Source organism: Sciurus vulgaris (assembly GCF_902686455.1).
Source record: "Sciurus vulgaris genome assembly, chromosome: 9".
NCBI lineage: Eukaryota > Metazoa > Chordata > Mammalia > Rodentia > Sciuridae > Sciurus > Sciurus vulgaris.
Genome location: NC_136469.1, coordinates 98,203,468 through 98,347,646, shown reverse-complemented (window position 1 = coordinate 98,347,646; position 144,179 = coordinate 98,203,468).

The following is a 144,179-nucleotide window of genomic DNA, read 5'->3' as shown; positions in this document are numbered from 1 at the left end:
ACATTGCTTGAACTGTACAACCATACGCAGCTCAGTCACCATGTAGACACCTTTCTCACTTTACTTGTTCTGATTCCCCTCTCCAGTCCACCTCTTCACTTACTCTTCCTGTCCCCAACAAGTCAAGTCAGCTACTTCTCATCCACCCAACTAAGTTCCAACACCCTGTGTGGTCTACTTCCCTGTATTGTCTTCTCTTATTGCCCACATTAGGTTCCCACATCCTGAGCCAGGTTTCCCTCTCCTCTCATGGTTCTTCTTTTCACCCTGCTCAGGACCCAACTGCTTGTGCTGGGCTGACATCTTGTGTGCATGTCCATTCCCGGTGTAGCCTCTAATCCTCCTTACCAGGCTGCCTCCCACAGGAAGCCTTGCATGCTGAACCTGTGCTCTGATGCCCGTGACAACCTGTGTCTCCTCCTCACTCCACAGCCCCGTGGCTTCCCTCCACAACCCCTCCTGTACTCTGATGCTAACACTGTCCTCCATGTACCCACACACTTGGGTTTGCTTTTCGGTTCCATTCAATCTTTTGGTTAAGGTTATTAAAGGGAAGGGGAGTGGTGAGGGAAGGGAGAGAGGGAAGGGAAGAAAGGAAAACAATGAGTACTCCCAAGTTATGTTTTTATGTTGCATCTTATTTAAACATATATCTTAAACCTTATTATAAAATCACACATGGATAAAATAAGGGAGAAAAGCAACTTAGTACTAGTGAACTACATATAGACATAAAGCATTACCATGATGTTAAACAATTTGTGTCACAAAAATATATTTATCGGAATAAGGCCTCATAAATTTATGGTTTCAAAGATGATCCAGATTTAACTAAGGTTTCCTTGGATAATGGCCAGATTTCCTTTTAAATCTCTTCAAGTCTTTACCTCATGATTCTTAAGAAAGTCACAAGTTCAACTTCTATTTCGTAGTATTTACTCCTGTGATATTGACAAGCACTTGTGATTTAAGAGCAGAAAGCAGTGATAAGCTGAAATAAATGGTTAATGGTGAGCAGAATTAAACAATTATCCTGGCCATTTTAAATAGCATTTCTTCAAAGAGCTATTGGATCAAAAGCTATTTTTTTTTTTTTTTTTGTTAAATTAAGTTTGCATTTTCTAAACTTGCAGAAAAAATGTAGGACCATTAAGTGTCATTCTGTAATGGAAATGAAAAGGTCATAACTAAATAGGAGAAAGGCTTTTATCCATTAATGTGGGGATAGCAGCAGCACCTGCTCCATCATTACTATGAATCACCATGAGAAATTTCCATTAAACTGAAATGACAGCAGATTCCCACTCAACATATTGAGACCCATCTAAAAGTTTTATATGTTTTTATACAGGTAACTATTAAACATTCAGAAAGATAACTGAGTAGCGTTTCTAGGAATTCTACTTGTGAGGTCACAACTGCCCCTCTCCATAAAAACTTTCTTCTCTTCAACGTCTTCCATGTGTTCCCTCTGGGTAGTGCCTCCCTGCCCCGCTCTCTCTTTCTTCCTCCCTCCTTCTTTGCCGATTTTCCACTTATTCTATAAACAAACACCAGTATGCCACAAACCACTCTAAAATTTAGCCATTGAACATAGCAACAATCTTGGGCCACCTAAAGAATCAGCCCTTGTTCTTCATTGAATTTAAGTGTACACTTGTTCGCTGCATACACTTGTTGCAATTTGCAAAATTACTTCTTATGGGGAATTCAACTTGTGCCACTATCCAGGCTTCCTTCCAAATTTGAATATCACACTGAGATTTTCTGCTTGCTTCCTATCTGCATTGTTCCATGATTCCACACTTCCCTTATTCCTGTGGTCTGTTAATGCATTTAAATCCACTTACTCCTCAAGCCAAAAGTTCTGTCACTTCATTCTTACAACTGACCACTTGGAAAACTCTTAAGACTTTAAAATATTCCAAAAATTTTTCTCTTGCTTAATATTGTGCTTCAATGGTTTGGCCAATTGACTTCCTATTAGTTCAAAAAACTCTCCTCTCTGATCATTCTACTTCTACTATCTTCCCTTAGAAATCTACTATCCACAATGCTAATCCTAGAACATAAGAATCATTATAATGATAAAAATTTCGGATAACTTATAAAAATAAGCCCCAAAATTTAGCGTAATATTGATGCAGTCATCATACTCTGTAGTCATTGGTATCTCTTATAGTTTATTTCTGGAATGTCCACAAAGGCTTATTTGTTAGAGGCTTGGTCCCAAATACAGCAATGTTCAGAGGTGGGGCACTTGAGAATTAATTGGATGAAGAATGCTCTGACCTTATCAATAGATTAATACATGAATGTGTTCATAGTTGAATGGACTATTGGGAGATTATGTAAACTATAGGAGGTGGGGCCTAGTTGGAGGATGTAGGTAACTATGGATTGTTTTATTTGTTACCTGCCTCTTTTTCTGTTTTTACTGCCTGACTTCCATGAAGTGAGCAGATTCCTGTGCCTCACTTTCCCACCAACGTGATAATTTGGTTTGATTCAGGCCCCAGTAATGGAACCAGCTGACCTCAAACAGAAATATCTGAAACCATGAGCAAAACTACATCTTTCCTACTCTCAGTCAGTTTTCTCAGTACTTTGTGAAAACAGTGGAGAGAAAACTAGCACAACATCCAATCTTCTTATTCCAGTGGTTCTTCTACCTGCTTCTAGGCATGCAATCTAATCAATTTAGAATGAATTTTAGCTCATGGGTAACATGTTTCATGCTTCTTCAACATTCTTATATATCAATGACCACCAAAAAGTTATTTTTTATTCATGAAAAATAAATGCAGTGTTTCATTAGCACATTTGCAATGATTCAGATATCACATTTATCCATTTATCAATTTATCTAAATTTACAGATGCTCCTCAACTTATGATCGGTTACAGCTCAATAAATTTGTAAATTCAAAATATTGGGAGTCATAAATGTATTTACTACAACAATGCTACTGATCATCATCACTTAGCAATACTGTAGCTTCTTAGTTGCTTGGCCTCATGGTCATGTTTGACAGGGAGCTAAGGCTCACTGCCACTGTACGCAGTGTATGTTACTGCATGTCCTCAGCCTTTGAAAAGATAAAAATCCAAAATTCAAAGTTCAGTTTCCACTGGATAAATATTAGTTTAGTTCCATGAAAAAGTTGAAAACTCTTAACAACCATCAAATCATCATAAATCAGAAACATCTGTACTTAATACGACTGGTCCTCAATGTGATCAATATTTTATCTTTATAACTTTCCTCTCAAGTATTTGCAATGGCATGTTGTTCACCTCAGTGTTCAATATCCATTGAGGTAAAGTGGAAATACAGGATTCATGACAAAAGTGACTGTGCGTTAGAGAGTGGGATGGACGGATGTTAAGTGGGACAAGCACCAGGACAAGTGAGACAACAAGTCTGTTGTTTCACATGAGAAACAAATAAGCAACAAGAAAAAAGCTCGATTCCTACCCCATAACTTAAATAGAAAGTGACTTGAAATCAATTTCAGATTTCACAGTAAAAATAAAATAGTAAGACTTTAAAAAAATAAGACTGGAGAAAATTTGCATGATCATAAGGCAGGCAAGATAGTTTATAAGATACAAAAATATTACCTACAAGATTCAAAAAATAGTAAATTGAACTGTCAAATGATACCATCAAGAAAATGAGTTTACACCCAATTCATTTAACAAAGGGCTCAACTGGGAACATATAAGGAACTCTACAGAACCAGCTAAAAACAAAACAAGCACCCCAACAGAACAACAGACAATTGCTCAAATGGGTATTTTGAAAAATAGCATATTCTAAGGTGGAAAACTAAATTTGATCACTCATTGTGGAAATCCTACTAAAAGACAACGATTCACTAAGTTGAGTATACATAGAGGAAACAGCATTTGCTTGCATTGCTCAGAAAGTAAAAAGTGTTGAAATATTTTTTTGGGGGGGGAAACAGTATATATACAAAAAATCTGAGTGAAAACTCTATAGTGCAGAAATTCTACTCCTAGATAAATACCTAACAAAAATGGCACCAAATAATAAAATAATGTTCATTAACAATATTCATAATAGTCCCAACTTCGAGAAAATGCAAATGTCCTTCAGAGATAAATAAGTACTGATATAATCATACTGTTGAATGCTGTGCACCAATGTCCAATAAAAACCATAGCAACACATAATATAAATGAATATTAAAAACAGAATGAGGCCAGGGCACAAGGGCACATGCCTGTAATCCCTGCAACTTGGGAGACTGAGGCAGGAGGATGGCAAGTTCAAAGCTGGCCACGGCAATTTACTTTTGTGTGTGTGTGTGGGGGGATGCTGGGGATCGAACCCAGGGCCGTGTGCTTACAAGGCAAGCACTCTACTGTCTGAGCTATCTCCCCAGCCCTGGCTGCAGCAATTTAGCAAGACCTAGTATCATATTTTTTAAAAAGGCTGAAGTAGCTCAGTGGTTGAGCATTCCTGGGTCTAATCCCTATTATGAAAGAAAGAAAGAAAGAAAGAAAGAAAGAAAGAAAGAAAGAAAGAAAGAAAGGAAGGAAGGAAGGAAGGAAGGAAGGAAGGAAGGAAGGAAGGAAGGAAGGAAGGAAGGAAGGAAGGAAGGAAGGAAGGAAGGAAGGAAGGAAGGAAGGGAGGGAGGGGGAGGGAAAAGAAAGCGAGAGAGAGAGAGAGAGAGAGAGAGAGAGAGAGAGAGAGAAAGAAAGGACAGAAAGAGAAAGTACTTACTCTCATGTTTTCTTAGCTGAACTGCAGACAGCAGCATTGCCTGCTCCAGCAATACTATGAAACACCATGAGCAATTCCCATTAAACTGAAATGAAAGCAGATTTCCATTCAACTTGTTGAGACCCATCTAAAAGTTTTATGTAATTATACAGATAACTTTAAACACTTAGGAAAATGGCTACATCATTATTGCAATCACAAATTTTAGCTATATGTTTACAAAATGTATTAGAAAAATAGTAGTGAGTCATCACCAAACAACTGGAAGGCTGTTCTTCTAAATATTTGGTGTATATGATAACCCTGGGGCACATTGTATCTTCAAAGAGAATGGTGATGGGTGTTAAGACAGAAGGGAAAAGGATTTGATATTTTAATGTCAATGCCACTTAAAGACCAAAAGAATATATAATATGCTCCAATTGTTTAATATATTATGGTTAATTTAATAAATATCTTAGATTCTTAAATATATTCTCTACTGACTGTCGGTGTAATGTTCTGGAATTCAACTGCTTAATAACCATGAAAATTCCTGTGTAATTATCTTGAGAAAACAGAAAATAAAATATTGCTTATTGATCTATGCACTTGTTTTCTACATTTGGTTTTAAAGATTTCTTAGATTAGAAACCATTCACTTTTTGAATTTAAATATTAGTTAAATTTTCTAATTTTGTAGAATAATTATGTACAGATGATGACATTTTATGAAAAAAACTAAATATTGGGAAGACTTAAGGTAAATATAACTCAGACTTCATCTCTGTGTGATCTACTGATATACTATTACAAAGAAAATAGAGGCTTAGAGTCAAAAAATGATAGCTAGTCCAAAGCAATAATAAAAATAATAGGGATTATTATTAATATACATTTTTAAATAGAGGAGTGTTTTATTCATGATTTATATACATAGATTTATAGTATTCAAAAAAATTAAATGTTCAGTAAAACATGTTATTTTAATCCTTGAATATAATTTTTCTAAGTATTTGACCTTCAAAAATCATTTTCAATTTCTAATACTTGATAATTTTTAAATTGTTTCCTCTTAGTCTTTTTCTTTTTAAATTAGTTCTATTTAGTTAGACATGACAGCAGAATGCATTTAGAGTCATTGTACACAGAGTACAACTTTTCATTTCTCCAGTTGTCACACTATACGTACAATCATACATGCATATAGGGTAATGATGTCTGTCTCATTCCAACATCTTTCCCACCCCGTTGTCTTCTCCCCTCCCCTCATTTCCCTCTGCACAGTCCAAGTTTCCTCCATTCTTCCCTTACCCACCTCACATTTTTGTACTAGCATCCACTTATCAGAGAAAATACTTGGCCTTTGGCTTTGGGGCATTGGCTTATTTTGCTTAGCATGATATTTTCCAATGCCATCCATTTATCTGCAAATGACATAATTTTGTTCTTCTTTATGGCTGAGTAATATTCCAATGTGCATATATACCTACAGTTTCTTTATCTATTCATCTATTGAAGGACATCTAGGTTGGTTCCACAATCTAGCTATTGTGAATTGACCTGATATAAACATTAATGTGACTTAGTCACTGTGGTATGCTGATTTTAAGTCCTTTGGGTATAGGCCAAGGACTGGGATAGCTGGGTCAAATGATGGTTTCATTCCAGGTTTTCTGAGGAATCTCCACACTGCTTTTCAGAGTGGTTGCAGCAATTTGCAACTCCACCAGCAATGTATGAGTATACCTTTTTCCCCACATCCTCATCAACAACTATTGTTGTTTGTATTCTTGATAATTGCCATCCTAATTGTGGTAAGATGAAATTTTAGGGTAGTTTTGATTTGCATTTTTCTTATTTGTGGAGCTGTTGAATATTTTTTTCATGTCTCTGTTGATAGCTTGTATGTCTTCTTCTGTGAAATGTCTGCTCAGTTCCTTAGCCCATTTATTGATTGGGTTATTTGTATTCTTTTTTTTTTTATTTTTTAATTTTATTGTAAACAAATGGGATACATGTTGCCTCTCTGTTTGTACATGACGCAAAGGCATACCATTTGTGTAATCATAAATCCACATACAGTAATGTTGTTTGATTCATTCTGTTATTTTTTCCCCTTCCCCCCACCCCTCCCACCCCTCTTTACCCTCTATACAGTACTTTCTTCCTCCGTACTTGCCCCCCTCCCTAACCCTAACTCTAACCCTAACACTAACCCTTCCCTCCCCCCCATTATGTGTCATCCTCCACTTATTAGCAATATCATTCGTCCCTTGTCTTTTTGAGATTGGCTTATCTCACTTAGCATGATATTCTCCAATTTCATCCATTTGCCTGCAAATGCCATAATTTTGTCATTCTTTATGGCTGAGTAATATTCCATTGTGTATATATACCACAGTTTCTTTATCCACTCGTCAATTGAAGGGCATCTAGGTTGGTTCCATAGTCTGGCTATTGTGAATTGAGCAGCTATGAACATTGATGTGGCTGTATCTCTGTAGTATGCTGATTTTAGATCCTTTGGGTATAGGCCAAGGAGTGGGATAGCTGGGTCAAATGGAGGGTCCATTCCAAGTTTTCTAGAACTCATAAGTGAATTCAGTAAAGTGGCAGGTTACAAGATCAATGCTCATAAATCCAATGCATTTTTATACATAAGTGAGGAATCCTCAGAAAGAGAAATTATGAAAACTACCCCATTCACCATAGCATCGAAAAAAATAAAATACTTGGGAATCAATCTCACAAAAGAGGTAAAAGACCTCTACAATGAGAACTACAGAACACTAAAGAAAGAAATCGAAGAAAACCTTAGAAGATGGAAAGATCTCCCATGTTCTTGGATAGGCCGAATTAATATTGTCAAAATGGCCATACTACCAAAAGTGCTATACAGATTCAATGCAATCCCAATTAAAATCCCAATGACATACCTTACAGAAATAGAGCAAGCAATCATGAAATTCATCTGGAAGAATAAGAAACCCAGAATAGCTAAAGCAATCCTTCGCAGGAAAAATGAAGCAGGGGGTATCGCAATACCCGAACTTCAACTTTATTACAAAGCAATAGTAACAAAGACGGCATGGTACTGGTACCAAAATAGACAGGTAGATCAATGGTACAGAATAGAGGACACGGACACAAACCCAAATAAATACAACTTTCTAATACTAGACAAAGGCGCCAAAAATATGCAATGGAGAAAAGATAGCCTCTTCAACAAATGGTGCTGGGAGAATTGGAAATCCATATGCAACAGAATGAAACTAAACCCATATCTCTCACCCTGCACAAAACTCAACTCAAAATGGATTAAGGACCTTGGAATCAGACCAGAGACTCTGCAGATTATAGAAGAAAAAGTAGGTCCCGATCTTCAACATGTTGGCCTAGGACCAGACTTCCTCAACAGGACTCCCATAGCACAAGAAATAAAAGCAAGAATCAATAACTGGGATAGATTCAAACTAAAAAGCTTTCTCTCAGCAAAGGAAACTATCAGTAATGTGAAGAAAGAGCCTACAGAGTGGGAGAATATCTTTGCCAATCATACTTCAGATAGAGCACTAATCTCCAGAATCTATTTGTATTCTTGATGTAAGTTTTTTGAGTTCTTTATAAATTCTGGAGATTAGTGCGCTATCTGAAGTGCACGTGGTAAAGATATTCTCCCACTCAGTAGGCTCTCTCTTCACATTTTTGATTGTTTCCTTTGCTGATAAAAAAGCTTTTTAGTTTGAATCTATCTCATTTATTGATTCTAGCTTTTAATTCTCATCCTTTGGTAGTCTTGTTAAGGAAGTATGATCCTAAGGTGACATGATGAAGATTTGGGCCTACTTTTTCTTCTATTTGGTGCAGGGTCTCTGGTCTAATTCCTAGGTCCTTGATCCATTTGAGTTGAGTTTTGTGCAGGGTGAGAGATAGGGATTTAATTTTATTTTGCTGCATGTGGATTTCCAGTTTTGCCAGCACCATTTGTTGAATAGGCTATCTTTTCTCCATTGTATGTTTTTGGCACCTTTGTCTAGAATGAGATAACTGTGTTTATGTGGGTTTGTCTCTGTGTCCTCTATTCTGTACCATTGGTCTACCTGTCTATTTTGGTGCCTATACCATGCCGTTTTTGTTGCTATTGCTTTGTCGTATGGTTTAAGGTGTGGTATTCTAATGCTTTCTGCTTCACTCTTCCTGCTAAGGATTATTTTAGCTATTCTGAGTCTCATTCTTCCAGATGAATTTTGTGATTGCTTTCTCTAATTCTATGAGGTATGTCCTTGGGATTTTAATTGGAACTGCACTAAATCTGTATAACACTTTTGGTAGTATGACCATTTTGACAATATTAATCCTGCCTATCCAAGAACAAGGGAGATCTTTCCACCTTCTAAGATCTTCTTTAATTTATTTCTTTAGTGTTCTGTAGTTTTCATAATAGAAATATTTCACACCTTTTGTTAGACTGATTCCCAAAGTTTTATATATATATATATTTACATATATATATTTTATATATATATATATATACACATATATATTGAGGCTACTGAGAATAGGGTAGTTTTGCTAATTTTTCTTTCAGAGGATTCATCACTGATGTATAAGAATTCATTTGATTTATGGATGTTAATTTTATATCCTGATACTTTGCTGAATTCACTTGTTACCTCAAGAAGTTTTCCGGTGGGTTTTTTTTTTTTTTTTTTGGATCCTCTAAATATAGAATCATGATGTCAGCAAATAGTGATAGTTTGAGTTCTTCTTTTCTGTTCATATCCCTTTAATTTCTACTGTCTGTCTAACTGCTCTGACTAATGTTTCAAGGACTGTGTTGAATAGAACTCATGAAAGAGGGCATCCTTGTTCTGTTCCAGTTTTTAGAGGGAATGCTTTCAATTTTTCTTCATTTAGAATGATGTTGACCTTGGGCTTAACATAGATAGCATTAACAATTTTGGGGTATGTTCCTACTATTCTATTTTTTTCCAGTGTTTTGAACATGAAGCAGTGATGTGTTTTATCAAATACTTTTTCTGCATCTATTGAAATGATCATATAATTCTTAACTTTAAGTCTATTGATGTGATGAATTACCTTTCCTGATTTTCAGATGTTGAACCAACCCTGAATCCCTAGGATGAACCCCACTTGATCATGGTGTACTATCTTTTAAATATATATTTGTATGTGAGTAGCCAGAATTTTATTGAGAATTTTTGCATCTATGTTTATCAGGGATATTTGTCTGAAGTTTTCTTTCCTTGATGTGTCTTTGATTGGTTTTTGTATCAGGGTGATACTAGTTTCACAGAATGAGTTTGGAAGAATTCCCTCCTTTTCTATTTCATGGAATACTTTAAGGATTATTGGTATAAGTTCTCTGAAGGTCCTGTAGAGCTCTGCTGAGAATTCATCTGGTTCCAGGATATTCTAGGTTGGTAGGCTTTTGATGGCATCTTCTTTTTCACTGCTTGAAATTGATTTGTATAGATTCAGTTTGGGTGGATCATGTCTCTAGAAATTTGTTGAAATCTTTGAGATATTCTATTTTGTTGGAGTATAGGTTTTCAAAATAGCTTCTAATTATTTTTTTATTCAAATAGTGTCTATCATATTTTCTTTTTCATCATAAATTTAAGTAATTCAAATTTCTCTTTCCTTTGGTAGTCTTTCTAAGGGTTTACAATTTTGTTTATTTTTTCAAAGAACCTACTTTTGCTTTTGTCAATTTTTCAACTGTTTCTTTTGTTATAATTTCATTGATTTTAGCTCTGATTTTAAATATTTCCTATCCTCTACTACTTTTGGTGTTGATCTGGTTTTATTTTTCTAGGACTTTGAAATGTAATTACAGGTTGTTATTTGTTGACCTTTTATTCTTTTAATAAATGAGCTCAATGCAATGAACTTTCCTCTTAGTACTGCTTTCAGAGTGTACCAGAGCTTTTGATAAGTTGTATCAGTGTTCTCGTTTACCTCTAACTATTTTTTTTTATTTCCTCCTTGATGTTTTCTGGTTTCCATGCATCATTCAATGCATATTATTTAGTCTCCAGGTGTTGGAGTAGTTTCTATTTTTTTATATTGTCATTGATTTCTAATTTCATGACTTGATGACCTGCTAGATTGCAGGGTAGTGTCTCCATTTTCTTTTTTCTGTTTTGTTTTGTTTTGTTTTGTTTTGTACTTGCCAAGAGTTGCTTTGTGGCATATGATCTCTTTTAGAGAAGGATCCATGAACCACTGAGAAAAAGTGTATTCCTTCATTGAAGAATGGAATATTTTATCTATGCCTATTAATTCTAAATTATCGTTTGCATTATTGAGTTCTATAGTTTCTTTGTTCAGTTTTTGTTTGGAAGATCTACCCTGTGGTGAGATATATGTGTTAAAGTCACTCAGTGTTATTGTGTTGTGGTCTGTTTGATTCCTGAAATTGAGAAGTGTTTGATGTACATAGGAGCTCCATTGTTTGGGGTATTATGATAGTTACGTCTTATTGATGTATGGTTCCCTAAAGCATTATGAAAAGTCCTTCTTTGTCCCTTCTGACTGACTTTGGCCTAAAGTCTACTCCATCTGATATGAGGATGGAAATTCCTGCCTTTTAACAGAGTCTGTGTACCTGATGTTTTTCCACATCTTGCCACATTCAGTTTGTGGATGTCTTTTCCTATAAGATGAGTCTCTTGAAGGCAGCATATTGTTGGGTCTTTTGTTACATCCTCATTTGTCAGTCTGAGTATTTTGATTAATGAGTTTAGGCTGTTAGCATTCAGTGTTATTATTAAGATATAATTCATAGTCCATGTCATTTCGGCTTGTTTTTGTTTTTAATTGTACTTGGTTTATCCTTTGATTGTCTTTTCCTTTAGTGTACTTCCTCCTGTTGCTGACTTCCATTGTTGTTTTCTATTTCCTCCTCATGGAATAATTTGTTGAGAATGTTGTATAGTGCAGGTTTTCTATTTGTAAATTCTCCTAACTTCTGTATATCGTGAAAGTTTTTATTTAGTCATCAAATCTTAAACTTAGTTTTGCTGGATATATGATTCTTGGTAGGCATTCATGTTTTTTCAGAGCTTGGTATGTATTGTTCCAAGACCTCCGAGCTTTGAGGTCTGGGTTTGGAAATCTGCTGATATCCAAATTGTTCTCCCCTTGTATGTAATCTCTTACTTTTTTGTTGCAATCTTTAAAATTCTATCATATTTTGTATTCTGGGCAATTTCATTATAATGTGACTTGGTGTGGATCTGTTGTAACTTTGTACATCTGGTGTCCTGTAAGCCTCTTGTATATGATTTTCCATTTCATTCTTCAGTGTGGGAAATTTTCTATATAATTTCATTGAATAAATTGTTCATTTGTTTGATTTGTATCTCTGTTCCTTCCTCTATCCCAATAAGTCTTAAATTTGGTCTTTTCATCATATCCCATATTTCTTGGAGATTCTGTTTATGTTTTTTTACCATCTTCTCTGTGTGTCAACTTTATTTTCAAGATTAATTATTTTGTCTTTATTGTCTAATGTTCTTTCTTCCTAGTGATCTAGTCTGTTGGTGGTGCTTTCTAATGAGTTTTTAATTTGGCTTTTTTTTCCTTGATTTCAAGAATTTTTTTTTTCAGAATCTCTGTTTATTGAAGTAATCTTTTGTTGCCTGTATTTACTCTCTTATATCATCCTTTACTTCATAGATCATTTTAATTATGTACTTTCTGAACTCTTTTTCTGACATTTCATTCTACTGTACTCTCAATGGAGTCTTTTAATATAGCATCTTGGATTGTTTGGGGAACTTTGTTCCCTTGTTTTATCACGTTTTTCATGTGTGTTCCCCTCTAGCAGTGTGAATCTGTGGTATTAGTTTCCACCCTATAGATTTATATTGTTTCTGCAGGTTTCCAACACCTCACTTTTTTTTTTTTAATTTATTTTTATTGTAAACAAATGGGATACATGTTGTTTCTGTTTGTACATGGAGTAACAGCATACCATTTGCATATTCATAAATTTACATAGAGTAATGATGTTTGATTCATTCCATTATTTTTTTCCTTCCCCCCACCCCTCCCACCTCTCTTTTCCCTCTATACAGTCTCTCCTTTCTCCATTCTTGTCCCACTCCCAACTCCCATTAAGTGTCATCATCCGCTTATCAGTGAGATCATTCCTCTTTTGGATTTTTGAGATTGGTTATCTCACTTAACATGATATTCTCCAATTTCATCCATTTGCTTGCAAATGCCATAATTTTATTATTCATTATAGCTGAGTAATATTCCATTGTATATATATACCACAGTTTCTTTATCCATTTATCAATTGAAGGGCATCTAGGTTGGTTCCATAGTCTGGCTATTGTGAATTGAGCCGCTATGAACATTGATGTGGCTGTATCTCTGTAGCGTGCTGATTTTAACTCCTTTGGGTATAGGCCGAGGAGTGGGATAGCTGGGTCAAATGGTAGGTCCATTCCAAGTTTTCTGAGGAATCGCCACACTGCTTTCCAGAGTGGCTGCACTAATTTGCAGTTCCACCAGCAATGTATGAGTGTACCTTTTTCCCCACATCCTCGCCAACACCTATTGTTGCTTGTGTTCTTGATAATTGCCATTCTAATTGGGGTGAAATGGAATCTTAATGTAGTTTTGATTTGCATTTCTCTTATTACTAAAGATGTTGAACATTTTTTCATATATCTGTTGATTGCTTGTACATCTTCTTCTGTGAGGTGTCTGTTCATATCCTTAGCCCATTTGTTGATTGGGTTATGTGTATTCTTCATGTAGAGTTTTCTGAGTCCTTTATATATTCTGGAAATTAGTACTCTATCCGAAGTATGAGAGGCAAAGATATTCTCCCACTCTGTAGGCTCTCTCTTCACATTACTGATAGTTTCCTTTGCTGAGAGAAAGGTATTTAGTGCGAATCTATCCCAGTTATTGATTCTTGCTTTTATTTTTTGTGCTATGGGTGTCCTGTTAAGGAAGTCTGATCCTAAGCCAACAAGGTGAAGATTTGGACCTACTTTTTCTTCTATAAGATGCAGGGTCTCTGGTCTGATTTCAAGGTCCTTGATCCATTGTGAGTTGAGTTTTGTGCACGATGAGACATAGGGATTTAATTTCATTCTGTTGCATATGGATTTCCAGTTTTCCCAGCACCATTTGTTGAAGAGGCTATCTCTTCTCCATTGCATATTTTTGGCACCTTTGTCTAGAATTAGAAAATTGTATTTATTTGGGTTTGTGTCCATGTCCTCTATTCTGTACCATTGAGCTACCTGTCTATTTTGGTGCCAATACCATGTTGTTTTTGTTACTATTGCTTTGTAGTATAGTTGAAGTTCTAGTATTGCGATACCCCCTGTTTCATTCTTCCTGCTTAGGATTGCTTTAGCTATTATGGGTTTCTTATTCTTCCAGATGAATTTCAAGATTGCTTGCTCTATTTCTGTGAGGTATGTCATTGGGCTTTTAATTGGAATTGCATTGAATCTGTATAGCAGTTTTGGTAGTATGGTCATTTTGACAATATTAATTCTGCCTATCCAAGAACATGGGAGATCTTTCCATCTTCTAAGGTCTTCCTTAATTTCTTTCTTCAGTGTTTTGTAGTTTTCATTGTAGAGATCTTTTACCTCTTTGGTTAGACTGAAACCCAAGTTTTGTTTTGTTTTGTTTTGTTTTTTTGAGGCTATTGCAAATTTAGTTGTTTTCCTCATTTCCCTTTCAGCTGTTTCATCGCTTGTGTATAAAAATGCTGTAGATTTATGCGTGTTGATTTTATAGCCTGCTATTTTGCTGAATTCATTGATGAGGTGTAGAAGTTTTCTGGAGGAGGTTTTTGGATCCTCTAAATATAGAATCATGTCATCTGCAAATAGTGACAGCTTAAGTTCCTCTTTTCCTATTCCTATCCCTTTGATTTCTTTAGTCTGCCTAATTGCTCTGGCTAGAGTTTCCAGGACAATGTTGAATAGAAGTGGTGAAAGAGGACATCCCTGTCTTGTTCCTGTTTTTAAAGGGAATGGTTTCAGTTTTTCTCCATTAAGAATGATGTTGGCCATGGGCTTAGCATAAATAGCCTTTACAATGTTCAGGTATGTTCCTACTATCCCTATTTCTTCTAGGGTTTTCAGCATGAAGGGGCGTTGTATATTGTCAAATGCTTTTTCTGCGTCAATTGAAATAACCATATGATTCTTATCCTTAAGTCTATTGACATGATGGATTACGTTTATTGATTTACGGATGTTAAACCATCCTTGCATTCCAGGAATGAACCCCACTTGATCGTGGTGCACAATTTTCTTAATATGTTTTTGGATACGGTTTGCCAATATTTTGTTAAGGATCTTAGCATCTATATTCATCAAGGATATTGGTCTAAAATTTTCTTTCCTTGATGTGTCTTTTCCTGGTTTGGGTATGAGAGTGATATTAGCTTCATAGAATGAGTTCGATAGGGTACCCTCCTTTTCTATTTCCTGGAATACTTTGAGAAGTATTGGAATGAGTTCTTCTTCAAAGGTCTTGTAGAACTCAGCTGAGAATCCGTCTGGTCCTGGGCTTTTCTTGGATGGTAGATTTTTAATGGCTTCTTCTATTTCATCTTCTGGTTCAGTTTGGGAGGAGCATATGTCTCTAGAAATTTGTCAATGTCTTTGGTACTTTCTATTTTGTTGGAATACAGATTTTCAAAGTAGCTTCTCATTATGTTCTGTATCTCAGTGGTGTCTGTTGTGATATTTCCTTTTGCATCATGTATTTTAGTAATTTGAGTCTTCTCTCTCCTTCTCTTTGTTAGTGTGGCTAAGGGTTTATCTATTTTGTTTACTTTCTCAAAGAACCAACTTTTTGTTATTTCAATTTTTTGAATAGTTTCTTTTGTTTCAATTTCATTGATTTCAGCTCTGATTTTAATTATTTCCTGTCTTCTACTACTTTTGCTGTTATTCTGTTCTTCTTTTTCTAGGCCTTTGAGCTGTAATGTTAGGTCATTTAATTGTTGACTTTTCATTCTTTTCTGGAATGTGCTCCATGCAATGAATTTTCCTCTTAGTACCGCTTTCATAGTGTCCCAGAGATTTTGATATGTTGTATCATCATTCTCATTGACCTCTAAGAATTTTTTAATCTCCTCCCTGATGTTTTTTGTTATCCATGTTTCAATAGCATATTATTTAGTCTCCAAGTGTTGGAGTAATTTCCTTTTTTTACTTTGTAATTGATTTCTACTCTCAGTCCATTATGATCTGATAGAACACAAGGCAGTATCTCTATTTTTTTGCATTTAATAAGGGCTGCTTTGTGGCATAATATATGGTCTATTTTCGAGAAGCTTCCATGTGCTGCTGAGAAGAAAGTGTATCTGCTCATTGATGGATGAATATTCTATATATGTCTATTAAGTCTAGGTTTTTGATTGTGTTATTGAGTTCTATGGTTTCTTTGGTTGGATTTCGTTTGGAAGATCTATCTAGTGGTGACAGCGGTGCATTAAAGTCGCCCAGAATTGTTATGTTGTGGTCTATGTGATTCTTGAAATTGAGAAGGATTTGTTTGATGTACATTGATGCACCATTGTTTGGGGCATAAATATTTACTATCATTATGTCTTCCTGATTTATGGTTCCCTTAAGCAGTATGAAATGTCCTTCTTTATCCCTTCTGACTAACTTTGGCTTGAAGTCCACTTTATCTGATATAAGGATGGAAACCCATGCTTTTTTACTGGGTCCATGTGCGTGGTAGGTTTTTTTCCATCCTTTCACCTTTAGTCTGTGGATGTCTTTTTCTATGAGATGAGTCTCTTGCAGGTAGCATTTGTTGGGTCTTTCTTTTTAATCCATTCTGCCAGTCTATGTCTTTTGATTGATGAGTTTAGGCCATTAATGTTCAGTTATTATTGAGAAATGATTTGTATTCCCAGTCATTTGGCTTATTTTTGGTTTTTAAGTTGGCTTGGTTTCTCCTTTGAGTGGTTTTTCTCTAAGGTAGTTCCTCCCTTTGCTGACCTGCATTGTTGTTTTTCATTTCCTCCTCATGGAATATTTTGTTGAGAACATTCTGTAGTGCAGGATTTCTATTTGTAAATTCTTTTAACTTTTGTTTATCATGGAAGGATTTTATTTCATCTTCAAATCTGAAGTTTAGTTTTGCTGGGTATAGGATTCTTGGTAGGCAACCATGTTCTTTCAGAGCTTGAAATATGTTGTTCCAGGCCCTTCTAGCTTTTAGAGTCTGGGTTGAGAAGTCAGCTGCTATCCGTATTGGTCTCCCCTTATATGTAATCTGATGCTTTTCTTTCACGGCCTTCAAAATCCTATCTTTATTTTGAATGTTAGGCATTTTCATTATAATGTGCCTTGGTGTGGTCTGTTGTGATTCTGTGCATTTGGTGTTCTGTAAGCCTCTTGTATTTGATTTTCTATTTCATTCTTCAGGTTTGGGAAATTTTCTGATATTATTTCATTGAATAGGTTGTTCATTCCTTTGGTTTGTATCTCTGTGCCTTCCTCAATCACAATAATTCTTAAATTTGGTCTTTTCATGATGTCCCAAAGTTCTTGGAGATTCTGTTCATGATTTCTTACCATCTTCTCTGTTTGGGCAACTTTATTTTCAAGATTAAATATTTTGTCTTCATTGTCTGAGATTTTGTCTTCAAAGTGGTCTAGTCTGTTGGTGATGCTTTCCATTGAGTTTTTTATTTGCTTTATTGTCTCCTTCATTTCAAGAATTTCCATTTGGTTTTTTTTTTGAGAATCTCTATCTCTTTGTTGAAATGATCTTTTGCTTTCTGCAGGTGCTCTTTCAGCTTATTGGTATTATCATTCATTGCCTGCATTTGCTCTCTTATCTCATCCTTTGCTTCACGAATCATCTTAATCATGTATAATCTGAAGTCCTTTTCTGACATTTCTTCTAACATACTGTCATTGGATTCTATTACTATAGAATCTAGATTTGTTTGGATCATTTTCTTCCCTTGTTTTTTTCATGTTGTTCATGTATCTTCCCCTCTAGCGCTACAGATCTGGGGGGTATTGCAGATTTCCCCCTATAGGCTTATAGTGGCCCTATAGGTTTCCAAAACCCTTTCTTTAAGGGGAGATCAATATTAGCAGTGCCCAAATCAGACACTATGCAATCCTAAACCAAATAGCCCCTATGGGGACAATAACACCATGTAAACAAGGGAGAAAGCGACTTTGTGGGAACAGGTAAACAGCAGGAAAAGAAAGCAAGAAACGTAAAGAAATAAAAACTTAATTTTTTTTAAAAAAAGAGAAAAAAGAAAATCTGCTATATAATAGTCATATGCTAATGAAACCTCCCAGTGTTCAGTAGCCTGATGTATGAGAGGTACCTGGACAATGAGCTTCAAGCCTCCAGCAGGCGTCTCGGGGTGGGATTTGCCCCACCCCAACATCGGAGCTATGGCTTCCAGGATTATCCAAGATGGCTGCTCTGGCTTCCAAATGTGTTGTCAAATGGGGAGCTGCAGCTCAGGGGTGTATGTGGTCGGCTGGCAGTCCTGGAGACAGGATGCAGCTGGTCCGGCAGTGGTCCTAGAGGTTGGATGTGTTTGGTGTGGTTCTGGGATCCAGGAGGCCGGGTGCAATCAGTTGATCTGGGTTCCCGGTGATAGGGCACAGTCAGTTGGTCTGGGGGTCCTGGCGGCAGGGAGCAGTCAGTCGATGTGAGGGCCCCAGAGGCAGAGAGTGATCGGCTGGGCTTAGGGATCCTGGAGACGGGACTCGGTCAGTCCGGCCAGGGGTCCCACAGGGCCTGGCTGTTGTCTCAAAATGGCGGCAGCCACGTGCAATCAAACCTGCAGTACTGTGACAGAGAACTTCCAGGCAGCAGCAGGCAGCCGGTTCTCCACTGGCGGTCTGCGGTCAATCTGCTGGCAGCTGTCGGATGACCGGTAGGTAACCTCCAGCGTTGGGTGATGGACAGGGCAAGGCAGGCGATGGACAGGCGAGAGGCAGGCAAATGGCGGATGATAGACGCCTGACAGTGAGCAATCTGCTCTCAAAAAAGGCGTCAATATGCTGGCAGATCGCAGGTGATCACAGCAGACAAATGGGGCAAAGAGCAGGGGATCAACAAGCAGCAAAAACCGCCTCACCCAGAAACAGATATCCTCTGCCTGAATCCGGCGCCGGGGAGCAACAAGGAACGCAGCCTCCCTCTAGCTCAACACCTCACTTTTAAGGGGAAGATCAATATTAACATCACCCAATGCAAACAATATGCAGCCTTAAACCAAATAGCCCCTATTAAGATGTTAGCAGTTTTGTCATAGTAAACAGAGGTTATGTGTTCAATTACTATCTACAACATAAACGATAGATTTGCAATGAGGTCTACAATTTCTAATGGTGGGTAAAAAGTGAACGGAAGAGAGATGTAGGATGTGATGTTAATAGGTAAGAAGTGAGAATATAGAGGTACTAGATCATAGGAAGTGGGAAAGAGGAATTGAAAGAAGCTGGTTCTTAGCAGGACAAAAGAGAGAAAGAGACTTTAAGATAATAAATAAAAGCCAAATGGAGAATGCAAGTAAAAAAGAAAAAAGAGAAAGGGAAAAAATGCAAAAAATAATAAAAGAATCTTCAATAAAACTGTAATATACTATTCAAACCTCTCAGTCCTCAGTAGCCTGATGCATGAAAACTATGATTTCAAATATGTTGGGGATGTGAGAGTAGGAGTTGAGAAAATAAAAAATAGGGAAAATAGAACAAGAATCTTGTAGGAACATCGAACTATTGCTTCTATTAGAGTTCAATATCTTCTGTTTCCCTTCTCTTTTGATAGATGGGGTTTTCAGGAATTTGCTGGTAACTCCACCCTCAGGATGACGAAAGTTACTAAGGTGGAAGGATTAGACTTGGAGGCAGGATATTGGAGGCAGGGTCTAGCAATTTCCAGTCCCTCTGGAAGACTGCACCCTGGGACTCTCCTTTGGGGTTCACTTGTGTGACACAGGAGCCTAGTCCTATTCACTCACATGTGGACCCCAAAATTCCTGGTCTCTAGTCTCTAAATCATACCTCTCCTCTCCTTGCCCTTTCAACTTCCCAGTCGGAAACCTCTCTTCCTGAGGATCCTAAGAGCTGAGAACCAGGACCTGTGTGCCTATCACCAAAAAATGTTCTGTATTGGTCAAATCAGAAGCAGGTGTTGAGAGCTGGTTGCTCAGTCACATAGCTACAAGAACTGGGCCAGGTTGGTGGCTAGAGGGTGGTTGGAAGACTTAGGATTGAGGAACTGGAGGTCCTTGTTGATTGCCAAACCAACAGGACCAATGGGTGGGTTCAATGGGTGTTGCATTGTGGAGGGATTCGTAGACCAGGATGATATTGGGTCCCAGCTAGTGCTGCTCAAATTGTCCTTGGGATCCCAGTGGGTGCTAGGCTGATTGGTTGGAGGAGCCAAGAACAAAATGCCCTCACGCCCTTTTCCCACCTACCAAGCCCTTGCAATGCTCTCTCCTGCCTCTGCAGCAAGATGGTGGCTATTAGCACAACTAGCAGGGATACCTCAGATGTAACCAAGACTGCAGGGCCCTTCGTGATGTTCTTTTAGGTCCAGGCTGCTATTTCTAAATGGAAGCTGCCATGTCCCTCGTTGGTGGCAATAATAGCGGCTAACCTGTAGGTACATTGATAATGGACTTCTAGTCTTGGCAAGTGTCCCAAGATGGAAGCTACCCCAATTAAAGATGGCAGTGGTGGCTGCAGAGGTAACCCAAGATGGAAGCAAGGGTGTCCTAAGAAGGTGGTTGCCGTGTTGGTAGATGGGGAGCCTCAGGGCACAGTGTTTGCATGCAGGGAACAGAGATGGATCAGCAGAGGCGGGCCGCCTCTTAGTTTCAAAGCTACTGGAAAGCATATTTAATGTTCCTTGGAAAGAAAATTCCAAACAAATTCAAGTTTATTTTCTATCTAGATGTGAACTGGGTAATGAGAAAATTTATTTTGCTATATAGTTGGAATTGAAGAATTGATAAAGTTCAAGAGATTACGTTTTGGAGGGAGAGCTATTTGAGTTTAATACAAGTAGGCTGTTTCAGATAAATCTACAATGCTTTGGATCTATGAATAGGGTCATTCTGTGTACTCACAAGTATGTGTACCTCTGTGTGTAAGTGTGTGTGCACACATTTGCTATACTTCATATTACTTGCACATGCATACAAATACTTAAATAATTATTTGAATGTGTCTTTTAGAAACAGAGAAAAGTCTGTCATGGTAGCACATGCCTATAATCACAGCTACCAGGGAGGTCAAGGCAGAAAGAATTCAAGTTCAAGGCCAGTGTCAGCAATTTAGCAAGATCTTTTCTCAAAATAAAATATAAAAAGAAAAGAGAAAATGGTCCAGAGGTGTATCTTAGTAGCAAAGTGTCATGGGTTCAGTCTCCAGTGGTGTAAAAAAAAAAAAAAAAATAGAAATAGAGTATTACCTTTATCATTTTCCTTTTAATGATGCAGGTTAGAGAATCTTCCTTAGTTCTTGTTTCACATGGAAATGTCAGAGGTGGTCCGTATGTATCAAAAATAAGCCATCTTTTTTGATCGTTAAACATTTTTATTTTGTAGCCAAACTAACCCTTGTTATATTAATGTCAAATGTGGTTAATTCATAGTTCTTCTTATAATTTTCTACCCATTTGTCTTTCAAACAAAATTCGTTTACTATATTGACCACATTATGCATGTCATAGTAGATTAAAATTTAAAGGAAGACTGTTCTAGTTGAAATAAACTGCATGGCTGTGAGGAAGTAATTTACTTCCTCTCCGTGATACATGATTGGCACTACGCCAAGTATTCAATATCACAGAACTTCATTTTATTATTCTGCAAAATGTAAATAAGAACACTTGAGGAATAAAAGTGGAAAAAAGGAATTTGATGTCAATACAGTCAATACAATACAGATCTTAAAATAATTCTGCTTTTAAAATGCTATTCTTTGTTTATTCTATAAAGGCATATGAAATATGTAGCACATTAACTAAAAAGAGAAATGGATAGTTCAAAGGTACATATTTAATAAGTTATAGGTTTTATCTTCCCTTTACTCATGTATTCAAAATATTGTTGAGTATCTATCAATTGCTAGATTGATATATACAAATAAGAAAATATTAAAAATAATAAACATTTCAAGACTAACAAAGAAGACAGACAAGTAAACAAATACTGCAAGGTAGCAGGACATTTGTTGCGTGTTCCTACAGAAATGCAGATGGAGTGGCATGGTTGTTGATAGAAGAATATCCAATGTCAGGTTTTGTTAAGAGATTGGAGGTCAAAGTTAAGATAAAAGGAGTGAGAAATGAAATCATCAGTTTCATATAGTTAAAAGAGTTTAAAGGGAAAGACTAAAACAGAAAATAAATGCATTTTTCTAATGACTGTGAATTTGAGTATGTCTTTTAAACTTGAACTTCTGTGAACTAAAAATATCCTTTACAATTTATTTTACTCAATTTACCTCAATATATATGTTCAGTTTTGTATATTATAGATAGTAATTCTTTTGCCTGTAATTTGCATTGCACATTAGCCATTTCCAATGTTATTGTATCTTTTGATTTTGCTTAGTATGTATTTAGACATGGGAAAGATTTTTTTATACTTTATGAAGTTATGTATGGATACTTTTAACATGAGAGACTCTGGTTCCATATCTTAAGATAACTTCTTCAAATGTTATGTCCAAATATTTTTTGAAATAATTAAAGTTACTTTTTATATTTCCTTTTAATATTGTACTTATTATTTCATACATTTAGATTTTATTTTATTTTATGTTATAAATAAGTACATATGTTCATTTTCTTCCACTATGAGTAATCAATATGTCAGCACAAATTTTTTCAAATCTATGCTTTTCCAATGAATTGAAATATCACCATGTTTAGGCATGTTTTACATTTTCTGAGATATATTTCTTCATTCTCAATTGTTATATATATGTGCTACATATTTAACTATTTTACAAAAAAAAAAAATGTAGTATTAATTGGATCAGTAATTTCCTTCCCAATTCTTCTTTTCCCTACTTTATTGGTGGCTCTTCTTTATCACAAATTTTTCATAAAAATAACTTAAGTATTCATAAACACAACTCTGAGATCATCTATTTTACTCTCTTTCAAAGGGTAGATATTTAATCATCTTAATTAATTCCTCTATAATGATTGAGATAAAAAAGTTTTTCACTTCTCAGATTAATTTTATTATAAATTTGCTAAGAATTTAAACTTTCCCTTTATTTCTCAAATTCCTTTAAATGGAGTAAGATAATTGTGGTTATAATCAGTTTCATTATGCAACAAACTCATCCAGTGTCTTCTAACATCTGACAGAAAATTTTCTTCCCATGAATTACCTTCAAATTACTGGAAGCTGCCCTCTTTCAATTTATGCTTCCTCCCATGAAAAGGTTGTTCCAAACACTTGGCTAAAGGAAGCAAACAAAAACACAACCCTTATCTCAGTTTTAGACAATTCCAAAGGAATTTTCAGGCTAGGACTGACTGCAGCATCAGTCACAATTTCATCATGGTTCAGCTTATCCTTTCTACTTCCTCCTGCCTACCTCATTTTCTACACAAGGTTTTCCAAGAACACTCTTCACTGAACTACCTGTCCTGAATTTTCATGCTGAGTCTGGAGAAACTAATCAAAGCCATTTGGTCTAGGAGGGGTGCCAAGAAACAAAATCCAAAAAGAGTTTGAATGTCAGTTGCTGGCTATCTTGTAATGAGGACCCTGTCTTCTTGGTAGGAGGAGGGAGAGTAAGACCTAGCAATTGTTACACTAGTGTGAGGGAATGTACTGGGTATCACAATATTATTAGTTCTTCAACTCCTTGAGGGAAAATTTTACTATAAGGAAAGTTAGCTACAGTGACTGTTGCTGTGCAATGAAGAGAGAAAAATGGGGAGTATTGGGAAATTTATCAACAACTCAAGGAAAACAGTGAAGCCCAAGGATCTCTTTGGCAACCTTAAGGAAACTCAGTCTGCTTCAGGGAGGAAGACTAGGCTCAGAATAAAAATATAAATGTAACAAAACATTAGAGAATTCAGCATTATTAACAATGAGAGCTCTCAGTGAGATAAGGATCTAATAAGGAAGGAATAAAACTTTTAGACTTAGAATGGAGACATCTGGGAAGATTCAACAGAGAACTTTAAACTCAAAATATCCCTAGGAATATGGAAAACTCAAGATATAATTCATTCTTCCTTCTTAAAAGACAGTGCTTAAAATTCATGCAAAGGAGTGCTACAAGAAAATATTTGTTGACCTCCTGGCACCTACTTCTACTTCTCCTCCTGGTAATGTCCTCAGCTCCAGAAAATAGAAGAGTAACACATCCAAATACTTGAACTTCTCTATGTGTGCTGGAACTGCTAAGAGAAGCTGTATTCTCAGTTCTGTGAGAAAGTTGCAGACTTGTTAATATATACTGGTAGTAAATGGGAAATTATATATGGAGCTAGAGCATGAAGGTGCAGTGTCAAAGAGGAAGGGGTTGAAAGGTTGTACAAAAGAGAGTCTATCATGAGATCATTATTCCATGAAACAGGTTTTGATGTCTTGGAAACACCCTGGGAATAGTGTTTTCAAACTCATAAAACGAATGTTAGCAAGGAGTAAAGAAAAAATATCAGAAATGCTGTAGAAGAGCATGAAGAAAGTAATCAAAAGACTCAGAGAGATGAGCATTCCCACAAATATATAATTTGTAAGGTCAGGGGAACTACCAGAAGACTCAGATGTAAAAGAGAGACTAGAGAAACTTGAATTTATTAAAATATGAAATGCAACAGTGGTGGGACATCAGACTCATTGAAAAACTCTGTTGTGACTACTTTTTTCAGGCCATGACTGACATTATAATGTGATGTCATAAAATAAAATTTTGTGATAGCAATGGTATGGTTAGACCATAAATGACAGAGACTAGGTGGTGGCACTTATTTACCAGAATCAAAGAAGGTGCAAATATTAGAACAAGCAGAAAAATTCAAGTATAGCCAGCAGGGGCCACCATGTAGAGAGTCAAAAGAAATGACAATCTCCAGAGGTAAGATCAATGGATGCCCCACAAAAGTTTTGTGTCCTTTATACAATCTAAACAAATCCAGAATGTGTGATGGTCATTGTAATTAGGTAGATTGTGATAATTATCTTACAATTTATACATATACATCAAATCATCAACCTGTATACCTTGAAAATATACCATTTTGTTTGTTAATTATACCTCAATAAAACTTTGAAAAAATAAAAAGAAAATTGGATGCTCAGGAAGTTGAGGACCCCTGAGGAAAACTACTTTTGCCATGTTTTTATATTTGAATAATTTCTCCCATGTAGAACCTTTTTAACTGAAGAAGAGATCATATCCTATCTAGAAAGTATCCTGAAATACTATGTTGACTCAATGCAGAAGTCATTATCTTTATCAAATCCCACAAAGGAATCCATGGAAATTTACTCAAGAACTGTGAATTGGTATTAAGAGAATAGCCAGATCTTAGGAATTATTTGATATAGATAATTATGTGAAATATGTGAAAGTTCTACCTAGATTCACAGTGTCATTGGATCTCCTGTTGGAGTCATATTTACTCATAAATATGTAGGAGCCTGATATTTAATGAGTAAAAGGCCAATTCCAGGTCATAGTGAATTCAGTGTATCTACAGATACAACTTCTTGCCATTTCCTCAATCATTGTACATAAGCAATAATAGGCATACCTGGAACTTGATATGACTCTACATTAATTCCCTGCCTATTGAAAAAGATGTACCTTAGCAAAGAAGGCCACAACAAAGCCTCTTATCTTGACCATTATCACATTAAACTTAAGACAGTAAAACAGAAGCAATATTACAACTTGTGGGAAATAGCAAATATCAGTGTTATTATCAAAAATTTAAAGAATCCAGAATGGGTGGCCCTGTTACTTTTATTCCTCAATCTAGCTCCTATAAACTAAATGAATTATGGCATATGACATGGACTACTTAAAATTTAAACAAGCAGTGGTCCTACTTGCAATTACTGTATGGGAAATGGTAACTTTTTCAGAGTAATTTAACCTATTTTAAGACATATGATATGTTGAAATTGAACTGGCAAATGCAATCTTTTCCATTCCTTGCAGAACGGGAGAAAAGGAGAAATTCACATTGACACATGATAGACAATGGAATGAATTTAAAGTCTTAGTGTAGGAAAATGTAATAAAACATCCAAAGGGACCAGGCAATCCATAGAGCATCTCACTGATTTATTAACGAGACCAGAGAACAAGAATTGGCTGCTATACCAGAAGTTTTAGTAAGACACATGTGTTTGAAAAGGTAAGCGATAAATGTGCAGAATGTTCAGAGTTAATGTCATATTGTTGAAGTTTTTAGGGGTTTGGTGATGTAGGGAATGTTCGACACCCCCTTTAAAGTATGAAACAAATTAGTGCATTACTTATCGTTCATTTTAAGAAGGAAGTTTGGTTGCCAGATTGGGTTCTAGAGGCAATGTTTTCCTATCATGGGACTATTTCCCCAACCTTTTTACTGGATGAACTAGAAGGCTACCAGCTGTAGTGGGATCCAGAGCAGCAAAAGTTTTTGGAAGAGGTTCAGTGTAAGCAGGTCAGACTTTGGAGCTTTACCATCTTTCAGATTGTACAACCTCAAACCTAATTGTGGTAGAAACGATGCTCCAATGAGAGAATCTCAATGTTCTGAAAAATGTATGAATTTATAAAATAAAATATTGATCAAAATACTGAATTTATCTAAAATTAAATTTTGTTTGCATTTTATTTCAGTCATTCTTGATCTCTGAATGATTTTGCTTTACATACACATTTTTCATTTCATGTGGTAAAAACAACTTTATGGTTGTTACTTTTCTATACAAATGCATTTTAGAGTGTGCATGTGTATTCCTCAGATGAGGTAAAATCTTACATGAACAAAGAGAGTAAAGGGAACAACATAGAAAGTTTATTTAAGGGAGGCAGCAACTTTAAATTCATGATGTTCCACTAAATCACTGTTTTGGGGTCCTACAGAAATGTAAATGTTACAGATATTTTTAAAAGTCTTTGTACTTTTCTTAATGAACATTTTAATCTTTCAACTTTGCTTTTTTCATCTTTTTAATTTTAAGCTTCTGATATAGTTACTTTTATAGCCATGAAATATGCAAAACTACATACAATTATAAATGTATATTTCCAATTCATTTTGGAAAACTGGGACAAAAACTTCCCAGAAGGAATTTTCAGACAATTAAATCATTAATACTCATAGTTTAATATTAACCAAAATGATGAAAAGTCTAAACATATGCATAATATTCATAAATGTGCTGATTCATTTTGTCTTAGCTTGTTGAAGTCTTATGATTTATTGTTTTGCAGTACTGGAGATTGAACCCAGGGTTGCTTTACAGCTGACCCTTTTAATTTAAATTTTTTAGTTTGAGATAGAATCTCACTAAGTTGATTAGGCTGGATTCAAAGTTACAATCCTTCTGCATCAATCTCTGGAGTCGCTGGGCTTACAGGTGTCCTCCAAGACACCAGCTATGATTTATATATTTTTGTTTACTACACCTTGAAAATACCTCTTCCCATTTCTGTCTCCATTTTCCTCTTGTTTCATTGTTGAATAAGTTATATAAGTCTGACTGTATTTACTTTTTCATGATGAAATACAAAGTGATCACATTTTTCTTTTCCTATATGGGGAATTGAACCTACAGGCACTCTACTCAAATTGAGGCACATCCTCAGCTCTTGTGTTTTTTTTTTTTTTGTGGTTTTTTTTTTTTTTTTTTTTTTTTTTTTTGAGACAATGTCTTGCTAAATTGCTCACTAAGGGCCTCACTAAGATGCAGAAGCTGACCTGGAACTTGCTATCCTTCTGCCTCAGCCTCCTGAATTGCTGGGACTATGTGAGTGTGTCATAGGACCCTGCCCTAGCCCTTTTTATTTTTAATTTTGAGAAAAGGTTTAGCTGAGTTGACAGAGTCTCCCTTGAACTTGTGTGATCCTCCTGCCTCAGGCCCTAAAGTCCTGGGATTACAGGTGTGAGCTACCATGTCCTGCTCAAACTAATTAAATTATTGAATTAAAGAACTGATTGTAATATGAAACAAATTTTTTGTAAGTGTTGGAATTAACAAAGTTATTTTACTTTTACTTCAAGAGACTTAGTAAAGATCCTACTTATTACCATTAAGAAGACATCTATTCTACTTGCAATTAAATTGCATAATTAATAAATTAACCTCATACTAGGTTTAATGAATGGAGTATTCTCAGTGTATAATATTGAATTTTTCTGATTAAAAATAATATAAGCGAATTGAAAAAGTGTATAGTATATGTCACATAGAAATTAGTCAGTCTATGTCTTTTGATTGATGAATTCAGGCCATTAACATTCAGGGTTATTATAGAGATATGATTTGGTTTCCCGGTCATTTGGTTCATTTTTTAAATTTTATTTATTTATTTGTTTGACACAACTTGTTTCCTCCTTTATTTGACCATTCCTTTAGGATAATTCCTCCCTTTGATGATTCGCTTCTTTGTTTTTCATCTCTTCCTCATGGAATATTTTGCTGAGAATGTTCTGTAATGCTGGCTTTCTTTTTGTAAATTCTTTTAGCTTTTGTTTATCATGGAAGGATTTTATTTCATCGTCAAATTTGAAGGTAAGTTTTGCTGGGTATAAGATTCTTGGTTGGCATCCATTTTCTTTCAGGGCTTGAAAAATGTTGTTCCAGGCCCTTCTAGCTTTTAGGGTCTGGATTGAAAAATCTGCTGATATCCGTATTGGTTTCCCCCTGAATGTAATTTGGTTCTTTTCTCTCACAGCCTTAAAATTCTGTCTATATTTTGTATGTTCGGTATTTTCATTATAATGTGCCTTGGTGTGGGTCTGTTGTAATTTTGTGTATTTGGAGTCCTATAAGCCTCTTGAACTTGATTTTCCATTTCATTCTTCAGATTTGGGAAATTTTCTGATATTATTTCATTGAATAGGTTGTTCATTCCTTTGGCTTGTTTCTCTAGGCCTTCCTCAATCCCAATAATTCTTAAATTTGGCCTTTTCATGATATCCCATAGTTCTTGTAGATTCTGTTCATGATTTCTTACCATCTTCTCTGTTTGTTCAACTGTGTTTTCAAGGTTAAATATTTTGTCTTCAATGTCTGAGGTCCTGTCTTCCAGGTGTTCTATCCTATTGGATATGCTTTCTATGGAGTTCTTAATTTGGTTTATTGTGGCAGATTGGATTAAAAAGAAAGATCCAACAATATGTTGCCTGCAAGAGACTCACCTCATAGAAAAAGATACCCATAGACTAAAGATGAAAGGATGGGGAAAAACATACCATGCACATGGACTCAGCAAAAAAGCTGGAGTATCCATCCTCATTTCAGATAATGTGGACTTCAAGCCAAAGTTAGTCAGAAGGGATAAAGAAGGTCATTTCATACTGCTTAAGGGAAGCATAAATCAGCAAGATATAACAATCATAAACATCTATGCCCCAAACAGTGGCTCATCCATGTATGTCAAACAAATCCTTCTCAATTTCAGAAACCAAATAGACCATAACACAATAATACTAGGTGATTTTAACACACCTCTCTCACCACTGGACAGATCTTCCAGACAAAAATTGAACAAAGAAACCATACATCTCAATAACACAATCAATAATTTAGACTTAACGGACATTTATAGAATATACCATCCAACCAAGAGCGAATACACTTTCTTCTCAGCAGCACATGGATCCTTCTCTAAAATAGACCATATATTATGCCACAAAGCTAGTGTTAGCAAATACAAGAAGATAGAGACACTATCATGTATTCTATCAGATCATAATGGATTGAAGTTAGAAATAAATGAAAGAGTAAAACACAGAAACTATTCCAACATCTGGAGATTAAACAATATGCTATTATATGATGAATGGATAACAGAAGATATTAGGAAGGAAATTAAAAAATTCTTAGAGGTAAATGAGAACAAAGAAACATCATATCAAAATCTCTGGGACACTATGAAAGCAGTACTTAGAGGGAAATTTATTTCATGGAGCGCATTTAATAAAAGAAGTAAAACTCAACAAATAAACGACCTAACACTACAGCTCAAAGCCCTAGAAAAAGAAGAACAGAACAGCACCAAAAGTAGTAGAAGACAGGAAATACTTAAACTCAGAGCTGAAATCAATGAAATTGAAACAAAAGAAACAATACAAAAAATTGACAAAATAAATAGTTGGTTCTTCGAAAAAATAAACAAAATTGATAAACCTTTAGCCACACTAACAAAGAGAAGACGAGAGAAAACCCAAATCACTAAAATTCGGAATGAACAAGGAAATATCACAACAGACAGGATTGAAATACAAAACATAATTAGAAGCTATTTTGAAAATCTATACTCCAACAAAATAGAAAATTTCGAAGACATCAACAGGTTTCTAGAGACATATGAATTGCCTAAACTGAACGAGGAGGACATACACAATTTAAATAGACCAATTTCAAGTACTGAAATAGAAGAAGTCATCAAAAGCCTACCAACAAAGAAAAGTCTGGGACCAGATGGGTTCTCAGCCGAGTTCTACAAAACCTTTAAAGAAGAGCTCATTCCAATACTTCTCAAAGTATTCCATAAAATAGAAGAGGAGGGAACCCTCCCAAACTCATTCTATGAAGCCAATATCACCCCGATACCTAAAGCAGACAGAGACTCATCAAGGAAAGAAAATTTCAGACCAATATCCTTAATGAACATCGATGCAAAAATTCTCAACAAAATTTTAGCAAATCGCATACAAAAACATATTAAAAAGATAGTGCACCATGATCAAGTGGGTTTCATCCCAGAAATGCAAGGTTGGTTCAACATCAGGAAATCAATAAACGTAATTCACCACATTAATAGACTTAAAGTCAAGAATCACATGATTATTTCAATAGATGCAGAAAAAGCATTTGATAAAATACAGCACCCCTTCATGCTCAAAACAGTAGAAAAAATAGGGATAGTGGGAACATTCCTTAACATTGTAAAGGCCATTTATGCTAAGCCCATGGCTAATATCATTCTAAATGGTGAAAAACTGAAAGCATTCCCCCTAAAAACTGGAACAAGGCAGGGATGCCCTCTTTCACCACTTCTATTCAACATCGTTCTTGAGACTCTGGCCAGAGCAATTAGACAAACCAAAGAGATTAAAGGGATATGAATTGGGAAAGAAGAACTCAAACTATCCCTGTTCGCTGATGACATGATTATATATTTAGAGGAACCTGGAAATTCCACCAGAAAACTCTTAGAACTCATAAGTGAATTCAGTAAAGTAGCAGATTACAAGATCAATGCCCATAAATCCAACGCATTTTTATACATAAGTGATGAATCTTCAGAAAGAGAAATTAGGAAAACTACCTCATTCACAATAGCCTCGAAAAAAATAAAATACTTGGGAATCAATCTCACAAAAGAGGTGAAAGACCTCTACAATGAGAACTATACAACACTAAAGAAAGAAATTAAAGAACACCTTAGAAGATGGAAAGATCTTCCATGTTCTTGGATAGGAAGAATTAATATTGTCAAAATGGCCATACTACCTAAAGTGCTATACAAATTCAATGCAATTCCAATTAAAATCCCAGTGACGTACTTTACAGAAATAGAGCAAGCAATTATGAAATTCATCTGGAAGAATAAGAAACCCAGAATAGCTAAAGCAATCCTTAGCAGGAAGAGTGAAACAGGGGGTATTGCAATACCAGATCTTCAACTCTACTACAAAGCAATAGTAACAAAAACGGCATGGTATTTGTACCAAAATAGAAAGGTAGATCAATGGTATAGAATAGAGGACACGGACACAAACCCAAATAAATACAATTTTCTCATACTAGACAAAGGTGCCAAAAATATGCAATGGAGAAAAGATAGCCTCTTCAACAAATGGTGCTGGGAGAATTGGAAATCTATATGCAACAGAATTAAACTAAACCCATATCTCTCACCATGCATGAAACTAAACTCAAAATGGATCAAGGACCTCGGAATCAGACCAGAGACCCTGCAGATTATAGAAGAAAAAGTAGGTCCAAATCTTCACCTTGTTGGTCTAGGATCAGACTTCCTTAACAGGACTCCCATAGAACAAGAAATAAAAGCTAGAATCAACCACTGGGATAGATTCAAACTAAAAAGCTTTCTCTCAGCAAAGGAAACTATCAGCAATGCGAAGAAAGAGCCTACAGAATGGGAGAATATCTTTGCCAATCATACTTCAGATAGAGCACTAATCTCCAGAATCTATAAAGAACTCAAAAAACTTTACTCCAAGAATTCAAATAATCCAGTCAACAAATGGACTAAGGAAATGAATAGACACTTCACAGAAGAAGATCTACAGGCAATCAACAAACATATGGAAAAATGTTCAACATCTCTAGTAATAAGAGAAATGCAAATCAAAACCACCCTAAGGTTCCATCTCACCACAATTAGAATGTCGATTATCAAGAATACGAGCAACAACAGGTGTTGGCGAGGATGTGGGGAGAAAGATACACTCATACATTGCTGGTGGGGCTGCAAATTAGTGTAGCCACTCTGGAAAGCAGTGTGGAGATTCCTTAGAAAACTTGGAATGGACCCGCCATTTGACCCAGCTATCCCACTCCTTGGCCTATACCCAAAGGACTTAAAATCAGCATACTACAGAGACACAGCCACATCAATGTTCATAGCTGCTCAATTCACAATAGCCAGACTGTGGAACCAACCTAGATGCCCTTCAATTGATGAGTGGATAAAGAAACTGTGGTATATATATACAATGGAATATTACTCAGCCATAAAGAATGATAAAATTATGGCATTTGCAGGCAAATGGATGAAATTGGAGAATATCATGCTAAGTGAGATAAGCCAATCTCAAAAAGCCAAAGGACGAATGATATCGCTAATAAGTGGAGGATGACACATAATGTGGGGGAGGGAAGGGTTCGTGTTAGGGTTAGAGTTAGGGTTAGGGAGGGGGGCAAGTATGGAGGAAGGAAGTACTGTATAGAGGGTAAAGAGGGGTGGGAGGGGTGGGGGGAAGGGATAAAAATAACAGAATGAATCAAACAACATTACTCTATGTAAATTTATGATTACACAAATGGTATGCCTTTACGCCATGTACAAACAGAGAAACAACATGTATCCCATTTGTTAACAATAAAAAAAATAAAAATAAAAAAAAAGAAAAGAAAAAAAAAAAATTAGTCAGAATCTTTGATTCTGTGGTTTTTCTTAATAAATATTTCTTTGTATTTCGTTTCAATATTTTTCTCCATTACTGTGTGTATATATATCTCTGGGCTTGACAGAGGTTTTGTGTATAACTTTAGATTCTATCTTTTATAGTGCTTAAAATCCTTTTTCTTTTAGGATTAGATCATAATCATCCACATCCTTTCCTGCCAATTTTGTTTGTTTGTGTACCAGGGATTGAACACAGAGGGGCTAAATCACTAAGCCACATTGTCAGACATTATTATTTGCTATTTTGAGACAGGGACTCACTAAGTTGCTTAAATCCTAGCTAAGTTGCTGAGGCTAACTTTGAACCTGCAATCTTTCACCTCAGCTTCCTGAGTTAAACATTATTGGACAAAATAATTAGAATAAGCCAATTACCTTCATTTACATTTTGAACATACTTAAACTGTTTTCTTTATTTCACCTATTTAGTCATTTTAAAATTTTCTTTGATATTCTGTCAATATTCTGTGTGTATATCCATATATATATACACACACATACTAATATATATATTAGTCATATATAATCCAATATCTAATTGTGTTAATGTAATGAATTATTAGAAGTGGAAAAAAAATCAAGATGAACTACATATAGAGGCTTTTATCATAGTACAGAAAAATGCCACAAAAAAGTCTTATAAAATAATGCAATTGAATATCATAAAACAGAAGGTTCCCTATTATGCAGTCCTCAAGTATAATACCATCAAGATTTCTCTTCTACTTTTCAGTATTTTATGGACTGCCTTTCCACAAGGCTGACTTTTTCTGAGCATGAAGGTGCCATGATTCAGGAAGACTGCAAGGAACAAAGGAGGCAATGTGCTTTCTTACCCAAGAGAAGACAGATTCCAAGTCATTTAGGCTAAGCCATATTTTCATTCCTGCCCCAATAATGTTTGCAGAAGGAAAGCACAGACAAAATCTAGACAGTTACAATCACAGATATTGCACACGCTGATTCCTCTGCCTGGAGTGCTGTTTCCCAATGTTGTCACATCTGCCCTCCTTGCATTATTCAGGTATGGCTTAATTTGTTATTTTTCTAAAATGACTATTTCTGAATTACCTAAAATTTCCTCTCTAGGTGTCCCAAGACAAAAATATTTCACATCATGTTGATTTTATTTAAAAATTAAATTCATATTATTTAATTAAATATTATGGGATTCATGTTATTTACTACTAGTTAAATTCATATTATTTATTACTATATGTACTTTGCTGTTTATTTCCTTTACTAGGATGAGAATAACCTATTTGTGCCCCACTACTGAATCTAAACAGCTTAAAACATTTGTGATTTTTTTTTTTTTTAAATTTCTTGCTCTGGCATGTGAAAAAAGTTCAAGAATGTTTTTCAAAAATAAAAATAAGAAAAGAATGAAGGATGGAGAGAAGAAAGGGAAGGAAGTAAGGGAGGGAGAAAGGGAAAGGAGAAGGAGAGAATGAGACAGGGGGAAGGAACGATAGAAAGAAGGCAGAGGAAGGAAGAAAGACATGAAGATATGAGGGAGGGAAAAGAGAGAGAGGGAACGAGTGACAAAGAAGGAAAGGTAAGGAGGTTGAATATGTAAGTACAGTTTATACATCACATTGAGAATTTTACTGCTCTGCCTCTCCCATTACTGGTCATATTGGCGTCTGTAATAGTTATCTATTGCTGTATATTAAGTTACTCTAAAAACTTATTAATTTATTAGCCACAAATGTTTATTATCTCACACAGTTTCTGAAGTTGGAAATCCCTGTGATTAAGTCAACTAATCATTTCTGACCTAAATCTCTCATAAGCTGTAAGCATAAGCAAGACTTCAGTCATCCAAAGCCTTACCTGGGTCTTAAGGAAGCCCTTCCAGGGTCACTTATGTGGCTGTTAACAACAGTCTATGGTTCCTTACCTTGTGGATTTACTGTAGGGTCACTTATATGACAGGTGTGTTCCCAGTGAACACATAATCTGAAAATGAAAAAAAGAAAAGTGAAATCAAAATGACTTTTATGCTATAATTTCAAAAATTACATACCATCACACCTGTCATATTCTACCAGCCACATGGAGAAACCATAGGATAATGCAGAAGAGAAATACACAGGGTGTAACTATCAAGAAATAGGAATCATTGAAAACAAGACCAGAGGCTAAATACCATGATTCATTTTCTGCCTTTCAATGCCTTTCTCAGTCATTACTTCCAAATCCCACAATAGACAGATCCCATTACAACTTGAGCTTAGTGCTCCCTAATCTGGCCATCTAATCAGTTCTAGGTAAAATGCAGCCTCTTTGATGTAGTTGTTCAGGTGTTCTTTCCATAGATATATGAACAAAAGAGACAATGCACATACCACATGGTAAAAGACTCCAGATCATCACCAGTCATGTTCCTCTTCAAAATAGGGAACGCAGGCAGAAAGCACACAATAAACATTCATTCATCGTATTTTTGAAATCCAGCTTGATAAATGTTAGATGATCACTGATTAAAATTGAATTCTCCTTCAACCTAGGAGCTATTCTTTATGGAATTTGTTCAACTTGCTTCCTTATTTCTCATTTGCATTTTTTTCTCATTGAAAAATGGCACATGTGTACTCCTGGATAGCTTTTTCACCTCTGGTGGAATACTGGGCATCCAGCAATCCCATTTCCTTTCAAATTCTAGCTGTACAATTCAGTTCAAGCTGGAAGTGTTTCTCCTCATAGAAATCCTTTAAAATTGTCTTAGGTATTTTGGGAATCTTGCTGGAGTTCACCTCATTAGAGAAACCCACATCCACGATTCTCTATGCTTTGCTTCTTCCAAGTTAGCAGAGGTCAGCACCCTTAAGCATCTTTGAAACAATATTGTTAAACTGAGAGATACATTAAGTACACCCTTGGGCTCTTTATAAAGGGCTTTTTTGTGTGTGTCTCAGTGCACTGAAGAACTATTTATGATCTGAGATTTTTAACAAAGAGCTTTCTAGCCATACCATCGTCTCATCTTTATACCATGCTTTTCAAAGATTGCTCTGGATTTGTAACTTGTTTGGAAACAATTTGTTATATTCAGAATCATCTGTTACCTGTAGAAACTGAGAATTTTTTAAAGTATCAAGTCTTGGTTCCTTTCTTTCAACAGTACATCTCTCAATGTCTCTCTCACCAAACATGCTTCTAGATGCAACAAGAATAATGTAGGCAGTGCCACTAACATTTTTCAGCGAAAACTCTCAAGTAGATTTCATTGTTAGGCACATTTTCCATTTTACCTATTTTCTGCATGCAAGAGTTCTGCTGAACTGTTCCCATACATAGCAATGATATTCTTCCTCTAACAGCTCAGCTCTTCCTTACTCTCCTGTAATTCCTCACTGACCACCCTAACAGAGACCATGAGGCTTGTCATAGAGGTTTTTCAATGTACTTGGTCTTAACTTACACTGCTTTCATGTGTACTAATAAGTTCCAAAGACACATCCTATTTCAATTTCAGTTAGGATGGCACCGCACTCTTGATATAAAATCTGTATTTGTTTTCCATTTCTGCATCTAAAAAGTTACTTAGTGGTATTAAAAAGACTTTGTGTCATAAACTAACAAAGATTATTTCACAATGGATGTGGGTTAGAAGTCTGGGCACAGCTTCTCTGGGTGGCTATGGCTGAAGGCTTTCCATGTGGGAGTGTTCAGTCTCACCTGGGTCTGTAGTTCCATGTGAAGGGCTGACTGAGAGGGTCTATTTCTAAATTCAGTCCTACAGTTGTTTTCTGGTCTCTGTCACTTGCCTTCTGTTCTTTAAAGATCTGAATCATAACATGGCACCTAGATTTTGCCAGGGTGAGCAATTTAAGAGAAAATGAGATCCTCAGGGCTACAACCATAATCAATTCATAAATGAATCTCAGAACTTGTGTCTCACCACTTATGCTATATAATTTTCTTTAAAAGTGACAAATAAGGCTAGCTTCCACTCAGTGAGTGACATTGTATGCAGGTATGAAAAATCAAGAAGTGGAGATGATTGGGATCATCCTGGTGGTGTCCAACCATAGACTTCTCCAGTTAAACCTACTCCAGGAAGAGGCACAAATAAGAAACAATGCCTCAGGAGGGGAGAGAATGAGCAGCTGCATATTCAAGGAAAGGGAAAAACTCCTTTTAACTTTTTTATGTACTTATTCGATAAAAGAGGTTTATTCCTTGTTTCTTAAAATTCTGTTGTGAGAATTTGTACGAATGTGAGACTTGTACGTAATCTAGGGATTGTTACAGAAGTTAGCCATGAAAACATCTAAGATATCCTGGGAAGCCCCATGCAGAGGTAGTCTTTGCAATTTATTTACATTAGCACCCCCAAATCCAGGTTTTATTGTAGCTATCATTTATTTAACTTCAGTAATGTATTTTTGTGCTGAATTTGAGCAAGTCACTCCTCAAACTAATGTCTTTATCTTTTATCTCTGTGGGATTTATGGTAAGATTATGAAGATGCATCTCTACATTATAACAGATCTACCTTTCTTTTTCCAACAGGACTTGTATAATACCATCTTTTCTATGTTGATTCCTTAGCCTAGAACTTTCTTCACACACATTCATACCTTTTCCCTCCTATTCCCAAACATTTTATATATAAACTTGCAAGCCCACCTTCTGTTCATCCTTCAGATACTATTTTAAACAATGTTTTCTACGATTCTAATGTGCTAGAATATTACAAAAGAATCCTATAAAAGTTTTCCCAAGGGACTCTTCAAAAGCTCTGAATCATTTTTTTTTGAAATAAGTTTATAATGCTGTGCTAGTTGTCACAATGTAACATATTATATATGAAGTTAAAAAAAAAAAAAAAACTTAAGAAGAATATATTATGACCCTGGAGGGCTTAGTTTTCTTTGTTCAGTAATAATATTCCTTTTCCCACTTGCACTGCTCATGTATTTTCTCAAATTATCAAAAGTGACCATTCTTCGTCTTTTATTCATAATGCTAGAAAAACAGAAATATTATGTTTTGTTTGTATTTATCCCCATTTTCTTTGCATGGCATTTTACTAGAAGCATGAGCAAACAAGACTTTTTTGTTAATTAGCATGCCAATACACTAGTTGTTCAAATGTTTGCATGGACTAAATCAGAACTCCTTTTAGGGCTGGGTAGATAGCTCAGTTGGTAGAGTGCTTGCTTCACAAGCACAAGGCCCTGGGTTCAATCCCGAGCACTGCAAAAAGAAAAAAAAAAAAAAAAAAAAAAAAAAAAAAACTTCTTGTAAATTAAATGCAATGATATTTCAAGAATACTATGAAGGGAATAGATGCAATTTTCAACTAAAACTAAGTTCATACTTAAATGTAGTATTTACTGATGAAACTACTAAATTCACTTAATGGAGCATTTTTAAATATACATTATTTCTAATGTCACTCACTAAGGATATATTAAAAACAGGTACAGAGAGCAAAACTTTTTTTAAGGGTGTACAAGATTTTAAGTAGAGTGATGAAGTAGATATGTTGGAGTATTTTTTGTTTTCTTGTTTAGATTTTGACAAATTGTTCTAGGTAGGCAGATTTTCTCAAAGCCTTAGCTGCATTACTACAATACCTAAAAGAAAAAAAATCATGAAAGCTATTATTTAAATCAGGTATAAAAAACAAAACATGAGAATTCCATTTTTTCTCAGAGAAATTGATGATCATTTGGTTGTGAAAATGGACGATCTGATGAGAATAAATATAGATTTTCCCTTTGCCCATATTTATTCTTAGAAAATATCAAAGAGAACTCTTTATGCATTCACTATGATTATAATGTGACAGCTTACTAAAATTATAACAGGAAGCATTTCTTTGTACAAATATTAAAATATGTGCAAAAATGAATGTTGAACTAATTAAGTACACTAAGCACAGGGTAGGACACATTCAAGTCAGAGTCAGCAGGGGCAAGAAAATGAAAAAAAATTTAGTTATTGATATAGCAGGAGTAAAGGGATTTCATTGTCCTCAAAGTTTCATATGTTGTGAGTCCTAGTATGAGGACTGCAGAAAGGAGACAGTGAGTGGCTTTAGTGTTTGAAAATGCTAACAACATCTGCAAATTGTTTAAAAACACGATAGTCTAAGTGCCTAAAATATTCCCATGCTGTGTAATTATGAGTATATGTAATAAGTGATCATATGCCTTTTTCAGTAAGTTGTAATTTATTAGACTAAGAATAATCATTTTTTTGTCGTCAAACAGCATCAGTTTTTCCCTAGGTTGTATCTAAGAATATCTTTAATGATACGTAATGAAACCATTGAGTCTTGGAATGCAGATTAAAATAAATAGATACACTCTGATAATCTCCAGGGCTTCTTTTTTTATATACAAATATTCATAGTCTGTATTATAATCTATTGATTGACCCATGGTTGTCAAGATCTGATAATTATTAAGGAAATTAAATAGGATAGAATGATAGGAGAGTAATGAAAGGAGCATGTATTGAAAGGACTATCGGGATGAATTATTAAGTATCTGATGTAAGTCATAACCTCACATATCTTTTTGGAAGAATAGGAATAACTGTAATTCATAACATGACATCAATTAAAACCAGAGTCTGACAGAATGGCCACTCTCTCCAGCCATGAGGACCTGTCAGAATACCAGGGAATGAGCCTAGTAAAACCATGTAGGCAGAGTTTAAAATATTTATAAAGCAGCAAGACAGTGAATAATGAAATCAGACAAAAAATGCAGCAATTTTTTTTTTAATTTGTTGGTTTCAAACCCTTCATTTGGCTTTTACCTTTGTATTGACTTTTATTTCACTACAATTTTCACAGGAAAATTATATATATATATATATATATATATATATATATATATATATCAGTTGGAATTTTATATATATATAAATATAATTTTTAAAGTATATTTTTAAAATAAAATACAATATCTTTTTCCTTTGTTACTTTCCCAGGGCCTATAGTCCATACTTTTATTCTTTAAAACTTTAATATTTATTGTTTAAAAATTTAATAACTATTTAAACATTTAAATAATTATTTAAAAATTTAATAATTATTTACATGTTTATAAGCATTTTCTGTACAGATATTAGGTAATGAGCTATAAAACAGCCTTAAATTTATGTTAACAATTTTTTTTCTGAATGTATTTTTAAGGAATAACTCAGCTCCTCCTTTTTAAAAATATTTTTGTTTACACAATCTGCAATATTCTGAATACACAATTATATGTGTAATTATCTATTCTCATACTTAAAATTTGTACCAGTATTCTCATACTGATAATTCATAAGAGCAATAGAAAGTTGTATACACTATATGTCAATCTTGCTACAGTCATGAGCACATATAACTCAGTGATAAATATAATTTTTATCACTTAATAATCTGACAACCAATTATCTGCCTTCATAATATTCTACAAAATTTGAAACTTATGATCAGAGTATAGTGCTGATATTATTGAGGAACTACTTTCAAAGTAAATTACAAGAAAATGAGGATGGAGAGAGTTCATTGTTGTAATTAACATATTTTGAGAAGAAATATTTGAGGTAGGAAAGTCAAAGATTAAATACAAGGTGTTCTCAGAGTGGCTTAAATTGTATGAAACTCTTTGGTATTATATGTGATAGTGTCCTAACATATACACTTCCCATTAGGTAAAAGTTTCTCAGCTTGGTGGAGTGAGAATTTTTTCCAACTATGATGTCCATCAAGGAAAATCAACAAAATCCAAGTGCATAAATATGAATGAACGTGCACGGATCTATAAGGTGATCTACTGCCATTAAGACCAAGAAGAAAGAGGCTGCGTGTGGTGGCACATACCTGTAATCCCAGCAGTTCAGGAGGCTGAGACAGGAGGATCCTGAGTTCTAAGTGAGTCTCAGAAATTTAGCATGCCCCTAAACAACTTAGGGAGCACCTGTCTCAAAAATATAAAAAAGGCTGGGAACATGGCTTAGTGGTTAAGTGCTCCTGGGTTCCATTGCTGGTACAAAAAAAAAAAAAGAGGAAGAAGACAAAAACATTGAAACATTTCAATTCTGATATATCAGGAATTCTAAGTTTATAGACATATGTTATCTGATATAAAGCATAAAAATTTGCTTGATAATTCAGGAATTCTGGAAATAAAAAATCTGGTATAAAGAATGCAAAAATTGTTTTAAATAAAAATGGGCATATAGTTTTCCAATATCTAGAGAACAGCTTTGATCAAAGTGAAGTCTAATACAGGGGAAACAACCCCCAAAAACCAAAGCCCAAATGTTTTCTCTGATAAGTGAATGCTGATCCATAATGGGTTGCGTGGAGGGGAATGAAGGGACTTTGGATTGTGCAGAGGGGAGTGAGGGGAGGGGAGAAGGAATGGGAATGGGGAGGACAGTGGTATGAGATGGGCATTATTACCCTACATAAATGTATGATTACACTACCAGTGTGACTGTACCATGTTCAGCCAGAGGAAGGAGAAATTGTGTTCCATTTGTGTACCATGTGTCTAAATGCATTCTACTGTCATGTATAACTAATTACTAACTAATTAAAAAGAATTTAGTTAAAAATAAATTTAAACAAAATTTAAAACTTGGGAAATATTAAACATAAATTCGTAAAAGGCATCTAAGCTGTGTGTATGGTATTAAATTCACTAGAAGTAGTGAAGCTATGAACAGTTTGATGCTAGGTGAGAAATGGTTAAATTTAGTCCAAACTTTGAGATAAACGTATCTTTGATTTAGGATTATAATTTTTAAAACATCACCTCAGTTATTTTTAGAGTGAAGTAGCACATACTGTGATTTATCCAACAGCCATCCTTCCCTGATCTCCATTTCTGCAGGTAGAGAAACTCAGTATTGCTCAGGTATCAGGCACAGATGAGATCAAAGATGAGATTTTCTTTCCTTTCAGGGAAAATCATAATTTGTCTAAGGCAATCATTGCAAAACCACATCTCTTGCTAGAGATTGGAGAAAGTTGAACACATTAATCCAACTCCGTTTTGTGCAGAGGAAAGTCAGCTGAAGGACAAGCTTATTTGGGATTCAGTTGACCAAAATAACCACATAAAGAAATATTTTATGAGCTTGTTCACTTAACACATTACTTCCATCATTCCTTGGGTTCAGAATATTTCATACTTCTTCCATTTCAATTGCATTCTAAGTGGTTTCCCAGTGCTTTTCTTATTGCATTTCAATTTGTCTTCTTAGTTAGCAGAGTAAGATATAAAAAAATGCAAATCTGGCCAGGTTAATCTCCTGCTAAATCTTGCTCAATCACTTCCCAATTGTTTGCAGTAACAAATCTTTACCTTTCTCTCAAAAATCCTCCCATACTCCATGTCCTTTTTATCCCAGAAGATTAAAATGCCCCTTTTCCTATAGCATTCTCCATTTTCCTTTAGAACATCAGTGCTTGTGAGTTTTTTGCAGGGACAATTTATTTATTTATGTATGTCTATTATTATATTCTATTATAGGATAGTATATACCACATAAAAGAACAATATAATTACTTGGAGAGAGTGAAACAAACAGTGCATGCATAATTAGTGAAAAGGAAATATTAATTTTAATTGGTAAGATTTAAATAGATCTCTAACAAGAAAATAAAAGAGTTTTACAGTACATCATTTGTCACATGATGTGATATTATGCATGTCTGGAATGACACTTTAAACATAGAATCATTTTACACTTGATTCTGGAGACAATTTGAGTATTATCCAGCCTAATATGAAACACTGAATGGAGATTTTGAGTTTCAGAAATGCTCACTTCCCTTAGGTACATAAGAATCAGAAAAGAGATGTGTTCCACTTGACTTTCCTAAGCTCTCTTTGCTATTAGAAATGTCTCATCAGTATTAGCTTCTAATATACTTAGTCAGTTTCATTGAACGTTTGAGCTATTTGTACTATGCTCTTCAATGGATCCTCATTCTATCTTGTGAAGTATTATTATTAACTAAAAAATATTAATATTATTAACTCAAAAATAACTTAAGTTCCAAGGCAGGTATACCACTTCTATCATGCTTTCTATTATTACACAAGAAAATTTAACCTTACTTTCAAACAACCATAAATTCAAAAGGCATCATTGAAAGATCAACTGGCCAAATGCTGAAACACAAGAGGTCACCATTTTAAGAGGACATGGCCAAAGAAAAGTTACTTATTAACTGTATTGCTTCATTCATCTTAAAATACCAAGTTCTTCATTTTTCATATACTTTTACTCTTTTGTTTCCAGGTTGCTTTTTGCTTCTAAGTAAAGTTGAATATTATTTTACTTTATTCTAATTATAAGTGAAAAATCCAGTGAATTTTTATAAAGAAAACTCATCCATGGAACCACAACTCTGATAAAAACACTTGAATATTGTCAATCCTCAATATGTCCCTCTGGTGTTCCCTCTTAATATTCCATGTGTCAGTAAACACTCTCTTGCCCTTATCACAATGAATTAGTTTATGTGTTCTTAAGCCACCAGTAAAATAAATCCTAAATTTTGTTCTATTATATGTATGATTTCAATTGTTTAATGTTACTTTGTAAGTTTCATATGGATAATTGAAGGTAGTAATATGTTTTCTAATTTCTGTATGGTATTCATTGTATATCAAGAACAAACTTTTTTTTTTCCCTTTTCACCATGAATGGCTATTTCATTTGCATCCAAATTGAAACTAATAGAAATATGATCAAATTATAAACATTCTAAAGCATGTGTTTTGTTACCTGTATTTACAGAGTTTGGTTACACAAATTTAAGATTGAAACTACCAAATCATGCAGAGTGTAAAAGAAAAGGTTTAATAAAAAAAAAAAAAAGAAACAAAGAATTCTAAGGTGATTTGTGCAATTTAAACTTCCATCTGAAGAATATAAATATTCCATTTGTGCTGTATCACTACCAACAGTGACAAAAACTTTCTTAAAATTTTAACCACCTGGTATATATATGGTAGTCAATAGTGCAATTTTTGTGTTTTCCTGATTCTGAAAGATGGTAAAGGAAATGGCACACGTTTATTGAGAACTTCAATATCAACATTTTGAAATATAAAGTATCCAATCTTTTCCCCATTTTTATTTGATTTTCTTTCTTTTTCATATTGACATGAAGATTTTTAAATATTTTCTGTATTATCAATGTTAGGTATACATTTTAGAAATCATTTTTGTGACTCTCATTTATATTTTCACATTAGTGTCTTATAATAAACATAACATCTTAAGTTAATTACATTCTAATCCATCATTGTTTTCTCTATGACTGGTATTATTTTGTTCTGTGTAAAAAGATTTTTGCCTACTCAAGTACATTAAGGTATTCTCCTGTGTTGTATTTAGCACCTTTATTTTCTCCTTCTTCATTTATGTATGCTATCTACTTAATATAAACATATTTATGGTTCAAGGTTAAACAATGGTGCATGATATAGCAGTTTCAGATATATACACTTATTTGAGACAAAATTTATTTGAGGTAAAAATTCATTTTTATTACCACAATCAATACAACCCTGTATAGGTAATGCCTACCATATTGAATGTATGATATTTCTATCATATGGAAATTTTTGGATGATAATAGAAATTTCTTCCATAAATATTTAGTTAAACCAGCATCATTTATAAAAACACTATTTTTCCAAAATTCACTGAGAAGCTTATTTGTATAAAACAATTATCATATATGCATAGGTTCATATCTGGATTTTCTCTTTTTTTCCTCAGACATTTTTTTCATTAGACAAAAATACATTTGTTAATTATGTAACTTATACAAAGTATTTCTGTTAGTGTAAATCATCCAACTGTGTGCTTCTTCAACATTCTCTGGCTATTTTTAGCCCATTGCACTTCCACAAAAACTGCAGAATAAGCTTACCACTCTCTACAACCACCTACAGACAAGCTGCTTGGGTTTTGTTTGAGATTGCACTTACTCTAAAGATCACTTTGAAGATAATTAACATTTTACAGCATTTGAAACCCAAAATCTTGACTTCATTTTATTTATTTAGCTTTTAAATTCTTTTGGAATACCTTGTAGTTGTCCTTGTAGATATCTTTTATGTCTTTTTAAGAAATATAATCTTGATAACTGGGCTTGGAGGTGAAAATCAATAATCCCAGTGACTCAGGAGACTAAGGCAGGAGAATCAAGACTAATCTCAGCAATTTAGGGAGGCCCTGGTAAAGGGCTGGTGATGTGACTCAGTAATAAAGGGCCCTTGGGTTCAATTCGCAATACCAATATAAATATATACATATATATAATATATAATCTTTGTATAAATATTTTTAAATTATTTCAAATAATATCACCAAAATTATTTTGTGCTTGTCTCTATGAAGGACTAATTTTTGAATATTGACATTATATTCTGCAACCTAATTAAGTTCAAATATTTAAAATACACAGACTTTTGAAGATTTCCAATCAAGTAATCATGATATCTACAAGTAAAGTTGTATTTACTTGACCAATTCCAGAATATTTTGCATTTTATTCTATTGTAGTTTCATTCCGAAGATTCAGACATATTTAGTTTGTGTTGAAAAAAATGTCAGTAATGCAGATGTCTTTCTCCTGATATTGAAGAAAATTTTAGTGTTTTTTTTTTTTTTTTTTTTCTTTTTTTTTGTGGTTGTTATTGTTGTTGGTGGTGGTGGTGGTTTTCTTGTGCATGGCAGGAAAAGGGAGCTGTTTACTAGTAACCATTTTAACAAACTAGCAAACATTGTGCCCTACCCCACAATTCTTATTTTCTCTTTGTGGTTCATAAGAATTATAGTATCAAATATCCACATCATTAATTGGGAGTTTGGTTGTTTGGGTTTTTTTGTTTTGTTTCTTTCTGAAAGTCATGCTGGCCAGTCTCTTGGCAGTATTGGAAATGCCAATAAATTAACACTCCAAGGAAATAGTCTTTAACTTCTCACTGAATCACCATGCTATTTAAATACTCCTTCCCCTGAAGAATGTGTTTTGAACCACTCCAGTTTCCCAGTTGAATTTTGCTTCAATTGCTCTTTGCTGTATGCATCTCAAAATTGTACCCTTGGTGGAGCTGCTTCACTGTATCATTTCCCCCATTCTTACTGGTTTCCATACCACGACCTCCCATTTGTTCTTGAACCCTTGTCTCTGCTTTTGTCCATGCAAAGGAGAGGAAATGTGATCCTCACCCCCCAGTTCATTATCATATTAGTGCATTCCTTTTCATTCTTACATAGAATTTTTTTTCATGTATGGATATTAATTAAAACTAATGTTTTTTCTTCTTTATTCTGTGAATGAGGTAAATTGACACCAATCAACTTTCATTTCTGGAAGAAGGGCAAGCTGACCTCAAGTATTATTCACCTAACAGATCCTGTATTTGGTTTCCTAATATTTTCTTTAGGTTTTTTGCTCCTATGTGTGTAAACGATCCATGTAGAACTTACATTTCTTATAACAAATGTGATGCATTTTGCTATTGGCAAAGGAAAATTTTTCACCATGAACTTTAAAAGTAAAGGAAGACTTTGATCAAGACTATCAGAATAGAAGTCTAGACTATTACAGTAGGGGAGAGATTCAGACTGATTATTTGCTAAAGGACATTTTATGAAAGTTAGACTCCAATAGGTATTAGGAGATGTGACTACAAATGTTCTTCATTTACATAGATGCTGCAGCACAATAAACTCATCAGAGTTTAAAAGTGTCAGGAGTCAAAAATTCATTTAATTAACTTAATCTGAGGAACATCAGAGCTTGGCCACACAGTACACTATAGAAAATAGAAAATCAGTTATTTATCCTTGTGATTGTGTGGCTGACTTGGAGCTATACCTGCCTGCTACTGTACAATACCACTAGGGAATTTGTACCACATATCATTAGTCCAGAAAATTATAAAAAAATCAAAAGATGGAGTGTGTTTTTTAGAATGTTAACGGATTTTTACCATCATAAAATCGAAGCATCATATTTTGGAGACTCATAGCATTTTCCCTAGTTCTATAGTCATTGAAACTCATTTTCCAGAGAAAGAATAGTTTGGGGAGATCTTCAAACTTGAAGTTGCTATAAGAAGTCTAGGACTGACTAGGCTGGATGTAGCACTGTGATTTTAACATCACATTTGGTCAATTCCAGGTATTCAAATTAATCAAGTATTTTTATTTCACTCAACATTATAAGAATAATTGTTTGCAATTTGTCACATATTCTCCTGAAATTTTTATCATAATAATCTCAAAATGTCTATTAAATAGCCAATATCCATGATATCAATGGTACCTATGATTGTTTCCATTGTTTTTTTTTTTTTTTTTCAGTTTTCTTTCTTGGAATGGTTGGTAATTTAGATTGATTTTTAGGAAGACCCTTCATGACATTATGACATTGTCATTCCTGGAGAGGATTCTCTATTCTCTTTCCTGTGACTGAAATAGAGTGAATTGCCTACATCCTGTCAATCGCTGCCTGACAGGATAGATTTGTATCCTTGCTAGGCTCCATGCACCTCTCTTTTTGCCCTATTTTCTTCGGGTGTTACAAGTGGCAACGGGATTCTCTCTATGATTCCTTTTTCTTGACCTCCTGACCTCCCACTCATGTCTGTTCAGAATCATAAGTCTCCCCCAAACTTCTGTTTTTAACTTACTTTATCCTTGATCATTAACCTTCTTCCTTTCACAGATGGTCTGCCTCTTTCGTTCTTGTGTCTCCCTTTTTGCAAGTTTCCTGTTCCCAAAGTGTTGATTGCATTGTCACCTTTATGATATCTTTGAACCAAACCTTTTCTCTAAATTAATTTTTATGGCATTTCTACTTCTCTTGGCAGAAACACACTGCAAGTTGCTCCATCACAGCGAGAGGAAGGAACTTCTTGCACTTTTTCTTTCTTTCTCTCTCTCTCTCTCTCTTTTTTTTTTTTGGCTACTTTCTTAAATGTAAACAAAATTGCTTTAAAAACATTTCAGAGATATGCTGACCGGCAAAACATTTTTTTAGTAGCAAGTAACTGTCTTTTCATGATTATACTTAAGCATATTTGTTAAAACTCCAAGCTATATGCAATCTTTAAAAACTAATCTGCAAAATTATAGTATGAGGATTTTTTAAAGCAAAATTACTGGACTAAAACCTACAATATCTTTTTATAGTGAGTAGTTTTTTTCTTCGGGTTATTACTGCTTCCACCCATGAGTAGAACTATTATGTGTTTTGAATAATTAAAAAAAGGTCTGTTGCTTGTTGATTTTGGATTTGTTTGCCTGACATATTGAACAAAATATTCAGTTAGTGAATGACATATGGCATTTCTTCACTGAAACATGGCAAATATGGCTTTTTTGTGGTGCACGAATCTTGTTTTCAACCAATTTTATAAGCTGTGCAGGATGAGTGAATTCAGGAACTGATTTTTCAAGATATATAAATCACATATTTTCAATGATTGTCTTCCACAACAAGGTAAATCTAGATTCATGGCTAATAAATATTTATGAAGCTGAATATCATTTCAGAATTTTAAATTTAGAAGCCATATGCTAAGTTCCTCTCTCACTGTGATTTTTTTTCTTTCTTTGTTAGTTTGATATTGTAAAGTTTATGATATTTTTCATAATTTCTTCCAGGCTCAATTTTATCTATTACTATCAATAAGAATTGACATATGAAAAATACATACCCCTATGGCATGCAATAAATAAACCTAATTATGCATGCTACTGTAACATCTATGTTGCAAATAAATAGACTGTGTTCTGTCCTATTTAGAGCATTTAGCATGCCATTTTATCTTGAATTATTTGTACATTTCTACGTATTTAAGCACCTCAACACAAAATAGCACAGAAATATAGTGAAGAGATATCAGTAAAGTTATTAAATATTATTTTGTTCAAATATGCGGAAACTGATTAACGATCTTAATAATCAACACACTTTTTGCATTTTTGGTATAATTTTACCAAGTGATCATGTTGGGAAACACCAGAGCATAAGAATAAGTCTAAAGGTGGGGGCAATCACATTCATTCTACCCTCTTTGAAGGTAGGGATTTTGTTCTACAGACATCTTATCTGTTTTATGTAGGCCCTATCAATATGTTTCCTATCATAATTTGATGGCTCATGACCTTTCCTGAAATCTTAGATGGAACTGAAAGCCAATAAAGATAAATGCCTTTCTGAGACTCTTCATTAGAAAAGAAATAACACTGTGCTTTCTTGGTCTCTATTCTTCCTGATTTGCTCATAGGCTTGTCACTACCAACACAGTGACTTCATATTATGTCAATTATGCCAAACTGCATTTCTTTAATTTCCTTTCTTCACATGCTTCTGGGTAAATTCAACCATATGAGAAATTTGTGTCAGGTGTGGTAGCACACTTATAATCTCAGCAACTGGGGAGGCTGAGGCAGGAGGATTGAGAGTTCAAAGCCAGCCTCAGCAAAAGTAAGGCACTAAGTAACTCAGTGAGACCTTGTCTCTAAATAAAATACAAAATGTGGCTCAGTTGTTGAATGTCCCTGAGTTTAATCTCTGGTAACTAAAAAAAAAAAAAAGAAAGAAAGAAAGAAGGAAAAAAAAAAGAAAAGAAAGAGAAATTTGTGTGAGATTTCTAGGGTGAACTAAAGAGTAGGACCAGATCCTTGCAGCTCAGACAAATAATCATCAATGTGCTGGTTCATAGTTTGTTGCAGGGAACCAGTTATGTCATTAGCTTCTTTAATACTCGATGGATCTTTTTTTTAAACTTTTTTTGTAGTTGTCGATGGACTGCATGCCATCATTTTACTTGTTTATTTATTATATGTTGCTAGGGATCAAAACCAGTGCCTCACACTTGATAGGCAAGCGCTCTGCCACGGATCTACAACTTCAGCTCCACAATGGACCTTCAGCTTATAAACATCATGGCCTGAGCACAGGGCAGCTCTTTGATGAAAGGTGTCGAGATTAGAACAAGACACTGGATTCAGTGAGCAACAGATGTGCATTTTACATTTTTCTTGTGAGTTCTATTTTTCCTCATGGATTTATGTTTGTCACAGGTTCCCTTATGCATTTGGGAAATTGCAGTTTTTTTAATCTATATTTTTATTTGTTCTAATTAGTTATGGATGCCGGAAGAATGCATTTTGACATATTGTCCTTAATCTTCCATGTTTTATTTATTCCCATATTCTAGCTCTGACTTAAAGAACACATCCAACTTGGAAGCAACAGCCTTACACAAACTTCCTAACCAGCTTTGACAAGTACGACAAGTACGTAAGATTAATTCCAATAACAATTCCCTTATGCTATATCACTTCTTGTGGCTCTTATTCTTTTATAAAAGACTAAATCATATAGATTTTGGTATCACAAGTGATTCTGGAGGATCATGACTTTGAAAATCAGTTCTCTGGTTTGTACAGAACTCATTTTTTAGTCTGATTAGTTTTGAAGACATTAATTATTGTGTTCACAGCAGTAATTGTGGTAGTGGTAGCCCCCAGGGCATATCTGTGAAACTATTACTTAAATAGTTTGTAGCCATCTGCACTCAAATACAGAAGAGAAGTCATGGACTGACCATGGCATTGCTACCACAGAACACAGTAGTAAAAATTAAAATTATAATGATTGGTTGGTTATTTCTAAATATGCTAGAGACATGAGGAAAGAAAAGATGACTTTAATACCTCAAAGTCTCGGCTCAAGTCCGGATCCAAGTGAAAAACATAAAAGCCTCTATTATCTCCCAAAATGCCACCTTTATCTCTCCTATCCGCAGAATTCAGATGTGTGAAAAATCAAATATAGGATTTAACTCCCAGAGAGTAAAGGGAAATTATATTTCAATGTAAGTTCTCTGCATTTCCTTTATTAAAGTTAAATAAACATAAACATTTTACTTTACTAAAGTAAAAATAAACATAGTCAAAATGGTATGACTCTTTATGAACATGTTCTCTTTAGAGTGTTGACTTTGAACCCATAATCTATACTAAAAATAGTGTTCCTTCCTTGTGATATTTGTCTCTTCTTGCTTTAATAATCTATAATGGCTCCTAACCTCAGAAATAATTGATTTGTAGAAAATTCAAATATTTGTTAATTAAACCTTATCACTCTCCTTGCTTCTGAATTTGCAATCAGATTCAGGTTTTGGTGACAAGAAAAATGGGAAAAACTGAACATGTTGAAAATGGTGGGAAGGTATGATAGGCATAAATATAGCCTAGACTGGTGGCGTTGAAATACTATACCTTCTTTATTATTACACAGCAACATATCTAATAATCGAGTACATTTGACACACTAGAATAGAATCATTATATAAAATCTGCTCACAAATACTCCAATTCCACACTATCTACATCTACTGATGGTTGTTCCCTTCATCAACACTGCAAGAAATACATGTATGGGAGAAGCTTCAGAATTCTTAAGCGCTCTTGCATGTCTCTTCTTTCCAAGCAGAACTTAAGAGAAGTCACACAGTCAACTCTACAGGCTGATGGAGAGGCAGGTGCTGTTGAAATTTACAGATATTGTTACTGATGCTTTGGCTCACTTCATTGCCAGGAAGCAACGGTCAGCCCTGCAGTCCCTCCAGTTCCCACTGGATCACATCATTAATTTCTGCAACCCCCAAGCCAAGTGTTTATGTAACTCCATGGTGAAGCACTGGCCTCTCCTGCAGATCACTCACATTATTGAGATTTGAGTTACTGAGAGACAGAACTGATTTGTAGTTTGATCTCATGAATTCCAACATGGCTTCAGGTTTCCAGTTTTATCCTGATCTCCCTCACTTCATGGCTATCATTTCTTTCCAACTGCCAGCTTTCTGCCTTCAGGCCTCATATCAAATACACAAGCAATGATCTTACATAGAGCTTTAACTAGCTTACACAATTTTTTGGTCTAATTCCTACATAAATCTCTCATTCTATATTAATCATAGTGATTCTTATTCTCTGTCAAATAGTGACAGACCTATCTGTAACCCTCAAATACAAAGACTGTACAACTGACTTTCTTCAATATTGTTAAAATATTAAATTTTGATATTATCTAATCACCCTGCCTAAAATACAAAATTTATTTGGGTTTCTCATCTCTTATTCCACTCCCAGAAAGCTACTTGCACTGATCCACCCAGTTTATAAATCTGAATCCACATTTTTCAAGCACACATTCTGCATTATGACTATGACTATTATGATTCCTTATTTCTGTCTCTGTGAATGTGGTCTATTAGCAAACGTCATCCCTGAGTTCGGTAGGCAAATGTGACTGAATATAAATGGCAAATATAGTTGAGAAGAGTTGCTACTTATTTTAGGACAAAATATCTTTAGGGAAAAAGTATTAATGAAAAACCTTAATCAATTTTAATTTTATGAGCAGCGATGTGAAGCAATCACCTTCAGAGATACAGTTGTCCATTTTATAGGTCAATAAATGCATATGAGAATTGTAAAACTTGGAATGACAATTTCATAAAGACACAATATTGCAAAGGATATTTGCAATCATACAAAATCTGAGGTACAATAGTCAGAGATAAAACCAGAACTCTATTTGGATATAGCAAAAATGATGATTAATATTGACCACCAACTTTTGCTCATGTTCATGTCCCAAATGATGAGTCTAAACTTTTTCAATGTATTGGAATTGGAGGGGATGATAGTAGGAGAAGAAAGAAAGTGGTAAGAAGAGGAAGAAGTACCTGTTGGCAATATTACAGAAACTCTCTTTTCAAAAAACAAGGAGCTGGGTGCGGTGGCACGCTCCTGTTATCCCAGTAACTCAGGAGGCTGAGGCAGGAGGATCACAAGTTCAAAGCCAGCCTCAGCAAGAGCAAAGCGCTAAGCAACTCAGTGAGGCACTGTCTCTAAATAAAATACAAAATAGGGCTGGGGATATGGCTCAGTGGTTGACTGCCCCTGAATTCAATCCCTGATACCCCCAAAACAAAAAAAAAAGGAAGTCAAATGTGAATCCATGTTCCCCACTATCCACTCAATTCTCTTTGGACAACTAATAGAATTAGGGCAAACTAATTGGGAACCACTTTTTTTTTTTTTCTGCCTGAAATCCACAGGACCAGAATAGTCCCCACTGATGTTGAAATTAGACTGGGAAAAATACTACCAGGAATTGCCAAAACACCAGAACCAGGATTTATTTGGGTTTCTCATCTCTTGTTCCACTCCCAGAAAGCTACTTGCACTGATCCACCCAGTTTATAAATCTGAATCCACATTTTTCAAGCACACATTCTGCATTATGACTATATTTTTGTCACTAATCTTTCTTGGGCATAACAGTTACAGTTCTGGAAAATCAAAAGACTTGCATACTATATATTTTCAATTGATAGAAGAAAGAACAAAAGATAGTATGATCATTAACTGCTCTGACCTCTAGTGGTTGCTAAATTTTATACTCATACCATCTCACTAAACTCCTTGGGAAGAACAGTATATTTACATACAAAAAGGTTAAAAATGGGCTGACCCCGAGGGTATAGTTGGTTCATAAATGAGAACTGTGTTAGTCATCTTTCTGATTCTTTGATGAAATATCTGGTTCCATTGTTTCTGGGTCTGTAGTGATGTAGTACATGAAGGTGAAGGCATGGCGGAACAAAGCTGCTTATTTCATGATGGCCGGGGAACAGAGAAACAGAGGAAGTACACAGGGATAAGGTACACCCTTCAGGCACAAGCCCCCAGTTACTCATTGCCTCAAATGCATCCCACCTCCTAAAGTCTCCACCACCTCCAATACTGCCCTCAACCAGGCACCAAGCCATCAACACCTGAGCCTTTGGAGGAACGTTACACATCCAAAGTATAACTATAATAAAGGGTTAGTGAACCTACCTCAGGTGTTTTAATAATGGAAGAACATTCCTGGAGAAGCAAGAAGGTTTAACTTTAAAACATTAAGTGTTTTGAATCAAAACATAGGACAACACATTCACTTACTAAAGATAATGTTTTCAACGTAAGATGGCTATAAGAATTTGTATTCCTCTAGAATTATGAGGTAATCATGGATGCTCAATGAAATTTTAGTCAAAAACAGGAGATAAAATAGTCCCCCTGAGTAAATAGTTTGTGTATCCCACAGCCACGGTTATTCAAAGCTTTGTTTAAATGCTAAGAATAAACCATTTTTATTTTTTAAAGTATATGTGTGTACATATATGTGTGTGTATATATACATGTACATATACACATATTTTCAAAATTAAAATTGTATTATACAAACACATCTAATATACATATATAATATGCTTCTATATGTACCTGCATATACACACAAAAATGTTCACACATGCTTTCAGTTAAGTAGAGTTAATAATATCTGGGGTGAATAAATGTGGATATTTAAAAACATTTTTTGAAAATTTATCTAATTTACCTAAAACAGAATAGTGTTCAAAAGCTCAGATTCATAAGAGTCTGAATTTGAAAGCTAACTCTACAATGGTGTGAAATCATTCAAGTTCCTTATCATTTCCATGCCTCAGCTTAATCATCAGCTTTTGGGGATAGTGTTGGGGATAATAATACCTTATTTGGGGATAATGATGACTACGTTATTCCATCAGGTAGTCGTGAAGATGTCAGGGTTAATAGGGTAAGGACTGTAAACAGTGTCTAGGAAATTTTAAACTCTGTATGTGTACTTGTGTTATATCCAAGCTTTATTTTCTTCTCTACCAAAATGAAATAATTTTATACAAACACACACATGAACGTGTAATTTTTTAAAATTAAAAATTAGGTTATGACTTGTAGAAATTAAAGATTAGCTTCAGAGTAAAGTGAACTGCAACTTCTTGTCGAAGCTGAAATCTCACTGTATTTCAATTGCTCAAACTGTGTTAAGAAACACTTCCTAAAACTGTGTGGTTACCTATATAGCCCCACCCCCACTCCCACAAATTGTTTATCACTATGATTATATCAACAAATGGGACTTTCAGCTGACATAATGTTATTCAAATATATCATTTTACCTAGGAATTTGTTTTTTCCCACCACTGATTTATCTATATGAAGGACGTATTTTGTCATTGCATAAATTACAAGTGAGACAATTATATAGTTCAAAAGACTAGAGTTAAGACAATTTGCATCTGGATAAGACAATAACAGCAACTTGGACGATGCTTTATCTCACTGTATTTCAATTGCTCAAATTGTGTTAAGAAACACTTCCTAAAACTGTGTGGTTACCTATATAGCCCCACCCCCACTCCCACAAATTGTTTATCACTATGATTATATCAACAAATGGGACTTTCAGCTGACATAATGTTATTCAAATATATCATTTTACAATGAAAGATTATTTTGAGAAGGAAAGACCTAGGTTATTAGTTCCATTTTAAGACTTTTTATTTTTAACCAAGAGGAATACAATAAGTCAGAAGAAGTATAAAAATTTAGAAGAAATAAAGACCTTTTCCCATCTGACTTTTGTATTTTTGAAATTAGATTATTAAATTTTATGTGCTTTATTATTATCAGTGTCCATTAGGAATAAATGTTATGGCAGAGTAAGAATATGATTTAGAAACAGTTACTTTAAACCTGCATATTCATGACATATATTTTTCTCTATTGTAGAAATAAGTTTTCATCTCTTCCTTTATAGAAAATTAAGTGAAAACTATAAAAGCACTTTGAAAAGATTTGCTTTTCACTGGAAATTCACATACAATTACAATTAGCATATTCATTGAATCCTTATTAAACATATATCATTAAGCTAAGCACTAAGGGATGAAAATAAACTGAGGCCCTTGACATATTGGAAAGTTTGTTACTGTTACTTTCAGACTTAAAATAAGAAAATCAGGCTCTGGTTTTTACTCCTGAACATGTGTGGGTGCACACAATTGCGTGAGCATATGTATGTTTCAGCTACATAATCCCAAACAATCCAGCTTAAAAGCATTCTATTCAAAATTCTGGGTCCATAAAATAAGAACCATAAGACATTTTCCTTGCTATTTTAAAATAAATGCAATGCTTTATGAGAAATTATGTTTATTCATTGGAAAGCGTGAATGTGTAATGTTTAATATTTCCATTAGCCAGGTGTTCCATTGTACCAAGGAGTATACTCTTATTTTCCCAGGAAAAGACACATTTTTACATTCTTTATGTTGCTCTTATAATATATGGAATTATTTTAATGTATTTAACTCATTTTTGAGAAAAAACATTTGTAATGATATTGAAATTATCACTTAAAAACATTATGAAACTTAGGAGAGATACTAACCAGTTTCATTATAAGAACAAGAACAGAAGTCAATTAAATAAAATGGCAATTTTTTGTCTTCAGATTTAATGAATTCCTGACATTAATCTTTATTACCATGGCTCATGGTAAATTATCAATTCCAAGGACTCTTTTTATTGGACATAATTATTCAGATTTACCAGGTGTCTCTAAAGAAGATGTTATCAAATAACTTGTTCAACTTCAGTGTTATAAATAATTGGGACAGGATGGTTATCAACCAAGGTAGTAAAAATAAATAAATAGAGCACGCAGGAATGTCTGACAAGGTAATATGTCCATAAAAGCTGTCAACCTTCCGGAGGCAATGGAAAATTTCTATTGTCAGCATGGTATTCTCTATTAAGTCTATATATGGACATAATATCAATTTAAGAATAAATAGGTCAAAAATACATCTAGATATGCTTTCTTGATAGAAAATTAGAGCTAATAAAGTTGAACTGTTTTTCAAATTAATAGTGTTAAAATAAACAACTTGATAAAATGTGAATAGAAAAAAAAGTTTTATATTTCCCTAGTACTCATCATACAAATGGATTTCAGCTCTGAAAAATCCCCGTTTCAAAAAAAGTTTATAATTGAAGAGTTCTGTTAATAAACTACCTTTTGTATTCATGCTTCTGTCTTGCAGCATGAAGAGTAATGGGTTTGAATTTTCTTGTACCTGCAGACACATCAGAACCTTTAAAATAAAAACAAACATATGCATGTTATATGAAAAATCATTGACAGTGAAAATAAATTAATCAAGTTAAGAACTTGACTCAAACAATCAAAGAAAAATGACTAATTCAGATGAAGTTGATTTTAACAATTGGTTAGTAAAAAATGAAGTGTATTTTAAGAGAGCTTTATTGATTCTCTATTCAGTCATAATGAATAATAATAACTTGAACAACTTAAACCATTCATAGGCATAATGACTATTCAAGGTCTAGCTCTGAACTCTACTGAGATTTAATTCCTCCAATAAGCTCTGTCTCACCTCCACAGTCAGAAGTAATTTCTTCTCTCTAAATTCCCCAAACAGTTTTTATCTCTCCCTTTCCCTTGTGGATTAATCATGCATGGCAGAATGGCATTTATTTAAATAATTCCAGACTTATTTAATTTACTTGTGTGTTTTATTTCACTAACTAGATATTAAGCTTTCAGATGGCAATGAGGTGTCTCTTACCTTTTCTGTTGCAACATATTCAGTTACTCGTGATACCACTATTTAAAAAAAAAAAAAAAATCCTTTTTGGTTATGATACAATACCAGGATACACCTTGACATAGTTACAAAAGCATGTCACCCAACCTGCTCCAACTCAGTCCCCAGTACTTTTCCCCTGCCCTTGGCATCCCTCCCTCCACTCCACCAATTCCTCTCCAATCCACTTACAGTTGACTTTATTTATTTATTTATTTATTTTACTTTTATTTTTAAACTAGTGTGCTGTGGATACACACAGTGCCTGCCAGAATCCCTGTACCACATCCATGCATACACATAAGAAAATGTGGTCAGATTCATGATACTTCTTTATCTTGTGATTGTATAGGCCTGCCAGTTACTTTTTCCCCTCTTCTTTATTTTTCTTCAAAGAGTAGCAGATACTGAAATTTGTAATTAACTATCATTTAACTAATTTTAATAACTACTAATTTTCTTAATCCTAATTTCTATGCTGAATGTATGATATGTATGAAATCTAACTTATAAAGATAAAATTCCTCATGGCATTTTACTATCTCTCTTTGATACCCTGCACCATTTTGAAGAAGCAGCTTAGATGTCACCCTCCTCTGGGAAGTATTCACTATTTCCACTCATATGAAGGACAGTATATGCTGTCCTTCACATATACACCTGTATATCTCATAGCATATACCACTTGTAATGTGTGATTTCTTACCTATATTCCCATCATGCTGTGATTATTTTTAAGAAGGATCTTCACTCCATCCTGTCCTTGTCATGGCACAAAGCATTCAGCACATGGGGAACGATGCCTGTACTGCCTAAAAGATAAACTTTGAGATTGGGCATTTAATTTATATATCTTTAGTTATATATCTGTCCACCTGAACCAGCACAGTGCCTGACAATTACAGTTTCCTTAAGTGTATAATGGATGGTCTGTCATCATCATTTTTGTACATTTCACAATTGTGAAAACACAACAAATTTTAATTGATGTATATTCGAAATTTATTACATTGCAGTTTGAAAAGCAAGACAAAGGTTAAAGTAGAGTCTAAATACCAAAAATATCACTGAGTATGCTGAGGCATTGGAGAAAGGGTTTGTTCTTTTAAAAAAAGGGCTAATTCACACAGGACACTAAAATCATGTAGATTCACTGACAGACTTCCAGGTACTGCTGGTCCAGGGCAGCCTCCTGCTGCATGTGTACAGGTGGGTGGGGCAGGTAAGGGCTGTCCTAGTAGGGAATTGTTTTATTCTCTTTATTCAAACTGGCTTCATGAAAGAAGAAAGAGGTAGACTGAACAACACCAAATTTTTCTCCCAACATATCTTCTGATGTTGCTAAGGGAAGTGATAGAGAAAGGCCATGCTATGGGATACTCAGGACATGAAGAGATGTAGCAGGAGCAGGGAAAACATATTTTGGCGTACTAAATACATTAAAAAATATACTATTAACAGATTTTTGAATCAAGAGGAAGAATGTAAATGGATAGCCATGGAATTCCTCATGATGTTGTCTTAAATGAGAGAAAATGCAACTCAAAACCAAACCAAACCAAAAACAAACCCCAAACACCAAAAGGTACATTCATACTTGACTCTTTTTTCCATGTTTTCTCAGAAGTGGGGAAACAGTTGAAAGCAGGAGACACACTTCATATCTGATGCATGTCTGTACTACAGTCCCTACTTTTGGTGTGTCCTACTAGGAAGCATGACTGTTTAATCTAAAAGCTTTGAAGATTTTCAAGATGTAATCCTCTTTATAAATCATTATTTCATTGTCATTCAGTCCCCTCATTCCGTACATTCTTCTATTTCCTCTTTTCTATTTCCAAAATAGTTTCATACCGTCTTTCTATCTAGTACCACATCACTTAGACTAGTCTTTCCCAATTCTTCTCAGTCCTGTATAGCACCACGAATCCCCCCTGGCCAACTCCCCATTTTACCTTGAGACAGATGTGCATTTCATATGTAGCACATTTTGTATTATGATTCCTTGAATTGTTTTTCCTTTCTTGTTGTTCAATAATGTTGCACTGCTCTATTTTACAGGAAGCTGAAAATGCTATGAGTTCATTTAGTTTGTATTCCAAAGCAGTTGCTAAAACTGTGAACCTACTCCATTTACTTACAAATAAGCAATTTATGGCTTGAATGAACTCCTTTCATGATTACAGTTTGCAGCAGGAAGAGATGTATTTAATATCTTGAAAAATGAACGTACTTCATAAATTTAGGGCATCATGTGATGAATAACATGAAGACATTCATGTAGCAAAGGGACAAGATGAGTTCTTATTACATAAGAACAATTTCTATGCAAGAATAACGGAGTGGTTGTGGTGGTGTTATTACTCATGGTGGTGCCCCTCTGTCTTATGCAGGTAGTTCCATGAAATAGTAAATTCTGCATTCCAACCAATTAATGGGGGATCTGAAGTATGTAATGGTGATATCACTGAATATTGACCGGTCTATGGGAAAAACATTATTTAAACACAATATCTCCGTTAAATATTCAAATAAAGAATAATTCTTTACTTGATTTTAGAACATAGTACTTAGTACTTTATTTACCTTTTTACTTTAAAAGTTTACAGGACATATGATTTTGGAAGAAAACAGCATGTGGTATTTTATATCCTGAAACTTCAGTATAAATACTTAATTAAGTATTCTAATCTACTTAATTACTTTAACTTTGAATTTTTTACTAATTCAAGTAAATGACATCATCCACTATGAAGCAAATATAATATCTTTTAGGTAAAAAGTATTATTTCTAACCTTATTTAAAATATATTTGTTATTTCCTAAAGTCTCTTATGCTTACATAATCTGACATTGTCTTAACATAACTTATATAGAGATTAAAATTTTTCAGAATAAATATTACTAATATTACAATATTTGTAATTTAAATAGATCAGAATTTGATTAAGTTTCTTGGACCACTGTTACCTTTGCAATTTTTTAAAAAAGTATAATGATGAAGAGATTACACAATGGTATCTCCATTGACTGCAGTGTTTAAAATGAAATGTAATAGGTAATAAATTATATTTATCAAATTAATTTTGATAGAGATATAGCTATTGTTAACAACAATCATCAAACCATATTATACCTTTATCTTTTGAGTTATGTTGTTTTGTAAAGTCAAGTTATCAATGTCTAGTAGTTCAAAATATGGTAGAATTTATGGTATGAATTAAGTTTCTCTTTTTTACAGTCTGTGATTTAAATATTTTTTTTATTTTTACCAGAATCAGAAAGACAGATTAAAAAGATTTTGTTTCTTTTTCCATACTAATATTCTGAAACTAGTAATTTGGAATTTAATGTATCCTTCATGTAATTTAATTGCAAAATAATGCAATGTTTTTCATATACATTAACATTTACCTTTTTCTCTGCCTATATTTATGATTGCTGGTAATAGACGGATTTTTTTTTTTTTAATGTTAAAAGCCATTTGAAATTAAGAAATATTTTAAAATTTAACTAATTCTGGCAGGGGTTAATTTGGATGATGTTATCTTCCCTACATATACAGTGGGTCTTAAACTTATCCCAGTGTGTGTGTGGTTCACACGACCTCTGTCATGCTCAGATATTAAACAAGCTTCTTTCAAGTGCACCCCTCCTGACATAATATCTATTAAATGTAATGGGTGTCAAAGTGAGAGGAATAGTATCAGAAAATTCCAGGTAAAATTATTTGCCAGATGTGTTTCTTGTTTTCTTTTCTTCTTCATCCTAGGAGAGATCCCCTCATTTTATCCCTGTCAACTTTTTGGCATTTTATAATCTTTACCATTAGCTCATAAGCCCTGAAGGCTCTAGTGCATGGATGGATTCCTCTCACTGGTACAGAAGAGAACTTAATATAGAGAGACAAGTAAAAAGATAAACACTATCCCTGGTCAAGAAGACTAACATCTGCATGGAACGGGTATGCAGGGAGTCAGGGTAAACCAAGCTGGAGAATTTAAGGCAGAATGTCAAGAAATTGAAATATTTTCTTTCTCTACTCCAATAGTTTATGTGATGACCCAGAATATTACTCTAATTATGCAATAACCACTCTGTTATTCATAATTTAAATAAAAACAAAGTGCATCAAACCAGATGTATATTAAAGACATGTTTATAAAGTTCAAGGTGAGTGCAGTACTAATTAGTTCTTGCCTACTTTAGGCTTCACCATCTCTGTTCTTCATTGTATTAATCCTTAATATGATTAATATTAGAAACACTCAGAAAGTGCAATTTTTCCTAGTAGTCATCTTAGGGTAGCTGAAAAAAATGTGAATAATCAATTGAAGTAAAGTTGTAATTATTTAGTGTTTTTTTTTTTTTAATTACCTAGTGATGAGAGGATATGTACCTTAATTAGCTGTTGTAGAGCTTGTTAAGATGACTTTGTAAATTTTGTGGGTTAGTATTTATAGAAGTCATGACATAAGAATGAAAGCAAATATTTATAACATGCCCAGGCCTACAATTTCCGTAGTTTCTGTAGTCACTAACTGTAAATGTAGAAGTCAAGAAATGGTATTTAATTCATTTGATTCTCCTGTGTTAGTATTTACTAGTCATACAGATCATCCATTCATATTTCTTGCACTCTTACCCCTCTGGAGATTCCATTATGCCCTTAACCAGGTTTCTGGTTTACCTGGGTGCCTTAGATCATCTAGTATCAATATCATCACTTTTTCCCACAATGGAGAATATGTGTTCACTTCTCCATTGCTAGCTAGTCTCAAAGTGATAAATTGATCCTTGTTACTTCATCTTCTTCCCCAATATACAATAATACACTCATGTCTCTTTTTATACACATATGGGTTATTTGGTCTTCCTCATTGCCAGACTTCTGTCACCATCTACAAGTCTCCTCAGTGGCTTAGTACTGACTCCAGCATTTCCTAATCTAATTTCATAGTACCCTTGTTTTAATAAATTTTTATTTTAAAATAATTATAGCATTAAAAATATATTTCTTTTTGTACTGAGCATTGAACCCAGGAGTGCATTGAACCCATTGAGCAACATCACGAGCCACTTTCTAGATTTTATTTAGAGACAGGGTTTCGTTGAGTTGCTTAAGTCATCACTAAGTTGTTGAAGCTGGCTTTGAATTCACGGTCCTCCAGCCTTGGTGTCTCAAGCTGCTGAAATTACAGGCACTCATCACTGTACCCAGTTAGCATTTAAGGTATGTTTGACAGTGTTTTCTCTTAACTATTTTCTCACTCATGTCAGTCTTTGACTTAAATTCTTTCAATAACTCAACACAGTCATTCCTAACATATTGTTTTTATTTTTATGTGATCCAATTTACCTTCCCAATCTTAGCTCTTTCTACAGTATTCAAACTTTCAGTATATTATAATTGATACTTTTATTAATATACATTAAGGCATATTTTGTACTTGCCATTGTGATTTTTATCATACACCATAAAAAAGTCTTGTGTAATTTTTTCCTCCGCTATCATTTTTTCTATGAGAGGAAGCAAAGTTCAGTAGTGATATTACCTAAACAATTGCATCTTTGTAGATCTCTTGTCTCCATTCATTTGTACTAAGTATAGGAATGCTTACATGAATCATCATCTTTGCTTTGTATAACACATGTAGTTTTTTTTTCAACTCCAATCTTGACAGAGGAGTCATGTTTTTCTCAAAACGTATATGGCTATGTGTTTTAGTCAGTTTTTATTTAGCCACTATGACCAAAAGACCTGCCAAGAACAATTTTAGAGGAGGAACAATGTATTTTTCATTCATGGCTTCAGAGATGTCAGTTCATAGAGGGCTGACTCCATTCCCCTGGACACAAGTTCGGGCAGAGTATCATGGCAAAGGTTGTGGTAGAGGAAAGCAGCTCAGGTCTTGGCACCAGGAAGCACAGAGCACATTTCTCATCGGGGCAGAATATTTATCCCAAAGACACACCCCCGATAACCTAATCTCCTATAGCCATAGGATACCTGCCTATGGTTACCACCCAGTTAATCCATTCAACTGAAATTATACATTGATTAAGTTAAGGCTCTCATAACCCAGTTGCTTCACTTCTAAACTTTCTTGATTTGTTTAAAACATGAGCTCTCGTGGAACACCTTATATCTGCACCATAACACTAGGGCTTAAACACTGAAGCTCACAATGTGTAGTCAGGGAAAATATTTGAACATTAGAGATGCCACTGATGATAATAAAACATGGTAGTTATTTTAATTGTGATTTCTGACACTATCCTAAGTACCCAAAGTCTGTAAATTACTATGAGAAATTCTTTCTTTCTTCTCTTTTCTTGGAGAGCATGGGTGAAGATTGAATTTAGATCGCATGTAAGGAAAAAAACAGCCCCACATGTAAGAAAGATTAGCATTTTGATCACAAATTCCTATAGTGAAATAGTCGTTGTAACTTTGATTAACTCATGACATTTTCAAATATTGACAAATGCCAATTGATGAAATGTAGGTAATAAGGACACACTTGATCGTTATTTTAGGAAAATACAAAAGCTAGTGAGAAATTTATACCACACTACACTTGCCAAATTTACCATACTCTAAATAAATTCTAAAAATATTTTTATACATAATTGTTTTTTTCCAAATCAAGTATACTAAAAGAATATATAGTATATCAACTGTGTGTTACTCAGTATACTACTGTTCATTATGTAATTGAAAAAAGATGAAATTCATGTGGCTTATAGGAGTTTATATTTTTCCAAAATTCTGTTCAAATATGCTGCCAATATTCTTTTTACCAAGTTTGCATATTCATTTTGATCTGTATCCCCAGGATCAAATGCAGTATGTGCAGCTGACTTATCAGAAATGAGGGAAGAATAGGTGTGGATTATTTGATGGTGAGCCAGAGAACATATATAAGATATGAAACTTCAAAGGTGTCCAGGTATGGTAGCTCACGTCTGTGATCCCAACAGCTAAGGAAGCTGAGCCAGGAGGATCAAAAGTTTGAAGCCAGCCTCAGCAACTTAGCAAGGTTTTAAGCAACACAGCAGGATCCTGTCTCAAAATATAAAATAAAAAGGTCTAGGGATATGGCTCAGTGGTTAAGAACCTCTGGGTTCATACCTGGGAAATAGTAATCACAATAATAGCAACAACAAGAAAAATAACTTTAAAGGCTTTATTTCTTTTCTGAATACAGCAGATAATGCTGGAGAAATAAGAATTTAAGAATTCTGTTTTATAATATGATTATCAAAATGTAATAAGCATCTACTGGATAAGGTATACTTTTTGATACTAAAGGATACCTCTAACTGAAGATAGCACATTTAGCAATCAGAGCAAGTCTATGACTGGACAAAGCAGACTGATAAAGTACAATTGAATCAACCCATTATTATCGAGCAGGTTATAGAAAACTTAACTCATTATACTTCTTTTCCCTGACCTCTTGTTGTAACTTCTTTACAGTTTTTCATATTTGTTAACATTGTCTTCGATCTTGGAGTTTACCTCCTTTTCTATATTGGACCCATTTCAGGATTCCATTTATCTCCTATAAGTGTGTTCCATCCTCTATTTCAGAATTCCTTCAAGTCTGCCTGATGGACATATCAGTAAAATGGTTAGATATGTGAACTTACGGAAAAGCAAAGATATACAACAAAATTGATCAAAGTAAGAATTTTTACCTTCAAAGTTCTCATAATCTGGCAGAGAATTAAATTAATACACAGATAAGTGCAACAGAGCATGAAATAGGTCAGTTCTGAGTGATGTCAGAGTCTATCAGAGGACCAACATATAAAATACGGCCATGATATACAAGGTTGAAACAAGAACTGAAGCATTAAAAAAGTGATTTATAATAATTATAAATAAGTGCAGCAACATTTATTTAACACTTGTAATGTGCTTAGCACTATTCCAAATATTTTGCAAGATTTGATTTGAGAACAGTTATTATATTTAACTAATAGGAGGCTGAGTCTGAACTTCAGTTTAGACTGTAAGTCTTGAGGTCAGGCTTCTATTTATACTACATTTGAAAAACAAAATTTTTATTTTTTCCCTAACAAATATTTTGATGCCTGGTAGACACACATCATATAAAAAATGTAGAAAATATTTTCTTTTATTTCAAAAACCTTTGTTATTTGTTGTTTTTTGTGGTACTATAACTTACCCTTAGATAATGTAACCCTAAATAAAAAGCGTGTGATGAATTCTTTGCTATGTAATTATAATTATACAAGTACCAAGAAAGGCCTGGAAGAGACAACAGAATGCCTGTGTAGGCAGAAGGTCAGCACTACAGTTTGGATGTAAATGTCCCTCAAAGGCACATGTCTTAGCTGATTGTTAGTGAGCCTGTGGCACCTTTAAGAGGTGGGGCCTACTGGGAGATTTTAAGTCATTAGGTTTTAGATGTGACACTGAAGATGACTGTGGGAACTCTGTCTCTTCTTCCTTTCATTTTCTAAGGTTAGTGGTTTGGCTCTGACATGTGTTTCCTTTTTGATATGCTGCCTCACCACAGGTCCACCAGCAGGACTGTTGATCATGGAATGGAACCTCTGAAGTCTTGAACCAAAATAAAGCTTGTCTCTTCATAAATTGATTATAACTGGTATTTGTTACAGTGACAAGAAGCTAACAAACATACTGCAATACAGATAGAAGAATAAGCAAATGCAAAATAGAAACATTAATAATCAAGGTAAATTTAGGAAACTGTAAAACATGTAGACATGTTAAACAGTGAAGAAGTAAACCAAGAACAGATAACATCACTGAACAAAAGAAGGTATCAATGAAGGACTTAGGAACATCAACCTCAGATATAAATTACAGATACATCCTTCCGATTAAAAAGAATTCTAATAATGATGGATTAGGAAAGAATAGATACATGCATTAAAAGGAGTGTCAAGTAGTGAAGAGAGAACTGAGACCCTGACAGGGAGTAGTTTAAAACATGAGAGAGCAGAAGGAAGGAATCAAGACTGTTTGGAAGCCGAAAGTAAGTTAAGGAAGGAGAGTCTCATGGGTGGGTGAAGTAGATACTTCTGTGTCCGCCATATTTTAAGAAAGTGAAGCCAAGGACTGTGGCAATGTTGAGACTTGCCTCATGGCTGTACTTCTCCCAACCATCATCATCTTGTCCTGTTAGGTTATTCAAAGTCTTACAACAAGGCCTTGTACATTTTATAGGGCAAGAGGAGTGTTTTTCTTTGAGCTATTCCATCATCTGAGAAAGTACCAATCCCCTATGATCCAAATTTGTTGCATGATTTTTCATCAGGAAGAATACAGTTTATTCATAGAACATTTTGAAAAAGACAGAAGAGGTGCATTGGAGAAGTTAAAAGAATAAACAAGTGTGAAGCCTATACCAGGTAGTTCTCAGAAATATTCTATATAACATATTGTATACAATTTTTGTATTAGTTTCAAAGATAACAGATGAATTTGAACTAGTACATAATTTTTTTGTAAGAATTCTTATACCCTGCTTGAATATTATAAAAAAAAATGCTAATAATGTACACATGGATTTAAAATATTATTCATTCTTAGTGACCTTCCATGTTTTGACAAGGTTTAACTGACCGTGCACATGTGACCAGTTTGTAAGCATTTGGACTTCATCAAGGCATAGCACATTGTGCCTTCCAGTATTCCACTATCTATTTTTATTACATTAATCAAATAGTTATTGGCCACTGTAAATATTATACAAACATGCTGGCCTTTCTCCTTATAAAGCAGTAAGGAAATATCATGCATTTTAAATTATCCTTTTGCAAAGAAAAATAACAGTTCAGAAAATTTCAGTAATGATTTATGTTACTTTTCCTCCAAAATTCACTCAGATACTAAGAGTCATTGCAGATAATTATTTACATATAAAAACACATATTAAAATTTTATATCTCAATTAAAACAATCTATAACAGAATGTAGGAATTTAAAAAAAGCAAAACATAAAAATTTCTGGATTTTTATGTCTGACAAATAAGCTCCCCACATGCAAGTTCTGTAATAATTTAAACATGAGTTAGGATACTTAATGAAGTTTTGTGGTATGTTAGAGTTTCATGATCACCATTTCATCACTGAGACTTATTTTCCTTATTTTTCAAATAGATATAATATTTTTTGTCATAGCTAAACTGGTATTGGGGAGACTTGCATAACAAATTCCAAACATTGAGGTAACTTGAAATACCAGAAACCTTTTCTCTCACGGTTGTGAAGGCTAGAAGTCCAAAATCAAGATATTATCAGGCCCATCCTTCCACCAAAGGTCCAGGGCCAAATCCTCCTGTCTTCCAGCTTATGGATGCTCAGGGTGTCCTTGGCCTGTTGCAGGCTCCAGGTGTCCCTTGGCCATTCTCTGCTTCCATCTTCACAGCCTGGTTTTCTGTGTGCTTCTGCCCTTCTCTTATGAGGGCTCTTTCATTGGATTTAGGGCCTACCCCCCCCACACACACACATACACACACATACACACACACACACACACACACACGTTTGTACATATATGATGCATATATCATTTTATATATATAAATATTCTATCTATATGTATGTACACATAAATTTACACATATGGACTTGAACACTTCCCTCACTATCCTGAGGATGAGAGAAGAATCACAATTTAGCACACAAAAATAACACAGGTAGTGCAGAAGATACTTATAGATATAAAAATCACAATACATCAACCACACACACCATACTCTATTATTTTGGGTATTTGTCCAAATGAACTGTAAGATTCTCTGAGTTCTGAGAATATTTTACATATTTTTTCTTTCCATATTTTCCTCTTCTCCTTTCCTTTCTTCAATAATAGTTTTTAATATTAGAATTGCTGAAACCAGCTTTCACAAAAGCCATTTCTTGTCCAGTGTTTAAGTTAATAATGAAGGTAATATGACACATGCTTACCCTCCCCTGCATAAGTAGTAACTGCTATTTTGTTTACTGTTACTGGACTTCTATGTTCAAAAAAGAATCTCTAACTCATGCAGATTTTTAAGTTATCCACACCCTAGAAAGAATTAACTAAATGATACAGAATAATAACTTTAAAAATCCTATTAATTCTAATATTATCCTTACATCATCGAAAAACCTTTGTTTGGAATTTACTATGTGAAATATATTCTGCTGAATTAATTTAGATAACCAAAAGGACTATGAAAATTTCATAGACTCTAATGAGTGGGGGAGAGTATATATTCTTTAGAGAGTCAGAGATTGGCTATTAGTACCAGGAGAAGTAGTAAAAATAATTTGAAAATATAAATGAGACTAATAAAAATAAGACAAGAAGCAAACTTATAATTGGGAAATAGCCTATTATACTTAGATCTCCTTACAAAAAAATGCATTCAGTTATTAAAGTTAAATTCTAGGTATGATATTTTCAGCTAAAATATTGGTTAAGCAATTTTGATTCTCATTAGCAAGGTGCAAACCATAAAGCAGGTAACGTACATCTAAGAAAATTTGAATAGAGATCAGGTATTAGAAAGACTTAGGGAGTTACTGTTAATTTTCCTTGTAGTAGTAATGTTGGTGAAATTTTACATATGTAAATATTTTAAAAATTCACTCATGGTGTCACTTAAAGTGATTTGAATATATATGCATATGTGTTATGATCGCATGTATATTTATAAATCAACTGGAACAGTGGTATCACATTTTAATTCAAGGTAGAGTATAAATGAATATTGGTGTATTTTTTATCATTTTCTATATATTCTAAAATTTTTACAATTTTTAGGAAAAGGTATTAGGAAAAATAAATTTGAAACTTCAATGTTCTTTTAATAATTATTAATATATCTCATTGCCTAGAACGATGATAAGGGACTCTGTAATTACAAGTGAAAGATGATTATTGAATTTGTTAGATATTTATGATAAATAAAATAAATGATAAATAAAATAATTTAATTAGTATAGTATATGAGAAATAATAAAGAGCTAAAATATTTGTTTATGGGTGGAAAAATAAGCATTAGTTATGAAGGTAAAATAAGATATTTTACTATCATAAAAGTTATAAAACACTAATCTTCAAAAATTATAAGCATATTTTACTAAGCAAATTAAATTTGCAAATATTTTATTTATAACAAATTTAATATTGTGTATCGTTACAATAACATTTATTTCCAAAAGATTATTCAGTCTCTTAAAAAATCCTGAAACATATTAGATTTTCTTCATTTGAAGAAACTGGAGTAAAAACAATATTGAACATCTTATCTTACAATCAAGTAGCCAGTAAATGCCTGATCAAACTTGAATCAAATTTGCTCTTTTTCTTTTTTTAATGGTATACTGCTGTTTCTTTCTAATGCCTCAGACATTTTTTTTAGGAAATCAGTTTTCAAGTGATGCTTGACATAAAACATAAAGAAAAATAAATTCTTATTTACTCTTGATATGGGAAATGTGTTTGAGTATTTTGGATATAAACCATTATTCATTTGTGGCTCCTGTGCTGCAGAACTCAGTGTCAACAGTCTACAATGACTTTGCCCAATTGTCTCATTTGACTGACAGTAATTGAGTTTGCTGAAGCTTAGGAATATTATATCTCTCTAAGGGTGCCTTCTCATTTTACTTTACTTGTAGTCTCTTCCTGCTGTTCTAGATGATGAAAGTTAAAGAGATAATTTTGTTCTTTTATGTGTAATTTTTACTTTCCACACATTTACATTTAATTTATGGAAATTAATAGCATTTGCAGGATATTATTGTAAGTAGATAATCAAGAATATAATGAATCATTTATATCAAGACTTAAAAATAATATAATTCTTCCAAAAAGCTCATATACAAATTGTATTATTCTATACATACTGGAGAACTGTAACTACAAGGAAAGGCAATACATATTGGAGAACTGTAACTACAACTATAAGGCAGAACCTCTTAAAGATAAAAAGGTCTCATTCCACTGAGTCAGCACGATTTGTAAATGTATAGTCATAAGAATACCAATGTATTAGAAAAGGGATATTGTTTTTTGTCTTTGCGGAGGCTTAGATGACTGTATTTTATATAATACCAAATGATTTCATTGCCCATTGGCACATTCACACTTAGATAGTAACATCACATAGATTATTTTTCTTGAGTTACCTTCTGTCATCAGCTGCTGATTCAGAGCAACACCTGAGCTGTTCACACAAAGTAAAAGGACTGACTCAGTGCAAAGCCCAATGGGAGCTGAGCTATGTTATTCCCACACTGGAGCATCACCTGAGGGAAAGTTGGCAAACTGAAATGCCAGTAAAATGGTTAATAACTGTAGATTTGAATGCCAGTCTATATATTTTCTGCCTTTCAAGTTTTCCCAAAAGGTGTGTCGTAATAGTGGTATAAAATGAGATGATTTATAAAGAAATTCTGACAATTTAAGGTAACATAAATAAAACAATTGATAATTATCTTATTTCCTCAGGCATGCTATTTTATATGGTAGAAAAAAATCTGTGTATATTCCTGTATAATAGAATACATTTGTAGTTTATGTGATATGAGTGCCCAGAGTTTCAGATAATTTTGACATTATTAAATTTCACTGATCCCTACACTGAATAGGGCCCTTATAATTTGGTATGTTCTTGTAAAATGTTTCAATTAATAGGCATTTGTTATTTGTATTATTTAAAATTTTTGACTTATGGCAACTTTTTTCATTTTTCATTTTATTATTTTAAAATTTTGATTAGCATATAACATTAATAGCTGCAGAGAGTAGAATATTAGTTAGCAGAGGAAGAGAAGAGGAATTGAAATCAGCAGAATTGACAAACTGGTACAAAATCATTACTATATAGGAGGAATAAGTTCTGGTGTCCTCTCTTATATAGTGGGATGATTGCAATAGTAATAACATATTCTACATTTCAAAATAACTATCAGAGATTTTTGACAGTTCTTGTCACAAAGAAGTGATGAATGTTTGTCATTTTTAAAATGTGTATTTATGTCTCCCTGAATCTCAGCTCCTTGTGGATAGGGATTATGAATAGAATATTCATTTACATTCTAATGTTTATCACAAGACAGCACAAAATAAGTGTTTAGAAAATGTTACCTAAATGAATGAATGAGTGAAAGAATTATAAATCTCACACAAGAAAAAATAATTTGAGGAAAAATAACTAAAATTGCAAAGGCTTATTTATACAATAATTTTTCCATTTTCAATAAATGGGAATTCAACTTCTCTTTGGTCTCAAGAAAATAATTTAAAAATAACTGATCTCTTAGAAATTGTATGGTCTGCCTTGGCAAAACACAGTCCACTGCTTCTATTTGTATATAAACTTTAACTTTATATCAGAAGATGACTATGCCCATTTAAAAAAAAATGTATTGTCTAACGCTGCCTTCAAAATATAACAGCAATGATGAAGAGTTTCAACAGAGACCATCTACCCCTCAAGGCCTCAGTATTATTTGGCCTTTGGTAAACAAGATCTGCTGATCCTTAGTGTAAATGCTATCTTGATTTTGACATAATATATAAAAGCAAGTAGTTCTAAATTTTATTAAATTCTACCAGGTTCTAATAAATGTGAATTGTTTACTACTATCAATGGATTTTTTTTTTCTTTTTTTGTGGTAGACACTATTCCAAAATGATTTTCTTAATAACACTTTCTGTAGGTGAAATAATAACATTATCTCAGTCACACTGTTTGCCAAAGCAAAATCTCTGAACCTAGGTACAACGGAAAGAAAAGTTGTATTTAGCTAACAGTTCTGGAAGCAGGAAGATTCAAAATCAGGCATCAGTCTCGGACCAGGGTCTCACACTGTCCTAACGTAGCAGATGACATCACATCACATGAAGGGGACAATCCAGAAGGAGGAGGCTTCTGAAAATGAACTGAGAAGGCTGAACTCACTGCATCACAACTCACCTTCTCATGGTAAACAACCCAATCCCCCAAGACCTGACCCACTACCACCCCAAGGCAGGCATTAATACTTCCGAGGGTGATCCCCACAAAACCTAATCATCTCCCACTATTTTCCACCAGCTTTTTGAAGTCCCATATCCTCTCAAGGTTTCCATTGCTCTTAATACCATTACATTGAGGATCAAGACAAGTACATTAAGCTTTGGGGGACAAATCATATATAACCCAGCAATGTTCATATCATAACTATAAGCTATTTGTTAAAAAGTGTGAGTCATATGCAAGGAGCTAGTATTCCAGTCCAACCTACCAAGAATAAACAGAAGTGCAGCTGGGTCTTTCAGTGAAGCAAAATCTTAATTTCTCACGATAAAAAATTAAGAAATTAGATATTTATCACATGTATTATCCCTCTCATTTTCTTTCTCATTACATGGTTGGGTCTTTAGAAAAATAATTTAGAATATATAAAAATTAAGAAAAATTAATAATGACTTGTTATACTTTGACTATGCCCTTATCTTGAAATTGATTTTTTAAATTAGTAAAATAGCAAAAAATAAAAATTACTTGTGTAAAATGTGTATATACTAGCTTTAGTAAAGTTATGCAATCCATACACCATGAAAAACACCACCTATATTTCCTTAACTGAATATTGTGCAACGGAAAATATAAAACACATGTCGCAAACTAAGCAAGGTACAGCATTTCTCAGGACTGAAGGAAAGAAGAAAAAAAAATGTGCCTATACTATCTATGAAGATATCCTTGATGACAAGGATAAAAAAAATCTTAACATTTCCTCTAATTGCTTATTGCTCATTAATCATTGTAACTGATTTATATTTTCATTTGGTTCTTCAAAATATTTCTCAAATTTAATAATTCTGGTGCCAACATCTTACTATGACTATCCTCTTATATTTGTTGTTGGAGTGATAGTAGGAAATGAACCTGAGGTTTACACTTTATTTTGAGACAGGATCTCAAATAAGTTGTGGAGGCTGGCCTCCAAATCCTCCTTTCTCATCCTCCAGTCTCTGGTATTACTGGAGAGCACCATGCCCAACTTTATGATCATTCTCTTTAGTTTAGCTATTCATTTTTTAAAATTCAATATTCCAATGTTTCTTTTTTTCTACTTCATTTGAGTCTTTTTTTTTAATTACTTTGACTTTTTGTATTGCTATATTATTTTCCTTAAAATCTGACCATAAAATGAGCACAAAAGCAAAAGGGATCTGTATGTGATAAATTCCCAAAGACTTAATTACTTATTGTTTTTGAATGATTCATATCTATTTCACCCAGAACTTGATTCCACCGTGTTTGTCTCCAATCTGCTTTGCTTTCCAGGCTGCCAGTGGACTTCCAAGCCCACTTTAGGAAGATGCTAATTTACTTTGCTGACTCAATCTGGTGACTGGGACATTCTAAATATTGGTTAGTCAAACATGCTAAAATGGTTATCACACATCCTAAAATGACTTTATAGCATATAGGAGAAACAAGTAATCAGTTAATATAATTAATAGCAACCAGGTACATTTTGTATTCTTGTAATTGTCCTCAAATTCAAATATTGCCATAAAACTTTTCTTTGTTAAACTTATACTGAAATATAGAAACTATAGCAACTGAGTCATGGCAACAGATCTTCTATCCAGCAGTGTGTGGCCAGTACAACTGAAAAGTGTTTAGGCAGGTAAAAACAATTTGAAAACAATATTTTTAAGTACATAATTTGAAAAGAATAAAATAGAACCCCAAAACATTGTATTTGCATAAACTCAAAACTTTAAACAATATCGTATCTTGAAACTTATGCCCAAGAAAATAAATGAACTGGTTACACTTTAAATTTATAACTTTTACTCACCATGAATTTTTTAAACATAACACACACAAAAGGCAATTAATTTTCTTGGGTCTCTTCTTTGTGTCATGGCGATATTTTGCCAATTTTTTGTTAGGATCTCCCAGTGTTTCAAAGATAATTTCTGGTGAAATGTCTCTAGTAATTTTTTCTAATTATTTGAAAATTATTAGAAATCAATATAAAGACAATGCTGATATTTAAAATGGTTAATTATTAGGAAATTGATTCAGAGAATAAAAATATCACTCTCAAGAAATTAACATGTTGCCCTTGATTTGAAAGCTAAAGTATGAATTACCTATAATTGAACAAGATGTATAAAAATCCTATTACTTACCTGTATAATGCTTTTCAGATTTATAAATATCATCAGGAAATAAAAGCTTCATTTCACAGGTTGAAATCACTATGTGCACCTATTTGCATAGTCCTTTATGTTAAAATTTAGAAAGAGTGACTCTGAATGAAAGCTAAATGTGTTCTGAGTAGGTTCCATTATTGAGAACATAATTATCATATACAGTGCCTTGCCCACTTAATAATGCAGGAAACCTAAATGACAGGGCTGTAGTGAGAGGTGGTCACAGCTTTATTGACTGTGTAGAAGAGGTTTCATAAATCTCCACTAAAATAAAAGGCTACCTCTGGAAGAAAGTGACATGAGAGTTGAGAAGTAGTGACAAAACTGATTATAAATGGATTGAATGACAATGTGCAGATACTTCTCTTTTATTATTTTTCCCTTTATGTTTTAGGAAGATATCAATTACATTATTTGACCTGTAACTCTTAAAAGAAGGCAGAAAGCAAGCCCAATTGTGAATTCAAATTTACTTTATTTCTTTTCTTTCCCTGTCTGTTCCCAGCCCACCAGGTACACACATTTGGATAGGTTCATACATACATACATAGAAGTCAAGATACATATATATATCATTACATAATATGTATTATGTACATATCTGCATATACAAGTATATACAGTATTTTGTGATTTTTCCTTTATATAAACAAAATGTTACTTAAATAACACAGCCAATGGATGATTTTTTTTTTTTTTTTTTTTTTTTTACTTAATATAGTTTTAGAGTGAAGACAGACATATGTTTATAACCCTTCCCTTGTAATGGATAAAAGCATTCAAATTCTAGGAAAAATATGTGCATTAATTTGTAGATGCAGATGTCTGGTAATTAAGGTACTGTAATTGGCTTACAATTAACTCTCCACTTAACAATAAAGAAGATATTGATTTTTATGGCAAATACACAACAATATGTATGGCTAATATATCTTTACTTTTTCTGAATGGATTTCTCTATCAAAGTTCAATTCAGAAATCAGAAAATACTCCTTGCATTTTTAAGCATGAAAAAAAATGACACGTGAAAACTATGTTCTTTTCAGGGATAAAGGACATTTTCTAAGCTGGATCTTCTGAAATTCCTAGACCTACCCAATATTAATCCACTCAGGGGGCAATACATCTGAGGTCAGAACTAGAAACATACCTGGAACAAACACAGCCTGACACTCAAGAGGCTGGAAATGTGCTTCTGATGCTGGGATCCAAAGATAAACTTCAAAATCTAGGTGCTGTTCATTCTCTGCTCATCAACACCCAGGAGGCTTGGAAATGGACCCTGCAACACTACCGTAGGGAACACTCCTACTTCCTGAACTTCTCTTGCCAGTAGCAGCAGCCAAAGGCACAGGAAGACAGTTTCTATTGGAACTCTTGCCTTTCAAATCTTACTGCCTGTTATCCAAATTGTTGAACCTCATTTTGCTTTCAGGAGCTTATATAAACGGTATCTGGAAATGCAAAGCTTTGGTGTCAGTTCTGTGTAAAGGAAGGTTGATATAGTATATATTGGAAGTTTAATGTATATTACCTATCACCAGCATAATCTTCATGTGGGAATGAACTGTTATAAATATAATGAGAAAGCATACTATCTGAATATTTACTCCACAAAAAATGTATATATTTCAATTTTCACAGTCTTTTCTGGTGAGAAGAAAAATAATTCTAATGTTTTTCAAAATTATTCTGATTTTTTTTTCAAAACCCCAAAAATTGAATAGTCAGGTTACTTAAAATATTACTGTGTTGGATGGAAACAAATTAGTGTTTTTCCTGAGATCAGAAGGAATGAGACCACCTGTGATTATCTCCCAAAGTCTTCACCTCATTAAACTTAGATATATCTACATTCATGAGGGAGGAGATGAGGTATTTATTTTGACATTTACCATATATGATAGTATAGTATACTGATTTAAAAAAAAGAAACTAAATACTTTCATGGAAATTGTTTTATCTGCTAGAATAGTTTTCCTATGCTGCTGTAATAACTTATTTTACACTTAGTGATTTAAAAAATCTATTAGCTTAGACTAATTTTATAGGTTAGAAATCCTACACACTGTGTCTCAACTGGGATGTCATGAAGGTGTCAGGCTAGACCGTATTTACTTCCAAAGGCTCTAGGGAAAATATTTTTCCATTTTCCAGAATTCCTTGGTTCACTTCCTCCATTTTCAAAGCCAATGGTTTTGCACTTCTCTGCTCCTTTAGTAAATACAGTTGCAAGTCTCTTGTGTTTTTATTCTGCCTCTCTTTCACTTTTAAGCATTCTCGTAGTTTTGTTGATTCTACCAGGATAATAACCCCCAATGAAAGGTCTGTGCCTATAATAACATTTGAAAAATTCTTTTTGCCTTTTGCTATTGAAGGAAACATAATCAGATTACAGATATTGAGACACAGACATTGTTAAGACCTATTATACTAACATTCTGCTTAGAGAAAGAATAATATGCACTGACTGAAATTTACTATGCTGAATATAGCAAAGTGGTGATATCCAACTTACTTTAAAATTACACATTATTATACGTATAGAAAGGAGTACATTTTGCTATGTTACATGAATTATCTGAAAGTTGATATCCTACTTGGTGATTGATCATCAAATGTGTGCACTTTTGTTAAAATTAGTTGAAACACTCAAAATAATTTACTTCATAGTAATAACTGCTTGTGAAAAACAATATTTTGTTTTTAAATAATTTCATTAAGAAAGATAATCTTGTTCATGTGCTATGAAAATGACTTCAGGAAACTTCTGAACACCTAAATTCCTTTTTTACATTTAACTATAAATTGAGCCCAACACTGGCTCTTTTGTGCCTATCATCTGTGTCAATGCAATTGTGTTCACAGGAGGATATCGAAGAAGATAAAGTAACCTGAAGGTGATTTCACTCTGGAAGAAATGAATACCAGAAGCAACACAGGCAGTTTAGAGACTACAATTTTGAAGGTAAAAGCACTTCTTGAGGTAAAAAAAAAAAAAAAAAAAAAAAAAAAAAAGGTGTGCTGTTGACAGAAACATAACATGTGAATGTGAAAGCAGAGATTGAACAGGGGCATGACTTGAGCCCTGCTTAGTATGTGTAAACTGATAAAATACAGATGTGTGACAAAAATATCAAATTAGGTATAGACACAAACTATCCATACACGATGTGTAATTCTCCAAGGAGGTGGAAGTATCCATGTGTAATTCACATTTCTGTCAAAACAGATTAAGAATAGCACCACTGCTATGAGGAGACTTTCCGCAGGCCCCACCAGCCTATGGGGCACCTTTCACAGGAATCACTTAACAGTTTTCTGGCGCTTTTCCCAACTGGCTTATGGAGAATATCCATCTCCCTTCTTGTGTCTGTTGTTTCCCCCTAGATATTTTGGATTTCTCCCATTGGGTTACATGTGGCAAAATGCCAGAAAATAGAGTCCTCTAAATGAAGCTGCCCCTTCTGTTGGGTGCTGTTACTCTGGTCACTCCTCAGACTGCAAAAAAGACCTCTGAAGGCAGGGCTGCCTCCCACTCCCTGGAAGATTCTTCTTTCACTGAACAGCGTCCCACTCACTCTCCCAGGCCCCACCATGAATGCACTGCTCCTGTCCAAAATTTCTCAGAAAGAATAAAATGGGAGCTGTCTCCCATTTTATTGGGTTCAAATATGTTTAAAACTATCAAGCAGGTGCTCAGGTTATGAAATGCAACATTTTGTTGAAAGATTTTCTGTATTTACTGATGGTCCTTTTATCTCTCCTTGGATTTAGATGGGGGAATTAAAAATGATCTGTTGTAATTCATATTTTTTCTCTTCTCTCTGACAACTAAGGCCTTATTATTCAGACAATCTTCATTCCTGCCTGTGGCTTTTCTCCCTTCCAGGCAGTTTTTTTCAGGAAAGCCTCAAACCTTCATGCAATTGTATGTCTGCGTGGACTTTCCCACCAACTTACTGAATAGTACAGACATTTACAAATAAGAAGATACAGCTTAGACTTAAGTTGAAACATACATATATTCAAAACACATACTACCTTCAATATCAGACTGTAGCAAGTCACTGAATTTATGAAAAATATGCAAATATTTTCAAAAGAAGCGAGTAAGCCTCGTTGATCAGAAGCTGAAAAGAGTCTCTAAATATCACGTTGACATTACTAGAGCTGGGACATCTTTTAATCCAATCATGTAAAGACCATAAATTTCCCCCACATTTGGGAGTGCTAAATGTCTACAAAGAGTTTTAGAGTATATTGGGCATATATGTCTGCATAAGAAAGAAAAAAAATTAAACTTACCTCATTTCACTCAGATTTGGGACATATCCTATTGTCCTGATTTTTGGAGCTGTGGAAAAAAAATCCTGGACTGGCTTTGGAGTGAAGACGTGGTAGTATTCAGTTAATTTCTGTGAAGCAATTCTGTAATAATACTTACAACTTGACAATATTTCTAGCCTCTCTACTGGAGAAAATATTCTGGCCACTTAACTTGAATACAAATTTTTTCTTATGCACAAATTCACAAAGATGAAGAATTTAGACTGCAATCACCTCTGTGCTCATAGGAAGGGAATATACTTTAATATAATCAAAAAGTTGATTTGTTGTATAATATGAAAGGTTGATGTATCCAGTTTGGCTACAGTGTCTGCCAAAATGTAAGACGAGAGATTTAAAGATTTGGGGTAGAAAAAAATGTTATCTTAAATATGCCCAAAGCTAACACCATCTTTGATATAATAAAGTAACTTAAAAGAAGTTTTTGTTGCTTTCCCTTTAAAATGTTATTTTTCATGTTTTTTGCTGATGTGGTATTTTAATATGTTTTATTTATAGCCAGACCTGAAGCTATTATTCAACATGAAATATGTTTAAAATTTTATTGAAAAAAATAACATTTCCTACTCATATTTCAGATTTCATACACATATTTCATATTTTATAAGATATATCACATGAAATACTTTTAGTTAAGTGCACCCCAGAGCTTCTAAAAAGGCAACTTTAACTGCTGGTGGTAGTGAGTGGAAGTAGATGAAGATTGACAGATCATATGAGTAAGTCCTGCACAATCTCTTCAGCTTACAAAAGGTAAAAACCTAAGTGGTTAATGAGACTCACCTGTCATTATGCTTAATTTTGATATGAAATAATTTTATTATTTTGTTTGGATAATTCATCCAGAATGAGGACTATATCTTTTGTAACAAAGTCTCAACAATATTTTGATGTAGAAGAACAGGGAAAATTGGAAAAAAATGTATAAAAAATGTGATTGGAAAATGAAATATATAAAATAAGTAAATGTATTCTGGCAGCATTGCATAAGGCAATTTTTGTCCAATATGATTTATGATCTAATATAAATTACTACCTTATTCTCTCATGTCTGCAAAAAATAAAGGGAAATGTTATTTTACAACTCTTTCCACAAATAATAAATTCTTTTTACTCAATATTTATTTGGGAATAATATACATGTTCTTTGTTAGCTCCCTTGTCTTTACTTCTTTCTGTTGTCATGTTATCAGCACAGTCTGATCATTGTTGAAGCAGATGTTAAGCCATAACAGAATTGAGAAAGTTAGGTGGACAGGTATGAAGTAATTGCCAAAGACTATCATCCTTAGCATGCTGCTGTGACATTTAGCTAATAATATTCAGGGAGACTCAGAAATATAGATTTTTTTTTATATATATAGATTTTTTTAAGCCAAATCTGTGGTAATTTCTCCATTGTCAGATTTTATAAAATCATACAATTTCACAAATCTAACATTTATTCATTCTCATAAAATGCAAAATAGATATGGGAGAAAGAATATCTGTACTAAAATAGGAAAACATAATAAACATTGCAGCCAATGAACTGGGAATGTTCAATGAAACAACTACAAAAAAAGTATTCGTTTCTGAATGTTGAGATTTTACTTGGGATCGATCCATAATCTTCCCTTATAATAGTTTTGACATCTGACTTCTGGAATCTTTGTTTCATCATTCATAGTGAGGTTCACTTGAATTTGATGAACCCTGATTGAGTCCTTTCCTATTGATGATTTCAAGAATTTTACTTTTGCTTTTACTTCTGATGGATTTATTTCAGTTTTTCTAGGGGTGCATCTCTTTTCAGTTTAGTTCATTGAGTACTTAGATATAGAGACAAATATTTTTCTTCACACTTGGGATTTTTGCCCATTATTTCTTAAAACATGTCCCCTCTTCTCTCTCCTTTTCTTCTGAGAAGCCAGTGACAAGCATCACAACTTGAGTATATCCCAAAATCTCTCACCCTTCATTTATTTTTGTTCTTTCTACTTATTTTTCAGACTGAATGCATTAATGATCTGAATTAAATAGTGCTAATCTTTTCTTTTCAGTAGGATTTACATTCCCATTAGTGAATTTTTTTATTACGGTTTTTCTACTCCAACAGAATTTCTCTCTGGCTCTTTGATTTTTATTTATTTATTTTCACTTTCTATCTTTTTGTTAATATTCACCATTAGATGGGGAATTGTTATGCATTTCTCTAATTTTTAAATATTGCTTTCTTTAGATATTAAAATATTTAAATAACATTTTAGATGCTTACTTTGTTTATTAATTCTAATAACTAGACCTTCTTAAACTGATTTTTATTCCTTGTTTTGTTTTTGCTTTCATTCATTCCTGTAAAAGGCCACATTCCCCTGATTCTTTGTAGGTTTTGTTGCTGAAAACAGATATTTTAGGTAATATGTTGTAACAAAATTGGGTATTCATTCTCCCTTAAATAATAATTTGTAACTTATTATTGTTTTTATTTGTTTGCTCCATGGCTTGCCTAATCTAATTCTACAGAGACTATATCTTCTTAATTGCATTGTCATTTATGATTTTTGTTATTTAATTTTTTAAAAACTTTTCCTTGTCTAAACGATGGGTCTGTAGAGCATGTTGGTTAGCCAGTGAATAGTCAGAGGTTGTACTTAGTTTAAACCAGTAAGCCTTAGGATCAGAGTATGCATTTACAGTTTAGGTAATTTATAAATTGCCCAGCTTTTACTTTCTGCTTTTACATTGTTTTATTTTTAGCCAGTAATGAGTATGTAAGTGGGATATTTTCTAGACTTTCCTAAATAATACACAACCATTTGCATGCAAAGGACTTCAAGATCCTCAAGAACCTGTGAAAGTTTTATCAGTACCTTCTGTGACTATTTTCTACTCTGGATCCTCTTATTAGTTTCTTGATTAGTCTATTGCTTGTTCCAGTTTGTATTGCAAATTCAACTGTGATGTTAGGTTTCTCCAACTACCAATGATTGCTGTTTTTTTTCCATGATGACTCTGAGTATGGAGCATTCACTAGAAATTCTCTATCAGAGAAGTCAGCCCTCTCTGGTGGTAGCAAGGTTGCTAGTCTTCAATACTACTGCATAGAGCTGATGAAGGGATAGAAAGAGCCCATCTAGTAATGCTACATACAACCACTCAATGAGCAAAATTTTTGTTTTTTCTTGACTATATGCTTTCCAATTTGCTATATACCACTAATTAATTTCCAGAATTTCTAAGGTGAATATTTTTTTATAACATTGCTCGTTTTTTCATTATTGTACTTTGGTAAGAGAATTTGCAGATTCATCCTTATCATTTGAACACTCTGTCATATTTACTGACTTTCAAGTAATAGACAACTTGATTTTATAGTATATCTTTATTCCTTCTTTGAATCATTTCTGAAGCTGTTTTATATTCACATATTTGTTGTAATTAAATTGTGTAAATATTACACATTGAAATACTTTATGATTACCATTGCAAGCACATTTATTTTATTGTTCACTTTTTCTATCTCATATATAGTGTATGCATGCATATAAATACGTTTAAAATAGATATAGATAAAGAAATATGTAAATGATTTAGAAAGATAAATAGAGAAAAAATTGGTCCTTCATGTCCATGGATTCTGCATCAGCAGATTTAATCAGCCATAGATGAATATATTCAGAAAAAATTTGCTCTGTATTGAAATTATAAAGACTATTTTGTTCTTGTCAGCATTTCCTAAGTAACGCAGTTTAACAACTATCCTCATAATATTTACATTGAATTACGTATTATAAAGTATCTGTAAGTAAGTTTAGGTACACAGAAGTACATTCATTGCTTATATGCAAGCATTGTAATATTCTATACAAAGGACTTGAGCATCTGAAGATTTTGGTATGTGTAAGGAATTCTGGAACAAATACTTTATGAATGCCAAGCCATGACTGTATTTATACTTCTGTTTTGTTTTTTTTTTTTCTTTTTGCATATAACTCTTTTTGCAATATATATGACTTTAAAATGCACATTTAATTTCGTGAGAGTTGTTTTCTACACTGATATCAGCAAAAGGTCTACTAAATTTTCCTTTTTTAATTGAAATTGAAATTTTAAAAATGAAATCTGTAGCATTTCTGTGTTATTTTTTGATGTATGATGTGGACTGAGACAATATATTAAACACTTAATGGTGCTACCATCACTTACTGGTAATTAATACTTACTCTATTAATATAAACCAATATTAGTTTGCACAAATACATTTAGAAATCGGATGCAGTTTCTTTTATATTAATACTCCCTCTAATTTTATACTATTTCAAGACACACTATCACTTTTAGCTAATTATTCTAAAAGATTCTCATTTGCAAAAGCTTAGAGATATGCAGATGTAAACAAATTCATTTAAATCATAATTCAGCAGTCTTGAACATATGTTACAACTCGCTTTCTTCAATGACAATCTTCAATATGTTTTCACATCTATAAATGTAGGGTGAAATGATTTTAATAGCAGCAGATTGTTACACTGAATGAGTTTCAATAATTTTTAAATTATTTACTTCTGTTAGAAATTAGATTATTTACCAAAGTTTCATTCATAAAATAATATCACTACATTCATTAGTATTTAAAAATTATTTTTGGTCATTTGTCCAATTATTTCCTAGTCCATTTTACAGAATTGTGCTTTTAGTTCTAAAATGTTTGACATTACTTCAAGAATTTTACTTATTGGAAATCATATCTATAAATACCAACACTTGACTGTCCTGAATTCTATTATTTACATCTGATGACTTATTTCAGGGTTATCCAAGTTGCTAAACTGTCTCAATGTACAGTGATACTCTTTGTATCAGATATAACTGCTACACTTCAAAATATAATAGAAATGATGAAATGTTATTTGGTTAATTATTAGATGATCATATATTTGTAATTAATATTCTGTGTTATATAAAGGAATTAAATATCTATACCCAAGTGAAAGAACATTTTTATTAAAAATATGCTTTTTAAAGTTTATTATCTATAGATAGAATATTTTTTCTCCATCTCTTCCTCTATCACTAGTAATGTTAGAATGTTTTAAATAATGAAATTACTTGTATTCAAACATTTTAAGTCACTGTGAATGTGTCAGTTTATGAGTATATATTGGTGTGTTCATATTTGTACACATTCCTGTATGTAGAAGAATGTATGTGTCTAAGTTTTTTTAAGTTTAATACTGCTAATATGTTAGCTCTATGAAATGATTCTGGCACAACACATGAAGTTCCTTGCACATTTTAACAATGCTTCTGTCCTTTTAAAATTGATTCATCCAGATATTTTTGAAGGAATTTTTTTCTGACTTAAATTTTAATTATTTCTAGGAGCTGTTGCTATAGTTTTAGTGAGTCCATTTTAATTAGATATGGTTATGAAACATGCATTATAAGATTTTTAATAGCATAATAATAAGTTAAATCTATATTCACTTATCATTTCTAAAAATTTAATGTAATTTTAATTCTTTGTGGTAAGGTCCATATAGCAAAATATTACCATTTTCACCGTTTTAAAGTTAGGGTTCAGAAATATTAAATATGTTCATAATGTGTAAACATCACCATCATCAACCAGCATAACACTGGTTTGAGTTTGCCTACTACAAGAAATTCAGATAAATGCAATCATACAACAATTGTTTTGTGATTGGCTTATTTTATTTAGTGTAAATAAATTTTTTCCCATGTTGTAATATGTCAGACAGAATTTCTTTTTTAACATGTAATAATATTACATCATGCATATATACCACATTTTTTCTTACTTTTTCTTCCATCATTTGGGTTTCTTTTTTACTCTGTTAATAGTGTCTTTTGATTCATAATTTAAAAAAAACATGAAGTCCAATTTATTTTCTTTTGTTGCCTATGCATTTGGTGCCATACACATATAGACAAACATACATAAATATTTGACAAATCCAATGTCATCAAATATTTGTCCTATGATGTTTTTCTAAAAGTTTGTAATTTTAGGTGTTATACTGAATCAGTTTTTGACCCATATTGTGTTAGTCTTTGAATATGATTTTAGGTAAGATATCAACTTCATTGTATTTTATGTGGACATCCAGTTTTTGCAGCACTATTAGGAGAAAAGATTTTCCTTTGCCCATTAAATAGTCTATATACAATTGTCAAAAAATCATTTGGTCATATATGTGAGGGTTCATTTCTGGGTTTTATATTTGATTTAATTTATCCATATACTAGTAAAGTGCTATTTTGATTACTGTAGCTTTGTAGTAATTTGAACTGGGAAGTATAAATCCTTCAGCTTTGTTCTTCTTTTTGAAGATTGTTTTTGCTATTTCTGTAATGCTGACATGCCATTTGAATTTTAGAATTGTTTTTTTCCATTTCTTCAAACACCATTATTGGTATTTCATTAAGATTTGCATATATATATATATATGCACATATATATATATATATATATATATATATACTGGAATCTATATATACTTCCAGTAGTATTGAAATCTTAGTAATTTTTGTCTTCCCATCTATGAACATGGTATCTATTCCTACTTATTTCTGTCTTCTTTAATTTCTGCCATCAATATTTTACAGTTTTCTTGCAAGAGTCTTTCACCTCTGTTTTTAAATTCTAAGTATTTTGTTATTTTGGATGTTATTGCAAAATGAATTATTTTCATAATTTACTTGTCAGGTGGTTTATTGCTATTTATAGAAATAAAACTGATTTGTGCATTGCCTTTTGCATCATAATATTTGCTGAATTTTTTATCTCTAATAGTATCTTACAGATTATTTAGGCTTTTCTACATAAAATATTACTTCATGTGTAAACAAATTATTTTAAATATTCCTTTCTACTTTTTGATGACTTTTATGTGTCTTTCCAAGGTTTACTGTTCTTTCTAAAATTTTCCAGGACTGTTAAAAACAGGTGGTGAAAGAGAACATCTTTGACTTATTCCTGATCTTTGAGGAAAAGATTTCAGTCTTTCACCATTGAGTTTTATGGTTGCCATGGGTTTTCCATATATCACTTTTTATTTATTATGCTAAGGCATGTATATATGTTTGTTTGTTTTATCCACTTAACTAGTTTGTTGAGTATTTTATCAAAAGAAGTTTTTTTTTTTTTTCTGTACCAATTTTGATTACTAGATGTTGTTACCCCATCTGTTTCCACTAATGTGGTATAATAAGTTGACGAATTTTCATATGTTGAACCATTACTCTTTTTTTAGCTTTGGTATCAAACTAATACTTGACAATTACAATGAATTTGAAAGTGTTTCCTCTTCTTCAATTCTTTGGAAAATTATGAGAAAGATTGACATTAGTTCTTTGAATGCTTGGTAGAATTCACTAGTGAAACCATTAGCTCCAGGAGTTTTATTGTCAGGAAATTTTTTATTATTAACTCAAACTCTTAACCTGTTACAAGTATTGTTTTAGTCAGTTTTTGTCACTGTGAGAAAGTTCCAGAAAAAATCAACTTAAAAGGGGAAAAGATTTATTTTAGCTTATAGTTTCCACTAGGTCCTAACTTCCACAGTTTCTACCAACTTCCAATACTCTATTCAGCTATGAATACAGCAATTGATTAATCCATTGATAATATTAGAACCTTTTGATCTAATCAGTTCCCAAAGCCCTGCCTTTGAACATTGTTGCAGAGGAGATCAAACCTTCAACACATGAGACTGTGTGGGACATTCCAGAACCAATCCACAACAGGTTTATTCATATTTTATATTTCTTATGATTTTAGCCTTCCTAGGTTTTGTGTTTCTAGAAATTTATCTGAGTTATCTAATTAGACTGATATGAAGTTACTTAATGTACTCTTTTACCCCCACCTCTGGAATTGGTGGTAATAACTTCACTTTTATGTTCTATTTTAGTAATTGCTCTCTCTTGTTTTTTCATAGTTTATCTAGTTAAAGATATGTTAACTTTGCTGATCTTCTTAAAGATGAACTTTTGGTTTCATTTGTTTTCTGTCTATTGCTCATCTTATTTATCTTGTTTTAATAGTCATTCTTTCCTTCCTTTCTACCAGGTTTAGGTTTAATTTAACCCTTTTCAGATTAATTAAATTATAAAACTAGAATGTTGATTAAAGTCTTTTTAATGTGCTTATGACTATGAATTTCTCTCTAAGCATTGTTTTTATAATGTTCCATAAATTTTAGTTTATTGATTTTTCATTTTTATTGGTTCAAGGTATTTAAGTTCCCTTGTGATGTGCATTCTTTGAATCATTTGATGTTTTCGTATGTAATGTTTAGTTTCTACAATCTTGGGAATATTCAAGTTTCACTGCCTTTATAGAGTTTTTACTTCTTCCTGTAATTGTAAGAAAAGAAATTTTGGATGATATCTATCATTTAGGATATGGGAACTAAATTATGGCCTATTCTAAAAATTTTATGGTTTATCTTAGGAAGTGTTCCATGTGAATTGGGAAGAATGTTCATCTTCTTGTTTGGGGATAAAGTATTCTGCATATTTAAGCTATATCTAGTTAGTTTATTATATTGGGTACTTTATTTCTCTACTTTCTCATTTATCTATCCATTATTAAAGGAATATTGAAGACTCCAACCATGATAGTGGAACTATTTTTAATTTCAGTTGCATTGGTCATTGCTTCCATATTTTGATGTGAGTTATTAGGAATATAAAACTTAATTGTTATATTTTCTTGATAGATGGAAATATTATTTGCCTACAATATCCTTTGCCTCTCGTAACTATATCTGTTTAAGGTACATTTTGTATTAGTACAATTACCAGTCTTAGTCCATTTTTTCCCATAATAAATACATGAGACTGGGAATATAGATAAAAGAGGTTTATTTAGCTCTGTATTTTGAATATTGAAAGTCTAAAATCAAGGGCATCATAAGTTTAGTCTCTGGTGAGGTCCTGCTGACTATATCAAAATTTGGTGAATACCATCATGGCAGGAACCTGTGTAAGAAGGAGAGGTTATGTGGTGAGACAAGAAACAAGAGGGATTCTGAGTTGGCTTTGCTTCTAAACAACAGACCCTCATGGGAATAAACTAGGGGACACCTAGAACTATGTTACTCCTTTTCAAGGGTATATGCCCAGTTACCTTGCCCTAAACTGCATGTCTTAGTAGTTCTACCACTTCATCACTGATATACTGGGTAATAAGTTTCCAACATTTGAAATTTCATTGTACACACTAAAACTATATCCAAATCATACCACCCTATTGCTGTTCATTGGGTATTATGTGCATGGAAAATTATTTTCCATCTTCTATATTATATTTACATTCTTTAAAATGAGTGACATATAGTTTTAGTTGAAGCATATATATGAATATATACATATATTTATGTTATACACACACACACACACACACACACACACACACACATACATTTTATCCATTCTGCTTACCTCTAGATTTTGGAAAATTTAATGATTTTAATTTTAAGAACTTTAAGTAATTACTGATAAGGAGAGACTTGTGCCATTTTTATTTTGATTGTCTACCTAACTTTAGTTTTTCATTCTTCCTTTCCTGAATTTCTCTTTTTCAGGTATTTAATTAACATTTTTTGTAATAGCATCTTTATAATTTCTGTCACAAGTTTTGCATATATTCTGTAGATATTTTCATTTTGATTAATATGGTATTATGTTTATCATCATCAAATTATGATAAACTAATTTGAGTTTCTACTAGCCTAACTTTAATAACCACAAAACTCTGGTTCTGTATTGTTTCATCATTATACTTTTTGGTTTCTGAACTAAAACAATTACATCTTTATATATTCAAAACATAAAATAATTTATTTAATGCTTTGATTCCTTATTTAGGTTGGGAAAAAAATAGTAGTTAAAAACAAAGTTATAATAATGAAAAATTTTAGGCTAATATTTTTTAAATATATTAGTCTCAAATAATACAAAAATAAATAAATAATTAAACACTATTGAATAGACTTTTTATACATGTCATTTGTTCATCTTGAAATCCTTACATTTCATTCAGGATTCCGTTGAGCATTTCATTCAGGGTTGGTCTGAGGTTGACAAAGTTCTTCAGCTTTTTATTTTTTTCTTTGTAGAATGTCATAACTTCTCCCTCACTTAGGAATGATCATTTTCCAGGTATAGGATACTTGGTTGACAATTTTTTTTTTATTTTGTTTGAATGTTAGGAATATATTGACTCTCCTTCTGTCCTCTAATATTTCCAACATTTCTGAGTAACTTGCTAGTGACCTCTCTTAAGAATCCTTTGAACGTAACAATCTATTTCTCTCTTGATTCTTTCATGAGTCTTTTTTTGTCTGTAACTTTCAAAATTCTAACTATAAAATGTTTTGCATTGATCTTGTTGAATTCATCTTATCTGGAGTTTGTAAACTTTTTGAATGTCAACATTGATGTCATTTATCAAATTTATAAAGTTTTAGCCATCATTTTTTCAAATAATCTTTTTTCCATTTTCTGTCTTCTGCAACTCCCAAAATGTGTATCTTAGTCTACTTGGAGACTTTATGAATTTTTGGAATTTGTGGGAGAAATCTTGAGGAGTTTAGAGATGCAAGCTGGAAAAATCTTCAGAATGTTGTAAGCAAAGTTTAGTGGATGATTCTTATGGAAGCTCAGAAGACCAGAATGCAGACAGGACTCTGGACAGTAAAGAGTGGTCTCATGAAGTTTCAGAGGAGAAGGAGGACTATGTTGGAAATTAGACTAGAGGCCATTCCTGCTACATTTTGGCAAAGAAGTTGTCTACATTTTGCTCATGTCCCAAGATGTTCTGTGAGACTGAATTTAAAGGTTATGGACTTGTTAATCAGGCAGAAGAAATTTCTAAGCAGCATAGTATTCAGGAAGTGGCATGGATGTTGCTCGTAGCTTTTAGATGAGTTTATTGTGATAATCAGGAGCAGAAAGATCTGAAAAAACCTATAGTTTGGTCAGAAAACTGTGAGTAACTTTGAGTCTAAGGAAGCTGTGGTTATGAATGACCTTACAGTCACAAAAGAAATGCTAAAGACTTCATGCAGAAGCGTTAGAAAAGATGGCATGGCTTTAGTGCATCTCAGGGACTAGCAAGACCACACTCATCTCAAGCTCAAGGGAGTAAAAGTAGAGTTTCCTTTGAGGTATCAGTGGAGTGCCCTACTTGCACAGAGTGACCTAGGAAGTTGTTTCATTATGCTCAGTCATGCAGGTACTCAGAGGACACTGCAGCCAAGGTCCCTGGAGGTTTGTCCACTGCTCAAGATGATAGCATACCTCATTGGCAACCATGTGGTGCTGGTTCTCTAGAAATGCAGGATGCTGGAGTTAGGGGGTCATGGAGGCTTCCACCGAGATTTCAAAGGAAGACCTGGGAAACCTAGCAAAGTGCAACATGGTCAGAGTCCCTGTGGGCAGCCCCTGAGAGGGCAATGTATGCAGCTATGAGAGGAAGCTGAAACTTCCATAAAGACCCCTAAGATTAAGAAATGCCAGTACCATTTAATGTCTGCAGTGGAAAGCAGCAGGAATTGAACAAAGATACATCAACAGAGGCCACGTGGACTGCAACCAGCAAAGCCATAAGGGTGGAGCTACACAAGCCCTTTGGAGAGAACATCATGATGCCATGCACTCCAGATGCTGGACATGGATCTACAGAACTCTTTTGCTTAGCTGGGTTTGGTTCTCGCATTTTTTTTTCTCTTTTCTGAAAATTTTTATTCATTGTACATAAATGGAATATAACTATCATTTCTCTGGTTGTAAACAAAGTAGAGTCATACCATTTGGGTCTTCATACATGTACATAGAATAATGATGTTTGTTTCATTCTATTATTTTTCCTTCCCCTGCCCCCTCCCCATGCCTCATTTCTATCTACACATCCTTCTTTCATTCTTTCCTTACCTCCCCCCAGCCCCTTTATGCATCATCAACCACTTATTAGAGAAATCATTTGACCTTTGGTTTTTTCAGGATTGGCTTATCTCACTTAGCATGATATTCTTCAACTACATCAATTTACCTGCAAATGCCATAATTTTACTCTTCTTTATGATAATATTCCATTGTATTTATCTTATCCATTCATCTATTGAAGGGCATCTGGGTTGGTTCCACAATCTAGCTATTGTGAATTGAGCTGTTGTAAATATGAATGTGACTGTATCACTGTAGTATGCTGATTTGAAGTCCTTTGGTTATAAGCCAAGGAGTGGGATAGCTGGTTTGAATGGTGGTTCCATTGCAGGTTTTCTATGGAATCTCCATACTGCTTTCTAGAGTGGCTGCACCAATTTGCAATACTACCAGCAATGTATGAGTGTACCTTTTTCCCCACATCCTCGCCAACACCTATTGAGTTGTTTGTATTCTTGATAATCGCCATTCTAACTGGGATGAGATGAAATCTTAGGGTAGTTTTGATTTGCATTTCTCTTATTACTAGAGATGTTGAACAGTTTTTCATATATCTGTTGGTTGCTCTTTTGTGAAGTGTGTTTTCACTTCCTTAGCCCAATTATTGATTGGGTTGTTTGTATTCCTGGTGTAAAGATTTTGATTTATTTTTAGATTCTAGAGATTAGTGCTCCATCTGAAGTATGTATGGCAAAGATTTTCTCCCATTCTGCAGACTCTCTCTTCGCTTTGTTGATTGTTTCCTTTGCCGAGAAAAAGCTTTTTTAATTCGAATCTATCACAATTATTTATTTGTGCTTTTATTTCTTGTAATTTGGGAGTCATGTTAAGGGTCTGGTCCTAAGTCAACATGATGAAGGTTTGGAAATCTCTATTTCTGTAGATGCAAAAAAAGCATTTGATAAAATACATCACCACTTCATGCTCAAAACACTAGAAAAAAAAGGGATAATAGGAACATACCTCAACATTTTTAAGGCTAACTATTCTAAGCTCACAGCCAACACCGTTCTAAATGGAGAAAAACTGAAAGCATTCCCCCTACAATCTGGAACAAGGCAGGGATGCCCTCTTTCACCACTTTTATTCAACATTGTCCTTGAAACTCTAGCTTGAGCAATTAGACAGACTAAAGAAATTAAAGGAATAGGACTAGGAAGAAAGAACTCAAATTATCACTATTTGCAAATGACATGATTCTAGAGGAGCCAAAAAATTCTACCAGAAAACATCTAGAACTCATAAATGGGTCTTGCTTTTGTCCTCTCTTTTTCTATGCCCCCCATTTCTTCCTTTTGGAATGATAATTTTTCTCTGTTCCTTTATATATTGGATATATGTAACTTGTTTTTGATTTTTATAGGGACTCACAATGAGAGTTTGCCTTGAGTCTCAGAGGAGACTTTGTTCTTGGACTTCTGGGGAAAGCTAAAGTTGTTCAGAGTATGGAGGCTCTCAGAAATTAACAAATTGTATTTTGGGGGAGTGGTATCAGGTAGTGAATGCAGGGGCACTTAACCACTGAGCCATATTTCCTATCCTTTTCATTTTTATTTTGAGACAGGGTCTCACTAAGTTGCTTAGGGCCTCAATAAGTTGCTAAGGCTGGCTTTGAACTTGTGATTCTCCTCCCTCAGCCTCCAGAGTTGCTGGGATTACAGGTGTACAACCACCATTCCCCACTTAAATTATTTTGCATTATGAGGTTAGCATGAACTTTTGGGGACCAGAGGTGGAATGCTATGGATTCAGTATGAAATTTCCCCCAAAAGATCATGTATCATATAATGAAAGAAAGTTTAGAGGTGAAATGATTGGGTCAATAGTTTTACCCTAATCAGTGCATTAATTCCCTGGTAAGGATTAACTGAGTGGTAGCTATAGGCAGGTAGGTTGTGGCTGGAGGGGGTGTTATTGAAGGTTTTCCTGTGGAGTATATATTTTGACTTGGGGTAGTAACTAGTGATTTTCTCTCTCTCTCTCTCTCTCTCTCTCTCTCTCTCTCTCTCTCTCTCTCTCTCTCTCTCTCCCCCCGCCCTGATGCAATATCCCAAGCAACTTTCCTCTACTACACTCTTCTGCCTTGATGGTATGCCTCATCTCAGGACCCAAAACATGGATTTGGCCACTTTTAGGCTGAAACCTCTGAATCCATTATCTCCAAAATAAACTTTATTAAAATTTTTCTTGTGAGGTCTATTGGTCACAATGGTGAAACAATAAACACCAAATATTGGACAAGTGCCTCAAGTATACATATATAATCTTAGTGTCTTTTCTGCATGCTTGCTAAAGTATGGCCTCCAAAATTTAAGAAAATCTATTAGAGGCATCCAAATTTACACAAACATTGATAAATTAGCCACTAAAGATTTATAATTTATACAGAATGATCTTTAAGTGGAACCATCACAGTTATATGATGAATTAGGTTTATATTTTTTGTTGGGCACTGGTTATGTTTAACATATAATACCATTAATTGATCAAATGTGTATACCATTAACTGGTCAAATTGAATACACATTACATAATGTCATATGGCTATTCACTTCAACCAAATGATAAAATTCCAGATTTCAATTGGTCATTTTGACTAAGTAATATTTTCTTTGCACAGAAATTCTTATTAGAGAGAATAAAATTTAGACTTCTATTTTTCATAACACTGCCATCAGGGAAGAGAGATTTAGAAGAAATAAAATTGAACTAGTGACAGACTAAAGCTTTCTTTTCTTTTTTTTTTTTTTTTTTTTTTTTTTTTGTTTAACTGAAGATTGAACCCAGGGGCACTTAACCACTAAACCATATCCCCAACTTATGTTATATAAGATTGATATATATTATATTAGATTAGATTAGATTAGATTTAGAGACAGGATCTTCTTATGTTGCTCAGAGTCTCTCTAAATTGCTGATGCTTGCTTTGAACTCATGATCCTCCAATCTAAGCTTCTGTAGCTGCTGAGATTACAGGCATGCACCATCATACTCAGCCAGACTCAAGTTTTGTTATCCGCTGTGCTGGTCACCTTTTGTAACCAAAATACCTGACACAAATAACTTCAAAAAAGAAAAGTTTGTTTCAGGCTTACTCTTTCAGAGCTTCAGTACATGGTGAGCCAACTCCATTGACTGGGCCCAAGTTAGGATTGACTACTAAGGTAAAACTGCAATGGCTGTGGAAAGTTACTCACTTCTTGACATCTGGGACACAGAGAGAGAAAAGGAGAAGCCACAGGGAAGATGAATATTTCAAGGGTATGTCCCTAGGGAATCACCTTCTTCAACCATCCCCATTTGCCTATAGTTACCACCCAGCTCTCCTAATCTAGTCATTTTACCTTGAATATTCCTGCATTAATGTAGGAGCTTTTGGGAAATACCTCATATCCAAATCATACCATAAACTAAGTCATGAATACATTTTGACCCTGAGATTATGTACCTATTCACAAGACTATTAAGTCATGAGCTATATCAAAAAGAGTTCTGGAAGAAGCAAGTGAACTACATCAACTAATTCTGTAAGTATTGAATATTTTTAAATACAATAGAAAGCTGTTAGGAAGTTTGAAAAAAAGTTTCATTTGAATCTCATATTTTTGTGATATTTGAATTAAGGACTTCAATTTTTAAATAAAAATTAGATTTGACTTTCTTGAAGTCATAAACAAATATTTTTAGGTAATTTTTTGAATTCATATTGTAATTATAGTTATGTAACTTAGCTCAACAGTTCTTATTAAAATGATAAAACAATAATAACTTTCATCATTAGAAACCTAGGTCTCTTTTTGTCTCAAAAATCAAGATGAGTTCTAAAGATTAAATTACATTTGAGTCTTGTTTTCTACCTAACAATATAAAATTGCTGTCCTAATTCTAGCATCATCGTTGAAATTTTTCTTGGAATAATGACAAATGAGTCTTAAAGTGGCACTTTCATGAAATTCTACATATTATATTTCTTCATGACTGCCAAGAGCAATATGATCTAGGACTAACAGTGTTCCTCTTTGTGACCAATAATTTTTGGTTTTTGTATTTCAGCCTCAGACATTCATAAAAAAATATTTTAAACACTTTAAACTTTTCCTTCATGCCTCTTTTTCTTTATGATTATACTGTAAATTATGTTACTTGGCTTTGAAATGTATTATTTTCCTCTGAAAGAAAATGCTCTATTGTGCTGTCCCTTTTTTAGGTATTGTTGGAATATACACCAGCTGTGTCACAGAAGAACGAATTAGAAATGATTGCAATTAGAAGATAAGCTGATTCATAATCCTTTTTTCCACCCTTTAAGATCAAAGCTGGCACTGCCATAAGATGTTACCAGAAGTCCCTGTTATAATCTATGCCAGGTAAACAGATTCACAAATTCTCCAAACTATCTTCCAAAAATCTTATTAAATTAGACACATACACATGATATATTGAGTTCGGTTATATACTTTGAATGAAGTTGAGGAAGCAACTTGACTTTAGTTCTTTCTTGTGCACCTGTAAATGAGTGTCCCTATTGGAAGTTGATTTCTAAGACTTAGAATCCATCCAAATTATCAAGCACAGATGTTATAACCCACACAAATAGCAATTCTTGTGTCTCCTTTAGGAAATTACTGAGTTCATGAAGAAATCTGGGAAATTCAGTCAGGCAAAGTTAAGCTGAGTAGCATAAAAAGTCAACACTTGCTCTCCTATTCCAGCACCATCATTATTTTGATATGAATGAATTTCTCTTCTATTTTATGTAAACTGGTATTTCAAATGTTTATAATACTGTGGTCCTGAAAATAACAAAACTCTGGTATTTTAACTTAAATCAAGACTTAACAGTGGAAGAGAATATTTTTGTTTCTAGTTCTAGCTCAGTTGTATTTGTCAGAATTCTCCAGAGAATCTAAACAAATAGAATATATTAAAAGAGAGCTAGACAAATTTATTTCAAAGAGCCAGTTGAGTCAATTGTGAAAGTTACAATTCTAAAATATTTAAAGCAGGATAGCATGCTGGAAAATCTGGAGGGGGTTGATGTTGTAGTCTTGAGTCCAAAGCAGTCTGGATATGGATTTCCTTCATCTTTAGGGAACCAAAGTCTTTCCACTTCAGGCCTTCCACTGATTATATGAGGCATACTCATATTATGGGGTGGGAATCTATTTCACTCAATATCTATTAACTGAATAGTTAGTCTCATCTAGAGAATACCTTCAGATCAACATCTTTGCTTCAGTTTTGCCAAACATCTGGGTTCTATAGACTGAGCAAATTGAAACATAAAATTAACCATCACTATAGCTTATCAAACTATTTAAAAATGCTTTAGATAATATGTACAAGGTCAATCATTGTGTTATTGTGTGAAAGACCATTGAAATAATGCTATCCCAAGTAGGTAACAATGAAGAGATTTATTAAATTTTATAATAAACTCCAAAAATGAAATTCTATTCAGTGGTTAAAAGAAGTAACTGGATACATAAATAAAAAGATCTCTAAGATAAAATGTTGACTGAAAAATGAAGTTCTGAAACATAGAGACTATATATGCCAATAAATATATATAATATATTTAATATATAATAAATTGTATGTATTATATATCATGTTAATTGTTTTGAATATACACATCTATGCAGTAAATATAATCCATTTATTGTAAAGGGGAGGAAACTAAGTATACAATCAGAAGTGCTTGTACATAGAAAAATCTGAGGAAGGAGGCCATAAAAAAGTTTTTAATGTTTTACTGTAATTGTGTATGGATGAGTATGAAAACATCAAACAGCTAGGAAAAAGGGTCAGATGAAGGGTCAGACTGGAGAAAGATAACAGTTTATAGATAAAGGATGGAAAAAGGATAATGACTATAGGATAATTACAAAACAAATGACATTATAGATGATGTTATTTATTTTTTAATTGAAACATGTGATTGCTTCCTTCTTAAAGAAAATGATGAATAAGTATGCAAGCAAATAGCAGGGACGATATTTTTAACACACTCCAAAGGCATTTTATTTTTTGCCCAAACACATTCAGTTTTTATTTATATACTTGCAAATAATATGATCATCTAACTTGAGGCATAAGATTTGAAATGATATCAAAATACCACCTAAAATACTTATTTGGTCTTTGTACTTTTAAACATTTCAAAAATAAAAACTAGCCCACCAGCCAAGTCCCATGCAGATCTATGCCACTGCATATGCCACTGCACTGTGCTGTGGTTCCCCATGTACCAATGGGTTGCAACCATCTTGGATTATCCCTGATGCCATGCTTCCATCTTCAGTTGGGTCAGCTTCCATCCTGGGACTGCTAGAGACTAGAAGCTCATTATCAAGGTAACTACAGGCTAGCCAATGCTGTGGCCACCAACTTGGGACATGGCCAATTACATCCAGGGATATCAGCAAGGTCCTGAAAGATCATCACCAAAGTCTTCAATTGCAGGCTTCATTGCATCTGAGGTATGCTTGCTAGGTGTGCTCATAGCCACCATCTTCCTGCAGAAGGACAAGAGTAACTTGCAAGTGATCAGTAGGTGGAAAAAGGTGTGAAGGCATCTCGATCCCAACTCATGCAATCATCCAGCCCAGGACCCACTGAGATTCCAGAGTCAACATGAGAGCACTTGTTGGAACCCAATATCAGCCTGGACCACAACTCCACCAAGTGCCTGGTCCCTCCAGTTTGGCAATCAATGGGTCCCTTTGGATCCTCAATCCCATCTCCCAACCATCTCCTGCCACAAACCAGTTCAGTGCCTGCAGCTACATGTATGGCACACAGTTTTCAATGCCCGGTCCTGATTTGCCCAATAGAGAACATTTTTTTTTTTTTTTTTCCAAAATAGATACACTTCAACATTGTAAAAGCTGTCTGTGCTAATCCCAACACCAACATCATTCTTAATGGAGAAAACCTGAAAGCATTCTCTCTAAATACTGGAACAAGGCAGGGATGCCCTCTCACCACTTCTATTCCACATCTTCCTTGAAAGTCTAGCCAGAGCAATGGGACAGACCAAAGAAATTAAAGGGATACATACTGGAAAAGAAGAACTCAAATTATCACTATTTACCAGTGAAATGATTCTATATTTAGAGGAGCCAAAAAATTCCACCAGAAAAATTCTAGAACTAATAAATGAATTTGGCAAAGTAGCAGGATGTAAAATCAACACTCATAAATCTAATGCATTTCTATTCATAAGTGATGAATCATCTGAAAGAGAAATTAGGAAAACTAACCCATTCACAATAGCCTCAAAAAAATTAAAATACTTGGGAATCAATCTAATAAAAAAGGTGAAAGACCTCCACAATGAAAACTACAGAACACTAGAGAAAGAAATTAAAGACCTTAGAAGATGAAAGATCTCCATTGTTCTTGGATAAGCAGAACAAATATTGTCAAAATGGTCATACTACTGGAAGTGCTATACAGATTCAATGTAATTCCAATTGAAATCCCAAAGGTGTTCCTCATAGAAATAGAAAAAGCAATCATGAAATTCATTAGGAAGAACAGAAGACCCAGAATATCCAAAGCAATCCTCAGCAGGAAGAGTAAAGCAGAACGCATCAGAATACCAGAATTTAAACTATACTACAGAGCAATAGTAACAAAAATGGCAGGGTATTGGCACTAAAATAGACAGATAGACCAATGGTACAGAATAGAAGACACAGAGACAAACCCATATAAAGAGGGTTATCTCATTCTAGACAAAGGTGCCAAAAACATACTGTGGAGAAAAGATAGCCTCTTCAACAAATGGTCCTGGGAAAAACTGGAAATTCAAATGCAGCAAAATGAAATTAAACCTGTATCTCTCAAACTGCACAAAACTCAAATCAAAATGGATCAAGGACCTAGGAATTAGACCAGAGGCCCCACAACTAATAGAAGACAAAGTAGGCCCGAATCTTCATGCTGACTTAGGATCAGACTTCCTTAACAAGACTTCCAAAGATCAAGAAATAAAAGCAAGAATCAATATATGGGATGAAATCAGCTTAAAAAGCTCTTTCTCAGCAAAGGATACAATCAATAATGTGAAGAGAGATCCTGCACAGTAAGAGAAAATATTTACCACACACACTTCAGATATAGCACTAATCTCCAGAATCTATAAAGAACTCAAAAAACCTACCAGCAAAAATACAAATAACCCAATCAATAAATAGGCTAAGGAAATGAGTGGACACGTCACATAAAAAGATATGCAATCAATCAACAAATATATGAAAAAATTCAACATCTCTAATAATAAGAATAATGCAAATCAAAAACTACCCTAAGATTTCATCTCAACCCAATTAGAATGGCTATTATCAAGAATACAAGCAACAACAGGTGTTGTGGAGGATGTGGGGAAAAAGGTATATTCATACATTGCTGGTAGGATTGCAAATTGGTGCAACCATTCTGGATAGCAGTATGGAGATTCCATAGAAAACTTGCAATGGAGTCACCATTTGACCCAGGTATCCCACTCCTTGCCTGATACAGAAAGGACTTAAAAATCAGCATACTACAGTGAAGGAGTCACATTCATATTTACAACAGCACAATTCACAATAGCTAAATTGTAGAACCAACCCAGATGCCCTTCAATAGGTGAATGGATAAGATAAATACACAATGGAATATTACTCAGTAATAAAGAAGAATAAAATTATGGCATTTGCAGGTAAATGGATGGAATTGGAGAATATCATGCTAAGTGAAATAAGCCAATACCAAAAATCAAAGTCTGAATGTTTTCTCTGATAAATAGATGTTGTTACATAATGGGGTTGGTGGGTATGGGAAAAACCTTGTATTGTGTACAGGGAAATTAGGAATGCAGGAAGAAAAATGGAGGAATGAGACATACATCATTACCCTATATATATGTATGGTTACACAAATGATGTGACTCTGCGTCATGTACAACCAGAGAAATTTAAAGTTTTATTTCATTTGTGTAGAATGAGTTAAAATGTATTCTACTGTCATGTATAATTAAATAGAACAAACAGTAAAAAATAAACAATCAAATCTTAGAGAGTACCAAAGTCTTTATGCTTTTAGAGAAACTATTTTTCTTCTTTCACATTTTGAAATATAACCACATACCTATGTACATTTAAAATTTTTATAAATATGGACTTAACAAAGTAATAAGCTTAATAAGAAATTCTATAAATGTTAATACATAATTTTTAGTCTATCAGAAGCACACTTACACAAAAATATGCAAATGATTATTAGCCAAATTTGGGGAAACTTGCACATATCTCACACATTACAGTGTTGCTATTATTTGAATAACAAATGGCAAAACTTACTGTTTCACATTTAAAAATTTCTAGAAGTCTTAATATTAAACACTAGTGTAATATTTCAAATGAAAAAATACCATTTTTAACTGGCAAACCCTATTCCCTAAGGATTTCTCAAACATAATAGTGTTCCATCTTACTTATCTTAGAGATTCTTTTTTTTTTTTTTTTTTGATAGCAACAAACTTTAGTAACATCACCCTGCTGGAGAACTACAGGCACAATTCCATTAATTGACTTTAGAATTTATCTTAAAGTAAACACATAATGAAAAAGGAATGTTTTTAATTTCTGAAATGATAGAGATGTGCAAATATATTTTAAAATAAAATTTTTATGGTAAAATCCTCAACTGAATGAGGTTCTGTTTACTTTTCTTAACTCAAAACAAGCAACACGTATGAGCAGTTTTGTAAGTGGCTACAGATTCATTCTTGGAAAATATGTGTTCTTTACTCAGTTGAATTTTTGGATTAAAACTTTTAAGGCGTTTATCCCTCTCACTTGTGACTAAGTCACAAATTATCCCACGACTAAGCAGCATAAAATAACTACTGTGCTAAAATTTTCTTTAAGTCAGGAGTTTAAGTCAGGGGAAAACAGACATAGCTTGCCTTCATCCATGATGTCTGGAGTTTCAAGTAATGACCTGAAGTGTAGAGACTAGAATTGTATGAAGTCTTTAAGGGACAAGTTTAAGGGACAAGTATTTAATAATGGCTGTGAGCAGGAAATCTTTTGTTGCTCTCCACGTGGACCTTGTCATGTGGCTTCTCTGCAATGACCAGTTATTATTTACAGAATAAGGAAAAGTTCTAAACATAAATATCCAAAAAGAAAAAATGGATGATGAAGAGGAAATTTTATAGCCTTTCATGGAAATTCCTGATGAAACGTTTTTTTTCCATATTGTCTTCATGGATAAGTCACAAGGTTCTAACCAAGTTCAAGGACAAGTTCCTTTTAATGAGGAGCCGGAAATAGTGTTGTGACTATTTTCTGAAAATGTAATCTGACACATTCACCCTCTGGCTATGTAATGAACTTCCCATCCATATGTTGTACACTCAACTAGCCCTAGAGAACCCTGAATATCTGGTCTCATTAGAGTGTAACAGGCAGGAGATTGAGAGTCTCATTTTCTTGATCAGATTTAAATGTGGATAAGTCTCATCAAATACAGAGTCCCTAAATGGGAAGACCTAGGAATTGAAGGACAAGTTGCCTGAACTTCCACATACAATAGTCAGTGGTGGAACTGGTATAAGATATCCACTGCACTCTGTTCTTCTCCATAAGTAAAAACAAAAACAAAACAAAAATTATGAAGTTCATAGAAGTTTCCAGTTCATAGGAATCTTAAAATAGAGAGTTGATCTTGGTGGCTATTTTGGTCATAATAACAAAAAGGTGAGTAAAACAGTGGGGTAAGTGTGGATAATAGAAAGGATGGGTATGAACAAAGTACATTATATGCATGTATGAAATCATCACAATGAAACACGTTATTGTGTACAATCAATATGCACTAACACTTATATTAAAATCAACAAAAACATCTGTAATGGTCTTCCCATTTTTTAATTTGTTCCTTAAATTTCTGTTTCCTTTCACCTTCATAGGAGTTTACTTTCTTATTCTACAAATAACAAAATAGAAGGAATCTTTTCTATAGTAGATTTCTTCAGACTTGATTTTATAGATGGCATAACTGGGCATCTTTGTGTAGATTTGTAGTATCTGTGTACTGTATCCATCAATAACACCAATAACATTACCCAAAAGTTAAAATAACAACAAAAAATGTTTCCAGTCATTACCAAATGTCGTCTGGGAATGAAATCACTTCAAGTTGAGAATCACTGTTTATGAAGTAAATAAAGCCACTTTAAAGAAAATAATGTGTTTCTTTCATGTTTAACAAAGTAAGACTTAGAAATTTAGGGAGAGATGTATTCTTCTATCAAATGCCTCATTAGTTAAAGTTTCTAAAGACAGTTGTGTACAATATGAATACATAATTAATTGTTCTCTGATCAAACGATAGACAAACCAGAAAATAACATGCAAAGATATGGAAAATCTGAACATCATCAAATATCATGACTAAATTTACTTCAAACACTGTAACCCCACTTTTCTTTCAAGTGAACATAAAGCATTCATCAAATTAATCCGTGTACATTCTCCATCAAATTAGTCAGGAGACATCAAATAATTGAAGTTATGCATCATATGTACTATAATCTGTGACAAATTTAGGCACCAAAATAAATTATAGCACAGATAATATTCTAGAGAATAAAATAAAATGCATAAATTCAATAGTAAATGTAAGCTTTTGCATGACCATGAGCAAAATAATCAAAAAGAGCAACTTGGAGGAGGGGAAGTTCATTTTGGCTCATGGTTACAGAAGTTTCAGTTGATGGTTGGCTGAGTGAGTCTATCGTTTTGGGCCCATTGTGGAGCAGAAGAGCAGGGTCCAAGGGTGTGGACGAGGAGTGACGCTCACCTCATGGCAGCCAGGAAGCAGAGAGAGAAAAATAAGGGAGACTGCCAGAAAGATGCAGCCTTCCAGAGCATTCCTCCAATGATCCATCTCCTCCAGCCATGACCCACCTGCCTATAGTTACCGCCCAGTCAGTTCACTCAAACTAGGATGGACTGAGTGAGTTGGGTGTAGCTCCCATAATCAAATCCTTATTCTGAACTTTCCTACACTAACAGGAGCTTTGTGGGGACAGGTTGTACCCAAAGAATAACACTACATATGTGAAGGAAATGAGAGGAAACTGCTTATTACAGCAGTAAATTTATATCAAAGTAAGAAGAGTAAATTTCAATAGGAAGCTAAAACTAGTGTAAGGAAACTTGACCATGAACAAAATATTGAGATTGTTTCTTCAAATTACATCTTCATATATTATGTTATCCATTTTAATGAGAAAACAAGATTATAATGGAACATTCTAGAGAACATGAATTTATGAAAGCAAACACTCAATAACAGCAATATTGAGATAATATCATCTACATGCACATATTGATAAGATGCACTAAGAAATATACAACATCATTTGGGAAGTAATCCTGTCAAAAATACACAACCCAAATCTAACCATGGAAAAATACTAAACTACAACTGAGGCATCTTCTACAAAATAATTAGTTTGTAATTTTTATATGACTACTGGAACATAAGGTTTGAAGTCTATGAAATGAAAATGTTTCAGATTAAAGGAGACTAACACTGAATGTGACATGTTAACCTGGAGATTTGTGAAAAGAATAAAACAATACACATAAATGATTATTAGGACAACTGATAATTCACTTGAATATGGACTATTGATAACATAGCAATACTCCAGTAATGTTAAATTTTCTAACCTTAATATTTTAGGGTAGTTACATAAGAAAATGGGCTTGTTTTTAAGAATAAAATGCACACAGATTTGTAGTAGTTAAGAAAAATCTAATCTCATATTTTAAAATAACTATTTAAGACTGATTTTAATTCACTTCATTTTTTAAAATTTTAATTCAGAGGTATAATTCTTCTATTTTCTGACATTTCCATTCTCCTCCACTACATTTCACTAGCTGTCTGGTTTTGAATATCTCCTCATTCTCTTATTCTGTCAGTTCTATTGACATAGTAATAATTCCTGTAGCAGGTGGAACACTGTCATGAACAAAACACATAAGCTGTCACATAATAAGTCATCACCAACTGTATATATATTTGGATAGCATACATTGTCTTAAAGAGACTGGAGTCAGATTGCTTGAGTTCAAGTCCAGCTTTGCCATTTCTGAGTGAGTGACTTAACCTCTCTGTGCATGTTTCTCCATCTGTAAAATGCAAAAGATATTGCTATCTACCTCATGGGTTTATTATGAAAATACAATCAATCATGTAATATTTATAAAACATGTAGAACATTACATGCAAAGCTACATTAAATTCTTGCATTAAATAATAATATTTATCAGTCGAATATTGGTTACTTCTGTATTTCTTTCCTTCCCTTTCTTCAGCTCAGCTCACTGTGCTAGCAGTACCTTAACAGAATGCATATTACTTTAGAGTAATCTATCCAAGCAGAAGTCCTTTTAAATTCACATAAAGCACGATTATAGTCCCTTGGGGCTATTAGACATCTGTATTGCAATAGTTTTCACAACTAGAGAGAGTTCATACTAGAGACAGTCTCTTATTTCAAAGAGCCCTTTGTAACTGCTAATGCATTATGCTGCTGAAAAATTCCTGTATAGAACTTATGTTGGTTGTAAATTTCAATAGTATATTTATTTTAAGGTTTCTTTTAAAAGCTCTCTCAATGATGATGTGGGGTTATTTTAATGTCTGAAAGTATATGCAAACAAAGTAGTGTATGAAAGAAAATAAGCACCCTTATTAGGGATTCTCTTAGGAAGCTTTCATAGATAGCCTTTAATGATACCAACCTATTGATATTCACATATTTGTGTGATCATTTCTTCGTGTTTCTCTTTTAGTTACTTCAAATCAATACACTGCCATACAGTTGATAAGACATAACTTCCAAGTTTAGGTTAGGAAAGATGGTTGCTTTTATCTCTTATTAGAAAGCCTATCCTAATGCTTGTTGGTTTGCAAGTTAAATGAAGTAAGCTGCCATATTGAAAAGGGCAGACTCAGTTCAACAAAGCACAAGAAACTGCATTCTGTTAATATCTTTTTCCAGTTAAGCATTGACATTACTATGGCTCAACCAATACCTTGATTATAGTCAGTGAGATATGTTGAAATAAAGAATCCAGTTAAGTTCTGCCCAGTTATCTTATTCCATAAACTATGAAATAATACACATATGTTTTCTCAGTCTACACATTTTTAGTAATTTGTTATTTATAAGTAAATAATGAATCCAGTATCTTAAAAATAGATCAAGTAACAGGCCATGTTAGAATGAGTTGACTATTTTTAGATAAAATGTCTTCAACAGGTTAATTTAATTAGGAAAAATTATTTCTTAAAAGAGCTCTCCATAGGCCACAACTCTAATTTCAAATCACTTTGACTCTTATGTCACTTGGTAATTCCATCTTACACTGTGCATCTTACACTCATCAGATTCTCATCATTATAACAAAGTACCTGAGATAATCCATTTATAAGGAGAAAACTTTGTTTCACAGCTTTCACTTGGCCCTGTTGCTTTGGGCCTGTGGCAGTGTAGTACGTAATACCAATGTGTGGCAGAGGAGGTATTTTTACCTCATAGTTGCCAGGAAGCAAAGAGTAAGACAGAAAGGGGAAGAGTTCTGCCATCTCCTCAAAGGCCTGCTTCAAAGACATAATTTCTTTCTACTAGGTCCTCCTTCCTTCCTAAAGACTCTTCCATCTCCCAATAGTTGCACACATCAGGCATCAAGTCTTTAACACAAAGGTCCCTGGGGGACAAGGAAGATCCAAATTAATGTTGTTCATAATCAAAGAACAAAAAAATTTTTAAGCTACCATGTTTATAATGTATATAACCAAAATTTAATTGAATTATTCATATTTTTCAAAACTATAAGTAGGTTTTTCAAAACATATACAACTAACACCCAGAAAAAAAAAAAAAAAAAAATTGGCCTTTCCAAAGATCTAGCTGCTCTGTGGAGCTATATCAGTGCTGAAACTGAAGATGTCCATGGGCTTTGTTGGGACACTGAATACAAATGGATCTGTACCTTTCAGGAAACCCAAGATTAGAGTGTATTATTGGATAGAGGCTAGTTATAGAACAGCCAACTTGCTTGTAACTTCAGTTCACACTTATCATATTTATGTGAAGTGTTATTAAAATTATACCAGGAAAGTATTTTTTTTAATGTAGTCTACATTGGCTATCTTTAATTTTTAATTTCCTACATTGGCTATCTTTAATTTCAAATTTCCTAAATTTTCATTATACTTTTTCAACCTGACTTCCTTTATAGTATTTCCTTGTGAAAGGCAATTGATGCATTAAAATTTTGTAGTGTATACTTTAATGAACTGATTCCATGTCTAACATATTGCTAGAGGATATTCTAAATAAGCTAACTTCATAAATTAATATGCATTATTCTAGAAAAAAAATTTCTTCCATAATTCTGAAATTTTATTTTAATATAAAAATAAATGTTTCCCCATTATTTCTATATAGAAGTCTAAGTTATATATATTGATGGGATTAAAATATATTGTCACCTATTGTTATATCTCAATGTGAGTTCTAAAATAATTCTTAATTTTGGAATTTCTACATTAAATATATTAATACAAAAAATTTGAACTATGTGTGCATATAAACTTTATAAGGAAATTCAAAACATTATTTCATATTTTTATATCCATTCTTATATTTCCCTCCGAGGTGTATACGTGTTAGACTATAACAGAATTATTGTATGCATTGTGTGTGCCTGGGTGCGCGTGCATGCGCGCATATGTGCGTCTATGTGTGTTTAATGTGGTCTGAATCAATTCTTTTGTTGGCTTTTTGGTATAAATAAATACTCAATAAACAGAACAGTCCTTATTCTCATGTGAGGTAGCAAGTTCTTAATTAAACACATGCCTGTTTTAATCATTGCTCTTGAGTAGACTTCCTCTTAGTCTACTCAACCTGCCATAACAAATACCACGCACTGAGTGAATTAAACAATGGAAATTTATTTTCTTAATATTCAGAAGTCTAAAATTTTGTATCAGGGTGCAATCACGATGTGTTTTCAACCCCCATACCTCATGAGTCAATAAATTCTACTTTGAAAATATGGGTCTCTTCCTAAATCTAGATTTAGGTTGGAAGTACAAAATTCTCAAGATTTCTCTTGCTCTTCATTGCAATTTGGTATAATTCATTATCATGACCTCTTAAAGCACATTCTAAGAATAGGAAGGTGACACTGACAACTCTCTAGATAAATGAGGTAAATGAAGTATTAAAAGATCATTCTGCCCCCAAATCAAGTCTCTTTCTTCACAAGAATGTGGTAGTTTCAGGGAGCTAGAGATTGTAGTTTATAAGACGTTTATCAACAGCTAAGAAATTCCCATTGCCAGAAAAGAATATTTGAATCTACTTCCTTTATGCAATATATAGAAACAATTATTGTTAATTTTATAAAGCCCAAAACTTAATCTGTAAATATAGGAATTTCCATTTAGGGATCTAAAATGTACACTAACTTCAGAGTAGTTATTCACATGTGAATAAATGTCTAGATTTCTAAAGATTAAATGTGATAATTCTAAAGAATAAATAAGATCTCAAAAATTGAGAAAGCATGGGTTAGTAAAGTTATAAAAATCAGGTTCAAAAAAAGTCACTGGGAATACAGGACTATATTTTCATATGAAACCACTCACATTTAAACCCTGCAGCTAAAAGGACAAAGACATGAGAGGAAAAAAAAAAAAAAAAAAAAAAAAAAAAAAAAGACACTTCTTCTATACTAAACATGTTGGAATACTAGACATAAATGGAAGAATGTATACCAAACAGAAAGGATAATAAACAACTCAATTATATCCTATAATTTAGGGATTCTCCAAATATTTCCTCATGTATTTTGGTTTATGTGAAATTGTAGTTAAATGCATGTTTTCTAACACCAAACTGATAATCCCTATATTTAAAATTTCTGAAAAACCTTTTTAAAAATGCATATGTGGGGACATATACTTATTCTTTCCAATATTCTGAATAAGCAAACCTCATAATTAAACATGCATTATTCTAGAAATTACCAAATTGCTTGGTACTGCCGTTCCTTGTGTCTCTGCCTTCTTAATTGTACAAGTGTACGTAAATTACTAATTTTAACAGTACTCAATAATCTGTTAAAGTTCAGTGATTCCTTTGTTACTTTTATTGGTTCTTTTTAGTTATACACAACATTGGAATTCATTTTGACACAATTATAAAAGCATAGAATATAATTTGCTCCAATTCAGTTCCCAGTAATTTTTCTTTCCATCCCCTTTTCCTTCCCCCTCTATTCTACTGATCTTTCTGCAATTTACTTATAGTTTTTTTTTCTTCTATTTTTAGTTAGTGTCTTGTGGAGATTACATGATGATGAGATTCACAGTAGTATGCTCATATATGTACCTAAATATATTAGGTTAGATTAATTCTGCTATTCTTCTCTTAACCTGTTCCTTTTCCCTCCTCCTCAGTACCTGTGATCTAGTCCAAGGATCTTTCTTCCATTTTGATGGGATTCCCTGCTTTTCTCTTATTTTGAACTTGCTTTTACATAGCAGAGAAAACGTTTTTTTTTTTTTTTTTTTTTTTTTAACTATTGTAATACGGAAAGGCATTACTAATGCTGTTACCTACAACACTTTTAATTATGCATCTAGGAATTTATAAGATTAATAGAAAAATTCATCTTTTTTGTCATATTCATGTATGAATATCTATGTGCATGCACTGTGCTATAATTATGTACTTTTATTCATTTGAACATCTCTGAAATTGTAAGACTATCTTCATTTCATTTTTACTTAAAGGAAAAATATAATAAAGGGCAAACATTAAAGGAATGTGAATGATCATATTTTAAGAGTTTGCTCTCATTTTACAATATAAAGGTGAAAGGAAAATTAGATGATTTTCTTGCTAAAATGAAATGTCCAAATACTGTATGTAGTTTTAGAATATATATGATACATACATTGTTTGAAGAATATAAATATTTACAGGTTTGACATATTGACTATTTTAAATTAAAGGCATTTGAAAAACAGCAGGTGCAAGATGACTCTGACTTTCATTCTTTTTCTTAAAAGCAGGAGATAAAACTCCCATATGAAAGATATAACATTCTAATCATCAAGGAGGAGAAGTCAAGACAAAGAGTTCTGTATCATTCTTGTTAACATAAGCCTCCCACGCAACTTAGTTTCTACAAATGACTACACTTTGTCTAATTCAGTATATAAATGTTTGACTCTGCTTTTTTTTTTTTTGAGTCTTTTCTTTTTTTTAATTAGGGCTCCAATGCCATATAAGACTTGTATCAAATGAATTTATATGTTTTTCTTCTGCTAATCTCCCTTAAGATAACTCCCAGGCTTAGTCAGGATAGGACTCTATCAGGAGGGAGGTGAAATTTTGCTGTTGCTGGAGTTTGATATAGATCAAATATTGTCTTCAAAAAATTAACACTTTGTTCAATATTCATAAAAATATCTAATCACATGTATTAGATAATCCTTATGAAAACCTTCATTATTCTGGTTAATAGTCTAGCTTTTAACACATAATCAACACTTTAGTGTTTCTCCATGTAATTTATATGTTTGTATTAGGAAAAATTGTGAAGTAGATATTGTTTTCTACAAATGAAAGGTAAATTTTGAATATTATAGTAAATGCTTACATGATGAGTGAGAAAATAATATTATCTTAGTAATCCCAAATTGTAGAGGGAAGGGAATGGAAATAACTAATTGTATATAGTATGATATGAACCAATGAAAAATGAAAATTCAGTAAAAGTGTTCGTTTTCTATTAGAATTCAGTGTGCATTGGTTATTGTTTTAAAAAGGAATCTTATCACTAATTTAAAGCAATATTTATGTAAAGAGTTCTGAATATTGAGGCACTGTGGTTAACAGTTTAGGGAGATAATCACTATAAGGTTGGCCTCTACGACTGGTTTGCTTCAAAGTTTCTTAGAGTTAATGCCATTTTAAAGTTCAAAGGCAGTGAGAGTTGCAGTATTATCAACTTTGTCAAAGCATAGTCTGACATTAAATGTTTTTCATTATTCTTTTGTTGTTATTTTTTATTAAACTTCAGAGTCAATATTTTTCTCCTGAATTATCACTATAGAGTCTAGCTCCATTTATAGTGATTGAGAAATCAATAATTCCTTGAATTGATGCAATACTCTTGAAATATTTTCACATCTTCATAACATTTCTGAATGTGTACACTTTTGTGAACCTCTATTTGGCTCTAGAAACAGATGAGGAAATTATGAAAATTTTTTAAAAAAATTAGAACCATTCTCAATGTTTAAAAATTTCAAGGTGGAATTTCACCTTTAGAGATTAAATTGCAATCTAACACTTTACAAAACTATGCTTTGTGAAAGTAGTTTGGAAGCTGTGCTGGGCTTTCCCAAAAAGCTACCTCCTTCAGAGTCCATCCTACAGACACACATGGTGTGGGGAGGGACCAGTGAGACAACAGTGGATCATGTCATCTCTTTTTAAAATGAGCATGTATGTAAAATCTTGGATTCTGAATCACCTCTCTTTAAATAATAGATTTATCTGGTTCCAGCATTTTACATTTCATTTTAACTTTAAATGAAGGATAAGCTTTTTTGATATTGTATTTGAGAGTTTCAAAAATTCTTTTAAATCATATGACATATTAACACTTTGTGTGTTGGGAAATCGAATTTCAGCCTATAGTGTGACAGCATCTGTCTTTCTGTCTCTCTTTCTCTCTCTCTCTCTCAAACACACACACACACACACACACACACACACACACACACACACACACACACACAAGTTCCAAAAATAAGTCCATTCAGGCTGTCAGAAAAACATACCACAGATTGGATGGCTTTTGAACCACAGGATTTCTCACCATTCTGGACTGTACAAGTCTAAACTCAGGTGTTAGCATAGTTGAATTCTGGAGAAAGGCCTCTTTAATGGGGCAGACTGTACCTCCTAAAATATTACATTGGAAATTAGGATTTCATTACATGTGGGGTGGTGTGAAAAGAGCAACAAACATTCTGTCTGTAACCCAATTTTTGTCTTTACAATTCAAATCTAGACATCTCTGCTAAACAGTCTAAAGTTTCTCATTAAATTTACTCTGGGTAATTTTCTTGGTTTCTCATTATTCTTTACTTACACTTATATATGCTTCTACATGACCAAATAATTTTTGATATGAAGAAACTGAAAAAAATAAGAGAAATAAAACTGATGCTCCTATTGAGAACTAAATATGCACTATTTCCTCAAGGACTTTAATTGTAAACCACAGTATTAATTCACATACCTTTAAGAAACAAAAGTAAACATCTCCAATTAAAAAATGACATGCTGTCTATGGTATGACGAATTTAATTTTCAACTTGTTGTAATGTATAGTACATGTTCCTAGAACAAATTATATAATTTGATTTTTACAAAAACACCACTTCGAAAAATGTATCATTAGTCCCATTTCAAAGAAAAGCAAAATTAGTATGTAAACTCCAAGAAACAAACACAACAGCACAAAATTAACACAATAGAGAAGTCAGATTTCAAAATCAAATTTTTCTTACTCTTGGATCATCTTTCTTTTATAGATTTCTGCTTCGTAAGAATTCACTGTTTTTGATGTTCTATTGATGTTCATTTCTGCAAAGGCCACTCGTGGCCCTTATTGAATAGCACAGTGTGCCATAATCTATTTAAAAACCATATGCAACTATGATGTGATTAATGAGGGAATCTAACAATGGATCTCAGCATTTCCTTAGTTCATAATTGCTAAGATAAAGACACTACTTTCCTACTACAAAGTCTCCATAATTTTGCAAAAGATTAATTGCATGATATTTATTCCAGGTATAAGTCTTTATATTTAATAGCTTCACAATGCTTTGACAATTTGAACAAATCATTGAAGCAATTATAGGAATAAATAACCATAGCTACTTAACCAATTACTCACATAATCCAATATAACATTGCTCTGGGTATCCATGAAATAGTTGTGAGTTAGTTTTCTTCTTTTAAATACATAAATCAGAGAATATTAGATCCTTTTAATGAATTTTAACATTAAGGTCTTATAAATGCCTACACTTGTATATACTTAAATAGGTAGTAATATTAATATTTGCAAGTATTTATTGAATGCTTATTGTGAACCAAGACATAATCTAAGTGACTTTCTGCCCCTATTTTATTTATTTTTCATTACAATATAATAAAATTGTTTTTCTTATGCCCATTTTTAAAACTGGAAATGTCAGGATTTATACCACTGATGGTTTTAACTTACTGATGATATTTCTTCTCAAGGAAGAATGAAAGAGCAGAAACACTAGAGATTAGCATTCAAGTTCACCTTACAGAGCTGGTTTGGGTCCATCTTTAAATCAGAAATGGAATAGAAATGGAATTTATCATATGTAGATATCACTTACATACTTTGGTCTAGTTGAAGGCTAAGGTCTGTTCTACCTCTGAAAATCAGGCACATCTGCCCTTATTGACATGTTAGTGTTCAGTAGACATTTGTTATTGTTTTTTTTTTTTTTTTTTTTTGAAACCACCATCTCCATTACATTCTTATTGTTAACTTAGGCACCAAAATTGAGGCAGCCATAGCAAAGAGTATTATTGTACCTAAATATGTGTTTCTATTTTTAACCTCTCTTGCAAATAATTAGATCATGTGACTGACATCATGCAAGAGAGATTTAGGGAAAGTGTGCATCACTACCAGGCCCAGCTCTGGAAACACCTCAAGAGTCTCTTGCATTTCATTGGTTCATAGTCCTTCTGATGGAGGTATTCTTTGAGAGTGGGCGATGGAGACCTGGATAGTGAAAGAGTAAAATGAAAGACCTTCACATTGCTGAGTCACTATTTATGTGAGAGTGACCCAGTAAACCACATGACCTATTATGTAGAAAAGCTTTATTTAATCAAGAAAAACCTCTGACTTGTGTAAACCAGTGAGTGTTTTTCAATGGCAACTAATATTATGTACACCATTCCACAGCAGAATGCTGTCTTTAATTCCTAGGAATTTTAATTTGTTTATTTCAACTCATTTTAGGCAAGAAAGAGAGGGCTATGTAAAGTATACTCCATATCTTTATTTGAGTTGTCCTGTGAGATTTTCTACTGAGCCTGGTTATATCTGTGCAGACTTAGAGCCATTTCATTAGTAACAAGAGTAAAAATCATTAAGATGGTTTCAAACTGATAGTAGAACATTAATGTTTATTTAAGACCCCAAATATAGACAAAGCATTTTCTGGATATATCAAACAAACAAGTCACAAAATTAGCATTTTAGGAATGTTTATCTCTTGGCTGTGATATATAAACATATAAGCAAAGGCTTTGTTTTCTTTCCTTAGAATTCTAGTTTTGCTTATTATGAATAGATGATGTAACACTGTGAAGAGAATATGTAATATCTAGTAGGACAGAAAGAGATAATACTCTAAGGAATTCATTTTCAATTTATTATTTCTAAGATCAAGCATTCTACAAAGTTTGAGATATTTTATCCTCATCTAGCTTAAGTTTTAACTTCCTGAGGTGTAATAATAGATAATGAGAGAGGAAGAACACACATATGAAGTTCATTATGATAAGTCCTCAAAAAGTCTTTAAAACCAGGGTTACTTTAGGACAATTATATTTTAAATAATTTGCTAAAGTGCTTAATGTTGATTCCTAAGTATATAGAATATAGTGAATTGGCTTTACAGGAATATACCTTTCAAATATTTGTTTCAAATGAGAATTCTAACAAAGAAAGAATTTATCCTTTACTAATTAAATTCTTTAGCAATAGGAGAAAATAATCTTAATAAGTAAAGATATTAAGATCTAACTTTTGTCTCAAATTTTATTATTAATCTCTCTGCCTTTTTGCATTTCACTGGTTTCCTGATTTGTCCACTAGAATATAAAGAGACAGCATGAGGAAGGAAGGAAGGAAGGAAGGAAGGAAGGAAGGAAGGAAGGAAGGAAGGAAGGAAGGGACAGACGGAGGGAAGGAAGGAGGGACGGAAGGAAGAAGAAAGAAAGAAAGAAAGAAAGAAAAGAAGAAGAGAAAGAGTAGGCAGAGGTGAAAAAAGGAGGAGGAAGAGGAGGAGGAGGAGGAGGAGGAGGAGAAGGGAAGAAGGGAGAGAGGGAAAATCTAATATTTCTGTGAGTTGTGCATAGGAAAAGTCAGGAAACCATAGTTTTCTATTCAGAAAAGCCAAATGCAATTACAGAGAAAAATCAACAGTTTCAGTAGCATGGTTAAGTGTGAAAATATGCAAAACCTTGGAAGAAATTCAGAATAAAAGAGAGTTGAGCACAAAGATAGTCTGATCCATTAGTGCCTCCTAAGGCTCAACAGGAAGGGGATCCTTTTCCTAAGGCCTACAGATTCTCAAGTTCCCTACTGCACAAGCACAATGCAAAACTGGGTTTGTTATTATTCTTACCATTATTATTATTATTGTTATTATTATTAGAAGCTGGGGATTGAATGCAGAGAGTCTTTACCACTGAGCTTCGTTCTCAGCCCTTTTTATTTTATTTTTTAAGAATTTTGTGACATGGTCTTACTAAGTTAACTAAGCCTTGCTAAGCAGCTAAGGCTGTTCTAAAACTTGTGAGCCTCCTGCCTCAGCCTCCATACCTATAATCCCAGTGACCCAAACCTGTGTTTATATCATATCTATTAATATCCAACTGACTGAGGCATGCTATTTCACTGAATCCAACATAACTGGCCAGAGAGTTATACTTCTGCAGAGATAAAGAAGGCAGTATTTTCTATTATACTATACTCTTTTAATCCAAAAAATGCATGATCTTGATTTCGACAAAAAATCAAATATTTTAAAAATAATACCCATATCTAGTAATATGACTTGAATATTTATGAATTCCTAATATTTTGCAATAAGTATCTCATAAATTTCACATTAGTTCTTCCAGGCAAGTGTGATAAAATCGTGTACATTTCCTGCCACTTATTTAGTAAGTGCTAGCTAAATAAGAATCTGTATTAGTTTGTAGGCCTGCCATAACAGAATACGACACACAGGGATCTTAAAAAAAGAGAGATTATTTTCTGCTTAATTAGGACAAGTTTTTATAATACATACTCAAGTGGTTGTCATTAAACATAGTTTGTTGCGTCCTAACATAATAGCAAACAGAACTGATAGGAATTACAGGCATATCTCCTATTCTAAGGCCAACTGACTTGGCTTTAAAGCTAATAGCAAACTGATAAAATTGACTGAGTAAAAATATCACTTCTCTGGAGCTGTCTCCATATCTCATATGTGGCCTGCTCAGGAGTCACTGCTGAACACAGGTGAATGTGGACACTCATGGTAATCATGGAAACTATCAGAATACTGAAGTAGCTTTCAGAAAAACTGGGTGCTTGAAGACCTTTTTAAAACATTCCATCTCACCCCAATTAGAATGGCTATTATCAAGAATACAAGCAACAATAGATGTTGGCGAGGATGTGGGGAGAAAGGTACACTCATGCATTGCTGGTAGGGTTGCAAATTAGTGCAGCCACTCTGGAAAGCAGTGTGGAGATTCCTCAGAAAACTTGGAATGGAACCACCATTTGACCCAGCTACCCACTCCTTGGCCTATACCCAAAGGAATTAAAATCAGCATACTACAGAGATACAGCCACATTAATATTCATAGCTGCTCAATTCTCAATAGCCAGATTGTGGAACCAACCTAGATGTCCTTCAATTGATGAATGGATAAAGAAACTGTGATATATATATATATATATATATATATATGAATTATATATATATATAATGGAATTATATATATATATAATGGAATATTACTCAGCCATAAAGAATAATAAAATTATGGCATTTGCAGGCAAATGAATGAAATTGGATATTATCATGATAAGTGAGATAAGCCAATCTCAAAAAAATCAAAGGACAAATGATCTTGCTGATAAGCAAATTATTAAAAAAAAAATTGAGTTCAATGCTGCTGAATCTAAATGAACCAGAAGTCTTCTCAGATGATTAGAAAGCATTCTGGCAAATTCTGAAATATAATTATCATTTATAAATTCCCCTCATCTCCCACCCTGAACTCCAAATGTCTAGGACCAGGTGATAAAATTCCTAGAGAACTTGCAAATGTATCATGACATAGACCAAGACGCAAAAACATAAAAACTAAGGGGAGTTTCTCATACAGAATAGTTAGTATTAACCAATCACACATAAATCATTCCTGAAATCAAAGTTGATATTAAAAGCAATCAAATAAAGTGAGTTATCCTAGAAAACCCAACTTTTAATTGAAGAGCTTTGTTTATTTTATGATTGAAAAGTATGCACCAGAATCTGAACTCAAATAATAGTTCAGCCTGAATATTAAGGTACATCTAATTACATGTGCTGAATAATTTTTATTTCTCTATGTCATTTAACTTGCATTATACAGATGTATGTTACTCTAAATGACACTGCTCAAAAGCATGTAGGCTTTCTAAAGATGAATTTTTCCAATGAGAAGATGTAATAACCTTTCAGCAATAATTAATTTCCAGAAGTATTCACATAAGCTAGATGATTTGGAGTTGTTTCTATACTTCCTTACAAAACAGGAACTAATGCCTCTTTGAATTACATAATTTTAGCCATGGCTACTTGAGTCCTAGTTAGATACATTCCATACAAATATCAAGCATAGTCATTTTCTTTAATATTGGTCAACTGGCTCTTTTCCCAGACCATTTAGAATTCTTACACTATTAACTTTAAATGACTATTGATTTCAAACCTCCATAGACAAGTTGACTTTTAAACTCCATGATTCTAAAATGATATGAATACACATAGTGGGTATGTAACTAGGGAAATTCTAAGGCTAAAAATAATATTCAATATTAACAGATTAATTGATATAAAAATTGATGCAGTTTCACATTTTATTTTAACGGAGTAAGTATTCAATAACTTATATTGTTTTATAATTGAACCAGTTATTACCACATTATTGAACAATATCCCCTTTTACTTTCTCATTTGATTCTTATGAAATAATAATATATAAAACTATCTAACACTGTAGCATTAAAATTATGTAAAAGACAAAAGATGTACCATACATTCTTTTTCCATGTATATAGTAACCAAGACAGTTCTCAGGTGATTGGAATTTCTCCAGAACATGTAGCATATCATTATAGTCAGCAGTAGTTAAAACATATCTGAAAGTTGCATTTTCTTCTAATCATTTGACATTCTCTCAGAATGGCAGAAAACCTGCCTCTGTGGAGCTTCAGTCAACAGCTGTATGTGTGTGTCACAGAGTTCAACAGGCCACTCTTGAATTCTTTTCAGATGAACTCCAGCACATTCGTGCATATTCATAGGCTGTAATGCATTTCTCATTCTCTTCTCATTTCTGGTGCCTGGGATATTTTCTAATATATAAAAGGAACAGCATGACCCCATCTTAAAAATTGAAATATTCACTGATCTATGGTTATTCCTGTAATATCACTAGTGTTGGTGAATAATTCAAATTAAATAGTTTCCTATATATTCCATTTTAAAGGGACTTCATTTACTTTCTTTCAATGGTTTCCTCCTGTGCTATTCTCACTCTGCATTATTCATATGCAACCTTGCAGATTGCTTTGAGTTCGGGCAGTGCAGATATAAATCATAGGGCTATTTTCTCTGGAGGACTTCAGCCTTAAGCTCCACAACTTGTTCTAAAATGAAAACTATGTTCAATTAAGGTGATTTGTTTGCTTCAAAAAATTATCTTATTTGCCACTTGCAAGGAAAGAAGACTGGAGTTAGAGTCCACAGGGCTGAATATATTTTAGAAGTAACAGATTTTCTATCTCATTCTCTCATTGTGTGCTTACATTTAGGTTTTTATTTGTATGTTTATTTGTGACTAGGTCATATTCCTGTAGATATAAATATAGCTATCCTTTCCCAAGCTATTTTGCATTTTGACTTTTGAATAGTTCTTTCATAAACCAATTTAAGTAATAATGTGTGTTCTGCTTTCTAGGTCCCTCACCAATGGAGAGGTGAAAGAAATAGAGGACAAAAAGCTAATTGACTGGAAACGCAAGAAGCTCAGACATGAGATTGGTATGGAGTATGACTGTGAAAGTAACATTTTAGGTGTGATGTCACTGAAAAATGTGGTGTAGGAAGTCTCTGTTCTTTTCTAAAAGAGAGTAATGAGATGGCAAAACATCAACATCCCTATTTGAAGAATTCTGTAATTCAATCATAAACTTGCAACAATTGTGGGGAAATCTTGGTGAAAAAAGCAGCTGAATTTTAGTGTATGTCAAAGATGTTCTAGACTCCAGATCAGCAGCCACATTTGTGGTGTAGACTGGTAGAACAAGAGAGAGCTATATGGACTACACTCTAAAAGAATGTGGTTGCCTCCACAACCACAATACCTGGAATCTTCTTCAAGGAGCATCGTGATGACTTCCTTATATATCGGTAGATTTGAAACAGTCCCAGGGCTGGGATTCCTTCCCCAGTGACTTTTCCAGATGCATTTAAATTGATGATATGTACCACACAGCCTAGTTCAAGGTATGACACACTTGGAAAAAACAGTATATATTTGGAACACACTATTAAACCACGAATGGATAAAAAATAAATCAAGGGAGATTAGAAAACATGTGATGGCAAATGAGAACAAAAATACAATATACCAAAACATTGGAATAGAGTAAAATCAGTGCTCACTAAAAAATGTGTAATTGTAAATGCTTATATTAAGAAAAAGACCCCAAATGAATAACTTCAATGTATACTTTAAGGGACTATAAAAAGGAAACAGGAAAGTGAAAAAATAGCATAAGCAAGGAAATGAAACATAGTATGGAGATAAATGAAATAGAGAATAGAAAAAAAAAAATAGCAAACATCATTAACCTAACAGTTTTCTGAGAAAAAGCAATGAAATTGGCAAATTTTTTAGGTCTTGAAATAGACTTAAAAAATAGGTAAAGACTCAAAGTACTAAACTGAATTATGAATTATGTTCATTACTGCAAAGTGACACAAATGAAAAATATGTAAAAGAATATTATGAACAACTATATACTTACAAGTGAAATAATATAGAAAAATGGAAAAATTCCTAAAAAATACACAAACTACAAAAGTTAATTGAAGAAGAAAGATAAAGCTTATACAGACCTATAATAAATTGATTCAGTAATTAAAAACCTCCTCAGGAGCAGATGACTTCACTATTAAGATGCTCCAAGCATTTAAAGAATTAACAGAAGTGATTCTCAATGTTTTCCAAAAAACAGAAGAGGGATTTCTTTTATGCTCTTTGTATTATGTTAGGATTTCCCTGGTACTGAGGCTAAGCAAAGATATCACAAGTAAAAAAAGAAAATAAAAATCAAGGTCAGGTTTTAATATAGACATAAAAGTGTACAATAAATAGTAAACTAGTAAAACAAAACCAACAGGATATTAAGATAATTACATATCCTGATCAATTGAGATTAGTTCTAGGAATGCAAGGGTGGTTAATATATGAACATCAACAATGCAGTATATCACATTAATAGAGTACAAAAACATATGATCAAGCAATGATGAAAAAGCATTTGACAAAATCCAACATTTAACAAAGTAATATGAGAAAACTCCCACAAATAATAAAAGTTGTTTATGAAAAATCTGCATTGTCAGTCTCAGTGGGGAAATGGAAAACGCCCCAAACATCATGAACCAAATAAAAAAATTGATTATTGTTTTCACTTCTAGTCAACATTTTACAAGTTATTCTAGCCAGAGGTAATTATGCAAGAAAAATAAAAAAATAAGCAGCAAAATTAGAAATAAAGAAGTAAATCATTAGTTCTAAACCACATGATACTACAGGTAGAAAACTCAAAGAAATTCTCAAGCACTAAAATGTTAAAGATGATAGATAAATTCAGCAAATTTCAGAAAACAAGATCCTCAGACAAGAGCTAATTGTATGTATGCACCAGCAACAGGCAATTGGAAAACCAATACTAAGAATTTTTATTTTAAATGGCATTGAAAAGAATAAAATATTTAAGAATAATTTAACAAGAACTAATAAATTAAAAGTTAAAATACTTTGCTGAAAAAAATTAAGATGAACTAAATAAGTGGAAGACTTAATTTAATAAGATAGTGGTACTACCTAAACTGACCTATAAATTCAATGAAATCCATATTAAATTTCCAAAAGCATTTTATAGGAATAAAAACACTATCTTGAAATATGCATAGAATTGTATGGTATCTTGGAACACTCTTGAGAAAAAACATTTTGTAAATAAAAATTAATCTTCCTGATTGCAAAACTTACTTCAGAACTCTTATAATAATAAAAAAAAAATAACGTAGGACTGGGTTTGTGGCGCAGTGGTAGAACACTTGCCTTGCATGTGTGAGGCACTGGATTCAATTCTCAGGACCACAAATAAATAAATAAAATAAAGGTTCATTAACATCTAAAAAAATTTAAAAAACCTAAAAAATAATAATAAAAATGTGCTACTGACATATGAATGCACATAGACAAATTACATAGAACTGGAAGTTTAGAATTAAACTTATCTTTTCATGGTCAATTGATATTTTACAAAAGGGATAAATCATTTAATGGTAATAGAACACTTTCATCAAAAAGGGACGAATGATATCGCTAATAAGTGGAGGATGACACATAATGGGGGGGAGGGAAGGGTTAGTGTTAGGGTTAGAGTTAGGGTTAGGGAGGGGGGCAAGTATGGAGGAAGAAAGTACTGTATAGAGGGTAAAGAGGGGTGTGAGGGGTGGGGGGAAGGGGAAAAAATAACAGAATGAATCAAACAACATTATTGTATGTGGATTTATGATATCACAAATGGTATGCCTTTGCGCCATGTACAAACAGAGAGGCAACATGTATCCCATTTGTTTACAATAAAATTAAAAAAAAAAAAAAAAAGTGGTGCTGAGCCAACTAGATATCTATTTGGCAAAGAAATGAAGTTAACATCTGATTTCAGGCCAGGCACAGTGGTGCACACCTGTAATCCCAGTGACTCAGGAGACTGAGACAGGAGTATAGTGAGTTCAAAGACAGCCTCAGCAACTTAGAGAGCCTCTAAGCAATTCAATGAGACCCTATATCTAAATAAAATATTAGAAAGGGCTGGAGATGTGGCTCAGTGGTTAAGCAACCCTGGGCTCAATTCCTATTACCCACCCCCCCAAAAAAATCTGATATTATACCATATTCAAAATTTAACTCAAAATTAATAAAAACATTATTCTAAAAACTAAAACTATAAAAATATGAGAAGAAAATGTAGGAGAAAATTCTCACAATCTTGGATGTAGCAAAGAATTCTCTTATATTTCACCAGAAGCAAGAAGAACAAATGTAAAGATAAACAAATTGAACTTAATATCTTTAAAAATAATTGTGCTTCACATAACAATTTTAAGAAAGTCAAAGAACCCAAAGAATGAGAGAAAATATTAACAAATAATATATTGTTAAGGGTCTATATAAAGAACTTTTAAAACTCAACACCACAAATGAAAACACACTTCAGTTATAAAGAAGTAAAAATGGCTGAAAAGCATATAAAATTATTCTCAAATTCACTAGTTATGAGGCAAATGCAAATCACAACCACAATGACATACCATTTCACACCTGTTAAGATGGCTATAATTTTTAGAACAAAAATGACAAAAGGAAAATGGAAAATATTGGTAAGGATGTGAAAAAATTAGAAGCCTAGTACATTGCTATTGGAAAGATGAAATGGTGTAGCCATCATAGAAAGACTTTGGCAGTTTTTCTAAAGTTAAACATTGAATTATCATACCATATAATCCAACAATTATACTTCTAGGTTTATGGATAAGGAAATTGAAAGCAGATATTCATACAAGTACTTGTGCCAAATGTTTATATCAGTGCTATTTACATTTGCCAAACAGTACCAACAATCCAGATGTCCATCAACTGTTGAATGGATAAACAAAATGCCCATTTTGGTTATGCATTATGCATCTTGCTTCTGAGAAGTATTTACTAGGATTAAACTTTATGATTTCTGTATTACATAAGAATCAATTTATATACTTAATCTGATGTATTTCTTAAAACATAAAAGAAAGTTATTAAATCCAAAATTTATGTTCACAGCACTCTATTGCAAGACACTCAAAATACATTTAAGTGGAAAGGATTGATCAAATTGAATAAAATATCATGGTCTTTATGGATTTTTTAAAAATTACTAATGAAATAATGACATGAAGTTACTTCATAAAAAACTGCAAAGTCATTTCCTTTTAATGAGTAAAACTTCAAAATTTTGTAGAAATTCATTTTCCTTTTAGAGTAGGATTTATTGACTTGATAGAAAGTCTCATTGTTTACATTCATAGGAACACCATGATTTATCATTTTTGATTTCTGCAAATAATAAGAAATATATATTTGGTCTTCATTCCATGTGTCATTCACAGGACATCTAAAATCTGTAATTTTTTGACTCATGCAACTGATGGCAGCACCTTACACAGAGATACTAAACATTTCCTTGATAAATAAATTTTCTGTTCTAATGCAGCAACTCTTGAGGGGACTTAGCTTCAGAATAAAGTCTGATCATAATAAACATCAAACTGTGAGTAGAAGCTTGGAACTGTCAACCATACTATTCATCCTCCAAAAAGGGTAGTAAAAATGAAGATTTAATTAATAATTGACCATGATCATGTCATGAAGCTTCTGTTAAATATATCTAAACTATGTGCTTTGGAGATTTGTCAGTCTGGATGTGTATATTTACATGTATATTATATCTTGATATATCTATCTATAGATATATATCATATATATACACACGCACATGTATTTAATCATATATATGGATGTGTTTGATTTTGGACTGCTCAAACTTCTGAGGAAAAAATAAAAACAGAAACATACACACACACACACACATGCACACATATATACATATATATGTGTATATGTATTTATATATCTATATATCTAAATGCATTCAAAAATTCTAGTAATGACGAGAAATCAGAAATGACACAAATCATCGTTGTTATTGCCATTGACTGATGTGTCTTTTTTAGCTCTCTGGTAGACAGATGAGCTACAGAATCAGGGAAAAAAAGATATTACAGGAAAAGTACACTAGTATTTAGTATCTATTGAAACACACTAAATAATTAAAGATAAATACTAAGAGATATTTTACATAGTGTGTGTATATAATACATATATGTATAAGTTATATATATATATATATATATATAAAATATTAACCCTGCTTCACTAGGAAAGAAAGACTAATGAAAAGACTGAAAATAACAGAAAACATACTTTTGCTTAGGTAATATGTATTTATTGGATGTGATACCATCCAATCTTTTCCCTACAATACTAACGAAAATATCATTGAGGGGTTAAGTACTCAATCCAGCTATGAAGGAAAAAGTGTCAGAATTATGATAATCTGGAATATCATCCATGCAGCAATCTATATGGGTATCAGCAATGTGCCCACCAAGGAGGAAGCAGAGGATGACAGAAAACAGAAGCTGTTGGTGAGAAAAAATAAGGTAGCATTTCAATTTCTTGTTGAAAGCAAAAACTGTGAAATTAGTAATATATGTAATATTTGACTAGATCTGCACCGTAAATCTTTTTGGAAAATATATACTCATCTGTAGTTTGAACAGAAATTTTTCAGGTAAATATTGAGAGTTCCTTAAATGCTTAATTAAGTAAATTCTAACTGTATTTTAGTTAATGGCACTACAATAAACTGATTGGTGTTTTGAAAAAGGAAAGAATTATACAACATTAAAGTATATGATTTTTGTTTTCTTTTTGCTGTACTGGAGATCACACCAGGGCCTATCAATTGTGAAGCAAGCACTCCACCACTTATCCACACTCCTTACTCACTAAACATTTGATATTACCATTACTTACAGTTTTGAATACTGATAGAACTACACCAAAATTTGACAAGAGGAAAATATTTCTCCATGTTCTTGCTGAACACTATAGATAGATAAGACAGACATAGATAGATTGCTAACACCTATTCTCTTCTTTCAAAGAACAGACATGGAGAAGTTTGTTTTGTTTTGTTTTTGTTTTTGTTTTTTAAGATTTAGCACAGTTTTATGTTGGAGAAAAATGGAGATAATTCAAAGCAGTAGATTCAGTGGATTAAAATAAAGTGAGTGCATACAAACAATATGAGACTTTGAAATTACATTAGGAATTATGAAAATATATTTCCAACACAAGAAAGATCATGTAGGGCATTTAATTAATTTTTTTCCCTTCTGTCTTTTTTTTTAACATACAAATTTTATTTAATTGACACAAATTGAACATATTTATGGGATACATATACATATATGAGATTATATATGATGACAAAATTGGGCTTATTTCATGATTGATTTTTTATTTGTTCATATTAGTTATACATGACAGTAGAGTCAATTTTGACATAGTTCTACAAACATGGAGTACATCTTATTCTAATTTAGATCCCAGTCTTGTGCTTGTACATGATGTGGAGATTCACTGTGGTGTATTCATATATGCACAGAGGAAATTTATGTCAGATTCATTCCACAGTCTTTCCTATTTGCAAATCCCTCCTCTCTTCCATTCATTCCTCTTTGTCTAAGCCACTGAACTTCTATTCTTCCCTTCTCCCCCTTGTTGTGTGTAAGTATCCACACATCACAGTTTTAAATTATTATGTTTTCCACCCTTTCTAATCAACTGTGAAAAAAGTCATTTGTCATATCCATAAAATGTGGGATGGTAAAGCTTTAACATGCAGTGATCATATTGTTAAAGGTTCTGCTGCATTTCAACAGCACAGTTAAGTGGTCAGGTCATTTCCCAAACGTGTCCAAAATCATTAATTTAGACACAGCTGAGGCAGATGTGTAACCTTTATATGACTCCATTAGAAAAGGAAGAAACAAATGAGAGCGATTAGTACAAAAAAATAAATAAATCAAAATTAAAAAAGAATGTTTGGTTCAGAAAGGGAATTCTGGAAAGGACACTTTGCTTTTAAATATAGAAGACACTTCCAGTAATAAAAACAGAAAAGCATCGGACCAAATGCATTTCCAATACTCTTGAGAAATTTTTCTTGACAATAAAATTGTTCTAACATTTTACTTTAACAATGGAATTTTGATTACTTTTCTTCTAAGACAGAAGCTTACAAAAATCTAAAAATATTAAGCTTTTGAAAATCTAAAACAATGCTATAGTACAAAATAATATATGTTTTGAATATAAAAGGTTTTATTTACATTCATTTTGGTTTTTTGCCTTGTTTTTATATTAGGGGGTTTACACAACTTCAAAATGAATTTATTACATTACATTTTGGTTATAATAAATACAAAATTACATTCCCTTGCTAAATGCTAGTAAGCATAATGTGGTATATTTGGGATGACAATTTATCATGCTTCAAAGAGTCAATTTTAAAATAAATTATACCACCCATCGTATCACAACTTAACTCTGCTATCGATCTCCTGATGACAGAAAGTAGTTGGTAATAAAATTGTGCACAAAATATTCTACTTTTAATTTGGCGCTCTGATGCATGCCTGCAGTTCCAGCAAATGTGGAGACTGAGGCAGGAGGATCTCCAGTTGAAAACTAGACTGGATAACTTGGTACAATCCTGTCTCAAAATTAAAAATAAAATGGGCTTGCTATGCTCCAGACATGATTGTAAGTGCTTTACAATTAGTAGCTATTTCATATTTACAGTAGCCACATAAGGAAACTGGGGCATAGAGAAGTTAAATCACTTGCTCTTTTACCCAGAAATTATTCAGTTAGGCTTCAGGTCTTGGAAACATGACCTCATGTTATATTTAATTCATATCTTAGAAATTACATAAAATTGTTAATCTAATGCTTTGAATTCAACATCAATATACTGTAATGGGCTAATAGCTGGATCTATGAAAAAATAGAATAAAAACTGTCTAAAGGATAACTTACAGCTACAAAGTTATATCACAGTACTTTAAAAAACTTAGGAGTCTCTCTTATTATATAGAAACTTTTTTTAAAAATGGAGCAATTGAGGTGAGAATGAGAGAATGAGCCTTTTATCAAATCGTCCTCACTCTCTCTCTTCTATCACACTTCTGATGTCAGGAAAGGAGCAGGGATACACACAAAGAAAACACACGACGTCAAGCTTATTAGCTTACCTCTAGCGAAAAAGCATAATTTTATTTTTAAATACTAGAATGCAATGTGATAATCAAGGTGGTAATAAAAATAGCTGAAAATTAGTCTTCAGTTTAGACAAATGGGTATAGAGATTGGTGTGTGGTTGATTTAAGCAAACCTTATTATTATTTAAGCAGGAAAATTTCTCTACACATGTACAGTAACAGACTGGTATACTGATTTAATTCACATTTCATGATCTTCAATTGTGAGATTCAGGTGTGATTTATATATTTCTGAGGCAAGTGAATTGAACGTGTTTGGAGACATTGTCCTGCACCAATTATCAGGTGAAAGGAGGTGAGAAACTAGGAAGCCAACCATACCAATCAGATTAATTTAGCATCAATTGAAGAGTCGACCAAAAAGCTTTGCATCTCCTGATGTGCCTCAAAGAATGAACACAGCATCACCTATGGAAATTTCTTTAGAAATGTGTAAGAAAAGCATCATCAAATAAAACTTGAAATCTTATTTTGTTGTCATTTTATATAAAATATAGGGACTTGGCAGTCAACCTGGATTGGAATTCCAGCTCTACCAAGGTTTGTATTTTGTGCTTGAGAAAACTAAATCTTTCTGTACTTTAGTTTTCTGATATATGAAATAACAATAGTAAATCAAATGCAAAAAACCTACTAGGGTTTTTATGAAAAGTCAGTGAGATAATTCAAATAAAGATCTTTCCAAATTATTGCCCAAAAGTAAATTATATGAATATTATCTATTATTGCTATTGCTATATTGTTATTTAGTCAGCTAGCCTCTTGGAATTTATAGTCTAATTGGAGACAGAAGAGTACACTGGCAATTATAATGGAACATGAGGGTTCCTATGAGAACAATAAAAGAACAAAAAGTAAATATACAGTGTATTCTCATTACCCATTCCTTCTGTGAATCCCTGCACTTGAGAGGTTGAGGAGATAAACAAAATTTGCCATAGCGTGAAAATAATCACTAAGAAACTGACAGTTTATAAAATTATTCTCTAGTGAAATACCTCCCTCTCTCCCTTGCCAGCCACTTAACATTACCAAGTATCCTGCTCTTTTCCTGAAGTTCTTTATTGATCTCTGTTCGCTTCCTGTAGTGTTCTGTAAACATTAGACACTGCAATGCAAATACAATGCAAATTAATTAAAAAGTGAAAGTGCCTATCTTGCAAGAATCACATTTTCATTATGTCAGTAAAATTGTGTTTGTGGACTATTCCAGTCACACACAAAACTGCTATGAAATGAGTGAGTTTGAGCTGTTAATAACTCAAGAAGGAAATATTGATAAAAATTTTATTTTAGACATTTTTTTAAAAAGGAGGTAAGCAAAATCAACATTTAAGATATCCCTTTGGAAAAATAGATCCACTCTTCATATATTTTAATAAAAATGGTACCTCTTGGTATCTTTTTTAAAAACTCAAATTGTAGTAAAGAATATAATTTTACATAATGATAAAATGTTGCCAGAAGAATTCTATGCAAAAAAGTGACATTTTAAAATATATGCATGAATCAGAATACATTATCCTATTTGCTGTCCTATAAATAAGTAAGCTGCTTTCTTAGTTTTATTGATATGGAAATTTTCTATTAGCACCTTTATACCACTTCATTTCCTCCACCACCACCATTTCCTATGAAGTTTTTATTTCATTTTTAAATGGACTTAAGTATCTGTTTCCTGTACTGAGCATCCTTTGATGATGAGGACCTCCTATACATGCCTTTGCTGTATATGGCAGGAGGCACAGTGTCATTTAAGATAAAACTTGACTGAGATTTGAAGGGCCAGTTATGGCATCCCAGACAAGTCCTTGTTGCTACACTGAGGAGATTAATCTTTACTGCGAAAGTTAAAGAAGTCATGCAGATTTTTAAGCCTGAAATTACATAATCAGGATTGCATCATGAAGAAAAAGTGCATTCACTTAAGATATTGCTTGTACCTGTCTCTTATGCTCACCTCCAACCATTCTTGCAGCATAGTTTTGAACAAGTGTAATAGATCATGCCTCAGTTTTACTGTGTCCCTTTCATTTTACCCTGGAGTCTTTCTGGGCCATATGTTTGGATGTTTATCAAACTGCTCAGTATTGACGAATGCCTAAATCTTGAAAGACTAAAGAGTAAACACCAACACTTGACTAAAGAGGAGAGGAACCAGGAGATATATGTTGCCCTGTTCCATCCTCCAAGTAGGCAACGATGAGGTGCACAGATGATCACAAGGTAGGGATCAGCTACAAAACTCACCTTTTCCTTGGCTTTTCTTCCTTCCCTCTTTCACTAATTGCATCTGAAATCATGTTGCTAAAACAACACCCTGCACCCAGAGCTTACCGAAGGGAGCACATGCAAAACAGGCAGAGTACAACATAATTCTAATGGAAGAGAGATCAGAACATATGAAATGATTTATTTTAATTCATGTAATAAAATGTGAAATGATAATGATGATAAAATCCTGAACAAAGATCATAGAGTAGCTATTAGGAGATAAGCTGAATTTTTAAAGGTTTTAATGAGATTCTGTAGAAATTAGTCAATTAGATACAAAGAACAAAGGGGAGTATGGAGTTGAAGTGGCATGAAGAACATGCAGATGTTTGGAAACATCACAAAAAGCTTTCAGAGGGATGCTTTGAGGAAATGTGAAGAGTTTAATCTGAACATGCTAATTTTGGTGTCACTACGTGTATCTATGCAAAAATACCTAGAAGACATTTATAATAAAAGTTTGAAACCTAACTAAATCCTGGATTAGAGAGATATACTGATGGCATTGGCACACATAGTAGTTGAATCCACTCGTATAGATAAAGTGATCTACAAAATATAGAGAATAATAGGAGCAGAGGGTCAGGATTAAAATCTAGGGAATAAGATTGGGGAGTGGGGTGGGAGAACTGATCAGTAGATGTAAGGAAAACTCCAAAAAGATTCTGTTGCCAAAAAAAAAAAAACATAAAAAGAAAAGTAACCTTATATCACCCAAAATAGGTACCCCAAAATGAAAAATCAAATCTTTCCAAGGTATATGTGAGTTGAGAAAATTAAAAACTCTGATTTTATATTGTAGATGATTTCAGTAACAATAGCTGACAAAAATATTATTTTTATGAGCAAATTCTGTTTGGATAGTTTAGATAAAATACACACTAGCTATGATAAGTTTTAAGAACACTGATGAATAAAATATTTGATAAAATATTCATAAATCTTAATAGTAACAGTCATCCTTAAGTTATAGATAAAGGCTTATAATGCACTTGGGTTTTTTAGTTTTTGTTTTTGTTTTCATTTTGGTTTTATTTTGGTGAGGTTTGGAAAGACCTGATGAGAATAAAGGTAAACTATGTAATTATGACTGACCATGAGAAAGCCACAGGATAATGATCATAATGATAATCACCAGTGCAACCACCTTCATCAATATCATGTTTATTTCTATTTGTAATGCATTAAAACAAGATTTCAATTAATCCTAAAGCAGTATAAGTCTTGGTAATTGGCCTACATAATTCCATTTTAATCTCCAAACTGTTCAATCACACCTTTCAAGTATAAATACTGCATTGTTTTAAGATTCTAAACTTATCGTGAATAGATGGAGAATATTTTGATAGTTCCAACTTGGGAAATACTGAGGTATAAAAAGAAAACAATAAATGAAGCATTTGCATGTTTATTTTTTATCATAAAATGTTGCCATTTTTGAACAAACAATTTGTTTTTCTTTAAAGTCAAAATTCTGTAAAATTTTTTATGGCAATGCTCTCATTTATTTTTAATAGAACTTTGATACTAATAGATTCATATTTGAAATTTATTTTGTGTTTTATATTTAAAACTTCAAGATTTTGATCAAACTCTGGAATCTATTTATAATATATGTATTTTTTTAGAAAATAATTCCCCAAATAGAAATAATCAATGGGTCATGTGTGTACTTTGAAAATATGTGAAGTTAAGTACTCAAATTTTTGTCAATTCTATATTTTATCAAACGATACAACTTATTTAAAAACATAGCTCAACTGTTGTTTCTAACTCATTCTAATAGCCAAATTTAGTCTATATTCTCAAATTCATCAAAAAATCTAAATATTACTATTTAGAGCTTTATAGTTTATTAAGTTAATGTCCCTGGTTTCTAGTTAACATGAACTATCAGTGATCTTATTTAATGAAATATTAATCCATTTTGGAAATTCAAAGATTAAAGCTTGCTTGCCTCTTAAGGAAATGAGTCTTACTTATTTCTATATATTTATTAATCAGAACAATCCTTTGAACATAGCAAATAACTTGAAATTTTCTACTGACTGTATGAAGGAAACTCTGAACCTAGACAAATCAGATTTTCTAAGAGTGCTGAAGAAGCATCAACACCAAACACTCAATGAAAAACATGTCAAACAAGTGGTTTGAACATATTTCCCAAATCTCTGGTTGACAGTAATTTTAGTTTTATGCTTTCTGGATACAAGTAACATGGCAGCAAGCTTTTAGCTCCCTTCCATTTTCTGAATTTCCATCCAGATGTGGATGCTCATGATGTCCTTCTGTCTTCCAGTGTTTCACTAAAGGCTGCTTATCAGGAAGAGTAGCCCATACTGTTTGCCTTCTGCCTTTAGTGAAACTGTCTTATTTTATGTTGATTTAATTTAGACATTTGAACTTTACCAGTAAGATTAATCTAATAAATCAATCTTTGCTAATGGAACATATAATCTCCTCTAGACAAGAACAGATATTCTCACAGGTGCTTTCTAGAATCAAGAGATGAACACAGGAAGTGCTTCTGAGGATGGTAATTTCATAATTCATATTGTAATTATGCCTGAATCTCCCTAAAAATAAAATACTAATACATGAAGGAAATCTTTAAATAGTAAAGGAAATATTGGCTGAAAAAGTAAATATATTTATCTTGCATTGTTCTAAGATACAAAAATTGGGCATATCTACAGAGACAGTATCTAAAATATTTTCTCTCACTTAGAGTTTTCCATACATGGTGTAGTTTAAGTCTGTCTCCTTATTTCTACATTTTTCCAATGATCTCATTCATAACATTATCTTATATTATGAATTCTTCAAGAAAGATAACTTGTCTTTTCAGTCCTTCAACTATCTGTATTTTTACTGCAGGATTAATTACCTTAACATACACATTGAGTTTTCTATTGTTTTAATCCATTTAATCCAATCTAGCTGCTATAACAAAATACCATAAAATGAGTAGTTTATAAGCAACAAATACTTATTTGTTGAGTACTGAATATTGGAAATTTTACTATGAAGGCATCAGAAGACTTGATATTCAGTGAGGTAAGGCCCATCTTCTAGCTCATGGATTCCATTCCTTGCTATATTTTCATAGGGTGGAAGGGGTGAGGACATATCTCACAGGCTGCTTTTAAGAAGATGTTAGTTGCTGGGTGGTGGCACAAGTCTATAATCCCAGGGGCTCAGGAGGCTGAGGCAGGAGGATTTCCAAGTTTAAAGACAGTCTTAGCAAGAGCGAGGTGATAAGGTGATAAGCAACTCATTAAGACCCTATCTCTAAATAAAATACAAAATAGGGTTGGGAGTGTGGCTCAGTGGTCTAGTGCCCCCGAGTTCAATCCAAGTTCCCACTCCCAAAGAAAAGATATACATGAAGTCTCACTCCTGTAATTTATTCACTTCTCAAAAAATCATTCCTAATAACTTCAACTTTTTTATCATTTCCATTCAATCTAAACATGCTGTATTCTAATGAATAACACTTTCACCTATTCCATCACCCAAACAAGAACTCTAGATATTAAAATGTATATTATCAGTACGTTAGAGATGAAAAGAGGTTGTTGCTTGAAGTCATTACCTGAATTTAAACCTTCCACCATAATTCCGTGGTTGGATGAAATGAATGAGTTAGTTAAGAACTGTTAAGTCTTTTCCCCATATAAAAAATTAGAATGTAATAATATTGCTCTTATAGATATTTTAAGGATCAGAAAAGAAAATCCATGTAAAACACTTCGCATACATTAGCATTAACATTTAAATAATTATTTTAACCTTATCTGTTCTAATCAGTTAAATATTATAGAATTATTTTGCTAGTGATAATGTCTTCCAATTTAAATTCACTTCTGTTTTAATATTTTATAAGATTCACAATTCATAAATACAGTAGCTCCCTAATTTTTTCCACAGAGCCCTTTTCTTTTATGTATTTCTATATGACAGTCAGATGAACATTCTAGAAGGCATATCTATTTTCATCTCAATTTCAAGGCACTCAGGAGAGCATCAATTGGAGATTTTAAATCTGTTCTGCATCTAAATTTTTATTCCTACTTCATCTTCTGTTGTTCCCCATATTTTGAGTCTTGTCACTGTAAGTCATTAATATTTACTTAAATGTGCAGGCTTTATCACATCGCAATTGTTCATAACACTTTATAATAAACTCTTTGCCTTACTTCTTTTTTGAAAATGATATATAACCTTATAAAACCTATCCTTTTATTTCCAAGATGGATCAGGTCCTTTTTTCCTATGTCTCCATAACTGTGTGAAAGTGTCTTTCATTGTATTCATAGTAAGGTAGAATAATTCTTTGTTATTTTCTGGTTCTGCAGTCAGACTGAGAAAAAGTAAATGGCATGGATTGCATGTTCTCAGTGTTTATTACAGTGCCGGGTACTTAGAAATTGCGCAATAGATGTTTTTTATTCATTCTCAATTTTTATTTGGTCCAGTATTATTTAGTAAAAGAACAAACATTTCAGTGTTGTACCTACCACTCTCTGAGGTTCACAAAGCTGGTTTTTGTTTTGTTTTGTTTTGCTTTTTCATTGTGTCCCTTGATGGAAAGTTTGGCTCACTGGTACTGTGATAAAACTGTTAAATGATGGACCCTGTGCAGAGTCCAGTTCTTTCCCTCACCACATAAGAACATCACAGACTTTCTGCTGACCCCTCCACTCCTCAAAAGATGTGCCACATCTATTGATCCCGTTGTCAATGTCTGTCATCGTGTTTAATAGTACATTTAAGAGGCTACAAAATTTTTCATATTTTACACATATTTTTCAATTTTCACAGTTGAGACTGTTACATTTCTATAATGCTATTCAGCAATATATAATTTTTTTGTTCAAAGTGTTATAAAATATCTATGTAGTAGCCTATTTCATTTAACTCTTTTGTGGATAGATATAGAATATCATAAGCAGAAATATCTCAAACATTTTTTATTTCATATTTCCAAATCAGGAAATGTGAAAAATAGCACTGCAAATATGTTCTAGCAGTAAATCCAAAAAAATTTAGAATATGAGTCTGCTTTAAAAGCTAAAGAAGTCAAAGTTGCAAACTCAAAGAGCACAATAGTTCATTAGGATTTTCCTGGGGGACAAAAATCGAGAATATAATTATATCCATTAAAATCAGCAATTAATGTAGCATTTTTGTCAAATTGCTTATGTGATTAATTTCAACAAATGGTGCTGGGAAAACTGGAAATCCATATACAACAGAATGAAATTAAATCCATTTCACTCACCCTGCACAAAACTCAACTCAAAATGGATCAAGGACCAGAGACCCTGCATCTTCTAGAAGAAAAAGTAGGTCCAAACCTTCAACTTGTTGGCTTAGGATCAGACTTCCTTAACAGGACACCCATAGCACAAGAAATAAAAGCAAGAATCAACAACTGGGATAGATTCAAACTAAAAAGCTTTCTCTCAACTAAGGAAACTATCAGTAATGTGAAGAGAGAGCCTACAGAGTGGGAGAATATCTTTGCCACTCATACTTCAGATAGAGCGCTAATTTCCAGAATATATAAAGAACTCAAAAAACTCTTCACCAAGAATACAAATAATCCAATCAACAAATGGGCCAAGGAAATGAACAGACACTTCACAGAAGAAAATGTACAACAATCAACAGATATATAAAAATGTTCATCATCTCTAGTAATAAGAGAAATGCAAGTCAAAACTACCCTAAGATTCCATCTCACCCCAATTAGAATGGTGATTATCAAGAACACAAGCAACAATAGGTGTTGGTGAGGATGTGGAGAAAAAGGTACACTCATACATTGCTGGTGGGGTTGCAAATTAGTGCAGCAACTCTGGAAAGCAGTATGGAGATTCCTCAGAAAGCTTGGAATGGAACCACCATTTGACCCAGCTATCCCACTCCTTGGCCTATACCCAAAGAACTTAAAATCAGCATACTACAGAGATACAGCCACATCAATATTCATAGCTGCTCAATTCACCATAGCCAGATTGTGGAACCAACCTAGATGCCCTTCAGTTGATGAATGGATAAAGAAACTGTGGCATATATATATATAATGGAATATTACTCTGCCATGAAGAATGATAAAATTACGGCATTTGCAGGCAAATGGATGAAATTGGAGAATATCATGCTAAGTGAGATAAGCCAATCTCAAAAAACTAAAGGACGAATGATCTCTCTGATAAGCGGATGAGGACATATAATGGGGGGTAGAAGGGGTTAGCGTTAGGGTTAGGGTTAGGTTAATGGTTAGGGATAAGGAGGGTGGTAAGAATGGAGGAAGGAAGGACTATATAGAGGGAAAAGAGGGATGGGAGGGGTGGGGGGAAAGGGAAAAAAATAACAGAATGAATCGAACAACATTGCCCTATGTAAATTTATGATTTTTAATAAAAAAAGAATGAATGAATAAAAAAAATCATTTAAATAATTTATCTTTAAAAGGTATATAGCATTTCTTTATGCAGTTGGACTCAGTAAGATAAGAGCCTCAGCTGTTTTTGAAATTAATTTTATATATCAAGAATTTTATTCTCACTTTATGGGGAAAATGTTTTCTCTTTCACTTATCAAATAATTATTATTATTATGTGGGTGGCAAAACGGACAGTTGATAGAAAGTCTATTCCTTTCTTATTTGTCAAAATGATTTTGCCTTTCTTTATTTATGAGGAGGTAATATGAATGAGAATCTTTTACACACTGAAAATTCTTCTAATTTGAATATAAGAATAAAAGGCTTACATATGTTCTGTAACAGGAAAGAATAGACACATTTGTAAAGTATCAATGTTCTTCTACATTAGTACTTTGTCATAAAGAAAATTAACTGAAAATAATGAAAGAATAAAAGATATAGTCCCTGAATTCAGAATGTTCAAAAGATTTTAGATATTTGTAAATTAATTTTAATTTTCTAATATCCTATGTTTAGAAGATAGGAAAAAAAAAAAAGTAACGAGCTGTTTTTGTTCTCTACACTCACATGAATTGATTTTAGTTCTGCTGTTACTGATAAAATCCTCATTTTGTTACCACAAAGAATGTGGAAAGATTGAGCAACATGTAACTTTGCTGAGCTTTAAAATATTTGTTTTTAAAATTTTTTGTTTTTATAATTTAGTGTGCGTTCTGGTTTAGATACATGACATCCCCCAAAAGCTCACGTGTGAGACAATGCAAGGGGTGAAAAGACTGAGTTATAAGAAACTTATCAGTGCATTAATTCACTGGTACAGAGTAACTGCATGATGACTATAGGCAGGTAGGGAGTGGTTGTTGGAGGAGTTAGGTTACAGGGGGAGAACTTCTGGGTGATACATTTTGTCCCTGGTGAGTGGAACTCACTCTCTGCTTCCTAATTGCCATGTCCTGAGCTGCTTTCCTCTACCACACTCTTCCACCAGGCTGTTCTGCCACACCTTAGGCCGAGAGCAATGGAGCTCTTCACCTGAGGATGGAGACCTCTGAAACTCTGAATGCCAAATAAACTTTTCCTCCCCTAAAATTGCTTGTCAGATCTTTTAGTTACAGTGCAAAAAAGCAAAAAACCTGAATTAAAAATATAAATATATATATATATGTACATGTATGTATATATTTGTATTATACATACATATAATACAAAAGATCTATTCCTATCTTCAAAACAAAAAAATATCATATCTCATCCTATTCAGGCATTTACTAAATACATACCACTAGACCTTTTAAGTATCTGGTACATGGAAAAAGCCTGAGAATAGAAAATTGGACATGGTTTCTCCTCCCAAGGAGTTTAAAGATTAGTAAACAGAAAATATTTGCTAAAAAAAAAAACCACAGAGTAATATAGAATTATGACTTGCACAGAATTATGAAGACCAGGTTTGACACAGCCCTGAGAAAGGCCGATCTTCCTGTAGAAAGATTAGAAGCTTAAACTGGGGTCTACAGGGTTATTAGGGAGGGCAAAAAGTCATGGTGACTATTTTTATAAAGCAACATGAAAGAAAAGAAAAATGATATGGAGCCAATTTTTAAAAAATCAGATTAACTATCTAGAAAATATCTTCTGAATTAAACACAATATAAACAACAATCAGAATGGGTCTAGGTGCAATGGTGAATGCTTGTATTCCCAGACACTCAGGAGGCAGAAGCAGGAGGATTGTAAGTTGGAGGCCAGCCTCAGCAACTTGATAAAGCCCCAAGCAAATTAGAGAGACCTTATATTAAAAAAAGGGGGGACAGAGGTTAAAGATATGGCTCAGTGATAAAGCAACCCTGGATTCAATCCCTGGTACAAATATATACATAATATATATACCTATTATATATTATATATATGTGTGTGCATATATACAAATCAAAATCAACTGTATAAAATAGGGATTTTGATTTTCAAAAATTTTCAAAAGAAAGCATGATAGTTATTTAGTAATAGTTTTTTAAATTAAAGTTGATTTAATACAGTTGGATTATTCTTCTCCCCCTTTCAAATATGTTCTTTCTGTCCACCATAGTTATGTATTTTTATAATCCCTTTACCCAAGCTTTTATTCTACAATGAAATCATTGGTCATTACCCTTTAAACGCAAAATTTAAAATCTTTCTCCACTTTTCTCACAAAGTCCACAAAATACCATTTTGTTCTTTAGTTATCTATTAATTTTTGTCATAAATAAAATATATTTGACTATAAGAATGCTAACAAAGATTGTGGTCTCATGCCAAGACTCATTGAAAAAGAAATGCAATAAAAATTACAAAGTTAATGCAGTGAAGTAGACCATGTAGCTGAGTTAGAAATTATTTGAAAATGTATTCATATCATGATACAGAAGATCATTATGTTATTATGTGAAAGATAAGAATTTTAATTAATTTTGGAAAATACTCATTTTAATTACAATTTGAGTATGTACTGTTATTTAAATACCCATATTTTAAGTCAAATTATTTTACAAATTTTGTTTCATACTTTATTTTTTCTGGGAAGCAGTAGAATAGACACAATTCTTTCAAATTGTTCAAGAAGACAAAAAAATGATTATTTAAACATAATTACATAATTATCACAGTGCTAACTAGAAAGATAAGAAATCTTAGGCTTGTTTCACAACACATATTTAAATCTAAAACAATGATAACATGTTCCTTAGGTATTTGTCTAGAAATATTTTAATACGCTTCTGTATAATAAATTCTATTGGTTTATTTTTATTGTAGTTATAATAAATCTAATAAAAATACGGACATAAAATTTATTTTTTACTAATTCATACTAACTTTACTTAATATTATTTTCACGAAATAATTCTGCTCATTCAAATGACCTCCTTTAATGCAGCCTCTTGTGTATGTGTAACTTAAAACATACTATTGTTTTTTCTTTTATTAATCAAGTGTTTATCTAATACCTATGCAATATACTTAAATAATTTTCTCTGAAATATTGTATTTTCTAAAAACATAAGTTTTTTTATGCTTGACAATATTTCAATGAATCAAAATACTAAATAAATAGAAATTTCAAATTTTATCTTCCCCATATTACAACAAAAAAATTCATAGTCTAAACTTATTTAATATACACTGTGCACAGTGATTGACAGAATGAATTTAGTAATCTAAAACTACTAGTATTTATATAAACCTCCCTAAAAAGTGGTTATTTGAATGTACAGAACTTGTTTTTGTTGCAATTATATGTGACATAATGGTACTTTTAAGCTAGTCAGGAATTAAAATGTAAATATTCTCATTTGTAATGAAATAATAAAAAATTTATTCTTGAGTGCCATAAAATGTGCAAAAATATACTGTATGTATTCTATAATTTATTATAAATTTGATTTGCTAAAAACTAATGGGAATTTAGAATTTAACCTACATTTCTTTTGACCTCTTAAAATATTCAACACTTGAATGACTTATTTGACTACAATAAACGATAATTTAATGAAAACTGTGTACAGAAAGTTGAGCTGTGTTTTCTCTTTAATTTTCTTCTGATAGTATTACATGCATTAAAAACTTTAGTATTGTGATTACAATTAAAGAATATTCATTATTTAGACAATCTGCATTTATATTCTAAGATATATAATGTGATCTTAGGAATGTCACTTAATCCTCTTGTGCTCATTTTGTTCACATTTAAAATTGGGATTTATGAAAAGTAATTCTCAATGAACACTCGTATATTTCTGAATGCTGTTAAAAAAATTATTACTAAATTAATAGATTAAAACAAAGCCTGAAATCTGATAAAAGAATCCCATGCCTTGATCTTTCTATTTTCTAGGATTTAGTGGTATTCTTGGCTTGTGGCTTCTATTGATCTTTTAAACTAGGAGAACCAGACTGAGACTTTGCATGACTCCAACTTTACTTTCTGTCCTGTTTCCTCTGGAATCTTCTGTCTCAGTCTTCCAAGTTTGAAAACATCTTGCAATTACACTGAGTTGACCTGGCTGTTATATGGTGATCTATTTCCTCTGGTCATATAACATTGGCTCTTTTCCAGTTCTTGGGATTAGGGTGGGAACATCCTTGAAAGGGTAATATTTTTATACCTACCATAAGTGCAAACTATGTAGACACTATTCTATATCTTTTTTTATGTTCTAAATTAAATTAAATTATAAATTCCCATAAATTTTAATAATTAAAGTTCATGAATTTCAGAGTATAATTATGTATTTCATATTCACAAGAACCTGTGGTCTTGTTACTATTATTATCTCCACTTTACAGAGCATTCAACTGAATAGTAGTACTAATAATGGTTGTTTCAGAGTAATCACAACTATTACTTCGGTCTGCTGTCAGAATTAAATAAAATGACCTTTGCAAAATTGTTAAATGGTGTTTAACATTCAGTACATTTTAATTATTAATATGGTATTATCTTGATTTTACTATTCTTAGTCTATGTTCCCTAGAACACTCTTTTAAAATAGTTATACTCTGAAGAAGTAAATCCTTATAACTTCTACTTAAATATTACAGATTGCATCATATATTTATAATCTCTCTTTCCTGAAATGATTTTGAAGGTTAAATGGACATAAGCAGCATAAGTAAATAAAGTATAAAAGAATGAAGAAAATTAGAGCATGACAGAAACACTTTTATAACTGGGAACAAAATAAGTCATAAGTGACTTAGAAAAGCAAAATGAATTAGACTATAAACCAGCAAGAGGGGATTTTCACACATAAAATGAATAACATAGAATCTTAAAGAGTCAAGAACTGAAATTATTGGATTCTTTTTAAAGCATAGCTACTATTGGTTCAAAAGTTACAACTATCGTTTCAAAAATAGATAACATAATTAAAATCTTAGAACATTATCTATCGAAATAGTTTTCTCTGTAGAGCTGCTGAAACAGAATTTGGACACTAGAATGTTGCCTTTTGGATACCTGTCTTAGACAATTTGGGCTGCTACAACACAATGCCATATGCTGAGTAGTTTACAAACAATAGAAATTGAATTTCTTAACAGTTTCTGAGACTGAGTAGCCCAGATCAAGGCAACAGAATGTTCAGACTTTGGCAACAGCCAGTTTCCTGCCCAGGGCCTTTATGCTGGGTTCTACATGGCGAAAGTGTCCCAGTTTGTACTTATAAGCCTTTTTTATGAGGACACCAATACCACAGGTGACACTCACCTCCCAGTCCTCCCCCTTCTAATATCAACATCTTGTTGGTTAGAATCTCAATATATGAATTTGATAAAGACACAAACGTTTAGACCGCTAACAGTATTTCACCCGACAAGATGTATTCTAATGAGTGCTTTAGTTCCACAGTGACAGTGAATAGGTGCTTGGGTCTATTACCTGGCCTGGAGAATTTCTCTTTACTTATACAGAAATGAGCGAGAACTACATACCCATTATCCAGCTCTCCGAACATATGTGGCAATAAATCACTGATAAAAAGTAAAGAAAGTACAGGATCATCTTATGGTAAGATGATTCATTCCTCGTCCATGATTCCGATAATTCATCAGAGATCACAGAAATTCTTCTTCCCTATTTGCCTTGTTTCACTCCTGTACAAGTTTCTCCCTAAGAGAATACATATCTCTCCATTAGTCCAAAGCATCTGTATCCTACATCAGGCTATGCTTCTGTGATATCTGACCAAGAATTATTGATTATTCTATTTAACACATGGAATAAAATTCTATACGCTAAAGAGTGACAAAACAGCCATTCTCAGTTCTAGGAAGAATGGTTATTAGGTTTCAAGGCAAAAGTTAAGATATTGGAAGTTTGTTTTTTTTTTTTTTTTTGTAGAGGAAATGATCAATTCAAGAAAAAGGAGTATAAATGTTGAGCACTGATATTATTCCATTAGAAGGGAAAAAAATCACCTTAGTAATGTCAACTAATTAAAATATATTGATGTTCCACATGTATTCCAATAAAATTTGTAATACTACTCTTAAGGCAACATGATCAAATATTTGCAACAAATGGCTTGCATTAAAACAAAACAAAACAAAAATAAGCAGGAATGAAATGGAATTTCAAAGATACTAAGACCATGCAGTAAGAAACAGAAAAGTGAAAATATGATAATATACCAAGAGATGTTTTAAAAGATCATATGTTTTTTATCACAAAAATAAAGGAAGTCTTCATAATGGAAATTTCAGAGGAAAAAATCTAGTAGCCAAAAAGGAAAACTTAAGTAAAGGTATATTTCTTAAGGTAAAGTTACTAATGCAACAGAAGCCAAACAAAACACAATAGGTATTTATTTCTCATACTTATTATTACACAAAGATGTCTCCAGCAGGTAGTTAGCTTTATTTCATACATTAAATTAAATATAGGTAAAATATCATTGCTAAGGATATTAGAGTTGTTGTGAACATACCTGTCTGTTAAATTTTCTGTGCATTCTTTCTGAAGAGGTAATATTTGAGCAAAGAAAAAGAAAAAAGAAAGGAGAGTGAATTAATAAGGATAAAAGTCAACACTCATACATCTTAATAAAGTATTGTGTTGGAACAGGTATATCTATGTATGTATATGAATACTACAATAGATTATGTAAATTTTGCATTAATATACATAAATATAAAAATGCACATATTATATCATTCATAAAATATAAAAATGATGTTATATTACAAATGTATAAGTGAAAGCTAAATAAATATTACTATATAATATTTAAATATGAACAAAATATGTATACAGTATACCATATTACTTTGTTTATTTTATATTGGTATTAAATTATAAGTAAGTTCCTACTGAACTTTATAAAAATAAAATTAGCTATTTGTACCAAATGGATAAACTTTTAGAAAAGCTGAAATTTATGAAATTTGGTGACAAAATGGTTGGAAATACTATCATTCAGTATAAAGAGAAATTGCATAGAAAATTTAAAACATCTACACATCACCAAAATACCAGTTCAGTTTATCCAAATAATGATTAAAAAGGAGATAATTATAATTCTATTAACAATATTTCATAACATATACAAAGAAATGCTTATGATTTGAAGATACATTAGACTCCAAAAACCCTCCAAAAAAAAAAAAAACCTTAGAGAACATATTAAGAAATATTCTGAGCACTTGGAGAAATTCTGAACTTTCTTTTCTTGTCTGTTTTTCTCAGCCTGTTCTATCACATCCTCTGCTGCCTGTACTACATCTGCCATAAATACTAGTTATGTCATACATACACGTACCAGTGACCTTGATGCAGCATGCTCTGTACCCGAACGAACCATAAACTGCAAACAAAGAAGTGGTAGAAGGTTACACTATGGAGTCCATTGGAAATAAACTCACTGTCACACAACAAACCCATGTCACATTGACAGAAGAAAGATGCATACTGTGAAGGCTTCACATGAAAGTTAAGAAATATCCATCCCAGGTGATGTGCACATCTTCCTATAGCAACACAAGAAATATGGAAAAACAAGGTAATGTGTCATTTTCTAAAATTTATAACTCCATACTAACATTCAAAAAATATGAATTTGGATGAAATGCCAAAGAATTCAAAGGATGATTAAAAAAACAAAAACTCAAATCTGAGAGAGTACAAACAAATAGTTCAGTGAATTAAAGAAGACAATCCAGACAATACATGAGCAATCAAATAGATAAAATTTTGGGAATAAGCCAAACACCAATCTTGGGAAAGATAAACTCAGTAAGGCCAATAAAAAACTCAGATGAATACCAAAACATCAGACTAAATCAAAAGGAAGAGAGAATATCTGCACTCAAAGATGATTTTGCCAAAATATTATATTCATACTGAAATAACAAAAGAAGAAACCTCCAGAACACCATTAAAATAGCAAGCTTTCATACAACTAACATACTAGAAGGAGAAAAGCTACATTCAGAGGGCATAGAAAACAAATTGAAATAAGAGCCACAAATTTCTCAAATATCTGTAAAGACTTGGACATCCATGTTTCAGGGGTATTTAGAACTCCAAATAGACAATCAAAGATGAACATCCTTTTTACATATTATAGATAAATTGCCAAAAGTGCAGAAGGAAAAAAGAGTATTAAAAGTTGTAAAAGGTGTGCCATGCCACAATAAATGAAAATCCATCAGGTGAACAACAGATTTTACAACTGAATCGCTAAAGGCCAGAAAAGCATTAAATAATGTAGTTCAAGTCCTGAAAGAAAATAATTATCAACCAAGATTAATATAAGCAAGGTTATCATTCAGAATTGAAGAATAAATAAAGACCTAAGGTAAGCATAAATGGAGGGAATTCATAATCAGTAGGCCAGCATTATAGGTGTAATTTAAGAGAATTCTATCTACATCCAGAAGAGAAATAAAGACAATTGCAATCATGAGAACATGTGAAGTAATAAATCACAATGAAGGGGTAGACATGCTAAAGAGATATACGAAAGAATTAAACATTATCAACGTAGTGTACCACCAAACTTCTAAGATGAAAAAAAGATGAAGGAATGAATGTAAATTAATTAAAACAAACAGGAGAAAGTCACTGAAATGATAGGAACAAACACATAACTTTCAGTTATAATTCTGAAAGTAAATAGTCTTAATTCTCTGATTAAACAACATTTAATCAGAGACTGAATACATT